The sequence below is a fragment of the Cynocephalus volans genome, chromosome 9, assembly GCF_027409185.1.
Source record: "Cynocephalus volans isolate mCynVol1 chromosome 9, mCynVol1.pri, whole genome shotgun sequence".
NCBI classification, from domain to species: domain Eukaryota; kingdom Metazoa; phylum Chordata; class Mammalia; order Dermoptera; family Cynocephalidae; genus Cynocephalus; species Cynocephalus volans.
This window is the reverse complement of record NC_084468.1, coordinates 137,864,306-138,008,484: the sequence shown is the minus strand read 5'-3', so window position 1 is coordinate 138,008,484 and position 144,179 is coordinate 137,864,306. Positions and strand designations below refer to the sequence as shown.

Here is a 144,179-nt window from a genome sequence, read left to right as displayed (position 1 = left end):
ACCAAATTGGCTCATAAATAATGCATATTCATAAATTGAGTAAATAAGCCTAAACGCTTTTCAGGTTTACATGACTTTGGTAATCTTTGGTAAATAAAGCTAGTTTTTAAATTATTGGTAAAATAAAATAAAAATATTTTCAGAAATTAATTTAAACTTTTTTTCCCCTAGATCTATTGGTCAGACAGGTTTATGCCAATATATTTTGAGGTTTTAAAATTGTTACTTCTGTGATATTTCTGATAGTTCCTCAATTCCTCTGTGGGCTAAAAGCTGTGAAGATTGGCTGTTGGTCTCCCCCAAAGCGTTACACACATCTTGTGAGTTTATGTCTTTGTTCTGAGCCTCTAAATTCTGGGGTCTAGACAGGTGGGCATGGTGAGTTCTGGGAACATGAGTGTCCACAGTGCATGGCACATGTCCACAGCTGCACTGCAAAATCGAGCCCACTGTGTGGCCTGGTCCTCCCTCTTTAAGCTTTGTCTCATAGCCATGCTGGGATGGGCAGTATGCCCACTCTGTCTTGAGCTCTGAACCTGATGTGTAAATTCAGATAGGACCTGCCTTCATGGCCACCCTAGGTCCCAAGTAGACCCAGAACTATTAAAAGGGACACCAGAGAGAGTACCTGTATCCAGTATCTCAAAGGCTTTTGTTAAGAGGAGACTGGTTGAGGCAAGAACTAGCTAGGTCTTGCTTTTTTAAAAGAAAATAAATTCTTAAATAGCTAGCTTTGTTTTCTATGAGCAACTTAAATATAATTGTTAAAAATGAGTGAATTAGGTAAATGTGAATGAGATAAATATTTATAAATAAACTTGTAATAGTTTCAAAAATTCTTTTCTACAGTTTGAAATCTTAAAATCATGTTATGTTATATTAACTAATAGGTAATCATAAAATGAATCATTTCTAAGTAAATTAAAATACTAATACATTAATTATTAAACATAAGTTTTTAGTGAATATCCTTTAACATCTTGTTTTTATATGACATTTTAAAAGACTAAATATATTTAGATCTTTAAATAATTGAAAAAATAACTTTTCAAATATTAAAAAATGTTTTTGTTACACAAATATACATAAAGACAGTTTAAAATTGCTTACTTCCTAGGTTTTTTCACTAGAAGTTAAAATACCTAGAATTAAAACTGCTGGGTATAGAGAAATAATTCTGTATGTAGAATGTTTAAGGAAAGTAAAATGTGAGCAAAATTATACATGTTTTTGGTAAAGAATTTTATAATAATGACATGAGGATGTGGTTTTTGTTGAAGGAAAAGAATTTGTCTGGTTTAGAGGGTATTTAGAGATTATTTCAAGTTGAAGGAATAAAAGGAAATGTTATAGACAAACCTAAACCTAAATCATTGGAGAAAAAAATTGTAAGAGATTATAAAAAGGTTCATAGAAATCTTACACCTTGGAAAGACTGGCCTGGTACCTTTTTTATGCCCTTACAAAGTTCCTGGACTTGCAGTAAGTAAAGAATAAATATCACCTTCTGACAGGCCCAGGAACCTCAAGGCATTTGGAGGACCTCTGGAAGAGAGGAATTCACCCAATTTCTACAGATACAGTCTGAAAGTGAGTCAAATCCTTGGTTTGGCTCCCACAGCCCTGAGGGGCTTTTGAAGTTCTGATAGATTCTTTATAAAAGTCACAGAAAAGCCAATTTAAAAGAGCCCATATAATAAATCATCTCTCTAACTGCGCTTCATGCAAATACTCAGGTGAGAGATTAAGCTTATTTTGCAAATGAATTAGTCTTATAAATATCTTTGGTAGAAATGACAGACCAAGGAGAGAAAAACTATGTTTCAGAAGAAAACTATAATACACCTATTTTTACATTCTAGCCCTGTCTGTTGTTTTTAGTTTTTACTATCTGGATTGAATCCTGAATTTTTAATTTCATCCAATATCTGGGTGTAACTCTGCAGACTAATATTTCCAGTTTTTCTCTCATCTTTCTGACTTGAAATTGCTAGAAATTAAAACTGCCTTTGTTTCCTAAGGCCCTGCAGGCTGAAGCAAGTTGACTTGACTTTGGGAAAAAAAAAAAAAAAAATCTCCACAGCAGCTTATATTTGGAGAAATATAAGCTTTGTACGTCAGATGTAGAGACTAGCTTATAGACTGCTCCAGAAAATAACCTTTGTTTTTCTTCTTTTTCCATAGAAATGCCTATTATTATGGATCTGTTTGCCTATATCACATATAAAGACCTAACTTTCAGAACACATCTGCAATGCCACTTCCAGAATGAAACACAACTGTTTAATTGGACTGACCTATTCCCAGGAATGAGAGACTGGTTTAATGAGACTCTTTCCCACTAAGTTACTAACTAGATTTTTTCTTCTCCACAGCCACCAACTCAGCTTTAGAGTTTGAAACTTCTAGGGAAGTTTCAGACACAGGAATGTTGGTATGAAGAAAGCTTTTACCTCCAAACATGGTGCTTTGACATGCTGGAATAAATAAGCAGCCTCAAGGTTGCCTCCTGCCTCATCTCTCAATCCTCTGTCACTCCCCAAAGCACAGGACAAATCTGTTTTCTTATCTGCCTAAAGTCCAGACCCACCAAAGAAGAAGTCAATTACCTCTGGTCCTTTTCTTGAGTTTTCATTATCTTAACTCATATTGCAAGAAAAAAGACTGAAGTCTGTCGACATAACTTGAGAAACTTTTATCACAGACCATTGTCTTCTATTTCAGTCCTACTCAGTATTTTGGAGAGAATCGTTTGCAAATCATTGTCTGCTCTGAGTACAAATAAACTTTGTCCCAGGCCCTTGTGTGTTCTCCAGACCAATTGCATCCCCCTACGAATCATTTACTCATACACCCCCACTTTCCATTTTCCTATGAAGATGGATATATAATCTCTGCACCCCACTGGAACATTGGAAAATTGCTCTTTTGTCCTCTCATGAATTTTTTCCCCAACGTGTTAAAATAATAAAATTTGTTATGCCTTTTCTTTGTATTAATCTCTGTTTATTAGTTGATTTTATTGAGAACCTTCAGGAGGTCAATAAGGAAGTCTTCCCTTGGTCCCTACACCTGCTTACACTGCTGCTATTCAGCATTGTCTGGAAGTTCTAGCCAGAACAATTAGGCAAAACAAAACAAAACAAAAAAAAGCAAAGAAAAAAAGAAAGAAAAAGGCATCCAAATCCAAATTGGAAAATAAGTAAGGCAAATTTTATTCACAGATGACATTATCTTGAAAGCAGACAAACCCTCACCAGACTCCAAATTTGCTGGTGCCTGATCTTGGACTTCTTAGCCTTCAGAATTGTCAGCAATAAATTGCTGATGTTTATAAATTACCCAGTCTAAGGTATTTTGTTATAACAGCACAGACAGATTAAGACACAACTCAAATGCTAATCAATGAATTAATGGATAAACAAATTGTGGTTTATACAAACAATGCAATATTATTTAGTCAAAAAAAAAGATGCACTAATCGTGCTACAATGTAGATGAAACTTACCTTATGCTAAGTAGAAGAAGCCAGACACAAAATGTCACATATCGTATGGTTCCATTTATATGAAATATCCATAATAGGTAAATCCATAAAAATAGAATGTAGGTCAGTGGTTATGAGGATATAGGGGGGAAAGGAAATGGTAAATAACTGCTTAATGGCTATGATATTTTGGGGGTGCTTGGGGTGATGAAAATATTTTGGAACTAGAGAGATATGGTGGTTGGACAATATGTTGAATGTACTAAAAGCCACTGAATTGTTCACTTTAAAATGGCTAAATATGTTATGTAAATTTTACCTCAATAAAAAATATAATTAAAATGATTTTAAAAAGTCATAGGGAAAACAAGTGTATTAGATTAATAGGCCAGAGACTTGCCAGTGGAACTCAAAGACTCATGCTCAAAGGTTCCGTGTTATAATTATGATAAACCCATTAATAACATGGGTTTGGACTGCATGGGTCCACTTACACGTATAATTTTTTCAGTAAACATATTGGAATATTTTTGGTTAGGTATGTCCTGCATTCAAGACATACCTAACCAAACAGTTAAGTAGCCTACCTAACAGTGGGCTATTAGTAGGCTCTTAGTAGTTAAGTAGTTAAGTACATTAACTACTATCTGAGTACATGCCCCCCAGCCCCCACCCCCACATGGGTGCACTGCATCACTAGGGGAAAGGCCACACAGAGTCAAAAGTTGCAGGCATATTTTCGGCTGTGGGGTGTGTGTCTGCACCCCTAACCCCTCCTGCTCCCCACCCCAGTGGTTCAAGTTTCAACCATGTAGTAAATCAAAACTCTTTGCCTAAGCTGACCCTAAAAAGTGCTATTTTTCTCGTAAGATTTATTCCCCTACATTTATAGAATTTTAATACAATTATATTTTAAGGGCTAATTCTGTTTTCCTGACTACCTTGGCAAAAACAAAGAAACAAAAAAACTGTCCATGTTTGAGCTTAAGGATTTCTTATTTTGTCTTATTTTGCCCTCTTCCTCCGTTAGATAATCAATTAGCTGAAAAAGAAAAAAACTATTATAATAATGCAAGCAAATGTTGGTTAGCCCATGGTCACTATGTCAGGTCCTTTCTTATGATATTGCTGTTACTAGTGCCAACAAGGCCTTACTTCACTTTGCTAAAAGATAGAAAAACTACAACATCCTTGCCTTTAATCAAAGACCTTTAAACAAACATCTTTTGGTAACAATTTAATAATGACAAAAACAACTGAGACCACAAATGGTTTGTTTCCTTTGCCAATTTGCTAAAGTAAAAATGTATAAAAACACACCCTAAGCTGTCAGAACATGTTAGAATTTTGTTTTGATTTTAGAAAAATTTTGATAACCATTGAATAATTTTATTTTTATTTCTTGAGCAGATCCAGTAATCTCTCAAAGAATAAAGATAAAAAAATAATTAGTGCTCAGCAGTTTTATTATTTGTTTTACTGAGGACTCGCAAATGTACTTGACCTGCATTAATTCAGCTTCACGAAACCAATTTTGATGTTCTGTCAAGGTTAAAGTTTTTCTTAGCAGGGGAAGAATTCTTGACATATTTATGAATTTTCTTCCTGTTTAATTATAAAAAGTAGAAGTTGGTTTGGCTAAGAGGCTATGTCCTTTTAGAAGATCAGTTTTTGGCAGATTAATATGCGGTACAAGAGAACTAGATATCCTAAAATTGCTTTCTATCCAACTACTGCTGGGCCCTTCTAGCAGCACTTTTTTACGTTTCATTAATGTTCCATTTTAAAGTTTAAATCATCAGCTGTTGCAAATATTTTACTCAGACCTCCAACTTCCCTTCTCTGTTCCTCCCTCCTAAAACACTCTGGCCTCTATACTTACCAATTCCCATTGGGAATATACCCTCAGTAGGAAGATCTGTGATCTTTGAATTTCCATTCCTACTGCAATATATACCTCTGATTTTCATATCTCAATCTTTCTTAAGATTTTCACCTTTGGGAACCTCCTTGTAAATATATTATCCTGGGCTTTATTCTATCTCTCTTACTGTTTTTACTTAATAAGATTTTTGTTGAAAAAGTTAAACATAGTCATTGGAAAAGAAAACTTAAGTTTGGCTCAGTTGGTTAGAGCACAGCCTTATAACACCAAGGACATTGGTTTGGATCCCCATACTGGCCAGCAACCAAAAATAAAGCAATAAAAAATTTTTTTTTAAAGTGAATAAAATAAAAATATTAAAAGACCTATAATCCCATTAGTCAGAGATTACTACTGAGAATAGAAGTAAGTAACCAGGACTAAATGTCTTTATCCAAACACCAAATCTTGTTCTCAGTGTGTTCCACTCAGAGACTTCTGAGGAAACATATTCATGAAGGGCAAAGAAAGGCTGGGAAAAATCTGCTGTTGGGCTTTAACCTGCCCAAACACCAGGAAGAGCTTGGATAGAAAAGCCTGGATGACTGCTTTAACTGCCTCCACTAGAGGCCAGTTAGGTCTAGATTGACAAAGTCTAAAAGGCTGCCTTTGCAATTGTATCACGAGGCATGTATCTTTTATGCTATCATTTTGAAATACCAAAGCCTATTCTTCCTCCTGGTTATAGTATCACTTAGAAAATTCAATTTTAATTTATTATAAAACTAACTCTGTGATGAACATCACACACACACAAGTTAGTCTTAGATTTTGGAATCAATTCTTAGAATCCCTAGGTTAAGGGCATTTTACATATCAGTTAAGACCCTTTGTGCTGTCAATGAAAAACAAACAAACAAACTCATTGGAGAATTTGTTAGGTTATGTAACTCAAGAGTTTACAGAAAAAAAAAAAAAAAATGACTTTAAAGGTGTCTTCATTCTGGGCTAAAACTATGCCTCCAGAATCCAACTCTCAACTTTGCATGTTCTGAGTTGTGGGCTCCTTTCTCAGTCTTCTTGTGGTAAACCACCCCCAGTTGACCCACCTCTGACTACCCAAGTGGCTTCAGATTTGCCAGACTGTAGAAGCAAATCTAGTAGAAACATCAGTTTCCTTGAGATTACAAACAGAATTCCTGGAATTGAATCTCATCTGATCTGACATGGGCTGTGCCTATCTCTGAACCCACCACTGTCATTTAGTGGGCTGTCAGTTCCCTTTAAATTTATGGGCTGAGAAGGAGGGAGGGTTGCTCCCTAAAGGAAAATCGGGGCACGGTCCTTAGAAGGAGGAGTAAATAAATCTGTGTGATCCTAAAAACAAATGTTCATTACATGATTGCTTAGTGAATTTTTGAAAACACTGGACACTAGTACAAACTTAATTATCATCAATACAGTAGTGAAAAATAGTAACCTTTTGTTTTAGTCAACACTATATTTGAAATATTGCCCCTATTTGATAGGTTCAAATTTTTTTGTGTCTTGCAATTTTTACGACTTGCTCATTTGTGTCTTTTGTTCAGCTGTTGTTAAGGTGTCTGTGTTTTGTTTGCTTGTATTTTGTCCTGCCAGTTCATGCTTTCAGTGTTTCTTCTGACACTCAGTATTAGAATGCTGTCTGACAATAGTCTAATTTTATTCTTTTGCAGCAACTTTTCCTTTCTTTTTAACTTTTATTTCTGCCAAGAATCTTATAAAATTTGTTGTTCTTGAAGAAAAGATTTTTACAGAGATATATCTAGTTATTTTCTTTGTATTTTTAACACTTTTGCCACCAAAAATACCCTCTTGATTGTTTTCATCTTTTTTATTTTCTTCTGAATTCTGAGCAAATTAACATTTTTTGTCCTTCATATCGTTCATTTAGTTTTTCCAGGGTCAAGTCTGCCCTTTACTGTTTTGAATGTATTTAAAAATTATAATGATGCTTTCTGTCATAAGACATTCCTTTTTTTTATTCCATTGGGATTAATTTCTATTTCTGCTTTCCTCCCTCCTGCACCCCTGCCTCCTTTTTCATTCCCTTCATCTTACATCAGCCTTTTTTCTTCCTTCTTTCCTTCCTTCCTTCCTTCCTTCCTTTCTTTTTTTTCTTTTATACTCATAGAAATGATATTTCTTTGAAGTTCATCAAAAGTAAAAAGAAGATTCTACCTAAAATATTCTCTTGTGCCTCCTTTATGCTTTAGGGTCTTCTATTCTTTTTTTTTTTTTTAATTGTTCATTTTATTTATTTAGCGTCAAACTACCCAAGCCAAAATTTCCCTTAGAATCAGCATGAGTGGATATTCTTACTTTTCATTTGGACAATTTTAGAGATCTCATTTATGATCTCATGAATGTAAACTGGAGAAATTGTTACATAACTTTTAAAAAGTAAAGTGAGAGGTCAGGGGATGGAGCCACAACAATGGGAAAAAATGGACTGGGAAACTATCGTTGCTCAGTTTTGTCTCTGTTGTGAGGCTAGACATACGACTTGCATAGAAATGGCACTGCTGTTTCATCTCATCCTTAAAAACTACTCATCTATAAGCATAGTTCACCATGATAGACAATAGTTTTGTAGGACCACTGCCTGATCCAGGGATCCATTCCTTGCCCAGTTTGGGTCAACAATTACTTCTTGTGTCAAAGATAACTTTGTGGACTTGTACAACAAACATTTCTAGAGATGTCACCATGGCTATTATAGGTTGTTGCTTATTACAGGCTTGCATTCTGAGACTGACCCAAAAAATAAAATGCCCAATGATTTATAATTATATAGTAATTATAACTCTATTAAAGGGGATTCAGGAGATTTTCCTGCCATTCTCCTAGCTTCTTACTCTAGTATACATGTCATGTCTGGAACTCTACATGCATGCTTTTCTAATGCTGTTGGTGAGGATAAAAATTGAAACAATATAGAAGAAAATTGGCAATATCTATTACATTTTAAGTGGAATTTTCCTTTATGTATCAATTCTACCTCTAAGAATTTCTATGAATATACTCACACGGCTGACTATATATACATGAATGAATTGTTTACTCATTCTAATATTGTTTTTATTGGAAAAATATTAGAAACAACCTAAATGTTTAGCAGTGAGGAACAGGTAGTTTGACCAGGATATATCCATAGAAAGAATACTAAGCAGCTTTTAAAAGGCACATGGTAAAAGATAAGAAGATATAATCATTACATAGTTATAAGCATCTTTAAGATAATTGCAAAACAGAATGTAATAAAATATGTGTATAAACATATGAGACATAGTATGTGTATACTCATACAAGTATTAAAAATATTTGAAAGATAAAGTCAAATCTGGCCATCAATTGGGAAAGGGGTCATAGATAGGAAAGTTTGGGAGAATTTGCTCTTATTTTGTCATACAATACTATTTTCTGTAACTTTTCTTTGCTTCTATAAGCTTACCAAACAACAACAACAACAAAAAAACCCAGAGTATCTAGAATTTATCATTAATTATTCAAACTGAGCTATGTTTCTTACAATCTCCTATTGTTAGTTATTCTCATGCCCAGTGAAGGAAACCAAAATATGCTACCCCAAAGTATACTTCTTTGGCGTATTTGTAATATGGCTCTTCAGAGAGGCTGCAGACACTGGAATAGCTTTGAAAAGCTGTCCTTTTGTTGGAGAGATTTGCATCTGTAGAGGAAACTGACATTAGTGAAATAAACAGCACATGCAGACAGGCTTTTTCTGACCCCCACCCCTCCCTTCCCGATCGCCCCAGACGCCCCACCACCATCCAGATCTAGGAAGGATGAACTCACAAGAAAATAGACTAAATGTTCTGACACTTTTAAAGGTAGGATATTTGGTTGAATGTTTATGAACATTTTAAAGACTTCTATTTACAAATCCAATTTGTCCTTCAAAAAGTTTTGCCATTATACACTTATACTAGAAGACTTTGACATTGTTTCTCTCATAGCACCAGTATTATACAGTATCATATTTTTTTCAGCTTGAGAAATGAAAAAATGTTATTTTTTGGTTTCAATTTCCATTTCTATGAACTTCTTAGCATGTATTTATTAGCCCCTTGTGTTTCTTTTGAGTGTGTGACTTGTCTGTTCATGTCCTTCACCAAATTTCTGTTAAGATTTTTCTAATTCATTTTTAAGATTTCTTTATGCATTATGTATGTTAATCTTTGTGTATTAAATTTGTTCCTTATCAATTGACTTTAAATTCAATTTATGATATTCTCCTTTGTATGCTGAGAAAATAATTTTCTACCTAAATATTAAATAAATAAATAATAAATAAATAAGGGTATGATGGAGAAACTTTTACCACAGTTTACCATCTAGTCTTTCTGAAGACAGCTCTGAGATCACCTGAGAGATTTTTATCCACATAACAAGACAGCCTTGGCTTGCCGTGTTTTCTTACTCTCACTCCCCCATTACTTCTGACAACACCAACACCTCCCACTCCCCTCCCTAGAAGCCCAAACCTCTATTTTTTTCTGTAACCTCAGAATTTTATAAGAACTTTAAACATCTGGCTCTTATTCAAATCTCATACTTTTTGTGTGGCTCTCATGCCTATGCACATAGTACATTTCACTTGGGTTTTCTCCTGTTAACATATCTGTTATCAATTCATTTCAGTAGACTTGATTTGAACCTTCAGAGAGAAAGTTTGAATTTTCATACACCAGCTACATAAATTCACTCGTGTTTCACCTCCCTTATATGTCCTTCCTCTATCCAAACTTTATCCAATTTTTAAATTTTTATTTCTATTTTTTATAATTGAGCTCGAATCTCTCTTCTTCCATGCAGTGTTCTCTAATGAATGACTTGAACTCCATGAGCTATTTATCTAAACATTTACCCCACTTAGAATCCATAACATGGAGCTTATCTTCATAATATAACATTGTAGCAGAGAAAAAAATATTTTTTCTCTATCCTTCGTAGTTCTTAGCTGGGACCTCTGTAACAAATTAACAAAAAGTAAACAGACATTTATTAATATATATTCCTTGTGTATATATGGGAGATCCTAGGAGAAATGAGTAACTGTTGTGTGCAGACCCTTATTGGTAGGCAAGGCCCTCTAAAGACCAAGATGTTGGATGCCTGAAGCACGCAGTTTATTGATCACACATGTCACTCATAACACATATTCACTTTCAATTACTCTATGTCTTAGCCTACTTTTAACTTAAACTAAATGATCCCTTAAGGGCACACTGCACACGACTCCAATTCTTTACCCTGTTAAGAACAAGACAGGGATCTTACATCTCTGGTGCAAGGTTCTTTTCTAACTCACAACCACCAGGAACTGGATACCTCTGATGGAGTGTGATCAATGATCCTTGAGAATGTGACTTGAGAGCAGCATACACCTGGGTCCCTCCTCAGTGTGGCAGAGGCAGCACTCAAGGGTCCTTACCTTCATGAGCTAAAGGTCCCATGGGCTTCAACAAGACTGGCTTCCACCTTTGTGTGAGTGTAGCCCACACTAAGAAGTGTCAATTCCAATCTGTTTCCATCCACTGGACCAAGGATCCAAGTGACTGGCCAGCAACCTGCCACAGCTGACAGATGCAGCAAAGATGGTCTGTGATGCAGTCCAGTTATACCCTGCTTGGGTGTCTGGCAAGGTTGAAAAAGTGATATGACATGGATGGCCATCTGGAGCTCCTCTGTCCTGATGGTAATCTCTCAAAAGGGTGTGATCAGTTAAGGCCCAGGGCATTCACATCACTTGAGCATGTCCTGCTTAGGCCTGACGAGTTTGTGATGTAAGTTCCCTTGACCAAAGTTCCTCCATCTTAAATTAGCACAAGGCACTTATTTGGCACTCCTAATAGTAACTCTTAGAGGTAGCTTAGAATTCAGGTTTAAATACCGTTTTTAGTTAAAGACAAAAGAGAAAAGTGTACATGGAAGCCTAGTTATGGAGAGATGACCAGGAAATGTAAGGTAAACAAGAGTAAGTTTTGTTATGCTGATTTGAGTTGGTACCTTCTGCACTGATACGGGTCTATAGTAGTCATCCCTCTCTTCCTGGTGCAGAGAGAGAGACATCCTTATAAATGGAAAGATTTTCTTTATAGATGTGAATTTTCTTTACAAAAGGGGAATGTCTACTCTGTTTTCAGGTCTTCACCTGTGTCTACTGTTTCACAAAATAATCAGCTCAAAATAATTCTTATGCCAAAGAGGTATATTTGGGGGTGGCATATTCAGATCTTCTATAACCTCTTATATTGCTCACTACTGCTCCCGAGTGTGTTACTAGATAGTAATTTCCTGAAGAAGAATTTTTGGATAAACGACTTCTCAGTTACTTCTCTGAATATCTACCATATCCTCTGCAGAGTGGATACCTAGTAAATGTTTATTTTATGATAGTTTAGTGAGTAACAATTCTTTGATTTCATAAGTATTTTTGTGTTTACAGATTTGTTTTGTATGCTGGCATTTTTCCACAGACAAAAGAGTAATCTTTCATCGATTTTTAATATTATTTTCTCTGTGCAAAATGTATAATAAACTGGTAATTAACTTCAAGAATTAAAGTAGATTTACTGACAGTTTTTAGAATATGCTAATTTTTCTTGTGGGCATTTTCCCCCATCTTTATGCATTAATTTTACTATTGATAGAATCATAGTAGGTCTTTTTATGTTTTAAGTGACTTTTATGCCAGCATGAGTATTGAAGTGGTTTCCTCTAGTACTATAAAAGCTTTTCTTCTTTTTTTTTTCCTGGCTCTCTCATCTTTTTCTTTACAGCCAGTGTTATGGCCTCCCATAGTGCTGCTGTGTTTACTCCAACCGTCATACAAGAACAATAAACAAGAGAAAAATAAAAAATTTTAAAAAGCATATCATATGAAATTTTGTTTTGAGTATAAAGAGCATGCTTGGGCCTTCACAAAAAGAAATGCCTTTTCCAATGGAAAAAAATACATTTATCATCTTCTTTCTAAAGTTTTACTTTTAATCTAAAATAGTGTTTGAACAATAGCAGCTCATCTCTGTTACAATTTGTTATTTTGTTTCCACAAATCCTAACTAGACTTATAAAATACTAAGGAGGCTATTCATCTGGGCCTAATATTCTTATGTTCTCCTTTGTGCATTCAGTTTCCATCAAAGGTAAGTAGAGTCAATGGGAACGTATACATTCAAAGAATAATGGTTTGAACCTGAGCCTCTACTCACTGTAGTGGAGCTAAAAACCATTTATGCACAGTGCCCACAAATTCATTTTAACACTCTTGCGTGATTATTGCTTTGAAATACAGGAAGGTTTAATAAATTTTGTTGTCGTTGTTGTTGTTGTTGTTGACCAGTAAGGGGATCGCAACCCTCGGCATGGTGTGGTCTGCACCACGCTCAGCCAGTGAGCGCACCGGCCAGCCCTATATAGGATCCAAACCCGCAGCCTCAGTGCTACCAGCACCGCACTCTCCTGAGTGAGCCACGGGGCCAGCCCAGGTTTAATAAAATTTAATAATGAACACCGTCAAACAAATTAAATGTTCTGCCAACTACCTTAAACAATTTCCACATCCAAGTATACTAAGTCTGTAATCTCAGAGTAAAACATAAATGCTTATGTGAAGTAAATTTAACTTCAGAAAACCCTATTTTATTTTTTGGCATTAAGTAACAGACTGGTAAAAATTTCATACTGATCAGCAGTGGTTAACAGACCAACATTAGAAAACCTCTCATCTGGATCAGCTCTTGGAAGTAAAGAAATAAAATCAGCACTTTTGAAGAACATACTTCTAAAAGATCATGGGATTGGTTAATCTTCGATGTGGAATTAAACTCGGGTTTTCTTTGGCATGCATGTTGATGCCCTTCTCATGGCAGAGTTCAATTTATCTTCTTCATTAACAAAAGTGCCCTTCTAATGGTTAAATAATTTTGATGGTTAAATGATTTTCTAAAGGTTTACTTTACTTCCAGAAAACCTGTGATTTTAAGGATTATATTGCAACTAAAGTTTTCATCTTATCAGCAATAAGAATTCGGCCAATTTTTGGAATGACCAAGGGCAATCACTCTCCCTATACACTGTGCAACTACGAACCACAAATATTTATGAGTATCTGGAAGAGAACTTACTTTATAATCTATCTAGATGTCATTTTGGAAAATTCTTGTAGTTTAAAATAAAAAAAAAAAAGTTGTGAGTAGGGAGACTATACAGTTAGTTATCACAAACCAGGACACTTTGAAGGTAAATGGGATGCTATTAATAATTATACCAAGACAACAGGGACAAACAGAATGGTCAAAGACAAACTGAGGCTTATTGTCACACTGGTCACATTCTCCATGTAGTTTTCACACTAAAATCAAAATCTGATAAAATAAATGATGCTGAAATTTTGTGTCACTGGGAATGAAATGGCAAACAGAATTATCAATAAATCATTTGATAATATAAACAGGAAAAGTTATTGTGACTCTTACAGTGCTAGAAAATAAAACATGAGAAACAATCTTTTCAAAATTATTTTACTTACCTATATTGGGACTGTTGGGTTATGTATTTGTTTCATGAATTCAGAGAAAAAGGATAATTTAATTTCCAGAAACATGTGAACTCATCCAAAACTATATTTTAGCATATTTGATGTGATTATATATTTAAAGAAAAAAAAACCCTAGGCGATATTTTATTTTCCACAATGGCATGTGAAATGCTATTATAATAATAAAGGTATCACATGACTCAATGACTTATTAGGGACATGTGGAAAGATATGTGAGAAGAAAAAGAAATGAAGGAAGAAATTGACATAAAAACATATTTTTATCCTTGAAAATATTTTTTAAAGAGCATAATATCAAGAGTGAAAATATGCATCAACTTAGAATTCAGTGAATCCATTAAAATTCTTTTGTTAATATACTTTAATGTCCCTCTTCTTTGGGACTTAAAAACGTTTGTCAGAAGTTGTAACATAATTTGCAGAAGAGATAACTAAATAAATATTTATGTTGAGCTATATGGTCTCAGAGCCTACCACACTTGGCCTCACATGTACTATGATACCCATAGAGAGAATTTATTGAATCATTTTCTTTTTCATTTTTTTTTTCTTCTCTCCCTTCCGTTCTTCTTTATTTTCTTCCTTCTTTCTTTTTCTTTTCTAACAAAGTCATTGCCATGGAAAGTTTGTGTATAAACAAGTCCTCGTGAGAAATTTTCATGTCCTCAGTATGAGGCAGTTTTCATAATACTTGCTCGAGATGCTAGTCACATATTGTGAAGCCCCAATATTTGATGAAACTTTCTACTGTTAAATTACAACCAAGGTTTACAATGTGACTCACAGACTCTGTATAATGAATTCTGAATACCAATTTTATGAGTTTCTGCAGTACATCACATGAATGTTTAAGTTGCCCTGTAGGTCTATCAAAACAAACAAACAAAACCAAAAAACAGCATCTTTTGATCCTAGTATTAAATATCAGAGAGAGACACAGACATTATTCACCATATTTAACAAACATATTATGATTTTAAGCAGAGTCACCATTAAGTACCTAGTCATCCCAAAGACCTCAATGTTTAAAAAAAAATGAGCACTGACCACACCAAATCAGCATCTCAAATAATTACACTAGATTACCATTTTAAAATAGTGTGTTATTTAATGTTTAGTAAAAGTGGTATTTACCATTCATAATAAAATATACATTACTTGTAAAATCATGTTAGGACAAATATTAACCATTTGGAGAAGAAAAAAAGATTATAATCATATAATTGTAAATAAAAAATGTTCAAGTACTAAAAAAAATCTAGGTGAATAGATAATAATGTAACTCTGGGTTGTGAAAGGACTTTTTAAATATGATTACAAAGTCACAAAATATAAGTTATACAATAGAAGCAGATTATTTTTGATGTTAATCATTAGGTAAAATATATGCCCTTGTATGTGTGTACATATAAAAAATCTTTAATTTTACAAATTAAGTTTGTAATTTCTGAGTGGAAGTTTTTCACTAGTACATTTTTATTTCCCTTCAACATTCCAGTGCTATCACAATCATTATAATTTAGAATTATTGGCCTAAATTATCAATGTCATTATATTTTAGACTTTTTTAAATAAAAGACTCTTTTTTGAAGAAATTTCAGAACTACTGATAAGTTGTAAAAATATTGTAATGAATTCATATAACCTGTGTGAGAGGCAGAATGATGGCTCACCAAAGATATCTACTTATTAATTCTCAGAACCTGCGAATATGTTACTTTACATGGGAAAAAGTACTTTGCAGATTTGATTAATTTAAGAATCTTGAGGAGAGGAGACTATCTTGGGTAATAAGAATGTAAATGTTCATTCAATTAATTTCAGGGTAGGGAATTTTTAACAAATGAAAGTATTCTCTTTTCCTGTTTTCTTCTTACAGCAGCTGTGTATGGATGGACCTTGCTCTTCTCTCCTCTCTCTCCCTCTCTCTCTCTCTCTCTCTCCTCTTTTAGTTTCTAGACAGTGTGAGAATTTGGAGTAGCTTGTAGCAGTCGCACCTCAGGAGCACACACTTCTGTTAGTACAGGAAGGTGCAATGTCTTTAACGGGTCACCCTTTTTTGGTGGTGGGGAGGAGATTTGGTGTGTTTTCTTCCTGCATAATTCTTATTCCCCAACTTCCTTCCTCCTTCCTCTTCTTCTTCACTGTTACCGACAATGCCTTTCTTTTTCCTTTTACCTACTCTCCCAGAAAAAAATAAATAAAAATAAAACATATATATATCCCTTTCTGAGACTGCCACTTCAGATCTTTCATTTTTTTGCAATAGAAGACTTCAAGATTTTCCCCTATAGCCAGTGATGTGATCTAAGGTTTCAGACCAGTGTTCAGTATTTTCATAGTTAATGTAGGATTTTCCCTTTCTTTCTTTTTTTTTTTTTTTCTGTTGTATTTTCCTTGGACTTCACAAGCTGTCCTCCTATTTCTACACTATGAGTTTCATAGCTAGCTCTACTGGTGTTTATTTCTGTATTTGCAGGTAATAATTTGTAGATTTAGTTAGATTTCCTTATTGTCCTATGAACAGATCCAGATATATAAAGCTACCATTACTCTAGAAAAAATGGAGGTTCTCATACTAAAGCAATCAGAAAATCTTTCTGTTCTAATAAATATTTTTGACTAGTATAAAAATTGGCAACTGTCTTATGTGATAATGAAATGTTGGTTAAACTATCATATACTTTCTTGGGGTTCAGGTCAAGTTCTTTTAGTGGAAGGAGCTTTAGGGAACTTGAATACTTCTTGTAGCTTCGGGGAATTACTACCATGAATTAATGTTAAATTTTGAAGGCCTTTTCTGCTTTGAGTTGTTAATATTTTTCTTTTATAATTTGTTAAATACATTGAATTATATTTTCAGATTTTCTGATGTACAAGCACTTTTGCATCCTGAAATAAAACTAACTTAATAATTACATATTGCTTTATTTATATGTAACTGATTTTTTGCTAACATTTTATCATTTTTCAGAAAATAACAATACCAGTGTTCACAATTGAGTCTGGACTTTTTTCTTCTTTACATTATAGTTCACACGTGTTTGCATATAAAACTATGCTAGACTTCTTATTGTATTAGGAAGAGTTCCTCATTGTTCTATTCTTTGAATTTATTCTTTGAAAAAGTTTGTGTTAGAATGAAATTATCTGTTAACAAAAAAAATGGAACAGAATTATCTTTTCAAATTATCTGAGACAGCTGTTTTAATTTGAGACAGACATTTTAAAATATTTAGTGGTTTTCTATTTTCTATTCTTTTTTATGTAGTTGTATTATTTTAAAAGTATATATCATTTTGTGTACATTTTCAAATTTGTTGGCATAAAATTGTTTATAGTATCCTCTTAGTATTATCAAGTTCTCCATTGTTTTTATTCCTAAGATTATTTATTTGTGTCTCTCTCTCTCTATTTATTTGCCAGAATTTTACCTATTTTGCTATACTTCTCTAATGGAAAAACGTTATGTCCTTGAGGCACTCTCATTTGCATCTTTCTGTTTTATTTTATTCATGTTTGCTCTTCTTACCCTTGACCTATTTTTTGAATTTATTGTTCATTTTCTATTGAATTGGAAGCTTAGTTCTTTGATTTTTAGTCTTGATTCTTTTCTATTTGTTCTAATGTCCAAAATTAATTTTTAAAAACTTCAGCATAGTTTAATTTTATGTATGTACTAATCTATTAATACTTTAATGTACTAATTTTATATTCTAATCTAAGAGGAGTTAAGTTATTCCAATAAATAATGCATCCTGCAAGAGTGGTTATTATGGATAGTATTTAGTGAAAGTCCATAATCCAGAGATGACTATTACAAGTGCTTTGCCTGTATTTATGTTTGAAAAAAAAAAATATTCTAGCTGATATAAAATGTGCAACATACCTAAAAAGAATAGAGTACTAAGGCATCATTTTGATATTAGACACATTGTATAAACTATTTCTGAGCCTTCTTGCTGTTGAAATTTTTAGCATTTTTTTGGTCTTGGAGGATTATTTGGTACTTTCAATTATTAAATTACCTGATCTCCAGTTATAAAGGAGAGTGCTTTTAATACCCTAAATTCTAACAGTTGGTAGCTACCAGTAGCTACAACAGCAACAAGAAATACTCATGGTTGTAGATTGTTACATTGGCTAATAACAGTTCAAAACATTAATGCAAACATTTAGACAATACATGTCACTCCATGAATATTGAAATTTGCTTAACCTATCAATTTCTAAAAGAGTAGTGTTCAATCCCACTGTTTTGTTGGATTCATCTACTTCACCTTTTACTTCTGATAATTTTTGATTTACATATTTTGAAGGTATGTTATTAGATGCGTAAACGTTTAGGGTCTTGTTACATGATTTTTGTCATTACTGATTGAGTCAGATTTGTTTGTACCATTTTACTCTGTACTTTTTATTTTTACTTTTCCTCTATGTTCTTTTTTTTTTATTTCTTCCCTCCTTTCTTATCTTCAGTTGAATTGATTGATTTTGTTTGTTTTCCTTTTTCTTTTACTATTCTGGATATTATTCTTTTTATTTCTGGTCTTTTATTGGATATTTTATAGATACTAATAGATTTTTTATGCATACTTAGAAAACTTCAGCTTAATTTGCTTTATACTACTCCTCTCAGATGAGATACAGACTCAAATAAATTCTGATTCTGCAACTTGTTGTTTATCTGACTTTTCTGTCATGTGTTTGTGATTCTTGAATGTGAGCACATGCTGCATAGATATTTTGTACTAAAATTTTTGAGGCTAATTTTAAAGCAAGGTCCTCATGCAGAAAGGTACAATGGATGCTCCAAAGCAAATATGATATTCAATTTTTTATTTTTCCACATTTTTATTTGCTCATCCTTTCTGGACTCTTATTTTTCTTGCTTTTAATTACAACCACCTATTTTTAAATATTTTATGTATCTTTTAAAAGCATTTTAAAGTGTGCCGTACATCCAGCTTGCCATAATGATAGAAAAGGGAATAAATATATAATTCTTTTTCTGTTTATATTTACAAGTAATACTACTTTTAGAAAAATGAGAACACTTTTTAAAAAATTTCTCTAATGTTACCTTTATTGAGAAATATAATTAAATATACTTTTTCACTATACAAGAGTCAATATGGAATATGTTTGAATTCACAGAGAAATTGATTTGGATTGTAGCCCAATCATAAACTTATATATGTTTTTGAAAAAGATGTCTAATTTCTCTGAAAGAATGCCTACTTCACAGGGATGAGCAGGAATATAAAGCCTGAAGTATGTGTGATGTAGGGCAATGTCTGGAGTAGAATAATAAGAGCTCAATGAATGTTGATATTGTAATGGATTGAATTATGTCCTCCCCAAATTCCTTGAAGCTTGAATTGTGTCCCCCAACTTTTATGTATTAAAAACTTAGTCTCCACTCTGACTGTTAAGAGGGTGGGAAATCCTATTATGATAATTGAAGGGTGGGGCCTTGAAGAGGTGATTGGATTGTAAGACTGTGCAGTAGTGAATGAATTAGAAGCATTGGTCAGGAGCGTGGCTCTGAGGGCTTTAAAAGAAGAGGAGAGTCTGTCTTTCTCTCTCTGCTCTCTCTGCTTCCACCATCTTGCAATGTGAGATCCCTGGGTCACTGTCGTCACCACCAGAAGGACTTTGGATTTCCCAGGCTCAGAAACTGTAAGCAATAAATTTTGTTTTCTTATAAATCACCCAGTTCTGAGTATTTTGATATAAGCAACAGAAATGAACTAATGCAGATATAGGTATGGGTATAAGCATAGATGTAGATAGATGTGTAAATAAATATATAGACAATATAGACTGACTACTAGATGCTAGGCACTATACTAGGTCCTGAGGGTAGAAGAGAGAGAAAGATAGACCGGAAAACCCTCAGAAATTAAACAAGCAAGCAATTTCAGTGAAGTATAGTACTAAGATAGGAAAAGTTTGTTTTAAAAAATTGTGACTGTATGTGCGTGAAAAGTTGTTTTTGACAAACCTGTCCAGAAAATTCTTCCAATGCTTTTTAGCCACTTGAAAAACCTCAGTCTGCCTGCTTGTGAGCTGTAATACCTCGTGGGGCTCATCACTTCAACAGTCAGGCTGAATCATTTATTAGGTTAGAGACTTACAAAGAAAACGCCCAGTGTGAGTCAGAGAGAGCTGCTGCTAGCTCCAGGACTGCCTGCTGGCTCTGTGAGGCTTTGTGGAACCCCTGCCCCAGCATGGGAGGACACAGACAAAGAAGACAGACTCAGGGATATTTCAACACCACAGTGCAGTTCTCCATTTTCAAGGGCCACTATGTTGTTTTCCAGCTTTAGGGCCAATCTGCAGTGACATTTCCTTTCCTACCCAGAGAATGTGATGCCAAATCAAGGAATTTAAGCAAAAGAAAACTGAGGATGCATCTCCTGCTTCTCCCATCAAATGTACCCTCGGGCAAGAATAGGAGTCTCTCTCTCACTTTCATTCCTATTTTTTCATAGTTCCCTTTTGAAGTATACTGTCAGCTTTGAAAATATCTCACCCTGTGGTGTTCTTCGTGGTCTGTTACATTAAGAGTTGAAATCTCTTCCTGAATGATTACTCTGAATTTAAAAAGTATCTGCATATTTAGCCAGTACAGGAAGCAGTTGAAAAAAATTCAATATAGTCAAAATGGAATTGGGAATTTAAATGATTCAGAAGTGATACGTGTTAAAACAGAAAGAAAGACACATTTCCTGTATTGAAAATAGGGGAATTTACCCCATTGGATTAAATATTGAATATTGAAACTAATTAAGTATTGCATCTGCTTTTTAAAAAATTGTCAACATGAAGCAATACAAGAAAAAAACAGGCTGCTAAGATTTTAGTAAACACATTTATTTTGATTTTAAAAATGTAGATTTTGTTTCTAAACATTTACAGTCCTCTGTCTTTCAGGCCCAGTATCCACAGGCCATTCCTCTATCTGTACATAAAAAGAGTAAAAGAGAGATTTTCTACAATGTCAATCTAATAACATCCTTCTAGATTGATTTGTTAGAGTCAGTGCCTGTAATTTTTAAGAAATCTCTAAATTAAAAGAAATTTAATTATTGTGGTATTTGAAAACATACAAATGATTTTAATTAAATACTTCATTTCTTTCAATAAAAATTGTATTCTTTAACTATCAGATGATTTGTACAATATTTTTTTGAAAAGAGAATATAATAGTTGCACCAATAAATAGTAATTAAATTTAGCCTGCTGAGATTGCCGGCTCTTGCCTGAAAGATCTGCGTCTCCTCCCTACTATTCAATTTTACGTTTCCTTTGAGGCTATCTGGTGTCACAAGTAAGGCATGTAGCTTAAAACCATCCTTCAGAAGATGTCGCATCTTTGGCCTGCCAGCCTTGTTTACAATCCATGCAACAATTCCATGGCCCTCTGAATGGTAATGACTGCGCTATCTTTCCAGCAGTTTCTGTGTCTGCTGTGGATTGAGTTGTATCCCCCCAAAATTTAATGGATTGGAAACTTAATCCCCACTGTGACAGTGTTAAAAGGGTGGGAAATACTATTATGGTAATTGACAGGTGGGACCTTGAAGGCATAATTAAGTTATGAAGACCTGTCCTAGTGAATGGATTAATTCATTGAAGGTTTAATGGTGATCATAGGTGCGATTCTGATGGCTTTAAAAGGAGAGCACATGAGAAGTTTTCTCTCTTTGCTTCTGCCGTCTTGCAATGGGATACTTTGAGTCTCTGTAGTCACCTCTAGGACAAGACCTTCACCAGGTGTGTGTGTGTGTGTGTGTGTGTGTGTGTGTGTGTGGGCATGCATGTATGCATGTGTACATGTATATGTAAAAGTAGTTTACTCAGAAGATTTAGCACAACATATTCCCCATTACAACAGGATATGTGGGCAAAGACAATTAAGAACCATTTTTCTAACAGCATATTTCTCCGAGCAAAAGTGCCTCGATGAGAAAGTTGGGTTTTCTCCCTTTAATTAAAAGTGAAAATTGATCTCTCATAAGGAGATCTTAGATAACATACTTGGTTGACATTTTGCTTGACGTAAAGTTGTTGGCAACTGTTCATATCTACTGTCCCTGATGTTCTGCCCTGCCATTCAGCTTTATGAAAAGCTCTAAAGTTACTGGAAGTAAATACAGATGTTCTCACTTACTTTGCATTTGCTACAGCTATCAGCATATTTCCTTGCACTACCCTTAAATTATTCCCTAAGGTCACAAAAACATCAGATACATTTTTATTCAATATTATAAACAAAATAAGAAAATGTTTTGGGAAAAATTAGCTGGAGGTGGTGGATAGGAGACCCGTGCTTTTTATCACTGATTAGAGTGGTCTATAAATGTAAACTATTGAATGGCTTAATGAAATTATGTTTTATAGCTGAAACATTTATACTTTTATTGGATACAACAAACACCCAGGGAAACACAGTCTTTACTTTTATGTAATTTAAAAAAAATAATGATTTTCATGTCATCATTGAATATAAATGACAATCTGACAGATTAGTTAGAGCAAATAAATGATCTAATCATAATTAAGGTTAACCAAATGGATGTGCCAGATATATGCCCTGTGCTATTTTAAGTTAAATAAAAAGCTCATCATAATGAACATCCCCACTGAAAATCAGAAAGCCAGAAAGCTATCGACAGGCCATGCTTTTTCTTATGTCATTTTTAATACAAAGAGATTAATTTGACCAAGAACCAAGCCTTTATTACTCTTTAATATGTAAAATTATTCTTACTGTCATCTGGGAGTTCCCAAGTTAAAGAAACAAGTTTAGGGGCCGAGCCCGTGGCACACTCGGGAGAGTGCTGCGCTGGGAGCACGGCGACGCTCCCGCCGCAGGTTCGGTGCCGGTCACGAAAAAGACCAAAAAAAAAAAAAAAAAAACAAGAAACAAGTTTAGAAAATGGTCTCTGTAAAGTTGAAGATTTGTGTTTAGGTTTCTAATGTTCTGGGCAGCATAAAGAATAGTTTTATATCAGTAAATATTTTACTTTTTGCATGAGATAGGGAAGGAATTAATGTTGTAGTTTCAGAAGATTTCAGTCTCCATTTAAAAAAACAGGGAAGGTGTTAATGAGCTAAAATATTATCATGGCTATTTTTTTTTCTGTGTATGTCAGTTATAGCCACCCTGTCAAGATCACACACCCTGACTAAATCAAAGATGTCACATACTAAAAAATGTTTTGCCTGTTCGAATTTGTGGATGATGTAGCACTATAAACCAGTCATCACTATAGTAGTTTTGAATAAATTTAAAATTGATGGTGGTGAAACAAAGATATCATCCTCATATAAAGAACTCCATTTCTGTTTGAAATACTATGTATATCTTTACAGATGGAGACAGAAACAACACAAGTTTCCATAGATATAAGAGACTGGTAACTGGTGAGGTAGAGAGAGAGAGACTGAGAAACAGGGAGATTGAAAAAGAGAGAATTGGGCCGAGCCCGTGGCGCACTCGGGAGAGTGCAGCGCTGGGAGCATGGGGACGCTCCCGCCGCGGGTTCGGATCCTATATGGGACTGGCCGGTGCACTCACTGGCTGAGTGCCGGTCACGAGAAAGACAAAAAAAAAGAAAAAGAGAGAATTACTCATATAACGACTTTCTATACAATGAAGAAAATGTCTTTGTTCCTATTCTCAGAGACTCATACACTCAAATGTGATTTAGTTGCAAAAAAAACTAAAAATGGGTACGGTCGGTAGACAATATTCAAGGTGCAATCAAGGCCTCCAGGTGAAACCCTAAGATTCTTTTAACTAGCTCAATAATTTTGTGTGTGTGTTCAGAAGCCAGTGGCAAATGTAGAATACAAAGCTACAGCTCAACAGTGTTGGGTTTCAATCCCCTTGTCACCATTTACTCAGTAGGTGACCTTTTGTACTTTATCTTTTGAGTTTCAATTTTATCATCTGTAAAAAAGGAGATAATAACTTATCTAATAAGTTTAAGTGGAAATTAAATAATATATATAAAGTAGTCAGTACATAACAGGATTGAAATAAATGGTCTTTTCTTTTTCCACCAAACTACAGCTAAAAAAAAAAAAAAAAAAAAATGAAAGATATTCTCATGAGGAGGAATGGCAAGATCAAAATTAATACCAAAACTGTTTAAAACCGTATTTTACCAATATATCCTCCCTGAAGATAAATACATAGGGAATAAACTCACATGAAGGCAGTCTTCTTTTCCAATTGCCCAACATAAATGGAAAACATATTACAAACAAGATGAGTGACTGGGTTCAATAGAGTTAAGTGGTGCTGATGCTAAGCGCTGATACTAAACGTCCCAAGAGGGACTATTCTTTTATTCAGGGTTTCATGTTTAAAACATAAGAACAAAATAGAGATATATCAGAGCCATATACCAGTGATAGATGCCAGATATTCTGCCCATCCATTTTCTTTTTATTGGGTGAGAAAGGAGAAGAGGAAACTCAAGACAATATAAAGCAGCCTGCAGTACCTCTATTCTGGTCTTTTAAATGGGGTGAAAAATTCAAATATATAATGTAGAAAAAGAGTAAAAAGGCACAGTGTTTATTTTAACAAATGCATATTAATGATTACCAGCTGAAAAAGACAAATGAGAACATTCTTATTCTACCCTGGGAGCCAAGAAGAATAGTATATGGAATGGCATGAAAATGATTGCACCACGTTTATGAAACAAATTGCTTCCTGTGAACCCCTTCTAGTGAAAGACTATCTCCGTAGTAATTGAATACTAAGTATTTATAATATTAATACTAATATAATACTATTTTATAATACTAATAGTAAAATAATACTAATATGTACTATAAGCATAATACTAATTTTGTAAGTTCTCTGATCATATTTGTCTTCACACAATATCTTCAAATAAAAATAGAAGGACTCTTGATACCAATTAATATAACGAGTTTTGAGAATTTAGTTAAGGGTCACAAAGATTGATTACATTTTATACATGTGAGTACACTATCCTGATTTGGTCACCACCTTTTGTACCCATGTATTGATATTCAAATCTGTACACTGCAAATATATATAACCAATAATGTATCCATAAAAAATATGGTAAATTAAAAAAATATATAGCAAGTTCACACATATATGTGTTTTGCCTTTTTATGCATTTGTTTGGAAGATTTCAGCTGCTTCCTAACAGTACAGGAGTCATTATCACTAAATTAATGGGTGAAAAGTGTAAAGCAATTGTGCATGCTGAAAGTTAACTCAATAGTACAAATAGAGGATTATTTGTTATAATATGACTTTTCATTTTTAAAATAAATATAAACTTCAAAATTCCAGCAGTAATTAGTTTTTATGGACACTTTTTGAATAATTTTTTAACAAATGCTATTTTCTTAATCTATACCCTTTCTTTTATGCAAAATTGGAAGAGATTCTTCACATCTCTTTCTTTAAGAAAAATATCACTTGAGTCTGGAAATAATTAATTTTGTTCTCTAACATTATGAGTAGGAATTACACCAGTATGGGATTTGTTACTATTCTTTAATTTGTGTATTTATTCAGTTACTTTGTGTTATAAGAAAACTGTATATATTGTTATGACATTGTTCCTGCTAATGTAAAGATAGTCTATAACTTAGTCTAGAAAAAATATTATAAATTAGATATTACCAATGTGTATTACAAGAACTGTTATAGTAGCAGGCCATTATATTACCTTGATTAGAAAGCCAGGCATTTGCTTTTTCATTAAGTTCTAATAGTATTAGCTACATACTTGGTTGTGATCATCAGCAGTTACCCCATTTTTCGTTCTTTTTGTCTTTTGAAATTAATAGGTAACTTAAATACTTGTGCTTTACTGAGAATGAGAGATAGTCCACAATTTTTTTAAATGTTCATATCAGCACTGCAAGGTTAACACCCCTCTCCCTTGAAAATTCACTACTAAGAAAAATTCATTGCAATACCTACACAAAAGGTAAAAATGAATCTGCTGTTTTCATATTTTCATAAGACTAAAAAGCTAATATAACATGTATTTAATAAAGTATCTTTTTCCTTTGAGTTGCAACAGTTAAGTGGCATAGAAAATACAAGGTTTATATAACAAGAATATAATAAAATGCACTTTATGTTTTTCACAGTGAAAAGCAAACTTCAAAAGACATGATTCTGCTGCATTTTTCTAATGACCATAGAATCAGAGCAAGAGAGTTCATGTGTGAATAAAAGCATTTTTAGCCTCTTTCAATGTTTCACAATGGAGGCATAGCAGTATGTCTCTATCTGCAAATAGTGCCCTCCAGATACTATTGCAAAATAATCTGCCCCCTCCTCATTAAAACTTATCCATCAGTGCACTTGGAAATATCCTTTCAGACTCTACACATTTATTGAGTTCCAATTTTAATTACGCTAGCAAATTTCTGAATGTGTTTGCCATCTGTGTCTTTGTTTCCCAATCTATAAATCTGTACTATCTGTGTAATCTCTATTCTATTGACACGGATTTGAAGTTTAAATAAAGAAAACAAAATGTTTTATAAATACACCCCTATGCATAAACTCCATAATTCATCATTCGGATAAAGTTCTGGTATGAATAATGAATGACATGGCAATCTAATAGGTTACTTGTTAAAGTAAAATAAAGATTGCTCTGCTTCTGAAACAATACCCACATTAACTTGTGGTTCTTACTCTCCTTATAGGGCTGAAAATTTCTGACCTGCTACCAACGTCAACTCTGTTTCATCACTGTCAACTCTAAGTCTTCCTTCTATTAATTGACCAGATAGCATCCTAAGATTATAGCATTGTAGGAGCAGGAGGAGTATTTAGAGGTCATCTGTTTCAAGTTTTTCATAAACAAGTTGAAATAGTAGCAGAGACAAATAAGTTAAAATGGTAAATAATTTGCTTGGGGAAAAAAAATGAAATTTGATTATAATAACAGAGTAAAATAACCAGAGGAGTAATTAGAATGGATGATGTTAGAAGGATTGAGAATTTCACCAGCCTTTGTAGCTCTAATGATCCATACCTATCTTGAGGTTAACACATGAGCAATACCACCTGGCTTCTAAAATCACCTCTGAAGGAGAAGAGATTTCAGCTACAATACAAAAAGACAATGTTCCTCAAAGTTTTGTCTGGGTATTATCTAGAAGAGAACCACCTGGCCATGATGAGGCCAGTAGGAATTCTTATTTAAAATGTATGTTTCTGGGTTTCAGATGCTGGAGACATACTCAGATGGTAAACTTTCAGCAAGCATTCCCAGAGATTCTCCTATATACCAGGGACTGAGAATCACTGGATTGTGATTTTTGAATTCGTAAAATATTTGTAGCTTGTCCAGGATTGTGATTTCGATTTTCTTTTTACCCCATATTTTGTCCCATAATAATTAGCAATAAAATATATTATACAAATATTTGTTTAATTTATTGTTTGTAGATAGTTTCCTCCTCTACTGCTAAGAACACCATAAAAACAAAGAAAAAGATGAACATTTCAAAAAAGAGGAAGTCTGAACCCCCAAGAACCTATGAGAAGAAAAGGAGGGGTAACTTGATTACTTCTTGGTGCCAAAAAGTGGGCTGGGAACCTGCTGAGAGGACACAATCAGTAGTTAATACACTCAGCAACTCATTTGTGTAGAAGAATAGAATGATTTGAACTAGAACAGAAATGTGTAGATTATCCTATTCCCTCCCTTCTTTACATAGGATTCTGGAGCTGCTCTTAGGAGCTTAAAACACAACCTTAGTTACCTTGCACTGTATTGTTTAATGCAAGAACTGAGCCTCAGGGAATAAATAAGAAAATGTGGAAAATTCATATCAGAATCGAACAACATGATTAATTAGAATTAAAATACCTTGGTGAATTTGGAAGTGTGTATAGAACTCTCTAAACCTCAAGCCTTGTCATTTGTCAATGTTGAATGAGATGAAATCTAGTTCTCTTGGTTACACGGCTGGCTGTCTAAGGGACTCCAATTCATTCTCTCATCCATCCCGCTGGAGGCTCAGGAAGAATATGTTCTATTGTCAAAGATGTTATGGTCACACAAATAATCCACGCAGGGGAAGAGAGTCTATAGGGAAGGAAGGAAATAATAGATAGAACCACTTGAGGTCAGTCGCTCTCTTCTTTTGGATCTTTCTTTGCTTGTTCTTTTGTGTGTGTGTTTTCTCCACATTCTTCACTTTTGTTCAGCTGGGTTCATAGGCCAGGGTCTGGAGGTGAGCCCTTCTAAGGTGGCTCTTAGGATTAGACCGAGAAAAGAAGCAATGAAGCTCAGGTCAGCTTCACACCTGGCTTGAATTCAAATGTCTTTGATGTTTACACCTGGCTCAGCTCATTAACCCACAAAATGAGAACCAGGCTAGGTGATGCCCTTAGCTAGTGATTTAAAAACATGTTTTTTTCCTTGAGTCTTTCCCATACACATACCCTTACGAATCCATTCAGAAGGAAGACCTAATGGTATTTGATGAATAAGGTTACAATGGTCATTTCTCACTTCTCTCAGTAATTAATAGTTCCTGAGTTCGAAATTCATGCTCAAGAAAATAACAATAATGTTGTTTAGATTACCTTGCAAATAATTATTTTGTTTCTATCATCTGTTAATGTAATTTCCACTAGCTCAAACAACTTGGCACAGATTATAGCCATGATACTAGAATGAAATTACAATGGATGAGATACCTTTTGTTCCAATTTTTCACACACAAAAGGTGCTGCAGTCATACATAAAAGTCAGGTAGAAACCTCATGTATGGCATGCTGTAAGCATTTAATACAATGGGAATCTCACCCACGTGCTGCTATTCCATGTGCTTTTCTTTAGAGATTTTTATACTTAATTATAGTAATTTTATAAATTATAATAGAACTTTCAAAAGATTTGTCCTTTTCAAAAAGTACAAAGTAAGCAGTAAATAAATCAAATGTATCTTAAAGTACTAAAATGTACTACATTTTAAATAATGTTTTAGTCAGACTTCAGAATTACAGTAAATTTGCACATCTGTGTGAAACATATCTCTGCATAGTTAAGGGAAAAAACTTGAGTGCCACATGCTTAAAAGTCTGCTTAAGAAACAAACACACAAACAAACAAAACCTCATAATTAAATAAACCAGAACAATAAAGTCTTCCATTAAACTTTTATCTAAGAAAGTTTATCTAAGTCAAGTACTTGTTTTACATTAAGAATTGCATTATGTCTGTGGCCTCAGAGGAGAAAGAAGCTTTGGTAAGGAATCAGAAGGTATAAACAATTTAACCACCCAAGACCCTTCTATGCTTTGTTCTTGTATTTCCAAAAGCCTTGGTGTTGAAATAGCCTCTTGCCTGTGGATGAGGAACGATACAGAGAAGAAGAAAGAAAAGTTTGTTTGTTTTTAACCCAAACAATGCAAAATTTAATTATTTAAACAAAATTTCAATACTTGATTAAGTAAATACAACACCTGAGGCTATAATATAAATCAATTTTCAGAATGGTCAAGAGAGTAATACACAGTTAACTCCAAGAACTACTCTTGTGAAATGAGCACCTGCTGCAGAAATTGAATTGAGACCATTGATTAAATGGGCTATACCCATAATGGAGCTAGCATTTAGGGAGTATGTAATAAAGCTAGTAATTAGGGAATAATAATTACTAACACAGATGAAGTCTTTTTTTCCCCAAAATATGAAGTTCTACTACTATATTTAAAAGGTGATTTAAATTATGAAGATTCAATTTACAAAGCCTTTTCCTGGAAAGTTTCCAGCACTTATAGTTTTATCTGTAAAAAACTAGTAAATGCAATTACCGTGCAGCCCAGCAATTGCATTCTTGGTCATTTATCTCAGAAAAATGAAGACTTATAGTTTCACAAAAGCCTGTACACAAATGTCCATAGCACTTTTATTCATAATAGCCCCAAATTGGAAACAACACAAATGTATTTCAACAGGTGAGAAAAACGGGGGTATATTTACACCATGGAATATTACTCAGCAATAAAAATGAAAGAACTATTGATATACAACAAGAAGGATGAATCTTCAGAGAAAGACTCTGAGTGAACAAAGCCAAAATGACAAAATTATAGAAATGGAGAACAGATTGGTGGTTTCCAGGGGTTAAGGACAGGGAATGGGTGAATATGAGGGAAGTGGGTGTGGCTACAAAGGGCAAATGGAGGAATCCTTGTGGTGATGAAAATATTCTGTATCTTGATTGTGTCAATTTCAATTTTGTGATTGTGATAATGTACCATAACTTTAAAAAGTACTATCATTGAGGAAAACTGGATAAAGGATAAGATCTCCCTGCATTATTCCTTACAACTGTATGTGAATTTACAATTATCTCAAAAGAAAAAGTTTAATTCTAAAAATGTATTGATTTAAAAAACAAAACTGAAAAAAAAAAAAAAAACCTTAGGGAAAAAATACTATTTCCTACATGAATTCCCAAGGAATTAGACACATTTCATATATGATGCTAAATTAAGAGCATGTAGAGTATAAAGATTAAATAATATTCATTCAACTTTCAGATAAGCAGGTGCATGGAATAATTACATAAGAATTAATGCTAGGTAAGCCTCTGATATATTTCTGTGGGGCCAGAACAAAAGAGTAAATGTCTATTGTTGGGAAAATAGAATAGTTTGGTCAGGGCCCTCGCCTAGAGTCCAGCTGAGTATGGTTTAGCACATCCATTGTAAGTAAATTGTGTGTGTGTGTGTGTGTGTGGAGTTTGTGAGCCTGTATGCCAATGTATCTTTTTGGTTTTGCTGCTATTCTTGTGTTCTTCAGAGAGGGAGAAAGACAGAGAGAGGTAGAGAGGTAGAGAAGAGTTTTAGTGAAGCGGGCGGGTGGGCGTCTGCCTCAGGTGTCCATCCAGCACAGCCATGCTTTCCAACCTATGGCTCCAAGGACCTTTTGGCCAGTTACCTAGCTCATAGACCTGCATGTGAGGGGTCTGGTGACCTAGCCTGGTATGAAGGGTTTGTGACCCAGTCTGTGAAGGGACTTGAGGGGTCTGGGAGCTCCAGACCCAGCTGTAGCTGAACAATTGGCCCAGTCGGTGCAGGATTACTAGTAGGTAAAAGAGCCCAACAACTGGCATGGTCAAGTAGCTTTATAATTGGTGTCACAAACAGGATAAGTAGCTCTGCAATTGGTGCTGTGAGCAGGATTCCAGACATTAGCTGTAGCCGTACCCTACCAGTGGCACCACATTTATAAAGATTCTTTAAATTGAAACAAATTAAGGCTAAAGAGTACTTTTCTGAATGTCTCTTTAATACATGGAAACATCCCTAAAATTACTAACGCTGAAAGGTTTAATGCTGCTACGTTGAATGTGCCACTATACCAGTAACTCTGTTCAATGGGTAATATTGCAAGCTTGAGCCTCAATTGGAAGGTCCCTCTTACCAGCAACAGTGTCAAAAACATTCTTCTGTTCTCTACTGTATTGTGGAGGACACTAAGATTAGGCACAATGTAAGTTGACAGCTGAGAGTGAGTGGAGCACAAGGGCCAAGACATAAAGTCCTTAGACCCCAAAGACTCACTACAAGTCACAAATGGAAAAAAAAAAAAAAAATTGTGAAGTGAGGAATACACAATACAGAGATAATCAGAGGAAGTAATTGTCTGAGGTCTCTAGGGCAGCTGTTGATTATGCATATTTGTGGGGTACAGAGTTGAGTATCATCAGCACATGTGTACAAAATGTGATGACCAAATTAGGTTAATTAGCATATTCGTTACAAAACTTAATTATTTCTTTGAGATAAGGACATTTGATCTCCTCTCTTCTAGCCATTTGATAACATGAAGTAAATTATTGCTGATTATAGATGCCTAGCTTGACTGTACATGCACAGAACTATCTGTCCATTAGCATACTTTGCACTAGTAAGGTAAAAAATATATTAGTGAAAATGGTATTTTACTTTTAAGAAATGTGTATTCTGCAATTCTCAGATGGAATATATATATCCATTATATATAAAACTACAAAAATTTAAAAATATGCTGTAATATCTTTAAACAATCAAATCAGGTTCCTACACAAATAATGTCTTCCCTTCAATGCATTGTCATTTAGAATTCATAGTGCAAAAATATTTCCCTACGCACTAAACCATCACACGTAGATGATGTGGATAAGTATTTTCTGATGTGCTTATGAACAAGATTGACAAATAGTTGCAAGTATGTGAATATGTAACTGTTTAAACAACCACATCCAAAGGATGCTAAGTTAGATCCAAGTGTGAACTTGACAGAAATCAAAACACAACACAATTCAGAGACAAACTCAATCTTTTCTAAATCAGTCTTATGAAAAGAAATGTTAATTCTGCATTTGGTTTCAGAACATCAAATTTGCAACTCCAGAAAAGGAGTGGAAATGGAGCTGTGGGGGGAAAAAAAAAGTACCAACAGGCTACAAATGGCAGTGAAATGTTTAAGAGTCTCGAGAGAGAGTTTTAACAGCAACCTGAATAACAAAAACAGTGTTACCTGGCTGGCAAAATAGTTAATGTGAGCTTAGGCTAAAGTAACACGAAAAATCCAGACAAAGATAACATTAGCTTCAGATTCAAAAGTGCACTATATTCTACATTAGTCATACACCTTATGAAGTTTTGATTTTAACAGAAAAATGGAGAAACTGAAGAGTGTTACAAGAAAGTGTGGGGCTTCATAACATGCTGTATGGGACATGATGAAAGAAACTACAGTGCTGGCCTACGGAAGAGATGACATCAGGAAGGAGAGCTTTCTGATTTCCAATATTTGAATGTCTCTCATGTGCAGTGAAAACTGGTGGGTGGCCATGACGATGGTACAGTATAATGTGAATGAAGAAATGGGTTTTTGTGGGTAAGTTCTCAATTATTGTAGGTTCAAGCAAAGTCTAAGCGATCATTTAGTGATTATGTTGTACAGTGTGCTCAAACATTAGATGAATAGCTGTATTACATGAGAGTGAGGAATCTAATAGTTTTCAATAAACACTGTATATATGTCTGGTAATTACCACTTCAAGGGTCTATATTATGCATGTATTTATTACTTTTATACTGTCTGTCTCCTACTGGAATATAAGATCCATTAGGATAGGGGCCTTGCTATTCTTACTTCCCACTGTATTCTAATGCCTGGGAAATCATAATGGCATTTCATGTCACCATCAAATAGCTTTGTGAAGTAGACACTGCTAGCCCCATTTCACAAATGATGAAACTTAGATTCACAAAAGCTTAATAACTTGACCAAGTTGTCCAACTAATACCAGTCCTGATTCCAAAACCCATATTTGTTACACTACTGTTGAAATTTTCGGGAAAGAGAAAAAGCAAAGGAAAAACAACAGGTAAATAGCTCTGGTATGTTGCTATACAGAATGTTAGTCTCTACTTTTCTGTGTCACTTGTTGCCATGGTTTCTTTGATCAACAACACTCGTCAATAACATCTTAACTATCAACTTAGCTACAGAATTAAAAATAGGTAACATTTTCAAATAAATTAGAGCTAGGTGGGTGATATATTTATACCTTCAGTTACATTTTGTTACTGCTCTCAATTTTGACATGCAAAAATGGGAATTAGGAAATAACTACAAGATTTTACTTTGAAGTTTATATACCATGTTAGCAAAGGTCAAAGTTTTATTAACCCTGGCATGCAGTGCAATATTGGGCAAACAGTGCTGTCTTTGTATTCAGATTTAGCTTATGCAAAACATTTGATACATACGTTTCTACTTTGGGGGGTGGAAGGGAGGTGATACCAAGGCATTCATCCTTTTTTATTATTTTCTTCATTCTATACAAGACTTTAATCCAGTGGTTTAGAAACTTCAAAGCAAATACAATAAAAAATTTTGTACAATAGTAGGACATATGAGAAAATATATTTTGTGCACCTATATTCCCAGAAAGTGTGCTGCTTCGTCTAAAAACAAAATGATGGCTTAACATTATAGAACATTAGATATAAAAGAAAACATAAAATCATGAGTTCCAACTTTGTCATTTTGCAGTTGTGATAAGGTGATGTCCAAAGATTTTCAGTTATCTGAATAGCACAGCAAGCTAGTGTCAGATTGGAAACAAAACAGACATCTTTTGGTTTCTATTTTATTGTATTTTCCACATTCCACTTCTTACCTTCTAGAGATTCTCCAATAACTTACTAAAAAGGAATTGGAGCATATTAGTTCTCCTCGAAACACAATCCATACCTAAAGGAATGTTTAGAAATAAACTTTTTACATGTAAGCCAACCAAAAAGACACCAACAGAAATAAAAATGAAATTTCAGCAACTATCAAATAACTATTTACACTTGACACATTTTATATATTTTGGTAGTTGGCATCTATATTTGACATAACTTATATTTGAAAGGTGACTTCTCTATTTGTGGAAAACATTTCTCACACATGAGCTTGTGTAGAATGTCTCTCTCTCTTTCTCTCTCTCATCTCGATCACATACACACACACACACAAGCACACATGACACAAGAGGTGCAAAGCAGAGCCCTTATTAAATTTTTGGAGACAAATCAGAGCACAGAGGTCTTTGATCTTTGCATGCCATACATATAACCAACTGGTATTTAATGCAGTTCAGGAAAATAAAGCAAATTGTAGTAAAGCATTTTTAATTAGTGGTTTAACTATGTGATTAATGATGCCTTTTTAAAGAAAATGCCTGTACCAGTAAATGAAAAAATGCATTCTTTCTAAAAGCTTTTTTCTTCCATTTAATGACTTCTTCTAATAGGCAGATAAATTGAACAAGAACATATGAAACCCATTAGCTTGAACATTTTCACAGGGAACAGAATTGAATGTTGCATTTCAGGTTGTTGATCAACTAATCTGAAAGTAATGAAACAACAACATCATACAAAGACTTCTGTTAAAATGGCATGCCTTTTAAACAACAACATAATGGAACTGAATGTTATTTGCATAACAAAATAACCTGTACTAAAATAAAAATCACATTACAAAAGAGATTAAATTAGTCCATGAAACAACAATCCTGGTTGTATTAATATGCTTCATTTATTTACTTGGGGGCAATTTCAACCCTATTTGACATGTCCAGAAAATAAAATTTATTCGAGGAAAGGAGGTCAAATCGGTCTTGAAAAAATCTGATTAATTCATAAAATTATTGGCACTACAAAATTCAAAGGCAAGTACTTCTTAACATGCAGTAAAAAAAGTGACTTTGTTAGTTGCATATAGTAACCAAAGGTTTAGCAGCTGGCAGAACTTCGTGTGGCTCCCAGCTTAGCAATTTCACAGATGAATGTCCTTAGATGTAGCATGAACTTCAGTGAGCCTCAGTTGACTAAATCGGTAAATTGGAGATGTTAATAGTACCTATCTCAAAGGGTTATGGTGAAATGTGAGATGATGTATGTAAAGCATTTAGTTGTACATACTATTTTTATTAACCATCAATACTATTAAACTGTATTCAAATAAAATGTTAATATTTTCACCAATTAATTGTGCTTACTGCTATGTAATAGGGCCAGAAAAGCAAGGATGGTACACCTGCCTCTTTGAAAACTTGTTTAATTTCCCCTGTGCTGTTTGTATAAATAAATTTCCAAAATAAAATATAAATATGGTGATTGTCATCAGAGTTTTCCTAAAGTTGTCATATACCATGAGTAGATATTGAATTGGGTGAGGGCTAATTTAACATGCCTTAAATTTGCTTTGGGGTGGGGGGTGGTATTTGCTTATATAGGGTGGAGGAGTGTTTATTTATTGAATATGTCTTAATATGCTGTCTAATAGCAAACTTTTCATTGTAACTAGTTATTTTCAGTCTCAATAGCGTGGAAAGCTCTCATCTCCTTTCTCCCCAACTACTGAAATACTACTTATCCTTCAAAGCATAAATGCTTTTTTTGTTTGTTTGTTTTCCAAAAAGATTTACATCAATGCCAAAGTCAAATTAGATTACCCTTTCCTCTCTGGTATGACAGCAAATTCACTTGTATCTCTGTTTGGCTCTTTTTTCATTCTGCCTCCTATTATAATTGTCTCCTTCTATATATCCATATACTGTGACCTGAAATGCTTCAGAGTACGTTTCAAACTCCTTAGAAGGTTTTCAAGGACAGACATGATCTGGCTCTAAATTTCTTCTCTCATTTCTCCCAGTCCATTCTCTACCTTCAGTTTCACGATAACAGCCAGTGATCTATTAAAAAAAAAGTCAAGGGGGCTGAGCCCGTGGCGCACTCGGGAGAGTGCGGCGCTGGGAGCGCGGCGACGCTCCCGCCGCGGGTTCGGATCCTATATGGGAATGGCTGGTGCACTCACTGGCTGAGTGCCGGTCACGAAAAAGACAAAAAAAAAAAAAAAAAAAGTCAAGGGAAGACCGAGACAGCTTCATGATTTTCAGATGTCCTCAATTCTCCTACAAAAACAAACAGAACAAAGGAGAGGGGGGAAAACCCACAGATGGACTGTGTTGGGAAAATAGAATAGTTTCGTCAGGCCCCCTCACCTGAGTCTGGTTGTGTGTGGTGCAGCACATTCTTTGTAAACAAACTGTGTGTGTGGGTGGAGTTAGTGCACATGCACTCCAATGTATCTTTTTAGATTTGTTGCTATTGTGTGTTAGAGTTGTGTGGAGCAGCAGCCCTGAACTACTGGCTGGCAGAGAGCTCATGTCTAAAAAGAGAGCATGTTTACTTTGCTGGCAGCTTCTCAGTTTTTCTTTGGACTTTGCCAGTAGCAGTTGAGTTTCTGAGTTTCTCTTTGGACTGCCTAGCTCCTAGATGTGTGCGTGCAGAAATAAAGACTACTCTTTCTTCAACCAAGGCTCCAAGGGCCTTTCTTCTGGTGACCTAGCTCATAGACCTGAGTGTGAAGGGTTTGTGAGCCAGTCTGGACAACAGGCTTGAGGGATCTGCGAGTGCCAGGACCTAGCCCTAGCTCAACAATTGGCATAGTCGTTGCAGCATTATGGGCAGGTAAAAGAGCACAACAGACTGCTTCTAGGGAACAAAACAAAACAAAACATATGAATGGACAGGGTATCTGCCAAGGCTTCCAACATATAGGTGGATGGGGTCAAACTACTAAGAGCAAAATAATCTGCTAGTTATCAGCAACTATGTGGAAATAAGTAGATGGAAGGCAAATACACTTCTAACAGTTCAGACCCATGGGGAAAAAAATCACGAAAAGGTAGATAGGTAGTAATCCTTCAATTTAGAGGTCTCCACTTAGTGTGGAAATTTCAACAGGCTAATCTGAAAATTGCAGCCAAATCTACAACAGGACTTCACATAAGTCCAAGTGCAAGGAAAACTCACAAAGTTTGAAGAAGTCTGGATTCTATAAACTAACCAATCTAAGTAGGATATGCTTAGCAAAAATACCCATATGAAAAAGCAAGAAAAAGAACAATGTAAGTCAAAAGAAAGGAGAAGAGAGAGATTAAATAGTAGTAATTTAGTAAGTTTGAAAACGAAACAAAAACATGAAATAGATAAATATATCTAAAATCTGGTTCTTTGAAAAAGCAAAACAAAACACAAAAACCACCGGCCAACCCAAGCAAGAAAAAAAAGAAAAAAACGCAAGTGCACAAAATCAGAAATTACAAGAAAAACATAAAATCAAGGAAATGTATAAAATGATATTACTTTTTATTAGAGTATGAAAATGAATTAAAAAATAAAATAAGTTGTGTGATTCTCTAGAAAACATATTTTCTAATGTTTATAGCACACACGGCATACTTGTATATACACCATCATATCCATTACGCAAGCATGCATGCACACACATGCATGATGGTGCAATGTTGAGGGCAGAAATCCGGATATTCTTTTGCAATATTTTCTGTAATACATTCTTTATCAGGTAAAAAAAAAATCAAACAATAATTTCCAGAGCTGTATAGGAAATTTTTCATCCTACAAAAGGGAGAAAATGTTTTCTATTGGAACCTTAAGCAGAAAGGGACCCATCTGCTTTAAGCTCCTCTTCTCATCACCATATAATAAAATCAATGTTCTTCTCTTGCAGAGAAAATGCAGCCACACAAGAGTACTGTTCAGGGTATAGAGAGTAAAAGCTGTAGTATTACATAATGATCATATTTTATAAGCAAAAGAGAGCAAAACAAAATCTTCTTCAGTAATCGAGACTCAGTATTAAAGAATAAGAGTGCATCATCACATGTCAAATTCTATGATATAGTTCTAAAAGCCCTGAAACAAAAGATGTCTGGTGGAAGCAAAACATGAGACACACCGCAGAAGATATCCATGGATCCCTTAGAAACAGTGGTTAGGAATCAGTAGCATTATCCTAGAGGGGAAGCTGATGTCAGGGTTCTTTGTATACCTATATTAATTTACTGTGTAGAACTATGTAATAAGAAGTAAGTGTAGTGATAGGTCAGTCATTAACAACAAATTCCATCAATCAGCTCTTGAAAAAGCTCATTTCCATCTAGGTATACCAGATGTAACACTGATTCTTAGTGAATATTTATTCTGGCCGTAAGTATGAGCCCCCCAGACCTCTCACTATGTGGACTGTAATTGACCAATGGCTTCCAGTTCTGCTCCCTAAAATTTACTGCTTATGTGTTTGTGCCTGAACTGTGCTTGCCACAGCCATCTCTCTGCCAATGACTGAGCACAGCAGGGACAACAGGCAGACCTGTTCCTGAGAGAAATACTGTCTTTGATGCCCAATGGCCTTACCAGACCTTTCTCATACTGCACAGAGGCATAGGAACCTTCCATCCAATCTTCCTTCCCTCTCTCCTTCACTCGAGGTTAGCCTTGCTTGGTGGCCTGAATGCTCTCTCAGATTTATCCTGCTTTCTTGTAATTTTCTCTTATATGAACCTTCCCTCTGATAAAATTGTTGTACATTCAATCCCATCTTGGTATTTGTTTCTCAGAAGACCTGGACTAGTACAATGTTTGAGACAAAAAATTGTTGAATTTTAACAAAAATATTTTGAAACAAATATTAATTACTATATGATTTCTGCTTTATAAAAAAATAAAATTATAAAGATAATATTGAGTTATAACAACAGATTATAAATCATCTGCCCACAATCTAAATAACGAACAACTTGCAAGAATATATTATACCCTGTATATGATATTCCTAAAATACAGTGTCTGGAATATGATAACAAATAAATGTGACTTGGATGACTAAATGTCATTTGAAGGTCAAATATTTTAAGTACAAAATTAGAATATCTATAAGATATTTTAAAATTGCACATTAGCTTGAGTAGTATTATTAACAATATTGAGTCTTCTAGTTCATGTACACAAAACATTTGTTTTTTCATTTATTTAGTCTTTTTCATTTCCTTTAGCAATGTTTTAGAGTTTTTAGTGCATGTGTATTTTGCCTGTTTGGTTAAGTTTATTCCTAAATATTGTATGATTTTTGATGATATTGTAATTGGGATTGTTTTTATTAACATCCTTTCTGATTTGTTCATTATTAATGCATAGAAATGCAGCTGATTTTTTTGTTGTTGATTTTATATCCTACAACTTTTCTGACTGTATTATTTCTAAGTAATAAATGATTCCCCCAGAAAACTCTGAGACAATGATATAAATAAAAGTAGTTGTTTGTGGAGGTGCAAGAAATAACAGTAGAAGAATGGAGAATTGAGCCAAGAAAGAAATGACAGCTGATGTTATAAAGCCAGCTACCATTGTAGGGGACCAGAGCTTACTTTCTCTGAGAAACCCTGAGTATACCACCTGGGGATGAAATAGCATATGAAGGAATCTGGGAGGATCCAAAACATGAATAATCCTTTGCCTCAGGGATGCATTAACCTCCTGGTATGAATGTGTGACAATATGCACAGAGTATTACCAGCACAGAAAGCTCAACAGAACTTCAGTGTCCAGAGTTTTTATTAGGGTTTTATCACATAGTCATGATTGATTGAATCATTTCCCACATGGTTAAGCTCAATCTGCAGCCCCCAGTCTCAGGAGGTCAGGGTGATGTCACCTGATCCAAAAGCCGAGCCCTCTAATCACATGGTTTGTCTTTCTGTTCTGGCTTAATCCTTTCTGAGTCATCTCATTAACATAAATTATCAGACAGGGTATCAGAAGTTCACCATGAATAACAAAGATATTCCAGTCACTGCAGAAATTTCAATGGTTTACAGGCTATTTCCCAGGAACTCAGGAACATGTGTTAACATCAACTCACATAGCAGCCAGCAACTGGGGACAAAGACCAACCTGTTTTTGGACTGAGAACAAATTCTTTATTACACATTTCTCGACCTATAAAATTAGGTTTAGTAGCAGTATCTGTTAATTGGGTTTTTACATAGATTTCCATGTAAATTATCTGTATTGTTCATAGTAAACTCTTGAAAATGTTCTTTTATTTTTACTTATTATAATAATATAAAACTGTTTTCTTTTCCTGCCAGTCCTATTTTATTTACTCCTTTGACAAATGCATATAACAGCTTTCATAGTTCGATTCCCAGAATCAAGTTTTGGTAGTATACATATTTGTAAATGGATCTGTCTAGGAGTTACTTTGAAGACTTGAAAATATTCAGTTCTAGTTGTTTTTCCCAAAGACAAATTAAGTATGAAAATAATATGAGATAGAAATTTGTGGTGCTGAGTTAATCTGTTCTGTGCAGATCACCACCCAAAATAAACACTTTGAAAAACATGGGATAATATTTCAAAAAATGATTGTCAGGTTCAAATGTAAATAAAATTTTTCTACTCTAAATTTTCCAACTATGGAGGAAAAATTGTTTTTTTTCATTTGTTTGTTTTTCTATATTGTATTAAAACATTCTGAGATTAATAAGTAATATGTCCAGCTATTATTAATGACAGAATACATTCAGAACATGAGTCTGAGACAATAACTATTTATCAAATGTGCCAACTTATCATACATGCAATACCTGTTCTATGAGAAAAAAAATGAAGAGTGGAAGAAATTTATGAAGGCTATTAATGTCGCAGATGAAACCAGTCCAACAAGTTCATGTTAACAACTGGACCAAACTGCTCTGTGGGACCAATTTGCATCCTATCAGCATTGCGTGTTTAATAGTCTATTCATAATTTTAATTTGTTCTCTATCTTTTCTCCACAATCCCTGATATTAAAATGAGAAACTATACATCACAATTATAAGTTTAAACCATGCGTCTCTCTGACTACTGATCACCTTTGGCTAAAGTATATAGTAATGAATAGTGAATGAATTATAAAAGTTGTTGTTATATTTCCATTTGTTTTGCATGTAATTTGTATATCTATAATACTTTCAGGTATTTTAAATAATGAAAAATTAATTGTGTCACGCAGTAGAAAATATGTTAAAATGCTTTACCTCATAACTGTACATTATCAATGAATACAAAAAACCCATTCATTTTAGATGCAATCATGTATCAACATCAGTTCACACAGTAGCCAAAGTCTGACTCAGAAATTATCTGAACACATTGTTGGAGCTCAGAACAAGATACCTCTAAGTATGGTGTTTTGGCATGCTGAGTACTTTGACCTAAGAAGATTGGAAGGACTAAGAAGCAGGGTCTCTCTGACCTTCTCCTATCCTCCTGTTTCCTGCTGGTCTTTCTTCCCCCTGAAGCAATTCATAGAAACCATAATTCCTCTTCCCTAAGGCAGGTCATAGAAACTAAAACCCTTCTTCCTCAAAGCAAACCATAAAGCCTAGAAGGTTCGCTTCTCCCTCTTCCTTGAAGATCCTCATTCTAGGGGGCTCCTGGTACATCCCCAGGAAGAAGGAATGCTGTACAGAGAGGCCAGGAAGAATCTGAACAACAGGGCTTACTGGGTATCTTAGCCCATTCTGTACTGCTGTAACAGAATACTACAGACTGGGCAATTTACAATGAAAAGAAATTTATTTCTTACAATAGTGGAGGCTGTGAATTTCAAGGTCACCACATGAAGGAGAGGGTCTTCTTGTGTCATCCCATGGAAAAAGGCAAAAGGGCAAGAGAGAGATAAAAAGGGGCCAAACTCATTCTTTTATAAAGAATCTACTCCCATAATAACTAACCCACTCCCATGATAATGGCACCAATCCATTCATGAAGGCAGAGCTTTCACGACCTAATCACCTCCTAAAGGCCCCACCTCTCAACACTGTTGTATTAGGGGTTAAATTTCCAACACATGAACTTTGAGAGACATATTCAAATCATAAGCCCTGGGTTTCCCCCTCAATCTATTATCTAATTCGATCATACCTTTTTGTCCAGTTCTATTCCTACATAGCTATCCATTCTTCATCAAATCTGGGCGTAAAAAGACAGTTTTCCCTTGGTCTCTGGGTCTTTATTTCTGAAGGCTCCAGGGTCACATAAAATTTTAATTAAATTTCTTATGCTTTTCTCTTGTTAGCATGTCATTTGACCCCTTATGATGGGTGACGAAAGGTATCGCACGTTTCCACCCCACAACATGAATTTGCAAAGTTCTCTTCTTTGTATTTTCATATATGTATATTTATTTCACTGACAGTTTTCTATCTTGGGGTGAGTCCAACTTTTTTCCTTGTGTTAGAAAGCTTATACTATGGAACTTAAAATAAGTCTATTTTGCTTTTTAGTATTTCCAAGGCTTGCTTTACAATCTTATTTCAATTAGGTACCTTGTGTGTGAAGAGTGAAATAAGTTTATATGTGGAAGTGTTAAAGAATAAATAATTAAATGATACATGTTAAAGCAAGGTAAGAAAAACTTTATTCAGGGCCACAGAGAATTTATAGCCAGGAGCAATAGCATGGGGGCCAATGGATAGAAATTTACTAAGAGGAAACCTCATTAGTAAGGAGGATTCTGGCTAAACAGACCTAACAGAATTTTTGCTGAGGATAGGCCATGATGATTAGACATCACCTGGGGGATAGTGAAGGATGAGGAACCTGATCAGATATAGAAAATGATCAGATTTCAAGAATGGGAGCTCTGGTTAGACTGACTCAGCAGGATTCTTTGCTAAAATTGGATTTTACAAGGTAGTGCAGATGGGCCTAGGAGAAGGTTCAGGAGCCTGACTAAAGTTTAACCAAGCAAAGAATCTTTGTCAGTAGTGAAAATCCAATGACTAGGTTTCTTAGTCAACTTGTGTTCTATAACAAAATGCCAGCCACAGACCGGGTGCCTTCAACGACAGACATGTGAGGACATAGCCAGAAGGTGGCTGTCTACAAGCAAGGGAAGGAAACCTCATCAGAAACTAAATTCTCCAGCACCTTGATCCCGGACTGTCAACCTCTGTCAGAACTTACTTTAATCCAAGCATTTCTATGCAGTATAAATAAAGTTAAAAAAAATAAAATTTAAATTAGTATGAAAAAGTAGAGAAGCTTAATTTAGGAAAACCTTCACTTTTCACAAAAAAGGGGGGAATGTAAAAGGAAAGAAAGAATTTGCTGATAGTGGAAGGAGAAAATAAAACTGGTCAAAGTGATAAGTGATGCAATTTGAATTTAGAGACTTTTTCCTTCAACTTCACTGCTCTCCATTCTACATATTTCTGTATCATCTTAAAGCTGTGGTGGGCACTAAGACAAGAATACATAATGGCAATTTTGTTTGATAAAAAATTGATGCTTTCTTTCTCAAATTTTTCCCTGTTTCTTAGTTTCTCATACATTAATATATGATACAAGATAAAGTTTATCCAAATGTTTTGGAATAACAAACCATCCTCTATGAGCATTGTTTTACATCTTTCTATACTTGTGTGTTTACCAATTGCTTAGAGAGAATAGGCTACAGATATGCAGGGATAATAATCCCCTCAGCTCTCAGGGCATCTGGATGGGGCTGAGGTGCCTTTGAAATGCCAGGCCCTGCCTCAGGCTGGTGATGGCCTGGCTACTTGATCATAGAAACATCACTGTATTTTTTTTTAATTGTGAAAAAGCTAATAGAATGATGCTTTATTCACAATAGCATATAATAAAGAATTCATTTTCAACCTCATATCCACAGGGCCCTCCAGATTTTTGTTTATTTATTTATTTTTAATTCAATTTTTTTCATATTTATTTTTGTGGGGTACAGTGTGTTGTTTCAATACATGTATATCCCGCACAATGATTCACTTAGGGTAGATAACATAGTTTTGTCCCCATTAGTTCACCCCTAATCTTCTCCCACCCCCCTACCCCTCCCAGCCTCTGGTAACCATTATTCTACTCTCTACTTTAAAACACACACACACACACACACACACACACACACACACACACACACACACACACACACACACACACACAATGATTAACATCCTAATTGCAAAAAGAACTCTTAAAAAGGATTTAGAAAAATCTAAGCAAAAATTTGGTGAAGGACATGAGCAGATAAGTCACACCCCAAAGAAACACATGTAGTTAGTAAGCACATTCTAGGATCTGCTTGTGGGCAGGGGTGGGGCTGGCCTGGTCCCTGTCTCGGGATCCCAGGTGCCGGCTGGTTCTGTTTCTGGCCTGGACTTGAGGCGGTGGAGGCAGGGCTGAGGCCCACGGACCCAGTATCTCAGGACCACCGAGAGGGTGTCGGTCTGACTATGATGCTGGCTGGCATCAGGGGCTCATTACCGTACCTTATGTGAGCCATGACTTGAAGAAAATGTTGAAAGCACCAACCTGCAGTATAGACTGACGAGCAGAACTGCAGGGAAGTAAAGTGCACTCATCATCTATTGCTATGTAACAAATTACTGAAAACTTTAGCAGCTTAAACATTTATAGTCTCATAGTTTCTGTGAGTCAGGAATCTAAGAGCAGCTTATTTGGGTGGTTCTGGTTCAGTCTCTGGTGAGGTTGCAGTCAAGTTGTCAGCCAAGGCTGCAGTCATCTCAAGGATAGAAGATCTGCCTCCAAGCTCATTAATGTCCCTGAGAGAAAAGCTTACCTTTTTCAACATGCAGGCCTGATCACAGGGCTGCTTTCATGACATGGCAGCTAAGTTCCTTCAAAGCATCAAGGGATCTGAGAGAGAGAGATAGAAAGAGAGAGACAAGCCCGATACATAAGAATGTAAGCCACCATCTGTTCTAATGTACAACTACTCCTGTTTTATGCTGTTAGCCACAACCCTGGTACCATGAACAAGGTTTCTTCACAAGCACGTGAATGTCAGGAAGTCAGTGTCTGGGAGCCATCTTGGCGGCTGGCTACCACATAAGATATGTACATTTTTAGCTGTATTAGATATTGCTAAATTACTCTGGAAAGTGGTTATAACATTCTGCACAATTTTTTGGCAAAGAATAAGTGTTTTCATTTTCTCAAAAACTCAGCGGCGCTAGGTATTATCGAACTTTTGAAAAATGTTACCAAACTAATTATATTAATTTGCATCTGTTTGATTATGAGGAGGTTGAGTGTTTTTTGTTAACTAACCATTTGGGTTTTCTCTTCTGTGAGTTGTTTTTTGCTACCCTTTAATATTTCTATTGAGTTGTGTGTGTGTATATGTGTGTGTGTTTGTGTTTCTTCTTGATTTTTTAGAGTACTTTATATAGAGATATGGCAAATATCTCAAAAATTTATAACAATTTCCTTTACCTTTGTTTATGATGTCATTTGGTAAATAAAATTTACAATTAATACAAATTTATTTTTTGATTTCTTAAAGATCTGTGCTAGTTTTTGTGGAGAGCGTGTGTGCGTACATGTGTGTATTTTCTTCCAAGTTTTTGCTTAATTTTTAAGTTTTGCTTTTGGCATTTAGATTTTTAAGCTATCTATAATCAACTGTGAGATTGGATAAAATTTTGTTTTCATTGATTATTTTTATACTATATATATGTACATATATTCCTAGCATTTTTTACTGAATATATCTTTTTCCATCCACTGATTTATCATTTCTTTTCTCTATGTCTTATTTCCCACATATCTGTCTGTCTCTGAGATCTCCTATTTCACTTAACAACACAATAATAAGAATATCTAAATCCAATACCCCTTCTCTGGGTTTGAATATTGCCCCCAGCAATATTATTAACTGTTTGAGTTTAGGCAAATTCTCTTTCTGTGCCTCAGTTACTTTATAAAATTGGCCAATTAAAACCTACCTCATGAAGTTGTAAAACTGAAATATTTCACTGTGTATAAAACACATAGAACATTCCATGACACATAAGAAGGACTCAAAACAGAATGTTATTGTATTAATATTATCATTAAAATCCTTATTGTCTATTCCTTCACCAGAGTCACATTCATTTAGTTACTAAAACTGTCTAATGAAATTTAAAATGTTGTAGAGAAAGAAGTCCTACCACCATATTTCCTTCTTCAAATATTTTACTGTGTATAGGTAAGATATGCAACATGATATTATAAGAAACACGTATGTTGTAAAATTGTTACTATACTGAAACAAATTAACATATCCATCACCTCTGAAATCCTGGCTCAAAAATTAGTTACAAAATTTTCATTCTCTTTGATCTCTGGAATTGTTTACATAATTTGGGGATTATCTGTTATTTGACATCTGGCAAACCTGCCTTTAAAGTGTTTTAGACCTGATCTTACTTCAGCAGCTAATTTCCTCAATTTTTATAGGTTTGTTCAGTGTCTTTCCCTCTTTTCTGAGTAAATTTTGATAATTTATAAGTGTTCAGCAAATTGTCTTTTCTGTCAGATTTTAAATTTTGTGCCTTAATATTAACATTTTAGCATTGAATTCTGTTTTATCTTTGCTGTTTCTATATTTTTGTCTCCCTTCTTCATCCAAAATATTGTCTGCTTATGCACTCTGCACTCTTTCTTTTTTTCTTTATCAAACTTACTAGAGTTACTGTCAATTTTATTAGACTTAAAAACATTACCTTTGATCTTCCTTAAAATTTCTTGTTTTCAATCTCAATTTCTGCTTCTGTTTACCATTTACTTTCTTCTATTCATTATGTTTTACAAACATTTTTGTTTTCTATTAATTTTATTTAATGCAATGAATTTTACAGTTTTGGTATTTATTGTTTTCAAGTATCGTTCAGCTTCAAATGTTTCATAATTCTAATATTCTTACCTCTTTGACCCACTAATATTTTGTTTTGTTATGTTTTTGGTTATTCATTTTTCATCTTATCTTACTGCAAAAAGAGGAAGCTCTTACATGTTAGAGAGTTGTTAGTTATGTTTGGAGACTTCCTTATGTTTAACGAATGTCAAAATGTATCAAGAACAGAAGACAAATTATCTGATTGGCTGCAGAATTCCATGCATATCCATTACATCAAGATTGCTAATTATGTTGTTTAAATATTTTATTTTTTTAATTGTTTTGTCTGCTTGATTTGCTTTCAAGAGAGGTATATAAAAATCTGCTGCCGTGATTGTACATTTGTCGATTTTTCTTTGTATTTCTGCCAATTTGTTTTATATATGTTAAGACTAACAGACCTTAGAATTTGTAATTTCTATACTACATTTCAGAGTCTAAAGTTAATTGATATTCTAATCAAGTCTACCATGGTACAAGGAGCTCAGAAAATTTAATTCTGATTTTTACATTATGATTATCATGTTTTTATCTTTATCTTCATTTTTATTCAACCAGATGTTGTTTTATGTACTCAATGTTTGTTTAAATATTCCCTCACATTTTCTTCTTTGCTTGCTCATCATTGCTTCTTGCATGTCAGCCCTCTCAAGTGGGATTACTTTCCGGGTAGGGAGAGGCTGGAATATACTCTTTATTTAAGGTCTATTTGCAGCAAATGTCCTACTTTTTGTTTGTTTGAAAATGCTGTTAGTTTGCTCACATGTCTAAAAGATAGTTTTGTTGATTTTACAGTTCCTTACTGATGGTTATTTTCTCTCTGAATTTTGATGTATTCTACTGTTTTCTTGTTTCTGTTAAGAAATTAGCTGACAGTCCAATTGCTATTCAGTTGAGTGTAATCAGTCAGTTCCCTATGGTTGCTTTTAAGAACTCTGTGTCTTTGGTGATCTGCAGTTTCACTATTATATGTCTGGATGCATATGACTATTAGGTTAGGTTAGATCAGGAGTTCTCAACCTTGGTACTACTGATATTTGGGGCTGGAAAATTCTGTCCTGAGAGCTTTCTTGTAACTTGTAGGATGTTTAGCAGAATTCCTGAACTTCTAGATGCCAGTAGCGCCAACCAAAATTTTCTCCACACACCAACAAACATTTCCTGAGAGGCAAAATCACTCCCCATCAAGAACTGCCTGCTAGTTTAACTTCATTAACAAAAACCCCTCAAATTATTTCAGTGAATATAGCAACAAATGTTTATATCTAACCTATGCTTTATGTCCATTGTGGGCTACCTATGGCTTTGCTCCATGTTTCATTTATCTGGGATCCAGACCAATAGATGAGCCATTATTTAGGGCATTTTCACTAATCATAGCAGAAGAGAACTAAAGCAAGACAAAACATGCTAGTTCTTACGGCTTCTGCTTAGAAGAGATACATGCCACATTTGCTTCCATTTCATTAATTAAAGCAAATTTTCTTACAAACTCATCCCTAACCATCGGGTGGAGTAATACTTTCCCCATAGGAAGGAGCAGCAAGTGTTTGGGAATAATAATACACTCTCACACAATGTGGATATGCTTTTACTTATTTGATGTCTTGAATCTGCTGATTGTAATCTTTTGTCACCTTGACTATTGCTGTGGGTTAAATGTGTCCCCCAAAGTTTCATGTATTTGAAATTTAATCTCCATTGTAACAGTGTTAAGAGGGTGGGAAATCCAATTATGGTAATTGAAAGGTGGGGCTTTTAAGAGATGATTAGATTGTGAGGACCATGCCCTTGGGAATGGATTTACCCATTCGTGGTTTCGTGGGTAGTGATGGGCATGTTTCCAATGGCTTTAAAGGGAGGAGTTTAGTTCTCTTGCTCAGGCCACTCACCATATGATACCCTGTGTCACTGTAGACGGACACCACCCACAAGAAGACTCTCACCAGATGTGTTCCCTGGACTTTCAACTTCCCAGTCTGTGAATATAAGAAATGCATTTCATTTCCTTATAAATTACCCTGTTTTAGGTATTCTACTATAAGCAGTAGAAATGGACTAACACAACTATCCTCTCAGTATGTCTTCAAATATTTTCTCTCTTTATCATTCTCCTCTTTTTCTGCAACTTCAGTTAATGGTTTGCCAGACTTTCTAAATACTCTTTGCATATTCAGCTCTCTTTAATTTTTACATATGTTTATTCTTCTCAGTGCATTTTAAATAACATTATTAGATATATATTCCAGTTTGCTCACCTTCTTTTCAACTATGATGATGGACATTTAGGTTGGTTTCAACTCTTGGCTGTTGTAAATAGAGCTGTGATAAACATGGGAGTACAGGTGTTCCTTCAAAATGTTGATTTCCATTACTTTTGGTATACACGCAGAAGTTGGATTGCTGTATCATATGGCAGCTCCATCTGGAGTTGTGTAAGGAACCCCCATACTTCATTCCATAGTGGCTGCACCATTGTACAGTTCCACCAGCAGTGTAGGATGGTTCCCCTTTCTCCACATCCTTGCCAGTATTTATTATTCTCTATTTTTTTGATGATAGCCAGTCCAACTGGACTGAGATGATATCTCAGTACAGTTTTGATTTGCATTTCCCTGATGCTGAGTGATATTGAGCATTTTTTTCATGAGTCCATTGGCCATTAGTATATCTTCCTTTGAGAAATGCCTGTTCAGCTTCTTTGCACATTTTGTAACTGGGTTACTTCTTTTCTTTACCATTAAGGTGTTCAAGTTCCCTTTATATTTTGGATATTAATCCTTTGTCACATGCATATTTTGTTAATATTTTCTCCCACACTGTTGGTTGTCTTTTTGCTCTGTTAATTGTTTCTTTTGCTGTACAGAAGCTTTTTGGTTTGATATAATCCCATTTGTTTATTTTCCCTTTCATTGCTTGTGCTTTTGGGGTTGTAGTCATAAAGTCCATGCCCAGTCCTACTTCCTGAAGTGTTTCCCCAATATTTCTCTTAGGAGTTTTATAGTTTCCAGTCTTAAATTTAAGTCTTTAATCCATTTTGAGTTGATTTTGGTAATATGGTAAAAAGCACAGGTCTAGTTTCATTCTTCTACATATGGACGTCCAATTTTCCCAGCATCATTTATCAAAGAGGCAGTTTGCCCCAGTGTATGTTCTTGGTGCCTTTGTCAAAGATCACTTGGCTGTAGGTATATGGGTTAATTTCTGGGTTCTCTATTCTGTTCCATTGGTCTATTTGTCTGTTTCTATGCCAGTACCATGCTGTTTGGTTACCATAGCTTTGCAGTATAATTTGAAGTCAGGTGGTGTTATGCCTCTAGCTTTAATTTTTTTTGCTGAAGATTGCTTTGGCTATTCAAGCTCTTTTTTTTGTTCCATATGAACGCTAGGATTGTTTTTTCCATTTCTGTAAAGAATATCCTCAGTATTTTGATAGGAATTGCATTGAATCTATAGATTACTTTGGGTAGTATGGATATTTTCACAATGTTAATTCTTCAAATCCAAGAGCATGGAATATCTTTCTGTCTCCTTGTGAGCTCTTTAATTCCTTTCACAGTGATTTGCAGTTGTCATTGTAGAAATCTTTCACATCCTTGGTTAACTTTATTCCTAGGTTTTGTTTGTTTGTTTGTTGGTTGGTTGGTTGGTTGGTGACTATTGTAAATAGGCTAGCTTTCTTCATTTCTTTTTCTGATAGCTTATTTTTGGAGTATAAAAATGCTACTGATTTTTGCATGTTGATTTTTTACCCTGCAATTTTCTGAAATTGATTATCAATTTCAAGAGTTTTTTTGTAGAATCTTTAGGCTTCTCTATATACAGGATCATGTGATCTGCAAAAAGGGAAAATTTAACTTCATCTTTCCCAATCTGACTTCATCTTTCCCAATCTGACTTCATCTTTCCCAATCTGGATGCTCTTTATTTCTTTCTCTTTTCTGATTGCTCTGGCTAGTACTTCCAATACCATATTAAGTAGGAGTGGTGAGAGGGAGCATCCTTGTCTTCTTCCCATTCTTAAGGGAAAAACCTTTCAACTCTTTCCCATTCAGGATGATATTGGCAGTGGTCTTGTCATATACGGCTCTAATTCCGTTGAGATACTTTCCTTCTATACCTGATTTGCTGAGAGGCTTTAGCATGAAGGGATGTCAAGTTTTGGTGAATGATTTTTCAGCATCTATTGAGATAATCATACGGATTTTGTCTTTAATTTAGTTGATGTGGTTTATCACATTAATTGACTTGCATTTGTTAAATCATCCTTGCATCCCTGGGATGAATCCCACTTGATAATGATGTATAATTTTTGGATGTGTTGCTGTAATCTATTTTCTAACATTTTATAAAGGATTTTTGCATCTATATTCATAAAAGATATTGGCCTGTAGTTTTCTTTTTTGTTGTATCTTTGTCTGGTTTTGGTATTAGGGTGATGTTTGCCTCATAGAATGAATTTGGGTGATTGGCCTCTGTTTCAATTTTTTGGAATAGTTTGAAGATAATTGGTATTAATTCTTTTTCAAAGTTTTGGTGGATTCTGCAATAAAGTCATCCAATCCTGGGCTTTTCTTCGTTGGGAGACTGTTGATTACAACTTCAATCTCTTTGCTTGTTGTTGGTTGGTTCAGGTTTTCAATGTCATCTTGGTTCAGTCTTGGTAGTTTGCACATGTCCCCAAATTTGTCCATTTCCTTTAGATTTTTCAAATTTATTGGTGTATAGTTGTTTATGATAGTCTCTAATGATTCTTTATATTTCCTTGGTATTGGTGGTAATGTCTCTTTTTTCATTTCTAATTTTTTTGTTTGTTTCTTCTCTCTTTTTTTTTTTTTTTTTTTTTTTTAGTTAGCCTAGCTGATGGTTTGTCTGTTTTGTTTATCTTCTCAGAAAAACAACTTTTTTTTTTCATTGATCTTTTGTTTTAATTTTTGAGTTTCTACTTCATTTAGTTCTGCTGATATTAATTATTTCTTTCCATCTAATTATTTTTTTCCGTCTACTAACTTTGGGGTTGGATTGTTCCTGTTTTTCTAGTTCTTTGATGTTTATCTTCTCAGAAAAACAACTTTTTTTTTTCATTGATCTTTTGTTTTAATTTTTGAGTTTCTACTTCATTTAGTTCTGCTGATATTAATTATTTCTTTCCATCTAATTATTTTTTTCCGTCTACTAACTTTGGGGTTGGATTGTTCTTGTTTTTCTAGTTCTTTGATGTGCAGTATTAGATTATTATTGATTTCTAGTTTTAATTCGTTGTGGTCTTAAAAAATATGTGAAATAATTTCTATTTTTTAAAATTTGTTGAGATTTGATTTGTGACCTAACATGTAATCTATCCTGGAGAATGTTTCATGTGCTCATGCGAAGAATGTGTATTCTGTAGTTGTTGGATGAAATGTACTGTAGATGTCTGCCAAGTCCAACAGGTCTTAAGTGCAATTTATATCTTATGTTTCTCTGTTGATTTTTTTGGCCTGCATGATCTGTCCAGTGTTAAGAGAGGAATAATCAGGTCCCCAGCTATTATGATATTTGGGTCTACCTCTTTCTTAAATCTGATAGTGTTTTCTTCATATAGCTGGCTGCTCTGATGTTGGATACATACATATTTATAATTCTTATATCTTCTTGCTGGTTTGATACCTTTATCATTATATAATAGCCTTCTTTGTCTCTTTTTATAGTTTTTAGTTTAAAGTCTACTTTATCTGATATAAAAATAGCTTCTCCTGCTCATTTTGGGTTTCTATTTGCATAGTATATCTTTCTCTATCTTTTCACTCTTAGTCTGTGTGTGTCTTTACAGGTGGGGTTAGTCTCTTGAAAACAGCATCTTGTTCAGTCTATCTTTTTAATCCATTCAGCCAGTCTTTGTCTTTTGAGTGCAGAATTTAAAACTTTTACATTAAGTGTTATTATCGAGAGGTGCTGATTTACTTCTGGCATTTTACCAATTTTTGTTTGGATGTTTTAAATATCTTTTGTTCCTTTCATTCCATTTTACTGTTTGTTTTCTGTGTTTGTTGGTTTCTTGAGGTGGTTGCATAGAGTTCTTTTCTCTTTATTGTTTGCATTTTTGTTCTACTGTGGATTTTGTTCTTTCTTATGTATTCATGGTAGTGATGATTCTTTTTCAAATACCAGGTGCAGTAATCCCTTGCGATGTCTTGTATGGCTGGTTGTGTGGTGGCAAACTCCTACAGTTTTTGTTTGTCAGGGAAATACACTATTTCTTCTTCAATCCTGAAGGATAGCCTTGCTGAGTACAGTATTCTTTGCTTGCTATTTTTGTCTTTTAGTATTTTTAATATATCATCCCATTCTCTTCTGGCCTTTAGGGTTTCTGATGAAAAGTCTGCTGTTAGTCTAATAGGGGATCACTTACAGGTGACTTGACATTTTCTCTTGCTGCTTTTAAGATTCTCTCTTTGTCTTTGAGCTTTGCCAATTTGACTACAATGTGTCTTAGAGAGGACGATTTTGGTTTGAATCTGTTTGGGGACTTTTGAGCCTCCTGGATCTGAAGGTCTATATCTCTCCCTATATCTGCAGTATTTTCCACTATTGTTTCACTGAATGTTTTCAGCTCTTTTTCCTTTTTCTTTACCTATAGAACACCCACAATTTGGACACTTAAGGTTGTCGGCTATCTCTCTTAAATTTTTTTCATTTTAAAAAATTCTTTTCCTTTAAATTTTTGGTCTGCCTTTGTTATTTTGAAAAGGCCATCTTCAAGATCCGAAATTCTCTCTTCTGCTTTTTCTAGCTTGGCAGTGAGCCACCCCCTTGTGGCGGCAGTTGCTGTGGGTGGTATCTGTCATGGCCCACTAGTGTCTGCAGCAGTAACAGGGAGTGCTGTTGATGGAGCAGCTATATGTTACACTGGCACCCTTGGTGGCAGTGAGTTGGGGCAGGGACAGTTTCCTGGGGTCCCATGCAGCTATATGTCATGCTGGTGATCTGTTTTGTTTTAAAATATACATTCCATGTGATTTTTCTTTAGTTTGCTAAGAAAAATTCTAACTTCGTAATGGTTAAACATAGCACACATATTTATAAAAGAGATAAATGATCTAATAATATTTCTAAGTTTTGTGGTTTTCTATGTAGATTTGTGACATCATCTTATCCTCTAATCACACATCCTGAAATTTTTAAAAAATAACAAAAACAGTTTGTGAAAGTTCAGTTTATTCACCCCTTCCTGCAATAATCAGTATAATTACAAACTTAGAGATACCAGACAAACTTACTTGTTCATCTGGTTCTTTTCTTCACAGCTATGCCTTGTCACTCTTTCTTCTTTTTGACCAGGACTTCTCATGAGATCAGCCTTAGCTACATTATAATAGCATTGCTTTCCTGGTAACTAATAAAGAACACAAACAAGTTTAAACCTTTGATCTTAGACTTGGAAAGTAGCAAAAACAAGAAAATTTTCTCTGAACTGAAGGAACTGAAATCATTAGACGCTAATGCTATGTACAGGAGAAAGAGACACAATAGATCTGAGAGAAGCTACACTGGGAAAATTCAGTTCAGCTAAAAGAAAACAGAGGTCAGGATATTTTATGTGGATAAATATCCTGACATCTGTAGAGAATTTTCTACTTCATGTGGAATAGTATCCAAACAAAAAAGTTCTGAATGCTCACTATAATAAATACATTACCAAGCTTTCCACATATCTACACCTAATTCTTCTCTTTCTCAGTATCACTAAAAACAGCAGCAAGCATTTTCTGAGAACCTGTGGTAATCAAGGTCACAAACTGTTCCCAAATACTCCTAAATGGCTACAGCCTTTCTTCAGGTTTAAAGAAGAAATATGCTTAAAGAATAACAAAAAAAAGAGAAAAATATACTGCTATTCAGTGGGTCACGTTATTAATGTTTATACGCTTCATAAACAAGTAACCTGAAAGAAAATTTTCACCCTCCTATAATGTCAAAACAGACACTTCCAGTTAAATGATAATTGTTCTCTCCTTTGATATGACAGTGTGAAAGGTGACGTTGAAAGTAAATAAATGATCTATTTATTCAGAATTGGACATCAACATGTCCTCTTTACATTTAGATTGCTTTTATTTCTACATAAAAACATATGGGAACAGGCAAGCCGTGGAAGAATGAGAAAGAAAAGATATAAACATCATTTGAAATCATATTATATAAAAAAGTTGTCATTCATTACTTAGCCATTTGCAAACTCCAGATCCTTCTTTTCACTGAAGTTGCTATAGAAATTACCATCTCTAACCTGCCCCTGTACATCTGTGAGGACACTGGCAGGTTGTTTCAATGGAAGATGGGAATAACCCCAACTAATGTGTCCTGAGTATAATTACATATCAATCAAAAACAAGCCTGGAGCCTGCTACTTCATCATCTCCATACTTTCCTGACTGAAGGAGAAGCAGTCTTCCTGCTTCTGACTTTTCTTTGTCTCTCCTGCTAGCTCTGACAGCCTTGGTGAAAAGGATTTTGGACTGACTCTTCCTCCTATGGTATTTCTCATCAACTGTATGAATTGTGGGAATGTACAAAACAGAAATTCTATTCCATGATCTTAGCCATCATAAACATCACTGTGTTGGCAGGAGCAAAATAAGACTTTAACAAATAGTCCCTTACCAGGCAAAAACTATCCTGAGATAACCCCATTCTAAACTGCTGTTGCACAAATTCAGAAATTTAAGAGAAACAAAAACGTTAACACTGATTACAGCATCATTAGGATATGTAACAAATTGTACATTGAAGTTTCCCTGAAGAATGCCATCTCTCTTGTGGATACAGAAGAGCCTGTAAAATAGCTGTGGCATTTTAACGCTATTGCATTCTAAAGTTCCAGATGACAGCTGCATAGCCTACATTTTAAAGCCATCGGAAAAGTCATGCTACACAATGGTCACAGCTGGACCCATCGATCAGAGTGTTTTTGCTCAAATGAGATTCAGTAGTTGTTAGATAATTAAACATTGCATGTGCTAGACTTTAGGATTTTAGTCATGGGAGCTAGATTTGGGTGAAAACAAAATAGAAAGCTTTTTCCACTGCTTTAGCCTATGATGAAGATTTTTAAAGCACTGCATTATTCTAGGACATTTCACAGTGTCTCCATGCAGAACTGTGCCCTATAGTTGTTATTGGCTATAATGGTCGTTAAAGTTGAGAACATTTAAATGTTGAGAATTGAATTAAAATACTAATATCCACCCTTGCAAAAGTAGACTGTTCAGTATGATTAACAGGTTCTTCTCTGTTCCTAAGCAGGCTCCACAACGAATGCTATGCAGAGACAAACCCATGGCCCCAGTGACTTCAGATATGATGGACCTCGGTTCCACTACTTCCACACTTATGTGTAATAAGTCAGTTAAGCTGATTTTCACTGAATGATACAGAACACCCTGATTCTAGTGGCTCAAATTATGGCAGTATAAAAAAATGTCTGATATAAAGGAATTTTAGACACAATGTGGCTTCAAGTTCAGTACGATCAGGGCTTCAGTTCTGCTTCTGTGAGACCGTCCTGCCTCTGCCTTCCTGCTGTTTTGTTTTGTTTTAGTTAACACTTATTAACACTATCTATGTGCCAGCCTGGGTTTAAGTGCCTTAGATACACTTTAATTCATGTAATCCTCGCAATAGTCCTACGAGGTTGACCTTCTTCTATTTTTGTTTTTACAAATAAGGGAATTTCAGATACATATTGATTGATTGATTCTCAAGATACTCTATTAGATAGGCAGGATTATTAACCATTTTACAGAGAAGAGAAGTGAGGCACAGAGAGATTAGCCAATTAACACAAGACACCAAATCCCTCCACATCACCTCACTTTTTTTTTTTTTTTTAATGACTGGATGGTACAGGGATCGAACCCTGGACCTTGGTGTTATCAGCACCACACTCTAACCAACTGAGCTAACCAGTCAGCCCCCAAAGCCCTTATTCTTAACTATTAGGCCATCTATCCCCATTGTCCCAAGATAGGATTATAATTGCAGGAATTCTCTTCACATATGACGGTGTCCAAGGGCGGAGGAAGAACTCACTCCCTTGTTTGCATTTTCTAAGTGCAAGAAGACCTTTGCCAGAGGCCCCCCCGCACCCCATAGACCTTCACTCAGGTCTCACTTGCCAGAACTGTCATACTTGTCCGACCCGAATGATCAGCAGAGGATCGGGACCACCCTGAGAAGCTCACACTTTCACTATTCCCCCAGTAGGGGTGGAGTGCAGCCAGGTTTTCCTGAAGCCTCTGGAGAAGGAAAACCAGAACAGTACTAGTGTCTGCCTGCAAGGAAACAGGCACAATGGATGCTGTCTGCTATAGGCACCCACTGTAAAGCTTAGGTTCAGAGAACATCGAAATGTGGGTTGAGTATATAAAATCAAACTCTCCCTAGCCTTAGCCCTCCCTTTGGGATTTCAAATCATGAAATCATTTTGCCAGACATACACCAGAGAGAATAATGCCTGGAGCAATTTAATTCCCTTTTGAATACTTCTTATACCAGAATTCATTCCTTCTTTTAAAAACCTTCTACGTGCCATTTTTATGATGCTAGAAATACGATGGTGAACTTTGTGGAGTTAACATTGTAGTAAAGACTTGGAATATAAGTAGTTATATAAATGAACATCATAATTGTAGAGTAAGGAACTAGAGAGTAATGGGAGTGAGGTGGGGGATATTTTAGATAGGATGGTCAAGCAAAGCTGCTCTGAGAAGGCGACATTTGGATAAAGGCTTAAATGATGTAAAGAAAGAAAACATGAGGTGGTTTGACAGTGTGGGACATGAGGTCTCTAAGGATCAACTACATCAGTTCAGATCCCAGCTCTGCCACACTCATGCACATCATGTCACAGCTTTGTGCCTCACGTTCCTTAACTGTAAAATAAAGGCAACTCCTAGGTTTGTTGGGGGAATTAAGTGAGTTTATACATTTCCCAATTCATGTACTACACAGTGCCTTGGACATTGTGAGCGCTCTGTAAATGTCAACTGTTGTCATCATCTCAGAAATAGTAGTCCAGGCACAGGTAACAGCAAGTTATTCTTGGTAAAAATTATGCTTTGGGGAAGGCAGGGACAGAAGCTGCTGAGGCAGTGGGGACTTGGGGGTGGGCAGGTGTCAGGAGCTAAATGAACACAGGAGAATGTTACAGGAAATAAGGTCTGAAAGGGAGGCAGTGGATCCCTGTGGATCCCCAGTGGATCACTCTGATCAGTAAGTGTCAGTTCTGGTTCTACATTAAGATGACCTTGGGATGAAATAAATCAGAATCTCTGAGGATGAAGTTCAGGTGTTATATCTGAAGTTCAGGAGTTAGATCCTCACCTTCAGCCACAGAGGAAAATCACTGATGTGGGCCTTGCATGCTAAAGAAAGGAGTCTGAGTTTCACTTTAAGAGAAAACATTGGAATGTTTGTGGTGTCCTGCCTACTTCTTCTCCCAACCTCATTTCCACATATCAGATTCTTAACTATCTTTCAAACGTGTCACATTCTCTTAGATTAGAAGAGTCCTGTGACAATCTCTCCTTCTTCTGGGCCCTTTTTCATACCTGTTGATAATACAGTACTTCATGGATGTGTTGCATTGTGTACATCTCCACTGGAAGGCAAAGTCCTCAGTAGCAGGAACTGCGTCCTCAAACAGCATCTTGTATACACAAAGGTAAATGTTAGAGAATAGATTTTAGGGCTTTGGTTAGAAATGATTGCTTAAACTAAAAGCTGATGTTATAATAAACTTCCCATTGCTTTAGCAAATCAGACCACTCAATAAACACCTCATGTCTGGCACTAAAGATGGAGAGACCAAAGATGGTTTTATCAGTTTACAGCTATTTGTTCAAATTGGGAACAACTAGGATGTCGTGATGCAAATAGAGACCAAAGGACGAAATAGGAATGTAAACTACATGTTCCAAATGTAATTCCCTCCAGTAAGTTAAATGAAGTAACCCATACATAATCAAAGTTCTAGGTTTTATGTAATCACGGTGTAAATAGATCCAATAGTTATGGATTCAGTTTTTGGAACAATTTCAAAAGTATCAAAAAAAAAAATCACTACAAATATTGAAAAAAAATCATGTAAAAATGGTATCCCTCATTTAGACTGATATAATGCAGGATTCTTTGAAGCCTCACGTGAGCATTCTACTGCACAAATAAACCGCACTTAGTTTTATGCGCATAATTTAAATTTATTTATCAAATGTCATCTTCATGGCTTTGAGGAACACCTGCTTAGTTATAAATTTACAAATGAATGAATATCAAATGGAAAAGAAGGCAACATTACTTTCGTGAGCTTCTTAAGCGTTTTGTAATGTAATAAAGAAGAAAAACAAAAATTTAAAATTTGCATGTAACCAATTCAAGTGAGTTCCATGTAAAACAAAGGCAGCCACTTTACATGGAAAATCACCTTGAACAGCAGTCTACAAACGAAACAGAAGTTAAAAATGGCCTTGTAAGTTCATGTCTGGGAGAGCATTTAAGTGCCTGGCCAACTTTAGTTCACATTGTGATGTATCGTTCTCTTGGGTACAGACTGTCAAACTGAGTTAGTGTCAATGAAAGAAAATAAGAGATGGACTTTCAGGTTTTCTCGTACAGCTAAAAAGAAAAATACAGTTCAAAGGGCTTTTACTCACTGAGCTTTTCAAACACCACTCAGGAAGACAGACATATTGCTTGGAAAGAAGGGCTCATAGGAATTCTAAGAGAACTCAATTGCTATCATTTTAAAAAAAGAATCCCGGTGATTGCTTCTGTCCTTTCACCTTAAAAGAGTAAACATATAATCTTGCTGTCCACATGGTCACTTAACTGGTATGAATTTAGAATAGATGCTCTTAAGGTGCTTTCATTTAACCAACTCTCTGCATTCACCAGTTGATGATCTCCATTTCCTTTTAAAACGCACTAACTGGTGATGGCCACAGCCTGAGACCTTCTGAACTTCCACCTTCTGCAGACATTAGATAAGGAATACCACCATAAATGGCCCTTAAAGTTGATAGCAGGGACATTCAAGATAATCTAGGTGGAATCTTTGTAACATTTTCCCTTCTGGACATACAACAAAGCCTAGACTCACTCTGATAAAACACAAATGTAAAACTTAAGCTCACATTTACTTAAGTTCAACTTTTATACCAACTATACTTGTATGTATCACTCATTGGCAACCCTAAATCACCTGCCATTTGTCAAATTCAGACATTCATCCAACATCTGACAATTAAGTATTTTGAGCTAGCTCAGTTTGGATGGCCCCCTGACCAACACCGTCATTTCAGAACATCACCATCTTTGTCAATAAAGCAGGGTCAGTGTGATTATTTGGATGTTTTTCTTGGGCATTGGCTTTTATAAAGCATTTAATCTTATGCTTTTGTAAAAATAGAGTGGAAAAAAATAGAAGTACTGATGCTTATTGTAAGAAGCATAGTCTCAAAAACTTAACAAGAATAGGTAAGATTAAGCTGGTCATCTGCCTCAATAAACATATTTTTCAGGTCTCCAGTTAGCCAACCATTGTCCAAATGGAAAACAGGGATTAAAATGTAAGACCTGTGTAGAATGCTAGAAATACATCCTCAAAAGTTGTGTCTTAAAACTTTCAGGTGTAATTAGAAATTTTATTTACTTTTTTTCCCCCCTTTTTATTGGTCTTAAGCACAGACTTGAGTTAACAAAAACTTTCAATTTCTAATACATTACTAATGAAGTCTGTATAGATTCCTTCTTTCCTTTTATTCATTTTTTCCCTCTCCAACTCAAAGATGTCTTTCTGTGTGTTGATGAGACACTAATGCTTTGCCTACTTTTATGAGACCTGCCATTTAATGGTTGGAGTGAATCTCAGGTCATTTAAATTGTAACAGGTATGCAACTGGGGGATAAAAGCACCAAATTGACATAAATGTTAAGACTTAAAAGCAATATGAGATTTTAAGGTATGAAACTACTGAATGTCGTAGTGTAAGAGGTAATGTCCTTGATTGCCTGCAAAGAGGAAGGTATTAAAACACAAAATGTACAAAATCTGATGCAACTCAATTCTAGCTCTAATGATAAAACTAATAACTTTAGACTTAAGCCAAAAATGAGTGTATTAGTAAGATTTAATAAAATACTGAGTACAGAGTCAAATATAAATTCTCAAAATTGGGCAACTATCAAATTTAGGGAAGCTAAGGGATCAGATAACATCTGAAAAAAGTAATCTGTGATCTTAGATTCTTGGAATCTATAAGATGGAAAAATCTTAATAAACCACTCAATGAATGCTTGTATTCACAGTTGTTCTAAAATCTCCAGCATCAAAAGTTGTAGTATGGAATGTGTCTGACAGTTTTCCTCAGTTGGTGGCAGTGGAATGCAAGTAGAATACATTATAGCTCTGATAGTATATTTACCTAAATTTAATTCCAGATCTGTCATTCATTAGCTGTGTGTCTCTGAGCAAATTACTTAACTTCTCTTAGCTTTGGCTTTTCTGTTTAAATGAGGAGAGTAATATATGACCCACTGTATGAATTAAATGAGATAATAACCATAGACTCCTAGCAAATTACTTACTTATCAATGTGTATTCAATAAGTGTTGGTTTTCTTTCTGCCCATCTTACAAAATAATCTCCATTACTTTAACTTTATAATTGCTTGTTCATTGTAAAAAACAGTTTATTGAAGCCATAAAAATTAAGCGACTTTTTATTTTTTCAGTCACGACTTTCAGTCATAATCATATGAATCCCTTTTACCATCACAGAATACCATTCCAGACAGATTTGGTAACTTTCTGAATATTTCTTTGTTATTAGAATTCAGTCCTGTCCAAGTTAAAGTTCCAGTCTCATATCCAACTCAATGCTTTCCTTTCTGCCATTTCTGACTATGCTTGTGAGATGGTCTAAGGAAAGGGACACAGTCTTCTCTTTCACTACCTCTCCCATGCCATTGAAGCCCTAGATAATCATGAGCAAGAAGTTAGATTGAGGGGACTGGGCAGATGTCACTGTTTAACAAGGATCCACTACAGTCCTTTTGCACTGGGCTGCTGTTTTCCCTCTAGCTACCACTGACTGGCTGTCAGAGCCTTCTGTGAGGCAGACACCCTGTGCCCTCTTCGAGCACATGTGTGAGGTCCTTGGAAGGCCCTCCACAGGAACCTACTGCACAGTTTTCTAAAATGAGAAACTTGGGTCTGGTTCAGTTTCCAGTCCGTGGTAGTCCACCACCCACAGCTACTAGGGTCCCCTCATGCCGTGGACATTCCTTCTGAAAGTTTCCGTTTGACCCATGGGAAACACACATTCTTGCCATGCTGAAGTGCTGGGTGCAGCCCGCTCCATTCCTCTTCCTTCTCTCTGGCCTGCCTTTTCCCCTGCTCAGGAAAGCATATGGGAGAGAAGCAAGAATGTTGCCTGAGCAGGCATCCAAATGCAGATCAGAATGCCAGGCCTCTCTTTTTTTCCATTTTTGCAGACAACTGCTCCATCTTTTGTCCCCTCCCATTAACCCTCTCTGCTGTCAACAAGCCTGAGAATTGGGACTCAATATTCACCACTAACACTATACTTCCCAGAAGACTGATGAGATTTTCTTCCATTTTTCAGGCATCAGCTCACATAGTCTTGGAGGAGCAGGGTTCTCATTTCATGGGGATGATTCTGCAGGTGTCTGGCTGCAACGGTTCATAGTTCTCTTTAAAATGTAGGGTAAATGCTATCATTAGTTTTCAGGCATGGGTGCAGGGCATCAATTTCTGGGTAAAGGGAAAAGTCCCAATCAATGGTGAGTTACAGTATCACCACAAATATAAAAAAATGGGAAAGAAAAGTTTGAGAAACAATAGAACTGAATAAATGGCAAGAAACACAAATATTTGTTGTGTACACAGGTTGCTATTCCCTCTGTAGTATGGTCACCAACTTACTAAAACTCCAACTTTATAACTGGTCTATTCTTCTTCACAAGTTCCCACACTAGATAGTAGGAAGAGCTCAAACTATTATTTCTATTATTAAGCTCTGTTTCATGTTCCTCTCTTGACAGTGTTTGACGTGCAAGTGCAAGGACACACATGGGTTCTTGAGGGAGCACAGGGAATGGGTCCTCAGGTCTGTCCAGTATCTCTGAGGACCATGCCAGCCCTAGCTATACAGTGGCCAGATGATATTTCTTGGGGAGGTCACAGCCTGGTTCCATTTCTGGACCTTCTGATTGGCATCTGTGGCACAGCAGTTGACTAACTGGAGATCTAGTAGTGCTTCACTCTGTTGGGGCCAGCTACCACTCTCTGCAGACCCAGCTTTTTCTTGGCTTGTGTAGGGCTAAAAACCCCATGTTCTCCACCAAATACCCTATCCCTGACAGATTCTGAGGCAAGTTCACCCCACTCCTAACTCAGTGGCTGCCATGTCAGCCCACTGTCCCTCCCCGCAGCATCTATCACTCATGGGAACCAAGCAGAATTGGAAGTGTCAATGAGAACTTTGTATCTAATTTACCCTAATGATACTGGCTTCCCTGTCCTCTATGGAATGGTTTTAAAACTACAGTGTGCTTTTCCTGTGAACTGCCTATGCCTGTAAGTTTCCTTTAGAAATTTCCAATAACCATTGGGCTAAGAAACTGAACTATCAAACATTTAGTTCTCTAAGATTGTTCAATACAGTCATCGGCTCCAATGTAATAGATAGGAAGAAGCCATTGTTACTTATTGGTCATTTTGAATAGGCATTTTGTTACATTATTTGTTGCTTCAATTTAATACAAACAAAAATCTTACTACAATATTGCAGTATGATTGCAAGGCAGTCATTAAAGATAGAGATATAATGAAAAATGTTTTCAATCCCTGTGTAGCTGGCAATTGTGTTACCACCGTCTTGCGAAGTATCTCTGTATAAGTGTATATCATGGAAATCTACTGTACAGAGAATAAAACTGGCACTTACAAGTAACCCCAATCATAGCAGAATACACATTCTCCATAATTTATAAAAGTTTGCTCCTTTTTGGAAAAGATACATTAATATCATCTAGATTTTGCAAATACATGGTCTATAATTTGACAGTTGAAAATGTACTTATATTTAACATCTAGGAAATGACACGGATGAGTTGAAGGGTTTTTTTTAAAGGAATTGTATTATGTATTATAAAATTTATTTTTTGAAAAAAACTAGTGTCATTATCCTCCCAAGCTCTTTAATCGATATTACAATATAAACCTTATTGTGTGCATATAACTTTGAAAAGCATCAGAACCAATACTTCAAAGTCGCAGTTGTAGTAGATTTAAAAAGTATTTATGTCCCAAATTATCTCTGAAAATATACCTATGTTTATATAACTGTTTTTTTTTTAATGCTGCTAAAGTTTTCCATGTTTGAGATAGTTATACTACTTAAAAAAATAAACCATCAGTTGCTGGTATATGAAATGATCATTTATGTGAGACCAATCACATACAAATGTCTCAAAAACTCTGGATTTTCTCAATTTTCAGAGAAGTAATATATTTTTCCTTTAATATGGATCTTGATTTTTTTTCCTGTACTAATTCGAGCTTTCCTTCAATGTGTGATGCATATTTACTGCTTGTTTTAAATAATAATGCTCACTTCTTCCACAAGAATGGTTATTAGCTGACCACAAAGATGGGATTCATTCAAACAAAGCGTCTCTTTGGCCAGGTCTCTAGCAGTAGAGTGAAGTACAGAAGTGAGGCCATTAGCTACAATTACAGAAGACTTACTTTTAGTATGTGACATGAATAATTTTAAAGAGAGAAGCAGTCTCTGACTTCATCATGTTGAAAATTAAATATGAAAATCTAAAGAAAAGTGTTGATACACATCAACAAAAATGTTAACAATTTAAAAACAGACAAATGCAGCAGACATAGCTTTTATTTGCAGCACACATGCTGTTTAAGATGAGAATATTGCTGCAATTCTTTGCTTGTTTGGAAGAGACACAGCCTAAAAAAGAATTGAGTGCAAAATAATATAGGACCATTCTATTAAATACAAAAGAATAATAATAGGCTTCCCACATTAGAGGAATCAACAGTTTCATACATAATTTTGTACATGGAACACATGGTTTAGTCAAACTGGCCATACGATGCTCTTCTAAAGACCGGGAACATTCAATTCTGTAATCACAATGTACCAGCGCCAGTGTCCTGGTATAGCTGAATGTTTTACCCTTCCCTAAAATTTCATCTTCTGGCAAAAAAAAAAAAGAAAAAAAAGTGATACAGTGGCTCAATAGCCAGAGTTGCCCCTATCCAACCTGGGTTATCTTTAGACATTGTCATGGGTAATTATTAGGATCATCCTATAGAGATCTATCAGGCTATTTAAAATAAATAAATGGCAATGATACCATTTTTGTCAATTTTATTGGATATTATTACTTTTTAAAAATTTTTTCATTATTAGCATATTCGTTCTTACAGATAGTGATATTTCTTTATGCCCTTTTCCCTACCTACCACTTCCCAAACCCCCTCTTTCCCTCCCCCATCTCTAGTATCCTTAGGTTTGCTCTCTCCTTCTGAAAGTTCAACATATTATTGTGGTCTTTTCTTTCTTTCCTTCATTCCTTCCTTCTTCCCTCCCTCTCTCCCTTCCTTCCTTCCTAGCAGCCAGTTATAAGTGAGAACATGTGCTATTTCTGTTTCTTTGTCTGGCTTATTTCACTTAACATAATTTTCTCCAGACTCATCCATGTTGTTGCAAATGGCAGAATTTCATTCTTTTTAATGGCTGAGTAGTATTCCATTGTGTTATACCTCATTTTCTTTTCCAGTCATCCACTGATGGATGCTTAGGTTGGTTTCCTATTTTGGCTATTGTAAATAGAGCTGCAATGAACATGGTAGTGCGGGCATTTCTTTGACACAATGATTTCTATTCCTTTGGGTATACATCCAGTAGTGGGATTTCTAGATCATAGGGTAGCTCTGTCTGTAGTTGTTTGAGAAATCTCCATGCTGTTTTCCATAATGGTTGTGCTAATTTATAGGCCCATTTTTAATTCCTATAAACATTTTTTTCTATTATTCATTTTATGTTCTCTTCGGTAAATTTATTATGTTGTTAATGGTACTTTACCAGGGGGCGAATTAACCAGGTTTCTACTGTAATTATGCTGTATAAAAAACATCCACCAAATTTTCATGGATTACAAAAACAATTCTATATTACACACTCACACATTGTTAGATCTGCTATTTGGCTGATCATAGCTGGGCTTGCCTAGGTTTTCCTGTTCTAGGCCAGACGACAGGTTTCAGTTCATCTTGGGTGTTCATTTCAGGGTTCAGGCTGAAGAAGGAATAGCTCCTTCAGACTTGCTCCTCTTGTGGCAAAGGGCAGATGTTCCAGGAGCATTGACTGTAACTTGACATGCCTGTTAAGGCATCAGTTTGGAACAGGCACATGATCACTTCTGCTAACTAATTCATTAGCCAAAACAGGTATCACTTGTACAAACACAAAGTCAAAAGGGTGAAAAAATATACTCCATCCACAAGGAAGGTGTAGAAGGTAGGGGAAAGTAGGAAGAATTATGGTTTCATAATACAATCTATCCCAGTAGTGTAAGTAAAGAGATGACAATAAAACCAAGTGTCTGGTGATAACTTGCAAATTGCTAAAAAAAAATCACAATTGCAAGAGATCAGGATGTAGCCATTTAAATCGTTTAATAGGGATAACTCAAGCTCATACCCAGCCCAGGAGCAGCTCCATACCAGTTTAGTTATTTCTTTCAGACACGGAGGTGGGTGCTTCTCTGACTTGTTTATATAGCACACACTCTTCTCCTGTCTTTGGTTTAGTATTTCAGCAAAAACTTGCCAAAAACCAGCTTTTCTTCTGGGTTTAGCTCTGACTCTGCCTCACATATTCATTGTTATCAAATCCTTTCTTTTCACTCACTCAGCCTGGGTTAGGTACTCCCAATACCCAAGCTCTCTCCGTACGTATTTGGTGCTTAGAACCTACCAACCGTGACTCCTGACTGTGTGTTTTCTAGCTTTAAATTATCCAACTTCTTATGGAGAATAATATTTATTATCAGAATATAAAAGTTGTAAATCAATGGAACTATGTTATGAATTTAGACTGCTTAATCCATATACTCAAATAAAAATATGATTGGTTTTATATATTTCATTTTTATTTAAAACAAAGGGTAAGTATAAGATATTCGGCTTCCTAAATATCAGAGAAGCCATAAAATATAGTAGAATAAGACGTTTTATGCTTTTATCTTGACCTCTGTCATTAAGATTTACAGTCACTTTTCACATGATGTATATCCTGTATTTGATCTCCTGGTAACCTCATTCAAATGGTGTCAAGTATGATCTTTAAAAATTTTGTATAATCCTATTCAACTGATACTAAATATTTGAGACAACATCACAAAATTATCTTTTCAAATTAGAGACATGAATATTTTTATTCGAAACTAATCCCAATATCACACACACAAAACCTCTCTGATATGAAAGTTTAGGAATTAACAAATAAATTTAAATAACAGCAATTTCTCACTTATAAGCAGTCTGCCTATGAAGAAACAGCAAGGACTGAGTTTCTAGTAATTACTCTCTCATTCACTAACTATGCAAACTTGACCAAATAAACCTCTTTTGTGAATCTCATTTTTATAACTTCTGAAACATGGGAGTCTATCCTGTCAAGGTGCTATTATATTTTAAAAGACTGAACTAAACAAAAATCTTACAAACTAACATACTGACTAAAAACTAACCCTTAAAAATAGGACTGTATATTTCATGTTAATCATATTTGGAATCTCTTTTGTTCTTTGGCCTGAAACTATAATACAACATAGCTTTGTGGCTAGACAGAGTGGTATCCTCGCAACAAAATGATAAGCACTTTCTTTTCAGTAATCTAATAACCTTAATATGCTCACATGTAGATGGAAGGAAAAATGCTGACACTCTAATAGAAACAAAACATTCTTTCACAAGATAACTGATAGAATTTATATATTTACTCACTCAACACATAATTGTTAAATGCCTACTAAATACCAAACACTGTATTTCTCACTGAGGACTCAAGGTGGGATTTCATATTTAATAGATTATTGAATTACTTTATAATCCTAATTCACAAATTATCATACAAATGCACTCTGATTTTAGCTGAAAATATATTGAAAAGAGTATAAGGGTCTGTGTTAGGTTCTATTTCTCCACAGAAACAGAACCAATAGATGTTCATATATATATGGAGAGAGAGAGAGAGAGAAAGAGATGTTTATTAAAAGGAATTGGCTTATGCAATTATGGAGGTTGGCAAGTTTTGAGATCAGCAGGGTGAGTCAGCAAATGGAGACCTGGGAGAGCTAATGGTTTAGTTCCAGTAGGAGTCTGAATGCCTGAGAACTAGGAGAGCTGATGGTGTAGTTCTAGTCCCAAGGTCAGCAGGTTGCAGACCCAGGAAAAGCTGATGCATCAGTTCCAGTCTGAAGGCAGGAAAAAAGCTAGTGTCCTATTTCAAAGGCATTCAGGCAGAAAGAATTCGCTCTCACTCAAGGAGGGTCAGCCCTTTGTTTTATTCAAATCTTTAAATGATTGGTGAGGCCCACCTACATTATGCAGGGCAATTGTCTTCACTCAGTTTACCAATACAAATGTCCCATCCAAAAATACCCTCACAGAAACACCTACAATAATGTTTGACCAATTATTTGGGCACCCATGGCCCAGTCAAGTTGACACTTGATCTATACAACACAGTGTCCAATTTTAGAGGTTGATGGAGTAATGAAGATGAGCAATAATCATGGCAGGAGAGAAGGAAAGAACTGGAAAGATTTAAAAGATATCAAGGAGGTAGAGAGAAATGAGGACAGTGGGGTAGTATAGTAAGCATATTCCATTTACCTGGATTATTTGATGATTGTTTATTTGAGAAGTTTCTAAAAGGGGTATGTATGAGAAAGACTATATTTGCAAAGTTAAAGCATCCTTCCCCGCCCCCCCCCCCCCAATGTTAAGCATGTATCTGTTTGCATGAGTCTGGCTGTATCTGTGTATTCATTTGTGTGACTCTGTAACTAGGGTTGGCAGTGCAGGGGAAAAGTAGGTTAAAATAAAACTGGAAAATTTCTAAGCAGAACCGATGCTTAGCTTTCTCTTGCTTGCTGCTGTTTCTTGGAGACAGTGCTGCAGTTTCAAGGCAACTCACAAACACATGGTTGTGAGCAAAATATTAATGACATCCTTGAGAAGTCATAGAGTTCACTCTTCAGCCTTCAAGTGCACTCTTAATTCTTTCCATAAGGGAGATTCTATCTTTTTATTTTTCTTTTGCTTCAGAAAGGAACAGTCCTGTGGCTAATTCTTTATCAGAAATATTCAATTTCTCCAAAATATTGTCACACAAAATATTAGTGCATAATAAAAACGTCTCTTAAAATCCCTAAGTGTGCCAATAATGCAATTAATATTGCTACTATTAATGCTCTTGAATGGTTCTTTGCTCTACCTTCAAAAGACATCAATTGTGTGATTGGACTTGCTAATTGGCCTTCTTGGACCTCAATTCCTTTAATTATAAACTGAATGTGGGTAAGAGGATCATTATGGAGTCTTCTAGTTTTAATTTTAAATCCACGATTTTTATGGCTTAAAGACTAGATTTTTTCCCCACCCAGGCTAGGTCTCTTGTCTTAAAAGATACCATGCTGTCCTCATGTGGTCAAACTTGAAATAACAGACAAATAATTAGTCAAACCAGTAAACAGACTTTTTGTTTTGTTTTAATGAATGGTAAGTGAAATCCTCTACCTGAAGTTAAAATTCATAAATGATCAATAACCAAATCAATTTGAATCACCTATGCACATAAAGTGCCAAGATTTTACCCACTCAAAGTGATGCAAAATTTTTATGTAGCAATTATATTGCAAATGCAAATACTAATATTAGTTGACATTAAATGGGCACTATCTATTTTAGGCACTATGAGTATTTTACATATTTCATCTCATTCAATTTTTCTAAGATAGATTTATTTTAAAATCCACCATTTTTCAGATGAAATTAAAAGACAATTGAGGAATGTACCAAGATGTCAGAACAAACAAAGGGCAAGGCCAGAATCACATCCAATTGTCTGACTCTTCAGCCCAAACTCTTTCACCGTTATATTCTCACACAACCATTTCATACTTACTAGAGCTCATTCTCTCACATTTCTTGTTTCTAGGAGATATTAATAAGTAAATGGACATAAAATGCTTGGAAATATGGTGAGATAATATATGCAAAAATTATATTAACAAAATGCCTGATGTGAAAACAGGAGTTCACAGAATGTTAACTTAGTTTTTAATTATGTATTGTACTACTGTGAGTACAATACTCTTTTGTTCAATATTTACTATCAATTATGACATAAATCAATAAGGAAATAAAATGTCTTATGCCAAATAGTGATTAGCAGTTTTCTCAGCAGCTTAAATCTTATCACTGGAGAAAAGAAATAGAAAAGATCTATTTGAAATTTTATAACCAAGGGAAATGCTTTTCAGGTTTATAGCTGTATGGGATGACTTTATGAGGCCGATGAGCAGTGGCTGTGTTTTAAGTTGAATAAAAGAAAAAAAAAGTCAATTTTAGTTTTATAAGTGAGAGGGGCTTATCCACTCAAAGAGGCAACTTAAGCTATTAGAAAGTAGATGATAGTGGCAGTCAGGATCCTTTGTTAACTGCTGGCTTCACAAGGGCCAGCTGGGTGACTTTAGGTGATCTTCATCTCATCAGGAAATTTCTCATCTGCAAATTAAAGAGTCAAGACTATAGGATTTGCATGGGCTCTGCTAGTTTCCACTTTCCATTTTTCTAGTGAGTCTAGCAGGCTTGGGTTCAGGGCCACCTTCTTTCCTTGGCCCTGTTTGTTTAATAGTACCACAGTCACTCCCTGGCTGTGTGGGTCAAGTTTCAGGAAGCCCCTATGGTAGGAGGATTTGTACTTGATTAGGCTTTATATAACTTACTTTGCTATTTCTCAACCACCTCTTGAGGTTAATGGTCTTATCTCTGCCCATAAGAACTTAATGCCAGAGCACGTGCCATCAGATCCACTAAAGCACCACACAGATGCAGGGAGCAAGCGATTCCATTTCACTGAATGTTCTCTCTCCCCAAATTCCATGGCAGAAATAATTCTTCCTACTCTGCCATCCACATTATCTCTCTTCTTTTATCCCAAACCCCCAAACCTCATTTTTCTAAATATTTCTAAGTGTAGAAATATAATCATAAAAACTCTCTGAGTTTGCTGGGTCAGTGAGAATTTCTAAGAGGAAATTATGGTTGGGGAAGAATTACTCTATTTATAAAATGTAAACAAGTAAGAATCACTAGAAAACTACCTTATTTCCTCAGTTTTAATGATAATAATTAGTGATAATCTAGCTCTTATACTAGATGACTACTAATGCAGTGTTGGCATTAGTAAAGAAGTTTATTAAGAAGCAGAAAAGACAGGGAAGGGCTACAGTCTTCAAATATGAAATTATTTTTGTCCAAGGGCTTAACAATAAAGTAAAGTCTAATAATGTTGGTTTTGAAACTTGCTTCAAAAGGAAATTTTATAGCCAAACAATTATAGCTACCATTTTGAATCAACTCCTATGATCAGAGCACTCTTTGTTCATTATCTTTAATCCTCTTTACACCACCAGAACTAGAAATTATTATTTCTAATTTACACATAATGAAACTGATGCTCAAGAAGGATAAACACCTTTTCTAAAGTCATGAAGCCAGTAGTCAAACAGGTAGAAGAACCCATGTTTATCTAAATCCAAGAGTGTGTGTATCTATTATAGCATGTCATTTGGCATCACCTAGGGTCTTAGCCCAGGGATTTCCTTAGAGACTGTGTGGTGCACAAATATGATACTGAGAATTGTGATCAAATAAAAATCATTTAAAGCAAGTGGTTCTTCAAAGCAATGAAACAAAATCATTCTACAGCTAACTACCTCTTTGGTGTGACTGCAAGTGGCTCTCTTTTTCATGTGCTGTTTGAGCTACATGGTTTTCTACATCATTAAGAGTAAGACAGCATTTACATACAGGCAGGATGGGTCACTCTCATCTATACAAATGCCACCTAAAGACTGGTGTTTCTATAAGTTTGGCCCTACCCTGGGCGTCTTTCTTTTTCTTATATCTCTTCTTTGGGAAAATGTGATTTTTGCATAGGTAACAGAAGTCAAAAGGTGTGTAATTCTTGCAGGCTCTATCAAACTTGAGGGGAACGGTGAGCTGTTAAAGCAGAATGTAGCTTTAGTATTAAGGACATACTCAGAATAAAAGAAACCAGAATCATTTTCTTACATTAGGAAAATGACAAATGCTTGCTACTTGAATTATTGCATGAGAGAGAAAGGGAGTTTTAGGCTTCTACAAAATACTATAGTCATGTTTTAAAAAAGTATCGTGTTTGCCTACTGATCCCAGACTTTTTGGAAATACTAAGACTGTGGAATAGTTAAAGTCTATGAGGAAAGAACTAACACTATTTTGCTGCAAGTAGTTAATAATGACTCTAGGATAAACCCATTTGCTCTGTCTCCACAGCGATGCAATTCAGCAGAGCTAAAGTCTATTCACATTTATTCAAATGTCAACAGAGTAGAAATGGATTGAGGTTTCCATAGAAACCACTTGTGGTTTCAGGTGTTTCTCAGGGCATTTTGTCCCATTAACTGTTTGAAGAAAGAAGGTATGCATTATGGCTTTTCATTAATGTTATCTTCCTTCATCATTATAAGTAGGTGGGTGGAGTTACCACATACTCCTTTGTCTTACTGAATTTTGGGCAGCATGACTTAGGCTTTTTCCTCCAGCAGAGAAACTGAAAGGAGTCACTTCTAAAGCCTGATAAATCCTGCCCATTAGCGGCGGCTGTTTAGATAGTTCTCCTTCTCTTTTGGCCAGAAAGGAAGTTTGAACGTCTCTCACCTAGAAACTATATAACACATTTTCTTATCCATAACTTATATTATCCCTATCAAATGCCATCAATATAGGAAGGTAAGGATAGTTGCTGTATGAACCCAATTAACAGCAATGATGACAACAATAACAAAATGGGAAGATTTCATGGAACTTGTAAAATTTTCTGGTGTAAAATCCAAGATTAAAAATAATCAAATCTTTCAACCTAGACACTAGCCAATTAACCGCCTGAAAGAATAATGCCCCTTTCCATAATATAGGGGAGAAAAATTAAAAGAGAAAAAAACAAACAATTCAACTCAGAGTGAAGGGGATAACTTCTGTGTTACTGAATGTCATGTTTTCCTGTAAGTTCAGTTAGAACATAGAAAGCTCATAGAGCACTACAAAAGGTATGATTAATAAAGAAAAGCAAACACAAAATAAAAATAGTAATGAGAAACAACAAGATAGGCCTCGGAGTACCTGAGGGCAGCCTGGGGTTGCTAAAAAGCAAGCATGGGCTCTGAAGTCTGACAGCTCAGTTTACATCTCACCACAGACACTTACTACTTAGGATCTTAAATAAGTTCCTTAATCGCTATACATGTCAGTTTCCCTGTGTGCAAAGTGAGGACAATAATTCCTGTCTTGTGGGGTTGTTCTAAGAATTAGAGATAATGGACATGGTTCTTTTTTATCAATGAATTCAGTATCTGAATCCTTGCAAGTCACGAAGTTGTGCAGGGATGCAAAATTCTTCATATCATGAAAACACTTGCTAAAGAGCTAATTTCTTATAAAATTGGTGTCCATTCAAACATGTTCCTCAGATTAACCCTAGAATCTTTCTCAGTTGTGTTTGAAATTATTTGGCGATCTTTAGCTGATTATATTAAGTCTACAATATCTCATGTAATTATAGTGTTCATTGATAACATATCTTGAAAAGGTGCAGGATTTTGTGAAGTATATGAAAGTGTTGACGAAGACCTAGAAAGGTGTTACAACATTGCACACAGTGCCTGACTCTACAGATTCAAATATTAAAGCCACCAGTTACTAGATGCATAACCATGAGCAAGTATCTTCACTTTTCTATGCCTCAGTTTCCTCATCTATAAAATGGAAATGATCATACTATCTCCTACAAGGATTTTTTACAAGAATTAGAAAGCTAACATTTGTAAAATGCTTAGCATAATGCTTGGTAATTCATGAGAAACACATGAGTGTTTGTCACGTAAAAATAAAAACAAACAAACGTCACAGCAAAGCCCTTTAAAAAAGAAGTAGCATGATTAAAAACTGAAGAAAACCCAGAAGGTTCATGACAGGATAAAAGTAACAATAAATAATAATTTGAATACCATAAAGGCTTAGAGGTATTTGTGAAAATGGATAATCTCCTGGAATATTTTCACACACACAAAAAAATGACTGTTTGTTATTGGGCTGCTAATGTCCAAGATGAGTTTGCGGTAGCTAGCCTCCGAGATGGCACCCAATGATCTCCACCTCCAGGTGTACAAGCTCTTGTGTAATCCCCATTTCCTGCATTGTTCCAGCCTTGATCTACATAACCAATAGCAGAAGAGTTGATATGTTGCAACATTAGGTTATAAAAGTTACTGCTGCTTCCATCTTAGTCATTTTCTCTTGCCTACTCTCTCAATCTCTATAATCCCTCACTTTGGAGAAAGACAGCTGTCATGTCACAAGCAGTCCTCTGCAGAGGCCCAGGTGGCAAGGTTCTGAGGTCTTTATCCAAGAGCCCAAGAAGAGCCAAAGACACCTGCCAACAGCTACATGATCTTGAAATCAAATCCTCCAACCCCGTGAAAACTTCAGATGACCATAGCCACATTTGACAGCTCTTTCACGTCATCAAGAGACCCTGAGCCAGAATCACCCAGTCATATGTGAACCATCCAGAAAATGTGTGAAATAATAATTAGTAGTTGTAAGCTGCTAAATTTAGCAGTTATTTGTAATGCAGCAATTGAGAACTAATACTGAGTTAAAGGAAGCTCCATGTGCTATTTTGCAAATTCAGTGGAAAAAAAAAATGTTTTTTCATTGATGTGTATAACATCCCTTATGCACATGCTCCTTAACTTTGTTTCAGTTTTATCACATATTTCTTCTCACTGGAATGCCAGCTCCATGAGGGCGAAGACTTTTGTCTCTTTAGTCACTTATACGTGATGTATCTTCATTACCTAGAACAATGTCTGACACTTAGTAGGTGCTCCATAAATATCTGTTGATGTAAGCTTATGAAGTTTTTCATTTTTTTTTTTTTTTTTTTATAGTACCAATTATCCTGGGATACAGATGACTGCCTATATTTAAGTTTCCTGACTCAGTACACTGTCAATAAACAGGAACTATAATCTGAAAGCAAATCTCAGTTAAAAAAAAATGTATGGGCTTGAGTGAGTTACAAGAAAGGGTAGGTACAAAAGAACTGCTGAGGTTATCATGAATATTGATCTGCAAACTTATTATCTAGATTAAATCTTTATCACCATACTTTCCAAGAACAAAATATCTTATCATGCATGCGTATGAAAAGACTCCCATGTCTTTCCTCTTAATACTCAGAGCAGATGTACATTATTATTGCCAGTTTTGCATCAGAGAGTAGTTACTAACATTACTTAGGTAAAACTAAAGAGATAAGTCAGATATGATTTTAAAAATTCTAAGAGGGTATGACATCAGTTTCAGAGACATTTGTAAGGATTGTTTGGAATAGATTATAATAGAAAGGCCTAGTAGAGCAGACTTCATGGGTGTATGACCTGTGTAGGAGCAGTGCTTTGAAGGGCCCATTGCTTGGCTTAATACTATGCTGTTGTCATCTTAAAATTCTTAATACTTTATGAACAAGTGGCCTCCATTTTCATTTTACACTTGTCCCTGCAAATCATCTGGCCGGCCCTGAGGCCCAGTGAAGACATTACTCAACTGCTACTCAGTGCCAAGGATACAAGCAGAGATGGAATGCCCAGAAAGGTAGACAGAATTTTCTCTAAGGTAGATACCTGAGCACTTTTTCCATTTTCCTCTTGTGTGGAGGAAACTGAAGAAATAGCAGTAGTGGGCTACTGCTTGCTACTTTAAGAGTTGCCTATAGGAACAGCAGAGGCGGCGTCATCTGGAAGCTTATTAGAAAAGCAGAATTAGGACCTACTCCAAACCTATACCTTGCATTCTGAGAAACAGAGCCATGCTTTTCCAAGAATCACCCATGATGCCTGTGATCATGGACATTTGCAGTTGTCCAGACTCCTTAAAGGAGACTTTCCCCCCATCCACCAGAAAATCCTTAACTTGAGATGTTGCCAGATTGGCATGCAAGCTGATTTGAACAGTACTTTTGTTCCTTCTACAGTCCATTCTCTAGGACTGGGTTAATATAAAGTGAAACAGTTTGAAAAAATAAAAAATAATAGCAGAGAGAAGAAAGAGCAAAGAATAGGTTATTAGAAACTAAGTTGAACAGATGGAAAGAAGTGTAACAATAACAAAATGAGAGAAAAAAACACTACCCTAAAATAAGTAGCTAACACTGAGCACCGAAAACGTGCCAAGCATCTTATAAAGTGTATTTGCACAGATTATTTAAATTCCACCGCAATCTTAAGTAGATGCTATTTGTATCTTCCTTTGCAAATGGAGAAATAGTCTTAAAGAGTTTTGAAATGGCCATGATATAACATATCAAAGAATCGTGTATTATTTTCACAACTGTGCATTTTTGTTACGTATTTATAAACACCTGCTGAACGCATGCATCTGTGTGAATTCGTGCACATTATTTCAGAAGTAGGTCTTGACCGTTATGGAGCACGGCAGAAAGGTACAATAAGCTCAAGGCCAAATTCAACTCACTGCCTGAATCTTTCAATTTGAGATAAAAGGAAGAAAAATCCAGGACTTAGTTGTGGAAGCGTAGGTAACACAACAGTTGGTATTTTTGCGTTACCGTATAGAGTATGACTCAGGCCTTTCTCTGATGGGAGGGAGGCGAAACCCAGAAGCCAAGGTCAAGTGCCTGAGGCTTCCAAACAAACAAAACCCACCGTTCTCCAAAACCAACCAACCAAACGAAACACCAGCGAAAACCTCAACCGTTTCCAGCGAACGGATTTCCAGACCGAGAGCAGCGGGGACCTAAAAGAGCGTCAGAGTCTCCGGGACGGTGCACTCCGCTCGGCTCCGCCCCGTCCCCAAACCCAGAGACGGGGAGGAGCCGAGGAATCGAAAGAGAAAACAGGCTGAGGCTGGCGGCGGAAGACCTCGGGCGCCGGGATGGAGCTGCGGCCGCTGCCGAGGCTCTGGCGGCTCTGGCCGCTCTTGCTGCTCTGCGGCGGCGGCAGCGGCGACGGCGGGGCTGGCCCTGGCGCCACTTTCACCCCGAGCTGGCCGCGGAGCCGCGAGCAAGAGGCAGCCGCCTTCCGGGTACCGAGCGCGCGCCTCCCGGCGTCTGCTTCCTTCCCTCGCCTTTTCTGTCCTGGGTCTGGGCGGGGGAAACGAGGCGACCACAAGCTGTCACTGCCGGGGTCGCCTGGCCCGCAGTCTGTGATGCGCTTAGGGTTTCTGAGCTGAGTTGGGTGTGCACAAGGGAACTTCTCCCTGCGGTCCACACGTGCCAGGGTGTCGCGCTCTCTCATGCCTTTGCTAGCGTAAAGATTTGATTCTCCACGAAAGATCCGTGGCTGGGGATTTGTGCAATACGCTCAAAGAAACCAGTAGATCCGTCCAAACCCTTCTCCACGGAAAGAAGCGGCCCCCTTCAGCAGTCCCCTTGGCCGTCTCAGCTGTCCTCTAAAATTGTTCTATTTCACATTTGCAAGAACCAGGAATAGGGTGCTGCCTGCCGACGGAAGAAACGCTTCATTTTTCTCCCGAGGGGGGCGGGACTTTCTCATGGGATTCTACAGTTGTGTTCTTTTCTGCTCCTTCTCTCTCCTCTGGAAGCTCCAATGTTTCAGAAGTCCAGCCTTCCCTAATTCTGTCCAGTCATTTTTGGCCCAAACCAAGATGTATGCTTTTATCTCCATTTTATTACTCTTGAGTTCAGTTCTAGCTTTCAAAACCAAGACCAGTCCTACACTCACTTCCGAACAAAGTTTCTGGCCTGTATTCCTCTGTCCCAGCTCAGTTGCAAAACCCCTTAGGGGGAAACAGTCAATCTCACTTATACTGATACTGTATTCACTGGCTAAATAAATAAATGTACTGCTATGTTCCTAAAAAGAAAAAAAAGATTAGAGGCTTAAAGAAGCCAGTTATAAATATATTTTAACATATTATTTATATAATTTATGGATATTTATATTATATATATTATTTATATTATTTAATATTATATATATATAATTTATATAGTTTTATATAGGGTTAAATATAGTCATATTTGTCCTTTGAAAGGCTATATCCAGGAGATGAATGTCTAGAAAATACAACTTTTAGAAGAGAGACAAGGATCCAGGTTGGAAGATGGAAAGTTTTCAGTGTTGGAGGGTAGAGTTATAAAGACTTTCAGAGCGTTGTAAAAACCTTGGGCTGAGAAAGACTGAAAAAGTTTCAAAGCAACTGCTGTTAGTAGGAGTTAACTTCATGAGGTGGATGCCCAGAAAGGAGAGCGTATAGGCTTCAAAACACAGTTGCTGGAAACTGTGAACACCTCTTAGTGCTTCAATCGAGATGGCTGTTGGGACCTGGGCTAGAGAACTGGACACAAAGTATGGAAAGGGCCTTGCTTCCTTGGTAACCATGAGCATTAGGGAGAATTCTTCTGGCTTTGCAGGATGGATTAAAATATGTGGTAACAAAATCTCTGTATAACTCTAGGCAGTTTTATCTTTACAAAATTATGTCAAATTACGGATTGGTTAAGTTGAAACTCTACTGTTTACCTATCAGGTAAATCATGGACAAAATCTAGAAAATTCCTGGTTTCACAATGAAGTAATGTTTAAAGTGCTACAAAGAACATGTAAACTATAGCGTAAAAATTAGGCAAATTTAGAGGACCAACAGCGATAGTCTTTGGATCCTGGTATTAAGGGTTAGCAAGTAGGTTTCATCACGTTTGCAAACTGATTGATCAATAGCGGCTGTCTGAAGCATGGAGTTGAAAACTATTTATGGGATTGCAGCTGTATATTCAGTTGAGAAAGTTCCTGTTTGATTATTAATGTCTTTCATGGCCGTGGGTTCAGAGAATGGTGAAGATTTCTGTTATTCCAGCTTTGGTATTTTCAAAAAGTTCCCCAGGACTACTCCTTAAATGAAAGTTAGGTGGCATCTATGACACTTTCCCACAAAATATCATTACATTATTGTTCAGTGAAGACTAGGCTCCTCCATGGTTTATTATGAGATGCCTCCCAGGATACCTGATGGGAAAGAAGGGATCGCAGCCCTATCTTTGCTCTTTCACTCCTTTAGAAACTTCTAGTGCTTAAGAGGTTCCTAACTTGGATTCAGCCTACTCTCCTTTGTACCAAAACCTAGATGTGCACTCATATTAACTGATGCTTATTATTTCACATCAGAACTGTTGACATTCTTGTCCTTTTTGTGGGGTGGAGAGCACAGACCCACTATTGGATCTAATAAAAGTGGTATGTATTCATTTCAGAATAATGTTTATATCCTAGCGTAGATGTAATTTTACAAAACATTTCAGAAAGTTCACCTTAAGAACACTTGCCAGAATGACACATGCTAAATTTATATAAGACTGTTTATATTTTTAGGCATATTTGTTTATGTATAAATAGATGATCATGACATCTTTATAATGAGTGATCCTAACTATTGAGCTATAGTATGAACCTGCCATAATCAGCCCCTTGAAATCTGGATTATCTCCAAATAAACCTTACTCAAGAATGCTTTAAACCCTATTATCTATCTAACATAAAGATAGAGAGGTGAATTTGGTGTAAAATAATGTTGTTCAGCAGATATTTTTCTGAAGGTTCTAGCTAAAGCTCACATTGCCTAAATGGATATGTGTTATAAACTTGAAATCTTGGATCAGAATTTATTCTTTCATTTGTCCATCTGTCCATCCATTTATCCAATGCTTTATTTAACATTTACTATGTAAAAGGAACTGGTCTACGTTTCTGACTGATCCAGTGGAGAATAAGACATGTGCTGACCACTAAGAAATTATAGTCTAATAAATGAATATTGTTAGGTTTAAACATTGTACTGTGTATAATCCATTTTGCAGTGAACAAATGAAGAATTTAAGAACTGCTACACTGGAAAAAAAGATTCCCTCAACCAGTTTGCAAAAGAACATCTTTTCAGTTCAATCTTTTGTGTACACAGGCACATAACTAATTATTGCACATTTCTTACCATTTTACTTTGCACAGCTTATATATATCTGTATTCTTTTTACACAGACTTTCATATACCATATATAAAATGCTTTGTCCAAAGACGTTTCCTAAGCAGCAATTTATAAAAGGATAGCCTATGAAAAATTTTTATTATTCTAATACAGGGCTTCTCAACAATGGCTTAACACTTCAGAACGGGAAATTATTTGTTGTGGGGGACATCCTGTGTGTCATAGGGTGATTAGTAGCTTGCATGGCCTCTACACACTAGATGCCAGTACCATAGTCTCAGTTTAACCATCCCCAGTATGGCAATTAAGGGACAAAATTATCCTCAATTGAGAACCACTGATCTAAGCTTTACAACTCTGAAGTCTTGAGAGGAATTCTCAGCCCTGCTCAGGTGTTGTATCTAAATATTTTACTTTTTTTGCTCATCCCTGTATTTACCACAACTTCCAGAAACTAAAGCAGTCCCAAGGAGAACATTTTTAAATCCGTATGTAAAATTTGTGATTTGTCCTACAGCAAACTTCAGAATCTGCAAATGAGGGCTGTTAAGAGAAAAGTTTAAGTAACAGAAGTGAAATACGAACAATGAGTATAGAGAGCTGAAGAAAAAGTGAACTTACAAAGTATTAATGCATCTCTACTAATTTCGATATGAAACGTATCCCATGTTTGCATAAGGGAATCCACACACCATTACCTGTCTTGATAAGTGCAAAATCAATAATCATTAAGAGAAGAAATCCTAGATACCAATGGAGAAAGGATCAAATTCTCATTGCTTTCTCAGTTAATGAAATAGGTACAAAGTCCCTTAAAATTTATGTTTATCTGCAGATTTCCTATGGGCTGAATAGCCACACCCTTCCACCAAATACCTTAGGCAAATTATGTGTCTGTGCCTCAGTCTATTCATCTGTGAAGAGGAGGTAATATTGACATTTGCCTCATTCTGGGCTAAGTTAATTCCTATAGAGCACTTAGAATAAATATTTGCATTCAATTTAACAAGTCCCTTAACCATGTGTATTTAGTGGACTCAGTGGCTGAGAACTTTCTTTCTACAGAACTGAAAGCCCAACAATTTGATCTTAAAGGAGTTGGTTACTCTTTTAGACACAGTTGAGTACGTGCAAGAAGAAAATGCATTGTTTAGTCTATTCTTACTCAGTGGCAGTCTGTGAGAAAGATTTCACCAATCTTTCTTCTTCAGGGGGCAGATTAAGAACTAACAAATGGCTGAGAGTCTCCATGGGTTTGTACTCTTAGCCCTTTTTGAAAATGACCATTTCCTTCTCAACAGAGCAAGTTCTAAGATAGTTGCTACCCATATTGGGAAAATGAGGGGGTCAAAATACCTAAGATGGAAGGAGGGGCTTTTTGATCCTATTAGAAAAATTTTGATTCCTGAAGAATTTTAAAACTCTACCCTAATCTTCTCATGAGACTGGTTTAGGTCTCTCATCCATTTTCTATTATTCTTTATTATTATTTATTATCATTACTTATTATCATGAGACTAAAACGATCCTCTTTTTTATTGTTTTGAGCAAACATTGACCTTCCTTTCCATTTATAAGTTGATAAGAACTACAGAGCATTAATGAAACATCCTAGATAGGCCAGCAAAGTAACAAATTAGAATTCCGAAGAGATTACTTAGGAACATATTACATTTCAATCATAATTTGAATACGTGATTGCCTCAAGAACGTGTGCACACAAAACCTTAAGAGATTCTAGCCCTTAGAAGAATGTCTGTTCAAAGTCATAATAAAGGTAGGTTTAGAGACAGAGGCTTAAGGTATAATTTTGATTGGAGAGAATTAGGACCCACAATATCAATTAATGTCCAAAGAACATGTTTTCCCTAGTTTTACAATCACAGGATAATTTCCTCAAGTTTTTCAGCCCTGGGTCCCCTTCTGGGAAGGTATCTTCCATCGTAACTTATTTAGTTAAATACACTTAATTCAAAACAAAACAAAACAAAACAGTAAACAAGTGAAGGTAGTTATTTTATAACAGATCTATTGAAAGGTTGTTCTGATTTATCAGCTTTAATTTTTCACATGTTTGATTTTTAAACTTCTGCATCTTTCAAAACTACAGGTGAAAAGTTCCCTATATATTCCTCAAAACTACATCTCTCCTCTTATAGATGAAATTAAGATTCAGGTCTTTCATGTTAATATGTTACACGGCTTTAGAGATGGTTACTCTTAAAAGTGGTTCACTATTACATCATCTATTGCCCTATGTTAAGAACATATATTAGTTGATCCTTTACCTACTGTTGATTCTGTGACAGGATTTTGATACGATGAGCAGAAAGAACCTATTGTAGACTCACAATTTATGATACTTCTATGAAATCTGCTTTAACAGCCAGAATCGGGGTAGAACAGAAAAGTCACTGAGAAATGAAACACAAGGCTTTTTAAAATTTAAATGATGTAAAACCCTTGTTAGGTGGACTTGATAACGTGTCCTAATGTTATAGCAAATAGGAGAATAAATATTCTTGGATATACTGATCATATTTTTTTTTCTGTGAAAGCAAGACATTGCTTTCAATAGATAATTGGTCCTCATTTCTAATATCATGAGAATATCTGTTTTACTTTAACCCAAGTAAATCTGAAAGCATGATCTTTGAATGGCATTTTTATAATTCAAACGTTCTATATTTAAAGGAAAAGGAAGGTATAGCGTGACAGTGTTTAAATTGAGCATTTATTCTGCCAGACACTGTAACATGTGTTTTCCAGACATTCTCTTATTTAATCCTTATATTCTGCCAGTTCAGTATTACCCCATTTATCAGTGAAGAAAGTAAAGCTCAGAGAGGTTGAGTATATAGCCAAAGATTGCATAGCAATGAGGAGTCTGTTTATATGGTAAGACGTTTCAGTCTGTTGCAGAGTTCAGAGATTGGAGAAATCCATCTCTCTCTGTGTGTGTACGTAGATGCATAAAAGAAGTATGCTTTGTGCAAAAGTCTCCAGGGAAGTACTTTTAATGTTATTAGTGGTCTTACAAAGTTAAATGAATGGGGCAGGGATTAGCCATAGGGAGAGGGCAATGCAGAGCACTTAGGGGTTCAGAGTATTTTGCTCTTGGCAAGAACTCATCAGTTACAAATATTGAGGAGCCAAGGCTTGAGCTGTAGAGAGCAATGAAATGACAGGAGTAATTGTACTGGAATGACATAAAAAGTGACAAAAGGGATTCTTTTAGAAATTGGCCCCTAGTTCAGCAAGTGAAAGAGAGAAACAAGCTCTGGAAATATTGGTGCTGCTGACAGAAATCAAAGAACAGTATATAAAGTGGCAACAAATAAAAAGTATATGTGGAGATATTTGTCTTTTCAAACACATGCATAAGACCAAAAACAAGTAACTTATTGGAATCAATGCTAAAAACTGGGGACATAAATATTTAAAATAAATTAATAATATATTCATCTCTTTCATTATTGAGTTGGTATTATTAAAACTACTTCACAACCAGAATGACTTAAACTTGGATGATAAAATGACATTCCCGAGGCAATGCAAAAATCGAGACATACTTTGGAACTTTCTAAGCATTTGGGCTTTAATCTGTCATTTGCTAACTCAGAGTGTCAATATTTTGGTTTTCTCACTGATTACATAAAGATCTAGTAAGATATACTTGGGTTAGGTCTCCAAATGAATGGAAAGAGTGTGGCTAAACTACCACCTCCCCTCCCAGCCACACACACGTGTATGTACCCATGCATGCACCCATAATGCTTGAAGTTACTGCATTGCCCACACTCATGAGTCTCAAACAAATTTCTAGAATTGGACTTTCCTGGTCAAACAATTTGTGCAATTTTAAGGCTCTTGAAAGGGCATACCACTTTATTCCTCATATATGTGTATGTGTATGCGTATGCATGTGTGTGTGTGGGCAGGGTATATTCCTGTTTCCCAATGTCTTCTTGATGATTGAGTCTTCCTTTTATGAACAATGTACGGATTTCATAGGCAAAAATAAGATGTTGTTGTTTCACTTACTATCACTTTAATACTAAAATTGAAGAAATTATGGATTATTAAATTGTTTTTCTATTTTTGATAATATTAAGGTCCTTTTACTGATTTTTCTGTATCTTATTTTCTTCTTATTAAATGGAAGAGCCCTTGAATAATATTACTTTTAGTTGTAGATGGTTTTCACAGGCTTTGTTTGCTTTTCAATTTTATTTATGGTTTTTGTGGTACACTGAAGATTTTTTGTAGTTAACTCTATCAATTTTGACATTGTTTTTTCTTTGATATCCAACTGCAGAAGTCCCTTTCCCAATGGTCAGTTTCTTTAAAAAATCTGTTAAGATTTTGATTGAAATCACATTGATCTGTAAGTCAGTTTAAGGAATTTTGTTATCATGACAATATTGCCTTCCAAATCATGAACATAGATCACCTTCAATTTCTCTTTGTAATATTTAGATCTCTTTTAATTTCCCTTTATATTATTTTATAGATTTCTGTGTCCAAGTCTTACACATACTCAGTTAAGTTTACTTATTTTTTAAATTTCAAAATTTATTTCATTTTTCATGTTTATTAAACATTAAAATGTTTTTGTCTCATTTTCTAATAGTTTGTTGTCAATGTAAAAAAAATAGTTACTTTTTTTATATCGATCTTGTATCTTACTATCTTACAACTTTGCTAAAATTTATTTAGTAGTTCAAGTAGTGTTTTTGCAGATTACTTTGGTCTTTCTACAAATAGTATCCTGTTTTCTCCAAATATGAAGTTTTATTTTTTCTTTAAAATGTGTTTTTATTTATTATTCTTGCCTTATTGAACACAATAAGATTTCCAGTACATTTGTGAAACAAAAGTAATGAGAGCAGGCATTCCTTCCTTTTTCCTGTTCTAAAGAATAAAGAAGATAGCTGTTCACAATTGAGTGTTATGTAGGTTTTCATAGATGCCCTCAATCTAGTTGAAGAAGTTTCCTTTTATTCTCAATGTTTGCTGAGAATTTTTATCAGGAAATGGTGTTGAATATTTTCAAATACATTTTTGAAAATATCATATGGTTTTCCTTACTCCTGTATTCTATTAATATGGTATATTATGTTGATTGATTTCAACTGTTAAACCAACCTAGCATTTTTGAATAAACTTTGGTTGGTCATGATGTATTGTCCTTTATATATTGTTAGATTTGATTTGGTAATATTTTGTTAAGGATTTTGCATCTGTATTTATGAGAGCTATTTGTGTATAATTCTTGACTTGTCTTTTCAGGGTTAGAATCAGGGTAACATTGGTCTTATTTAGATTGCAAAGTGTTCCTTTCTCCTTTATTTCCTCAAAGTATATGTGTAAGATTGGTATTATTTCTTTCGAAATTGAATAGAGTTCACCAATGAAACTGTCTGGGTCTAGAGTTTATTTTGTGTGTCGATTTTCAGGGACTAATTTAATATCTTAGTTGATAAAGGGCTGCTCAAGTTTTCTTTTTCTCCTATGATCAGCTTGATAATCTTGAGTGAAAGTGAGAAGGAAGGAGATTGATTAGGGGAGCGTCCTATACTACCCTGAAGTCCAAGGAAGGTTTAAAAGTTCGGCAAGGCCATCAGAGAGTCATTAATCAAAAGCCACCTGTCAGGGGAGTCCCATGTCTCCCCCAAATACACAGCCTCAGAGATCAGCCATTAGCAAGGTGCAGCCTGTGGGAACTGTGTGGCTTCCCTTGGTGTGATCATGAGACTTCAGCAAACAGCAATTAAGCTTCCTGTCTTTGGAGGTCAGGTGCATCTCATGGCTGCCACGTGCTCTCCTGTGCATTCTTGATGTCCTGCATTCCCAATGCTTTCTCTGACAAAGATGGTCAATCAACACTTATTGATTGAATGAATCATCTGAATTCCTTAGCAGTTGACAGTCCCAGCCTGTCACTTGCCGTATACAGAATTGCCATGTATTTTTGTTCTATTTTTATACTTATATGTACCCACATTATATCCAAAGCCCTGCTTCATCAAGATTATTTTTAAATGTCTAAAACTCAAAAACTTCATTAATTCATTGATTAGCAATCCTTCTGGGCTCAATAAAGACAAAAAAATCATGATAACGCCCAGAAATAATTTGCTTCAAAATAAACAGCTTAAAGCTATTAAGGACATGACATATGGAAAATGTCATTTATCTACTTCTTCAATAAGGATCTATTGTATGCCAGGAATGTGCTCAGTGTGGGTAACACCGTGATGAATAAGACAGATAAGCTTGCCCGTGTTTTGCTTATAGGTTTCTGAGACACACACATAACACTTTAACACATAAGTATGTAAAAAAATATGTAGAAGAGCTAGAGTTGGAAACTTACCAAATCATAGTGCCCTGAAGTTTTATTTATCCTATGCAGTCAGTTAGTATTAAGAGTTTCAAACACGTTCATATAAAAACAAGCCTAAGATAAATTAACACAAAATTCAAAATTGAGGAATCTATAAATAATGGTCACATTTTTCCTTCAAATAAAAAAAAAAAAGTCCATCTTCCTGGAATATTTCCAGAATTGCATCTCTTTTATAAAGCTTTAATGAAATTTGATTTATATATTTATTTATTTACTCAGTCCTTTTTTCATGTTTTATTACTTCGTGCTGCAAAGCACAAAGATGAAGAGGATACTTTCCATATTCATAATTGTTTTATCACATGTCTATAGGTGACAATTTGCCACTGGAATCTTCTGATTGTTTGCAATTTATTTTATTTATTTTTTTACTACATCAACACTTTAACAACTTATACGTGAAATGCTCTAAACATGCTTGGTGAAGAGGACTCATAAATAGATAAGACATTGTTTCTAGTCTCAAAAAAATGTCAAAATTAGATAGTAGTTCTAATTTAAAATGTTTATAAATCTGATATGGAAATTTTATGTAGTTATTTATTATAATCTGAAGGAAATCAAGCTTTCACTTTCACACTTAAAAAATATCTCCAAGTTAGTTATACACAGATTACTTTAGAAAATTGATATAGTCGATATAAAATCTTTTGTTTTCTCTTTTAGGAAAGTCTTAATAGACATCGATACTTGAATTCTTTATTTCCCAGTGACAATTCCACTGCCTTCTATGGAGTAAATCAGTTTTCTTATTTGTTTCCTGAAGAGTTCAAAGGTATGGTCTGGTGGTGTTGTTAGTTGATTAATTTCTTAATATTAACTTGTTTGCTTAATTTTTGAAGAATAGTTTAATTGAAATTCTAGTAAATGGAGTAATAGTTGGCATTTATTAAATACTTATCAACTAAGTGTCAAGCATATACTATGTGCTGAACGTAAGAAGAATAAATTCATGGCCACTTTGCTCATTACTGCTTAAGAAATAAATATTATAATTATACACATTTCCATTGCTCTCAGGGTCAATTGTCTCATCACTTCTGTAATTTTCTAGTGCTATTTCTATTCAGGACATCCGTGGTTCCATGGGTTATGATAAAACAAATGATATCAATTATACAATTTTTTTATTGACCTCATTCTATCAAAAAGTAATTTTATGTGTCAGCTTCAGCCTGATCATATCATAGGAATTCTTCTCTCTTGTAGCTTTCAGCTGAATGTATTCCATGTACAGAAGAGTACAAAGAAAAATCTAAAATGGCAGGTCTACTAGAAAGCTACTTTTCTGCTTGAACAATTCCTCTGAAAAGAATTCCAAGGGTTCCTCCCTAGAATGTAATATTGTTTGTCTTTTCATTTCACGTTTCTACTCAGCCATTTATTTGAGAAGCAAATCTTCCAGGTTTCCCAGATACCCAGCAGAAGTACAAATGTCCATCTCCAACGTGTCTTTGCCACTAAGATTTGACTGGAGGGACAAGCATGTTGTAACTCAAGTGAGAAACCAGCAAATGGTAAGTTTTATATCTTTTTCTTTTTTAATCAGTTAGGCATTGAAAGGCAGCATTGAGGTCAAGTTCAATTAAGCTTGTAGTGAAACCCATTGTTTCTCTAGGTAGAATCATACCTCATTTATCCAAAAACGACAATGAAAGGAGAATCTCTGGAGGAATCAAAGACAGATGTCAGAGCCCTGACTTTTATTCCTGGAGATAAACCTTCCTTGTGTTCTCTCACTAATTGCTGTTGCCACCTGCACACTAACTCAGAGATCCTTCCCAGAAGCTGTTTCACGAAACCAAGCCTTCTCTAGAATAGCAGAAGGAAGGCTGGAGAAGGTAAACATGACCACTAAATGCTTAAGTGGTTCAAAAGAAAGACAACGGTGAAGAAGTAAAATGAAATTGGTTACATTTACCAGCAGCGTGGCCAGATCTCCTGGGTTCCGAAGCCTCCTTCTGTGAGCTGCTTCAGAAAACCCTGTCCCCATCCTCACTCCCCTGCAGGATCACGTACCTTTTAGTCTGTAGTCCTTAAAAGTGCAGTCAGTTCAAATATCAGGTAACATACACGTTCTTAAAAATCACCACCTGTGCAAAAGTGTGCAACAAAATGACAGGGATTATGGGAGAAATGAGGTTAGATCACAATGCTTAAAAATTTAAGTCAAGGGCCGGCCCATGGCTCACTTGGGAGAGTGTGGTGCTGACAACACCAAGTCAAGGGTCAAGATCCCCTTACTGGTCATCTTTAAAAAAAAAACAAAACTTAAGTCGATGACATGTTAAAAAAATGGAAAACTAATAAACATGGTAGCACAATTTTACACATGTTAAATGATCAAGAAGTAAGTACTGCAATAAATACAGCAATTTACCTTGAAAAAGACCAAAAGTGTGCTTGGTTGGAAGAGTGCAGCTTGCGAGTTATTGCAAGGTGGTGAAAGGAGGGTTACCTGAAATCGGAAGGAAAAGGGTAACTCCATACGTGGATGGGGATGACCTATAACACAATACATGGAATGAACTCCCCTAGCTGGTAGATGTTTGGGAGTGCATGCATGCTTTGCTGACATTCCCAACTTCTCTGCACCCCTATCATTGGTATGGGGGGCGCCAGCCAACGGGGGTAAGGTCAAGCCCCTAACCACAAGAGAATAGTCTAAATTGTTGTGCAATTTGTCTGCAGTATGCAAAGTTCAAACATTCACTCCACAGAGGCATCCAATTGTTCTCCCCCCCCTTTTTTTTTTGCCTAACTCTGCAGCACATGGTCCTATATGAAGTCAGTTGCATTCAATTTCAAATCCTACTCTCCTTTTCTGTCCATCCTTCTCTTTCCTTTTACATGAACTCTAATTTCATTTCCTCCCTCTCCTCCTTATTTTTCAGGACCAGCCTTTTAATTCTTTAATTTGTTCTAGTTTGTCAATAAAAAAGCAAATGAATAGATCCAGATTCAGGAAGATTGTCAGCTAGTGTTTGAGGAATGACTAATTTGGTCTTATATGACTAGGACATTTCATGGGCATTGAGATATATATATTTAAGAGGTACATGCTGGCATCTTAAAAGCCTAAAAAGTAATTTATCCAGCTCCTGTTACCATCAAATAATGTAACTTCCTTTCCCTCAAAACTGACTCCTGCCCTCTGGATAGAGATGGCAGATGACCATAAAAGCAGAGTGCCAGGGGAGAAACAGGAAGGACTGAAGAAAGAGGTGGTAGTCGGTAGTAGAAAAGCTCAGTAGAAAAGCCACTTATAAACAGATGTCATATGCTCAGTGAACTGACTAGTCTTTCTAAACATTCTCAGTTAGTCCCAGTGTTTTTTCACTCTCTAAAAATTCACTTTTATCTTGCATTGTCTAATTTACAATAGTGATATGTCTAATTTAGCTTTAAGTAATAATTAGATGTAAATACTCAAAAGAGACGTTTGGTTTTCTTTTTCAATTTGAAAATCTAGAGGATGGGCAGATATATTTTGTAGGTTTCCTGATTCTGGAAACTTTACTTCATTTGGTAACTTACTGTATGAAGAGATGTCAGTGAACCTGATTTAAACACTATTTGATAATAAATATTACCCCCTTTCTATTTTCAAACAGTGTGGAGGATGCTGGGCCTTCAGCGTGGTGGGTGCAGTGGAATCTGCATGTGCAATAAAAGGGAAGCCTTTGGAAGACCTCAGCGTACAGCAGGTCATTGATTGTTCATATAACAATTATGGCTGCAATGGAGGGTCTACTCTCAGTGCTTTGAACTGGCTAAACAAGGTGACTAGTCTCTCAGCCTTTTAAACACATACCCTCTTTTGCTTGTTTACTGCATCTTAGGAATTCAAACAATTTAATCTCATGCATTAAATAATGTTTCCAAATTTAGATGGAAATTTAGATGATCAAAGTTTGAATTAATTAATCAGAAGATTTAAAAATGAACTGGTTCCAGGCAAATCAGCCATTGAGATACCAAAGGGTGAAAAATCTTATCCAAGATCTGTCTTCAGAAAAATATTTATGTTTATTTATTAACATTTCTTAATAAGTAAATGCTTTTTTTTTTTGCAGCTATATATTATACAATGCCCCAGAAAGATAGGAGCATATGATTATTCATTTTCATAGAATTTCTGAATGTTAAGTTTAAAAGGGACATTAGAGATCAGGTAATCTTGTAACTCTTTTTTAGATGAAGTAATGAGACCTGAGAGGTGAGACCATGTTGCCTAGTCAGTAGCTGAGCCAGAACTGCACAACTCAGTCAGTAGCTGAGCCAGTGCCTACCTCCCGCTGTAGGGCTTTGCTCAGTATACACAATGGCCCTCAGTGTTCTCAGGACTCTCTCTGACATTGGTCCAGATCCAGCATCGACAGCATAAAACCAGCCAAGAGTGCTGTTATGTTTTGTATAAAGTCGCCAAACCAGAGTTCCCCAAACACAAATGTCCTTTTGTTATCAATAAACTGTATTTTGAATCACTATATTCCAGAAGCTGCAGTATATACACTGTGGACAAGAATGAATTGTTGAAAGGGAAGACTCTGTACAGACAACTATAAAATATTTAACACTTGCTAGATGAATGGCATAAAGAGAGATGACAGAAAGAATGCTTGACCTAGCCATTGCTTGTGTATAAACCACCAAACTGAGTCTCAGAGACCTGCTAACCCAGAGCCAGAAGCCCTGGAAGGAAAGTGTGTTGTCCTATTGTACCCTCAGGAGAAAGATGATGAAACTTTATCAGATAGTTGGAGGTTCGTGGGAAGGAAGATGTGTGAAAAAGCAGAAGTAAAAGAGAAAGAAAGATATTGACTCATCTAGAGATTTTGGTTAAGATCTTAAGAAGCCAATGTATACCCACATGATGAAGGTGTGGTGAAGTGGATCCTATTTTGCAAAGTTAAAGTTATTTCTGTTTGGTTTTTAAAAAAAACTGACACTGAACACTTTGGGTCATTGTTTTCTTTTAGACTCAAGTAAAACTGGTGAAAGATTCAGAATACCCATTTAAAGCCCAAAATGGCCTGTGCCATTACTTTTCTGATTCACAGTCTGAATTTTCAATTAAAGGTTATTCTGCGTATGACTTCAGGTAAATATCTTATTCTATTGTGTTTTTCTGTATATATTCTTGATTTATGATCTATTGACTATTCAGAATTAATCACTTGATTGAAGACATCACTATGTACTCTTACTTGTTTTAAAATCTGTTTTTTATTAGGGAGACTAATTAGCAATCACAAAGAGGGTTACAGATATTGTTTCTTAAATATAATCTACTTATTTTTTTCTGTGTCATTGCCATAGAAATAAAAAATTTAGATTAACAAATTTAAATACAATAAGGTATAATTTATATTTACCACCTTCCTCTTACCAAATTTAGGAATTATAGTATCATTAGTGTATTTCAATTTTACTGATGAGTCAATCCAAAATTGCTTTCTATAGACTCTGCAATTAATATCAAGCAGCCTACATACCAAGAAGCAATTCTTGAACATCCTCTGTGTTCCTTGCATTTTCAAGACACAACCTATAAGAAAAACATAAACCAAAACTTTATCAAGAGTATACTACTAAAAATAACTTATGTAGCACACACCATAAGCATGATGGGAATGCAGGGGTAGTTAAACATAGGCTGAGGAAAAGGACTTGTGTTGAAAATTGAAGGGCAGGATAACTTTGTGTAAGTAAAACAATCATTGAAAAATGCTTTAAAAGCACATGAAAAATACAAAAGCTGTCTATAGCTGGCAAGCTACAAAGGATTTATAATAAAAGGCATGGGGTCGCTGAATACATCAGTCAGCAACTCCTTTAGGAGATGAATTGTGCCTCTATAAGCAATCAGTTCCTTGGGAGTACGGGAGTCCTTCAAAAAGTTCATGGAAAGATTCATATTATCTTTTAATTCTATTTTTCCATGAGCTCTTTGAACTCCCCTCATATAAGGGAAAGGTGTACACCAGAAGGAAGTAGATTTTCAAAATGTTATTAAAAGGTATTTAGGAAATCCCTTGTCATGGGGAGCAAATTGAATAAAATTAGGAAGAAGGAAAGAATAATAGGCATTAGTCTGAATTAGAAGGGGAGAGAGAGAGAGAGATAATGCTAATGCAAGGGTTTGGGGTATTGGGCCTTTAGTTAAGTAGGAAGAGGTCCTAATAAAAATCTCAATGTTTACATTGAACATTAAACCCTCTGGTAGTACAAGGATAAGCTGTTGCATTAAAGTGCAAGAAAATATTTCTTTGATTTATCCATTCATTTAAAAATTTACTGAATTTATTTAGGTTTGGGGGATTTGGCAGTGAAAAAAACAGACAAAAACCCTGCCCTCATGGACTATATGTTAGTGATTAAGACAGTCACTAAACAAAACAAATAAATATATATGCACGTTAGATGTCATAATTTATAAAGAGAACAACAACAAAAATAAAAACAGTAGAAAGAAGAGGAAACATCTGGAAGGAAAGGGAGTATACAATTTTAGAAAAGGTTGCCGGGGGGGCCTTACTGAGAAGGTGATATTTGAGTGAAGACTTGAAGAAGTGTTAGAAACTTAATCATGCAGGTATCTGGAGAAATACTGTTCCAAGCAGAGGGAACTGTAAATACAAAGGTTCTGAGGCAGAGACATGTTTGGCATGTTTGAAAAACAATGAAGAAGCCAGTGTGACTGTAGTGGAGAGAAAATAGACAAGACTAGTAGGAGACGAGGTCAGATTGGTTACCAAGGAACAACATTAGAGCAGGATATTGTAAGAACGGTCTTGGAGATGAGAGACAATAGATTAATACCCCTCACAGAGGGTAAAGGCCTACACAGTTTTTTATGGGAGATAAGGAAGAAGGGAGTCAAGGAATATTCCAGGCTTTTGAGTCTAAATGAAACAATGGAATTACCATTAATGAGATGTGAAAGTCAAGGACAGGAATAGATTTAGAAGTAAATATCGAGTTCGGTTGGAACATGTAGAAAGTGATCCCAGGAAACAGTGTTGGGGGAATGGGGAAATGAGACAGAATGAGGCGAGCAGAGTTTCTCTATTAAGCCAGTCAGTACTGCGGGTCACTTGGTGCTCAATCCTACTGGGAACTCTGGGACAAGGGTATAATATGCACTTCATTGCTATCCAAGACAAGCTGATGAGCTTTCTCTCTCCTGATTCATTAGCTGACAGTGCAGCTGGGGTAGAGGTGGGGAGTGAGCCTGATTCCCTGGCTCTACAAGCTGCAGTTTCTCACTGTTGCAAGCCAGGCTGGCGTGCCTTGAAGTGGTGAGGGCCAGAAGATGTGGGAAGGGCTTCCAAAGCATCTGCTATGACTGGGCATTGCCCCAGCCCCTGGCTCTTCAGCATCACCATTTCCATCTGAGGTGGGTGTCAGACTCAGGGAGAATCACACAGCTAGTACACTGTAGAGCTGGATTGGAACTCAAATCTGTCCAACACTGCAGCTCGTACTTCTTACCCTCCCTCTATCCTTAAGGTCATGCACTCTTAGTTCTGCTGTTCTTAGGCAATGTCAGCCCAGGGCACAGCCACTGGCCCAAAACTCCATAAAACATTGTGTAGAGCCTGAAAAGATCTAAGAAGAAAACAAATACACTAAAACCTAATAGCATAATCTAGTCTTAAAGCAAAATGACCATTCACACCCAGGCTTCTTCATGAATTTTTGCTCATCAGACCACAGAAAAGACATTTCAGAACTCAAACTAAAATAAGAACATGACTATTTAAATCATCAAAAAGGGAGGAACCTACTACCTATAATGATGGATCAAAAAATTAGGACAGAATATGACATACTGAATTCTAGTGAAGACGAGATGGAAATGTACATAATCATTAAGTGTCAGTAACATGACAGAATTGCCTTAGTCACCAAATCTTGATGATGATGAAATTTAAAGGAATTATTTGAAGTTACAGGTTTTGTAAATGTTTGATCTGTGAACTAAATAGTAAGTTAATGGAACAAAGGTTTGATAACATATCAATTTTCGACATTGCACATTTTAGTAATAGTTCTATTTTGGGCCAACAATGGAAATAAAGATTCTGTCTGGAGTATATTTCAACTTGCTAAAAGCCAACATCTTTCTGAAAGACAACTGATAACAGTGCCACTCAGTTCTGGGGCCAAATGCAACATTATCCTCTGGTAACGACTATTGCATTTCATCCTATTTCTTATTTTCTATATCTTTGTTGTCTTTTCTTCAGCTCTGGGTCAAAACAAGGATTATTACTAAATTGTTTCTTTCATCCTACAATGTTAATTCTAAAAGCTATATCTCCTTCTTGATCTTTCTGCTTCTCTCATGTTGTTCCTGTAATTGGACCTTCGACGTGATGTATTTACAGGGTATCTTTTGTTTTCTGTGGATGGAAACAGCTGTGTTCTGGTTAATGCAGAGATTATCATATATATCATGTTTAAATTACAAGATAATCAAATAACTTGAGTACAATAAAATATATTTTATACACTAAAACCTATGCTGAGCAAAATTAGTTATTATATGACATAAATGAGGGAAGGAAACATTTTTTATGTTAAACTTAGAGTATAACTCATATGGTAGGCACGATACATAATTCATACCTATAATTTTATCTTTATATTGATTCTGCATGGTAAGTGGAATGACTCTAGTGTACAACTGGAATTCGAACTCAGGTACTGGGTAATTCAAAGCCTATACACTATTGTGATGCTTATGATGCCTTTTAAAACTTTTATAATTTTGCCTATATCAGGCAATTATTATTATTATTACAGTAACAAAAATTAGAAACGCCTGCTTATAGATCGCCAAAAAAAAGGATCACAGTAATAGGCAAAATGAATAAATGTATAGTTTCTATTTAAAAAAATTATCTTGTGTGTTTAATTTTTTCCTCATTTGTGGACAGACTATCCCGTTTCTAGAAACTGGTCTCCAGCTGGGCATTATGATGGATTATTGACTCTTTCAAGCAACTAATCCACTCATGGCTTTCTGCAGCAATAAACTACCAAAAGCTATCTTAATGGCCTGAACTACCAGTAACTTGGTTTCAGTGTACTTCACTCACAAGGCTGACCTTTGAAAAATGTAAATAATGGTTTGATCACGTACTTTTAAGACATGAAGGCCAAATGTTGCACAACATAAGACTTTATTAGTAGATGTCCATGTGTGAAAGCAATAATTATGTCTTTTGCAGTCTTCACTATCTAGCATCTAGTTCTCTTGGTAGCTTAACATTTCTTTTTTTATATTACTTTTTAAACATTTCTTCTATGGTATAATTATATTAGTCACTTTTGGCTAACCCTTTCCTATAATTTTTATATTTTACATTCACTAACATAAATTGGTTAATCTCTTAATTTTCACATGGTATAGCAGAGATGACAAGATATTTCCGAATACACAGTTTTTCTGTTTGTTTTTTTTTAATCAAAAGAATCTCTGTATTTTAACTGGGTGCTTTGCCAGCCAGCTACAAAACTCCATTCCTCATTTCTTCCATGCATTTCTTTAAGCTAAACTTAGCCACATAACTGAGTTCTAGCCAGTGAGATCCATGCAGATGCAAGGGTACTCCATGCAGTTATGGATATATGTGTTAGATGGCTGGAGCTCCAGCAGCCATCTTGGACCATGAACAGACCTTGAGAATGGAAACCTCACATAACCAAAATATAATAGAGAAAGAGCCTGGGTTCCTGACATCCTGGAGCCCCACACCAGTCTTGTATTGCCAATCTCCCAGACTTCTTTTAGCCTCTATTATTTATGTCTTTTGTAATTGCATCCAAACCTATTCCTAACCATGCACAGATTAGATTATTTTTATTTTTACCTAATAACTAAACTCCTTAACCAATTTTTTTTTTCTTTTGGTAGTAACCAAGAAGATGAAATGGCAAAAGCACTTCTTACCTTTGGCCCTTTGGTAGTGACAGTAGATGCAGTGAGCTGGCAAGATTATCTGGGAGGCATAATACAGCATCACTGCTCTAGTGGAGAAGCAAATCATGCTGTTCTCATAACTGGGTTTGATAAAACAGGTAAGTGCTGATAAGACTCAGACGATTTCATTCCAGCTTGAACTCAGATTGCCAAATGATCACCAACATGTGTAATGTTAAAATTTGCTTCTGAGCTCTAGTAGTCTTTTGGTAGAGGTTATGGGTTTTTCTGTATATAGGAGCATGTCATCCACAAACAGTGACAATTTGACTTTGTTTTTAACAATTTGGATGTCCTTTATCTCTTTCTCTTGCCTGATTGCTCTAATACTTACAATACTATGTTGAATAGGAGTATTGAAAGTGGACATCCTTGTCTTGTTCCTGTTCTTAAAGGAAAAGTTTTCTATTTTTTCCCCATTCAGGATGATGTTGGCAGTGGGTTTGTCATATATGGCTTTTATTGTATTGAGATACTTTCCTTGTATACCTAATTTGTTGAAGGTCTTTATCATGAAGGGATGCTGAATTTTGTCAAATGCTGTTTCTGCATATATTGAGATAATCATATGGGTTTTGTCTTTGCTTTTGTTGATGTGGTGTGTTACATTTATTGATTTGTGAATGTTGAACGATCCTTACATCCCTAGGATGAATCCCACTTTATCATGGTATATAATCTTTCTAATGTGCTGTTGTATTCCATTTGCTAATATCTTGTTGAAGATTTTTGCACCTAAGTTCATCAAAGATATTGGCCTGTAGTTTTCTTTTTTTGTTGTGTCTTTGTCTGATTTTGGTATCAGGGTGATGCTGGCTTCATAGAATGAGTTTGGCAGGATGGCTTCTGTTTCAATTTTTTGGAAATATTTGAAAAGGATTGCTATTAATTGCTCTTTAAAGATTTGGTGAAGCCATCTGGTCCTGGGCTATTCTTTGAGAGACTGCTGATTACTGGGTAATCTCATTGCTTGTTATTGGTCTGTTCAGGTTTTCTATTTCTTCTTGGTTCAGTCTTAGTAGTTTGTATGTGTTCAGAAATTTATCCATTTCCTTCAGATTTTCAAATTTGTTGGCATGTACTTGTTTATAATGGTCTCTGATGATTCTTTGTACTTCTGTGGTATTGGTTGTAATGTCTTCTTTTTCATTCCTGATTTTTCTTACTTGGATCATCTGCTTTTTATAGTTAGTCTGGCCAAAAGCTTGTCTATTTTGTTTATCTTCTCAGAAAAACAACTTTTTGTTTCATTGATTTTTTGTGTCATTCTTTTGGTCTCTATTTTATTTAGTTCTGCTCTGATCCTAATTATTTCTTTCCTTCTACTAGTTTTGGGATTATATTGTTCTTTTTTTAATTCTTTGACATTTAAAGTTAGGTTGTTTATTTGAAGTGTTCCTATTCTTTTGATAGAAGAATTTATTACAATAAATGTCCCTCTTAGTACTGCTTTTGCAGTATTCCTTTGGTTTTGGTAAGTTATGCTGGTGTTTTCCTTTGTTTCAAGGAATTTTTTGATTTCCTGCTTTATTTCTTCCTTGACCCACTGGCTGTTTATAGCCTGTTGGTTAATTTCCATGAATTTGTATAGTTTACAAAGTTTTGTTTGTTATTGAATTCTAATTTTATTCCATTGTGGTCTAAAAATATACTCGATATGACTTCAGTCTTTTTGAATTTGTTAAGACTTAGTTTGTGGTCTAACATGTCGTCTATCCTGGAGAATGATCCGTGTGCTGATGAGAAAAATGTATATTCTGTCATTGCTGGATGAAATGTTCTATATATGCCTGTCAAGTCCATTGGGTCTAAGGTGCTATTTAAATCCAATATCCGTCTGCTGATTCTTTGTCTGGATGATCTGTCCAATACTGAGAGTGGTGTGTTGAAGTCCCCAACTTTTACTATCTCTCCTCTTAGGTCCAGTAAGAGTTGCATTATATATCTGGGTGCTCTGATGTTGGGTACATAAATACTTATAATTGTTATATGTTCTTGCTGCATTGATCCTTTCATCATTATATAGTGTCCTTCTTTGTCTGTTTTTATAGATCTTGGTTTGAAGTCTATTTTGTCTGATAAAAGTATGGCAACTCCTGCTCATTTTTAGTTTCCATTTGCATGGAATGTCTTTTTCCATTCCTTCATTGTTGGTCTATGTGTGTCTTTACTGGTGTGGTGAGTTTCTTGCAGGCAGTATGTAGTTGGGGCTAGTTTTGTAATCCATTCAGCCAATCTATATCTTTTAAGTGGGGAATTTAGTCCATTTATCTTCAGGGTTGTTATTGAAAGTTATTGCCTTATTCCTGCCATTTTATTAACTTCTCTTGGCTGCTTTATTTTTCTATGTTCCTTTCTTTCCCTTTCATTATTTGTCTTTTCTGTTGGGTGTTTTTTGTAATAATAAAATATATTTTCTTTCCCTTTCTCATTTGCATGTCTGTTCTACTAATGGTTTTATTTTTCTCATTTATTTATGGTGATACGTATCTCTTCTTTGATTCCAGATATAGGACCTCATTGTGGATTTGTTGAAAGGCTGGTCTTATGGTGGTGAATTCCCACAGGTTTTGTTTGTCTGGGAAAGATACTATTCTTCCTTTATTTCTGAAGGAAAGTTTTGCTAGATATATTATTCTTGGTTGACAGGTTTTTTTTTTTTCTTTTAGCACTTTGAATATGTCAATCCACTCTTTCCTGGCCTGTAGAGTTTGTGATGAGAAGTCTGATGTTAGCCTGATGGGGATTACCTTATAGGTAATTTGATGCTTTTTTTTTTTGGCTGTTTTTAGAATTCTTTCTTTGTCTTTGACTCTTGATAATTTGATTATAATATTTCTTGAGGAGGTACTTTTTGGTTTGAATCTGTTTGGGGATCTTTGAGCTTTTTGGATCTGTAAGACTGTATCTCTCCCAATATTTGAGAAGTTTTCAGCTATTATTTCATTAAATATGTTTTTAATGCCTTTTCCTTTTACTTTCCCTGGTATAATCATGTTATATAAGACAAACATAATATGGATGTTCATATGCTTACGGTTATCAGAAAGATTTCATAGGTTTCCTTCATTTTTTTCAATTATTTTATCTTTTTCTATTTTGGTCCAACAATGTTCATTCAAAACCTTGTCTTCTAGTTCAGAGATTCTTTATACTGCTGGTTCTAGAACTCAAAAACAAATTCAGTAAAGTTTCTGGATAAAAAATCAATACACAGAAATCAGTAGCATTCTAAAACTCCAGCAACAAACAAGCAGAAAAAGAAATCAAGAAAGCAAGCTCATTTACCATAGCCACCAAAAGAACAAAATACCATACCAGAAATAAATGTAACCAAAGAGTTAAAAGATCTCTGCAATGAGAACTACAAAACACTGCTGAAAGAAATTAAAGAGGACATCAAAAGATGGAAAGACATTCCATGTTCATGGATTGGAAGAATTAATGTCATGAAAATGTCCATACTTCCCAAAGTGATCTACAGATTCAATGCAATTCCCATCAAAATACTAATGACATTCTTCTCAGCACTAGAAAAAAATAATCTTGAAATTCATATGGAATAGCAAAAGACCACAAATAGCCAAAGAGCTCCTGAGAAAAAAACTAAAACTGTAGGTATTATACTACCTGACATCAAACTATGCTACAAAGCTATAGTAATCAAAACATCATGGTACTGGCATATAAAAAGGCACAAGGACTAATGGAACAGAGTAGAGAACCTGGAAATCAACCCAGGTACTTACAGCCAACTAATCTTTGAGAAAGGAACCAAGAACCTGCACTAGGGAAAGGACAGCCTCTTCTGCAAATAGTGCTGGGAAAACTGGATATCCATGTGTAGAAGAATGAAACTAGACCCATGTCTCTCACCATATACCAAAATCAACTCAAAATGGATTAAAGACTTAAGTATAAGACCTTAAACTATAAAACTCCGAGAAGAAAACATAGGGGAAACACTTCAGGATGTAGGTCTGGGCAAAGACTTTATGAATAAGACCCCAAAAGCACAAGCAAGAAAAGAAAAAATAAACAAATGGGAATAGATCACACTAAAAAGCTTCTGCACAGCAAAGGAAACAATCAACAGAGTGAAAAGACAATCTACAGAATGGGAGAAAATATTTGCAAACTATACATCTGATAAGGGGTTAATATCCAGAGTAAACAAGGAACTCAAACAACTTAACAGTAAAAAAATGAAAACAAAGAAATCCAATTAAAAATTGGGCAAAGTAGCTAACTAAACATTTCTGAAATGAAGGTATACAAATGGCCAGCAGACACATGAAAAAATGGTCAATATCACTAATCATCAGGGAAATGCAAATCAAAACCACACTGAGATATCATCTCACTCCAGTTAGACTGGCTGGCTATTGCCAAAAAGACAGAGAATAACAAATGCTAGTGAGGATGTGGAAAAAGGGAAACTTCTACACTGTTGGTGGACTGTAAATCAGGGAAACCATTATGGAAAACAGTATGGATGCCTCTTAAACAACTAGAATAGAACTACCATGAATTCTTGCAACCCCATTGCTGAGTATATACCAAAAGGAGTCAAAATCATCATGTTGAAGGGATACCTGAACTCCCGTGTTCATCACATAGCTGTATTTACAGTAGCCAAGATATGCAACCAACTAAGTGTCTATCAACACACAACTGGATAAGGAAAATGTTGCATATATGCAATGGCATATTACCTAGCGATAAAAAAGAATGAAATTCTGCCATTTGCAGGAACATGGATGAGCTTGGATGAAATTTTGTTAAGTGAAATAAGCCAGGAACAGAGAGAGAAATACTGCATATCTTCACTCATAAGTGGGAGCGGATAGAGAGAGAAAGGGAGAGAGAGAGATACCACAATAATACATTGAACTTCCAGAAGGAAAGAACAGACCTATGGTTACTAGAGGTGGGAAAGGAGGAGAATAATAACAACACTGATTTGATCATCACATATTGTACACAAATACTGATCATCAACTCTGTACCACATAATATGTGTAAACAATTATGTTTCAATTAGAAAATGAACTGGAAAAAAATTTTTAAGTTGTAATTTAAAACACAGAAAAAAAATTGATTCTGCTAGGTCTGAGCCCTTATGAGATCTTCTCAGTAATCTTCCAGGTGTAAATATCATGTCTGGTTCCACCTGTTAACTTTTTGGAGATTACCTTGTTAAAATGATGACAATTCTTGATTTAAATATTGTGCATTCTTATCTGGAACATTTAGAATAATTGCTGGATAAAGAGAAGTGCTTATTACTTTACCATACATATTTAACAATTATTTTTTTTCTTTTGTTAATTTCCCAGAAATGTATGCTTGTTTTCATTTTATGCAGTTTCTGTATTAAACAGAATGAATTTAAACATATATTTCTATTGATTGGAGTGTGATACTAGTTACAGCTCAAGTTTACTTAGCTAGCTTAAGTTAGTGTTACAGTTAATTTATAATTTTTTTCTCACACCTACTGTACTCATCAAGAATCCAACTTTAAATTAAAAAATTATGCATCTGTAACAAATATAGTTTGTCAGGGTTTGTTACCATTTTGTGTTTTGTAGGAATTATTCCATACTGGATTGTGCGAAACTCATGGGGACGTTTATGGGGAGTAGATGGCTATGCCCACGTTAAACTGGGAAGTAATATTTGTGGTGAGTCATGAATTCGTGTTTAAAACTCCAGGATAAATATCAAGGAAAATTATTTGAATATATTAAAATTACAAACCTGTCCAGTTTATAGTATGCTTCCAATGTGCTCAAATCACTTTTGTAGTAATAATTTCCATGCTTTAACCAATTGATAAAAATAAAAGTGTTTTAAAAAGAGGCGTTATAGCACATATTCACATTTTAAAAAGGAAGAGGGACTGTAGTAAACAATAACTTTATATATATGACATATATATATATATTAAAACATAAGGTAAAGTAATATTTTACCAAAGTTATCTACTTCAAAAATCAGATTAACACTCAACTACAGAGGCTGAATTTCCCCAGAAATATCTCCTTGTGAATGTATAAAATTTGTCTTAATTTGTGTATTATAAAACTTGCTCAATTATTATGAACCAGTTTTTCTTTGTATCAAAATATATGAAAATCTGAGAATCAGCATTTTTTGGTCACTTAATATGCCACTTTTCACCTATAAAATTCTAGCAAAATATCCACTGAAATTGAGAGGGTTAGGCAAATAGCAAGAATGCTGTTTTTATGGAATAACATATTTTTTTTAAATTAACCACAAGCCAAACTAACATAGCTAGTTAAACATTTTAAACTGTATTCTAAAATCTGTATTCAAATCTATATTCTAAAACTTTTGATCAATAAAATCAACATATTTTCTGAATCAAGCTAGACCCAAATTAAATTGCATATGAGAACAACTAATTTCTTGTTACAATCAGTTCTAACATATGCACAACTTTTTAGAAATTGCAGAACCTTCCATATTATGAGACTGATAAAAGAGAGTTAAAGAAAACTTTGAGTTTGTACTGATTCACTCTAGTGACTATCGTTCAATCTTTCCATAAAGTAGAACCCATGAGAGTGACCTGTTTTATCACCAGAATAAGAAATTTTTTATAAACAAAAATATCAGGCATCTCTTCTAATATTTACTTTTGAGGCTGTCATCTTTATACTGACAGGTAGCAATAACCATTAAGTTATTTTCTTAGTAGATACTAACACTTTCTGAAACAAAATGAAAATTAAGTTTTAATTTGCTATTTAAAAGGCATCTAAAGAGGAAATAAACTCATACTAAAAATGTTTTTTCCTTAGGTATTGCAGATTCCGTTTCTGCTGTCTTTGTGTGATACGTTGGGCAGATCAGGAAACAGCTACAAAAATGAAGCTTTTCATAATGCAGCGTAACATAGTACTTCATTCTAAGCATTATTCAATTCAAGCTTCAGCACTACCTACAAAAGGTTCTACAACCTAGTAATACTATTTAAACTAAGTCGTGTAATGTTCCCTTCTTATAAAAGGATCGACAACCAAAGTCCCAGCACCCCAGCCTGCAGTGAAATCTATGGAACAGTTGTCTACTCTGGGAGGAAAGTCAGATTAGGAGATATTTTAGATCCCTTTCCATTTGAAGAAGCTATTGATTGTTTTTGTTTGCTTATTGTTTTTGTTGTTTGTTCTTAATGAGAAAATTTAGGTAGGATTAACGAAGTGATAAGAATTTATTTTCCTTTGTAGAATATAATCGTTAATCTTAGATTACCCCAATATACAAGAATGGCTAACCTTAAATTATATGTGCCTTGAGCAATTATATTAACAGCCATTTGAGATGGTGTATGATAAGAGTTTGAAATACCAATTGCTTTACCTCAACAAATGATGCTTGCTCTTTGAACTATGCAAAAGGAAACGAAAGGGCAAAACCTCTTTTAAAAAGAAATGGTTAAATTGACTGAAATGAAATGACCAGTATGGCAACTATGCAATAATAAATCTCAAGTAGCATTGCCAGCGAGACAAGTTATTATTTGGACATTTTCATTGTCTGGAGGAATTCAATAGATTTTACTTCTTTCTTTGTTCTTCCTACGTTAGAGAACACACTATTTTCCCACATTTTCTCACTCTCTTTCTCTTACTCTTTACTTTGTAACTCCTAAGTTTTCCTGGGAGTTTGGCTTTCCTGACTAAAAAACTAAGTCTTATGGTTTGCTTTCCATTTCTATTTTCTAATCACTTGGCTCCCTTTGTTTCTAAGCCCTTTATCAACATCAGAACCTTGAGTCTCTCTTCCACCCACGATGGGTAGGAATCCTCCTTTCAAACTCCAATCTCTTAACCTAGGGTATCAGCCCCAATGTGATTTTCCCAGACTCTGTTTAAGTTATCTGCTTAGTTTTTCCAGTCTCCATCCCGACTGCTTCTGTGTGCATTGCTTCGGCTTTCACTTGGTTCCCCGTCTTGATGCCTATGATTTCTCTTGCCTCATTAATGGCGTTAGTGGTTTCAGTTGCTGAGGTGATATTGCAGCTCTGATTAACTTGTATCCTCAGCAGAGACCAATAACCCTGTGTGCATAGAAAGGACGCTATGTGCTGCTTTATATCCTGCAACTGAGAAACAAGCCACTTCTTGTGTGGCTGTATGAGAACCTCAGAGCAAATGAGTTGAACTTCTGTTCGCATGTAAATACAACTATACTAAATGAGTTAATATAAGAAAATCATATCAGATACTACGTATGTACGTTTTTCTCAATTGCATGACTGCTTTCTAATGTAAAATATCTTAACAAAGATGGAAATTTAAATGCAGCAAAGACCACTAAAAAATCCAAGGACATTCCATTTTTCCTCTCATGTTTGGTCTTTATTAATTCATCCACCTTATTGGAAAAAGGAAATCAAAAACAAAATGATGTATTTCTTTTTTTACACCAACCAGAAGCAATCTAAAAAAAAATATGTGTTGACTCAGGTTTAGAAATATTCCAGGAAGACGAATGTGACATTTTAATAAATATTCTAATTATCCAAATATGCCAGAAAGGAACTATGTCCTGATTATTCTAGTTTGTGTTCAGTTACTAACTTTCTATATGATATAAATATTTTTCTAATATTTTGTTTTAAACACTAAAGGATTTTTAAAATCTCAAAATAATACCTCTCAGCTGTTCTGTATTTTGATGACATTTATAATAAAACAACCTGTATTTGGTTTTGGGTTAAAAAGAACCTTTCCTTGAGTGTTTGGCTTACGTTTTGTTAACACAGCATTAATGTGCTTTATAGCCACACAGATTTTTCTCAGCTCCTAATCCATACATCCAATTTTTGGTTTTCTCCATAGGACACTTTAATCTCAATGTCTCCAGTATTGCATTTATCATCCCCCCTCACCACCAGCCCGCCAAAAGCTCCTTCATGTCCTAGAGTCTCTATTTTGGTCAACAGCATCAACATGTAATCACTCAATCAATAGAATTAAGGGAAATTCTAGATAGTTAATCAGGTCCAGAATACCTTGGTAACCCATCACTTAATCACCTATCTCCTCTCCACTTCGACTGTCTTTTCTTACACGCATATTCTTTAATGTCTCTTACCACCACTATTCAGTAGTCTACTCACTAAACTCCATGTCCCTTAATCTAGAGGTTCTCAAAGTATAATCTGCAGACCAGAGGTCAGGTGATTATGAAGGATGCTACTGTAATACATTTACTACATATCCCCTGGATTTACATTTCTAAAAGTTAATAAAAGTTAAAAGTTTTAAAAGTTAAAGGTTATCATGTCATTCGTCCATTTTTTTTTTTTTTAACCGTTTAGGGACTCCCCAGTGCCTCTAAAATAATATGCAAACTCTTTTAAGTGAGCTTTCATGAAGAAGTTCCTGTCTGCCTTCTCAACCATAGTTGCTTCTGCGCTACACAGGCAGATGGCTCCAACCATAGCAAACTGCTTACACTTCACCCAGTAAGGCTTAGAGAAAGTTATGAAATCTTTACTTAACAATTGAGTCATAATGAAAATCATCAGCATGTTCCTGAGATATCAAAAATCTCAACATGAATGCTAAATTAGTCAACCTTACAGTGATTTTTATCCCGCTTAAGAATTATAATTTAAAGTGGATCATCAAAACTAGAAGCAAGTTTGAATGGGGCAGGGGTAGGAACTGGCATTATAAACTGTTTTGGTATTTACATTAAGAATTACTGATACATCTTTGAAAAAAACTCTTGCAACTAATAGCTTAGTCACACTAAGAAACATCGATGTAAAGAACCAAATCCAATCACTCTGTATTCTAAAAGAGTGCTAAACCTTGAGAAATAGCATTTACTCCAAGATTCCAAAAGATTTTGGTGGCAAAACAGCTATGAACATATTTCTTCGTTACTTATGAGTAAAAGCAAAGATTATAAAAGAAGTTCTTTTATCCCCACATAGATAGGAAACTGGGGCTTCAATTGTGTTTGTAACAGAGTGGATTGTTTAATAAATGACAGAGCCAAAATTTGCTCTCAAGCGTGCTGATTTCAAAGCTAGTGTCTTTAGACACCATGCTGTTTGCCTCTGTACTTTTTCAGCTTAACCACTATCTGGTACTATGTATACACACACACAAACACACAAAAGTGATGTAGGCAAGAACAATTATATGTAATTTAGAGACAAGCTAGATGATATGATTCTTATAAGAAAAAACTTGTAATTAAAATCAATAACTTACTGCTTGCTAGCTATAATCACTCTAGGTCAAGGTTGATGTACTCTTTAGATTCATTTGATAATATTATGTACTCCTTCCCATAAAAGAAACTTAACTAAGTATTACCAATATCCTGGCCAAGCTAGAAAAAGAAGAATAAAACTCATGTCTGATCTAAACTCTTAGTCTAATACTTTTAATTAGAAATGAACTGGATCGCTGTTAGTCTGTTTACGTGTCCCTTCCTCTGGAAAGACTATCCTTCTTTGAGGGAACTTGTTCCTACCTCAATTCTGCCATGCAGTAAAGTTGACTCTACCTCTGAGACCACAAGCATTAAAACTGGGGAAAAGAGCACCTTTGCCCTTCTGTGAGCCCAAAGGTTCTGGAAGCTGGGGCCCAGCCAGAGGAAGAAGCTTGACTATGACAGGAAAGAATAACGTTACCGAGACAAAAAGGATCCTCATAGTTTCCCAGAAATATATTATTCCAGGAATTGGATCCAGTGCCTGTGGCATCAGAGTTCCTGGGCTCTCTTTTAAGGTTTGTTGGACAATGCTTCTTTGAATTCTATGAGCTAGTGGAGTAATTATCCAATAAATCCCCTCTAATCAAGATTCAGATAGATTTCTGTCATTGGACATCAAGATTCCTAACAAATACAAGCAATGTTTCAAAAACAATACACGGCAAAAGACAAATTTTACTATTTATAAAAATTTTGTTTAATTAAGTCTGTGCAGAATGACATGGTTTATTGTATAAAATATTTGAAATAAGTGAAGTTGACAAGCTTATAAAGTATGAAACAATGAGATAATGATTACATTGAGTAGCTACATTAAGGTAAGTATCAGGAAATTTTATTTTAAATAGGAAAATACCTTATGTACAATGTTAAGATTTAATAGTTATTTCTCATCATAATGCTCAATCTGATATCATCTTAACATCATAAAAGGTAATAAAATTATTTTCAGAATTGAATCAGAACAACCCAGGACTGAACTATGTATGTACATACATTACATTAAGACTCTTTGTATACTCATGAAAATTCATAGAAAATCAAAAACAGACTGAGAAATCAATGTTCTTCATAGATTTCGCAGATGATTTTATTCAGATTCATCACTGCTGAAGTAGGAGCTATCGCAGTATTCAGCCGTGTAAAGGAATTTGTGAATGATGGGGTTCATCTTTGGTATCCAGTGTCGGGGAACCAGGTATGTTGAAAGGTTAAATAGGTCTACAAACACCTTGTACCTGTCACTGGAAAAACACATTTATGCAGATGTTTTAGATTTGTTAACATGAAATATTTAAAATTTTCCATACCAATTTCATTTACCAGATAATATTTTCCATAAATAATTAGTATTCAATATTGCAATTATATTACTTTATATATTATATATTGTATCATATATATATTATATTGGATATTATGTAGTATTAGCTTTAAGACTGCTTAGTTTTTATTTCCTATTCAAAGTTTATGCCCATAAAACAGTATTTTGTGTTTTGGTTGGTCCAGATAAAAATCCAGAGTCTTATTCTTGTCACACTACCTTTCTAATGACAAAGGTGTGTTCTCATTTCTTTCTTCTAAAGGATGGTATGCAAAGTAATATATTTAAGGCACATGAGTTTTTAGTCACTCATTGAAATATATTTTCCAACTGCAAAGTAGCTGCAAGCAACTGCCATGAAGGGATTAATAAATTGGAATACCATCTTAGAGTCATAATAAATGTCTATAAGAGTGGTTTTAACATTAAAATAGCTTTTGTGTTTATTCATCAACTATTTTAACTATTGAAGTTTTATAGAGGAAGAACATTATTGCCTTTAAAGTCAAATAAATCTGGGTTCAAATCCTTGTTCTGTCACCTACAACCTGTGGGATCTTGGACAAGTTGTTTAAACCTCAGTGCCCCCGTTTGTAACTCTGTGAAATGAAAGCTATACTTCCTTCCACTGGCCAGGCCTTTGGGAAGATTCAATGAGATAACGACACAGTAGAAATGCTGATTGTGGTCTTTGTTCCTCCCACACACTGCTGTGTGTGCTCACTGTGTACAATCATTAACTCATGCTTACAGAATTGATTCCTAGAGAAAGTGAAAATGTGTAAAAATGGTAAAAATTTGAACCTGTGTGCTTCATAAATGAGCCAATCTGGTAGTAAGAGTAGGGATAAAAGCAATGCATTTAAAGAATTTGGGGGACTAAACGTGAGTATCTAATTTAGTCTTGAGCTGATTCTTCTTTTCCTACAGACCATGTAAGTTTGCCAGGTTCCTGGCATATCTATCTATTCATCTATTTATAATACTGTGAATATTAAATAAAATAAAAATGTAAATGCCTTAGAAAATTTCCTAGCATGTTTTACACCCTCAATAAATGTTCACCTCTTTCCTTGTAAACACTATGAAAAGGGCAGCCTTTGGAGCAGATGGAATTAGTTTTATGATATAAAATAGAGTCACATTGGGAAATCAGAAACTACTTTAGCCATGTCATTCATCTAGCCAAGAAGACATTAGTGGAATTAATGAGAAAAATTTTAATCTAGTCAAAACTTGAGCCAGAATGGGTTGAAGACTTTTCTGCCTAATACTGTTAACTCTTTCATGGCCTCACAAGTCATGCAAAAAGTACTGTGCCCCTTTTTTTGTCACAGGATCAAAATAATGAAGTTCTATGATTAAAAATTTTATCAGTTATTTCCAAAGGGTCCAGTGGAATATAATAATCTAACTACAAATGTGCTGTTAGCAGTTCAGACAAGAGCAAGTATAAATAGCTTTTCCTTGATAATGTACGTATATAGAGAAACAAAGAATTAGTGACCTACACCAAGATGAAAAGGAGGATTTCCCTCACCTACCTCACAGTTGAGCGCAGATATTGGTAGCCTGAGGACCCACCAGTACCAGCTTTGCTGCCCAGCATTCTGTGCACCATGCACACGTGGTTGTCTAGGCAAACACACAAATTTACTCCATTAGTTCCACAATGTTCTAAAAACAAAGGATGGTAATGATTATTGCTTCTGAGGAAAGGATGACACCATATCACTTAGCCATAGGGAAGGCTCACATGTGAGGTGTGAGAGCCAGATGAGCCAGTCAGGTTGCCTAGCACCCCACCGGGTGCTGCAGACACTGCAGGCTACATGCACTTTCCTCCAGCTATCGTCACATTTAGCCCATGCACACCATAGGAGAGAGCAGGGCCATGCTGTGACTTCATGAACCCTCGCCACTTTTGCCTTTATGAGTCCCTTCCTTCATTTAAAAGAAACAAGAACTATTAAAATTATATTTCAAATCTGCATTGGCAAAAGGATGAATATATTGCTACTATATAGTAAAACATTTTCTTTGACCTAAAGTTCATTTTTTCTTCTGATCAAATAAATCAAAACATATTCATGAGCAACACCCAAAAGTATGGTGGGCCCTAGGCACCGTGCCACTTGGGCACTGTGCCTCTTGGGCACACTAGATAAGCTGGCCCTGTGAAAGAGTAACTGCCAAGCTGATTTGTATAAAAGAGCTCACCCTCACACAGGAGGAAGGAGACGGGAGAGAGGGCCTCACACTATAGAAGGAGAAAGGGGGCAAAGGAACAGGATGAGGAGAGAAAGAATATGGGGGTGGGGGAAAGGACTTACATCTCCATTTGGTCATGAGTGTGTCTATGTCCATGAGAGAAGTCAGCAGCTGAAAAGGGATCTGGAACCTAGGTTCTTCCCTAAAGAAAAAAGCAATAGGAAGAAGAAATCTACTCAAGCAAATCCAGTGTGTTAGGAAGAACTTGAGTTTTACAATCAGTTCGCCCAGGAAACAAATGCCAACTCTGCCTCTTAGGTTCTGTGACACCTTTGGATTACTCTCTCAATCTCAGTTTCTTCATCACAGAGATGGGGGCAGTACTGCTTGCAGTGTTTGTTTGAAGTCTAGAATCTTCTATGTAATGTATATAAAGTGACCAGTGTCATACCTACATTGATTCTTATTAGAAGGAAGACACATACACCATCTTAGAAGATTTCACAGCTAACAATGGTCAAAAAGCTTCTTTTATGCAAAGATATTAAAACACAAAAAGAAAGACTGCTTTTTATTTCCTCTAATGTATTCTTTCCCTTTTTTCATCAAATTCTTCAGCTTTCTAAGTACATTTCTACGTAGTACGTATAAGCCTGACTAGCATACATTTACTTATTGTTTAGGGAAAGATGCAAAAGATCTTGTTTATGTAGCCATTCTGGAGAAAGATTTGAGAGGATTCAAAAAATATAATAAACACACAGAAGTACGACATCCTGTAAATTATAGGTATTTGAAGCCATTCTGTTTATGTGCTATTCATTGTTCTGACAAATTTAATTCATGAACCATGAAGATGGGAACTTCATCCACATGGAGTAAGAGTAGGTGGACATTTAAGGAACGCCTCAAACATTTGAGACACTGAAAACAACTTTACTTGAAATTGCTGAATAAATAGAACAACAGTCAATAAGGTGTTTTCAGTTCATCTATTCATTTTCATTTTATAAAACAAGAATAACCCTACAACATTGTTTAATGACAAAACACCTTTCATGACGGAGTATCTGAGATTAAACTTTGGCTTGTTACGACACAAGGTCACATAATATTTTACAGATTTTAATAAGAAAGGATATTTGATTAATTTGAGTGTGTATGTGATTAATCTGCTACAGGGATAAAGGTATACCCTTACTATTTAAAAGAAAAAGAAAAAGCTCTTGAAATATCACTAATAATTATTTTCTAAGTTTTCACCGATAACTAAATAACTATATTAAACTATGATTGCAATTTATAAGCTCTCATAGGTGATATGCTATGCATATTCACTCCTTAATTTTATTTATTTATTTATTTATTTGACCGGTAAGGGGATCGCAACCCTCAGCACAGTGTGGTCTGCACCACGCTCAGCCAGTGAGTGCACCGGCCATCCCTATATAGGATCCGAACCCGCGGCCTCAGCACTATCAGTGCTGCACTCTCCTGAGTGAGCCACGGGGCCGGCCCCACTCCTTAGTTTTAACTTTCACCTCCCCTCTTCTGATTTGCTTTTACCTGTAAAAATATATCATCAATGCCCCCTGAAGTGCTCTGTATGACATTCGTCTTTCACCTGCAAAATACATATCAAATTTTAATTTATTAGGTAATTTAGGGCATATATTAATTTGCTATCATCACCTTAAATAATTAACTAGTTTATATGTTTAGAAAGCAATGTAAGTTTTAGTTTAAATTTTTTATCCCTTAGCTTGAATTTGGAAACCTATCATTTAAAACATTATCTTAACATTGTATTCTAAAAGACAAACTAAAAAAATGCATACTTTAATTTTTCTAAACCTTTGGATGTCATGTTAGGAGAACCTGATATGGAAAATACTTAACTTCCAGGATGAAACATATTTTCCAAGTAAAATAGTATGATGAATTACTTTTCAGAAAGTTAAAAAAGATTCATTCCAAGCATCATTTGAAAGTATTTTTCTCTGATTCACGTAAAAGTAGTTTACTTGGCTTTCAGGAGCATAACAATTACATAAAATCACATACATGTGCTCTAACGGAAGACTTTCTTCCTAGCTGCAGGAAAATAATATTTTGCTATTCTTTACCGAAGTTTAAAAAAAAACAAAGAAAAAAACTGAGGCTAACAACCTTAAAGCTTATAAAATCTACTACTAATTTTCTGTATTACCATGTCTTGTACCGGTATTATAAAAATTAATTTTTATGCCTATTCTGCCTATTTTCAGAAAGGTTTTGAAATACTTTACAATAAAAGTTCTAATTCAAAATGGACACGAAAGTTTTAAAAAGGTAAGAGAGAAGAGATAAATAATGAAGGTACTGATATTACTGATGAATTCGTCAGGAAATAATAGCTCTCTATCAGTTGTACCAAAGTCTAAATGCGTGCTTTTCCTGGTCGGCCTGGGACGCATTTCCTCGACCAAGCCACACTTTTTCTCACAGTAGTTATTCCTTCCTTCTTTTACCTCTATCATAGTATTTATAATTACAATGATTTGTCTTTATATCTGCCCCTTTTAGGCTGTGAGTTAACTTCCTCATATCTGACACAACTATGAAAGATTTTACCAATGTCTTTGAAATAAATTGGGCATAGAAACCTGTTAACATAGAATTATCATAGATAATATTTACCCAATTCTTGTTTCCATAGGTAAATTATCAATTTTTATTGAATTTCCCCCAAGTAAAGCTTGATCGTCTTATAAAATTATATTTTAATCTCATACTCATACATTCCAGGGATCCTTAGAATAAAAATATCTACCTTTACTAAGGAGATGTTCATGACGTTTCTCATCAAATAAGGATAGTAACACCTCTTTTTGTTTCTGAAATTCAGCCATCTGTTCCTCTTTTTCCTCTGACTCTTCGTTAGCCTTTAGGAAAAATGCTGCATTAATATTTCCCCCAAAATACTGGATTCCTATTTTAGAAAACTTTGCCTATGAGAAAGAGACTCGCAGTTGCAGAAACAGTGTACTTGGAGTATTTACCAAATCATCTAATGTATAATTCGGAAATTATGTCACAAGAAGGAACTGTCCACATACTCACTGGTTCTATACTTTCATTTAACTTTAAATGATTTGTTAATTTCAAATATTCTCTTCATAAATATTATGAGAAATTGACCCTGATGGACAAAATTGGAAGTAACCAGAAATGATTAATAGTGACCTAATTTTAAACAGCAATTACTTAACACAGGAAGTAAAGTAATTCCACTTGGGAAAACTTAAGAATTCCTAGTCAGAACTGTTAACTTTATTGAAATTCCATATTCTTTATTGCATTCTGTAAATAAAGTTTCTTACCTATTTTTCACTCTTACATTTTATTCATTTGATATCTATTGATTGGCTTAAGGAAATTCTTATTTTTTTTGCTTATAACACATGCTGTACTTACAACTAAATTAATTGTGCAGGAGCAAATTAGTTAACCCAGTTATTTGCATTTCATCAGAACAACCACACTGTGTGGTAAGAAACTGTTTGCATATTATTGACAATTATCCATTTATTCAATAAATGTCATATTAAGGTGAAAGAGATAAGATTGTGAGCAAAAATGGAGTCCCTTGATCTCATACAGGTTATTATCTGGTGAGAATAAGACATTGAACAAATAATCACCCAAGCATTAAGCTGCAACCTCATACAGGAGCACTATTAATGACATAATGACTTGTACAAAGGGGTCAGAAAAGATCTTTCTAAAGATGTTTTCCTTGAGCCAAGACCTGAAGAATGGGAAAGAGTTACCTGGGGAAGAGTTACCTAGGGAAGCACATTCCAAGCCCAGAGGAGAACACATCAAAAGACTGTGGTGGTAAATTCAAAGAGCTAAACCCAGCTAACAAAAGAAACTCAGTATGGCTGGACCACATGAGATCATTAAAAGCCTTATAGACCATGTTGAGGTTTTTACTTTCATCCTGAAAACAATAGGTAGACATCAAAAGGCTTTAAGCATTTTGAAAAGATGACTCAAACTGCAATTTGGAGGAAAAATTGGAATGGAGCCACACTGGGAGGATAGGTGAGAGACTATGACTTTAGTGCAGGTGAAGAACAAGGGAAGTTTGCATTTGAGTGGTGTTGGTAGACAAAAGAAAGATATCTGAGAGCTATTTAGAAGTAAAATTAGTAGGATTTGGTGATATCTTGAAGAAGTGGTTGAGGAAGAGAGAGGTGCCAAAAACACTTATATGTGTCTGACGTGACAAACTAGATGGATTATAGGAGAAAAACTTCTTTAACTCAGAGAAAATCAAGTTGATAAGAGAGTGAATGGAAGGGAAAATTTTCTAAGTTTGGTTTTATTGGTGTGTTTCTGAGAGGACCAGGGGGAAATATGAAGTAGGGTGTTAAATATATGACCTGAAATCTAAGGAAATATCTAAATTAGAGATAAATGTTTGAGAATTTGGGGAGAATAAGTAGATGTTAAAGCTGTTAAAGCAATGGGTATGAATGAGATCATCTAATGAGAGAATATAGAGATACAGCAGAAAGGATCTAAGCCAATGCATTGTGAAACCCCACTATATGTTGGCCCGAGAGAGAAATAAGATCTAGTAGAGGAGACAGAGAAATAAGGGCCAGAGAATGAGAGAAGACATAATGGTGTGTACCAAATCCAAGCGAAAAGAATGCTGAAAAAAAATAAGTAGTCATTTGTACTGAATGCTGCTGGGAGGCCAAGTAAAATTAAGATTAAAAAGTGGTCATTGAATTTACGTCCATGGAGGCCATTTATGAATGATGGTGCAAGAAGACATACCAGAGTGGGTTGAGGATTAGATGAGAGATAAAGAAATAATTATTCTAACTACCTTTCTAAATGCTTTACAAATACTAATTTTATTTCATACTCATAGTAGTCCTCTGAAGTAGATATGAATATATATATATGTGTATATATATATATATTTTTTTAACCAATGATAAAAGTCAGGCAAAGAGAGGTTACATAACTTCTTTACTGTCATAGTTATTAGGAAGTAGAGGTGGAATTTGAACACAGGCAGTGTGATTTCAAAGTCCATGCTTTAAGCACTACCTGATACACCCTCTCAAGATACAGGATTTAAGCAACTCTTTCAAGAAATTTAGTCACAAAGATAGGATGTGAGACCTGGTAACTTGAGGGAAATAAGGAATCAATGGTATTTTTTAAGTGAAGAAAATTGAAATTGTCTGAGAATCAATAGAAAGGATCCAGCAAACATACGAAAGTGAAAGGGAAGTTGTATAGTTAAATACAACTTGCATTTAGTTGTACAGCTAAAAGGACCTTGGCTAGTCCTTTGTGTGCCTAGTTCTGCTTATAATTGATCATAATATGGAATTTTCAGTAGAAGTGAAAAAAGTCTATTAATCTCAGCTATTTATCATAGACAAAATCTTGCCTGCAATGAATGCCTTAATTTAGTATAATTTTTATTGCACATAAAGAAAATTAAATCAATAAGGTAATATATTTCAAGAAAATACATTTGTGAAAGAAAAAGAATATAAGAAAAATGAAAGATTAAGAGCACTGTAAAAAATTGTTAAAATGAAATTCCTAGTAGTTCTGTTGTAGTAAATTTATATTAACTTCTGGCATCATAAATACCTGAATCCTTGTAAATTCCTCTTCCAGGCCTTTGATGATATTTTTTTCAAACTTTCCCCAGAAATTAAATCCATGTAGCTCTAAACCTGGTGTTCTTTCCAGCCATGCCTTTAAGGAAATATTATTTTTTAAGTGAATACATGGTAAAATTTAAAATATGTAAAATACATTGTAACTAACATTTATAAACTTGAAACACAAAATCTTTAAGGCTTTGAGAAGTTTGTGCTACAAGATTTTTATTGGTAAATATTCTTTCTTTCCTTTCAATTTCTTCGTTTATAAAATAGCAATTAATATATTTCATTTTCTTAATCTCTAGGGCAATCATCATTAATAATGTTTATTCTTAATTTCTTAAGATATACATTATTATAGAAATACCAATTATATTCTAGAAATCAATGAACATATCTAAATATTGTTTTAATGATGCCTGCTGGTTTATTCCCCAAATACCTTATGTCTTAGGAGCTAGAGAAATGATGGCGTGTATAAAATATAATCTCTTCTAAATTCAGGGGTATTGTATACTTAGCAACTTTGTAGTTAACTAACCACGCAATTGTTTTAAGATTCCGCAAGACTTTTTAATCTAGAAATAAAACAATTGTGCACCACTGTGGGTTCTCATTTAACCTATATTTAGTTTTAAAATTAGCTTTGTGATTCTTTCTTTCCCTATCTTTATAAGCCATTATATGGCATTATATATATAAACTTGTTCCACATTTAGAATAACCAGGGATTAATTAGCTACATCCAATTCACAAAAATAACAGTTTAATTTACAAAAGAAAAAGTTTTGTGAAGGAAATCAAGATAATACAATTCTCATTTAATAATTTACCTATGAAGAAATGAATTAATGATTCCTACACCCCTAAAAAATCTGGATATGAAAGGGGGGAAATGTGAAGAGTATATTCTTAATAATTTAGTTTAATTAAGGAAAATGCCCCAAAAGGAGAAATTTTCAATTACAAAACATTTTAAGAAAAAAAGCTCATTGAGTAATTAGCTACACTCTAAAAATCAGCTAATTAAATGTTGCTGAGTCAAGATGTTTAAAAGAACTGTTAATGAGAGGATGAAGTTATTAAATATTAACATGCAATTGATTATATAAATATTTCTGAAGTTCTCAAAAAGGTTCTTTATATTTTAAATATTTTAATAAGTTGAGTTTACAAGTATAACTATTTTTATAAATTCCTTCTGTTCTTATTTACAATGAATGTAACCCAACTTTGATATGACACTTAAAATTTTGATTTAGCAGAAGCTAAATTAACAAGAAGTACTGAGTTGAACCTTAGAAACAATATGAGAGCATATACCTCCACTAGTTGCAGAAGTGATTTTTCCTGCTCAGATTTAAGAAGCAGTTCATTATCTTCTCCTCTGAAGTTATCACGATAATGTCTTCTGTTGTAAGGGACTCTCATACTCTGAAGAACACCTATCTTGTTTTCCAGTAGTCGGAATTGCAAACTCTGGAAGCCTGATGCTGGAGATAAGTACTCTCTTTGAAAATAAACGTAGGGAGGGAAGAGAAGAGAAAGGAAGAGATGCATTGACATTGTAGATCACAGTAACAGTTTCTTCTATTGTGTGGGGGTGTCAGTTTTACTCTTCTAGATATCCCTGAGAACAGACACACACAACTGCCTAGAGTTGGACCTTACCATTTGGCTCTTATTGAAATAAGTAAAATGAGCTACTTAAGCAACATTGTTGCTGTCAATAAACTTGAAGTTGGAAAGCTTGTATAGTTGTGAAGCCTCATATATGTTTAATATATGTAACGTACATTTTAATATAATATATTATGTGTATTATATAAATTTACCATAAGTATATTTTGAACCAATAGCATATATGTACATGTGTTTGTGTATGTGCATATATATGTGCACGTATGTGTGTGTAATTGCATATGTGTCTATTTAATTTTTTTCTAAGTTAAAGGCAAGTGGACACTGGGCAATTTTTTTTATTCCACAGTGCCAAAAGATTCATTATGCATATGATTTAATCCCTCACACAAGTTATATTCTTGGATATTATCATTAATCTTACTACTAACTATTATTATGAGCACCAGTGAGATAATACAAGTTGTGTCTCTGTCTGATTTCAATATCAGGGTGATGGTGGCCTCATGAATGAGTTTAGCAGAATGGCCTGTTTTTCAATTTTTTGCAATAGCTTGAAAAGGATTGGTGTTAAGTCTTCTTTAATGATTTGGTAGAATTAAGCTGTGAAGCCATCTGGTCCTGGGCTTATTTTTTTGTTGGGAGACTGTTGACTACTGTGTCAGTTGTGTTGCTTATTACTGGTGTAAAACAGATAGGATGTTGCACAGACAATTAAAAAATGTTATTACTCCCACCCCACAAACCACCCAAACTCATAATGTCTTCGCCCAATCCTATTTCCTGAAGTGTTTCCCCTATGTTTTCCACTATAGTTTTGTAGTTTCAGGTCTCATACTTAAGTCTTAATTCATTTTGAGTTGATTTGGGTATATGGTGAGAGATGCAGGTCTAGTTTCATTCTTCTGTATATGGATGTCCCATTTTCCCAACACCATTTATTGAAGAGGCAGTCTTTTCCCCAATTATGTTCTTGGTGCCTTTGTCAAAGATCAGTTGACTGTAAGTCCATGGGTTGATTTCTAAGTTCTCTACTTTGTTCCATTGGTCCTAGTGTCTATTTTTATGCCAGTACCATGCTGTTCTGGTTACTATAGCTTTGTAGTATAGTCCAAAGTCAGGAAGTGTTATGCCTCCAGCTTTATTTATTTATTTGTTTATTGCTCATGATTGCTTTGCCTATTTGGGGTCTTTTGTTGTTCCATATGAATTTTAGGATTGTTTTATTCTATTTCTGTGAAGAATGTCATTGGTATTTTGATGGAGATTGCATTAAATCTGTAGATTGCTTTGGGAAGTATGGACATTATCACAATGTTGATTCTTCCAATCCAAGGGCATGGAATGTATTTTCACCTTTTGTGTCTTCTTTAATTTCTTTCAGTAGTGATTTGTAGTTCTCATTGTAGAGATCTTTCATGTCCTTGGTTAAATTGATTCCTAGGCTTGTTTTTTTTTTTTGTGACTACTGTAGATGGGCTTACTTTCTTGATTTCTCTTTATGTTAGTTCATTACTGGAGAATATAAATGCAACTGATTTGGGGGCATTGATTTTATATCCTGCAATATTACTGAAATTATTAATCAGCTTTAAGAGTTCTTCGATAGAGTCTTTAGGTTTTTCAATACATAGGCTCATGTCAACTGCAAGCAAGCATAGTTTGACTTCATCTTGTCCAATATGGATGCCCTTAATTTCTTTCTCTTACCTGATTGCTCTGGCTAGTACTTCCAATACTATGTTAAACAGGAGTGGTGACAGTGGGTGTCCTTGTCTTGTTCCTGTTCTTAAGGGAAAAGCCTTTAGTTTTTCCCCATTCAGCATGATATTGGCATTAGGCTTGTCATTTTAGCCATTTTGCTTAGTTGTCTAAAATCCTTTTTAGAGAAAAATAGGGCATGCAACTATGAACTAAAATTAATTGATTATACAAGGGATCTTCAAAAATCTCATGGAAAAACTCACATTATCTTTTAATTCTATTTTTCCATGAACATTCTGAAGTATCATTGTATTATGTTTGTATGCAAAATTGAGTGATGACATGTTTTTAGTAACTTCTCAAACACTTTGTTATTGAAGATCCTCAAGTGTTTATTAGTGACAAAGTGTCAGTAGAACAGATTCCTGTCACACAAGACACAATTCTCCTTTCACTTCACCAGAATGAGAAGGTAAACCCCACTGCATTTTTTTTAAATGCCACAGGTACACACCTGAAGTCATTGAAGTCCAAGGCTGTCATTGTATCCAGAATGGAAAACTGCTGCACTAGTAGTTTAAGGATCACTGCCACTCGATGCATCCGAGTAACAACCTTAAGCATATTCCTTTCATCTCTGACCTGAAGATTGAGAAATAAAGCACTGAGCAATCAATTCTGATTTCTAGATGATGCAAAATAAACTATAATCGACAATGCATTTCTCTCAATTTTATCCCTGTTTTAAAGCCAGTATAGTGACATAACAACTTACATGGCCATTCTGAAAGAGCTCTCGAACAGAATCTAATTCCCAGAGGATTTGCTTAAACCAGAGTTCATAAGCTGTAATAAGAAAATCATTGTCAGTTGGAAAGTTATGGGAACCTCTCTGATCATAATTGAAAGACATGGTTAAAATACTGAAAGAAAAATAAAAATGTAATATTAAAATCAATAAATGTAAATATAGTCCTGTTTTATGCTAGAAATAAATATTAGTGTTAAAGTTACAATAGCCTCTTTTCGCTGAATGTTTTAGTACACCAGTTACCCATACACTTTTATATTTATTATTGTTACACTGTTTCCTCTCAACGAACAAATTGTTTAGGTCTTTTAGACTAGAACACATAACCCAATTCTGACTTCCTATATGGAAGCTGGACGTGTGTGGGGAAGCAGAAGTGGTGATCAACTTTAACTATAAACTGAGAAATTAATATGAGAGTTCACTAACATAAATGAAAAAATGTGGGGTTTTAAGATCTCAAAATTTTAAAGCTAAGTAACTTAAAATGCACTGTTTTGTTTGTTTGTATGTTTTTATTTGTGAAAACCTAGCAACTCATGGGCTCGGGACAAATGGGAAAGTGGCCAGCTGTTCGTGGTAAAACAATAATGGCAAAACTTCATATGTATCTCACAAGTAATTCCCAGGGGCACCTCTATTGCAATTTATTGAGCATTATCCAGTATAATTCTTTCAGAATACTCATTTGAGACCAAGGCTATTTATTTAAACCTAATTCTGCCACAGCATTCCTGTTGAAAGATTTGGGCAAGGCCCTTTACTGTGAGTTTCCTTTCTCCTTTTTCCTTTCTCGTCAAACAATAAAACTGCCATTAAAGAAAAGTGATATAGCATGGCGTATTGGAAGAATCAGAGTTGGAATCAACCTATCTGAAATTACTAACAACGTCAATCGGGGTGAAAAAATTTTCCTTAACTTCACTCATTTGTGAAATGGTCTAACAGTTTCTCATCTTCAAGTGGAAGCCTAGGATTCAAAATCTTAAGACTACTTAAGCACTATGATAGGCATGGATAGATATTTTTAATCCTTTGTGTTACTAGACTATTCATGGCAAGCATAAATGGTCCTCCTCATTAGCTTTCCTTCCCATAGTATTTTAAGCCCCTAGAAACTAAGAACTTTGTCATTTTCATCTATCTTCTCTCAGTACCTGGCACAGTGTTTGGTATGAGGTAAACACTGGGTGGTTACTTTATATGGGTAAATTAAATAGCCAATGTAATAATTACATGAGCATAGAAAGTCAATAATCTTAGAGAACTCTAGTGCATTCTATTTGGTTCTGTCATATGGGTAAAGGCTATGTTTCTGTACTGATTAGGGAAATCCAAGCATAATTTTAAATTACATTTAAGGAGACTTTTGGGGATCTAACTTTCATATTTGGACAAAGAGCAAATCAAATATTTGTTGATCAGTTTATGCATATCTTTTTCAGATTTAATCTTAGGTAGCTAGTCCTATGACCCACTGCCTACATGCTGTCACTAAAGAATGGAAGGAAAGAGTCTCTATCGAATGATAGCTTCCATTTGTAGCATGCTAAGTATGTGCTATACTTTGGTCTAATTGATTCATGCACATTATCTCATTCCATCTTCACAAGAACTCTGTGAGAACATACAATAATTCTCTCCATTTTACAGATGAGGAAGTGAAGGTCCAGAGACCTAAGTGACTTGACCAAAGGTCACCCAATTCATAATGGTTGAGATGAGATTCTTAATTGGTACTACTATTCCATGATTTCTCTCTGATTGATTTTGCCTTGGTATAGCTACCAATAAAAATGTAAAAACAGGAGAAGTAACACATCAATTCAGTTGTAGGGAATTTATCATTTTAACCAGTCAGTGAGGCAAGAGCCCATTTGAAGAAAGGACAGAAAGAACTGGTAGGAAAGGTGAACATGTCCAGATGAGGGGCACTGACCAGCATGAGCTACCGGGTCCCGGTCAGCCAGAGAACAGTATTACAGCACAGACAGCCTAGAAAGGCCTTAGGGTAAATGTTCTTAATATTTTGGGGTCACAGACCTTTTTAAAATACATATTCATGAAAATTTGCACAAAATTTTGGAATTCAGGGATCTTCTAAACTTCTAAAAACCACCACCCAGAAGTTAAAAATCTGGAGACATACATTTTAGACAATATTTACATTTTTGTTTAGCACTAAATTTTTATAGGATTACATAAATATACAATAAATTTAACTGATCTATTTCTTGAAAACAGTTTTTTTAGTGTTCCCAGTTGAGAAACAGTAACATCTTAGCTTGCAAATTCTTTGTGAAATTCCAAGAGATGACCAGTCCCCTTGGAATTAAAGACAAAGTTAACATCTTACTTGACCCAGTTAGCAGTGAAGTAACATAAAGAAAACTGTTATAAATTCCAGAAATGGGTCCTATGAGAATTTATTTGGCAAGGATAATTCCTTGATCTTTCACCATATCATGGTTAAAAGAATGCTGCTTTCCTCATTATTGATGAGAAATGCCTTTGGAATAGTTATCGTTCAACCTTTTGTGCAACTTACCTTGATGAGTTATGATAAAAAGATGTTCATCATGGATTTTATTTCCTTTTATTTCACTTTGAAGTTCTTGTGCATTTAAAACTTTTTCCAACTTTAAATGAAAAATAGAAAGATTGATTTTGAAATTGCAGAACTTGGTTTTTTACCAACTTTAAGAAGTCGAATACAATACTGGAAAAGGTCCCCCAGAGTCCCCAATTCTCAGAAACCAATCTGTTTTCTTTTAAACAATGAATGAGTCTCCTCATAAAGAGTGAGTTGAATTTATGATTTTTATTCTTCTCAGGAAAAATATTTTTGGAAAGATGTTATCATAAATACTATCATAATATTTGAGAAGTCATATTCTTTCTATCTTATTAAACGAACATGACAAAAGCTTGAAAACTTGCTTGGCTGCCATTTATTCCCCTAAAGACCCTAAAGAGTCTATTCTAAGATCACAACATTCTTTATCAGTTTGTCCTGAGAAACCCATCGATGAAAGCATTTTGCTTATCTCCTTGCTTCTTGAAAAAAAAAAGAAGACAAACAGGCTTAAATTTAGCCCAGAATAATCTCAGAAAATCTCATTTGTTAATCTCTCTCTTTTATTGACTTATGATTTCAAGAAAATTCACAGTGTCCCTTTAACACCTCTACTTTATGATAAGGGACTTAAAAAAGAAGTTGTTTGAGGTGCATTTACATATAGGCTGGCTTATTGACCGTGTCATATTTATACAAATTGTGCAATGCCTGCCAGTGATCTACACTATTCTTATTTATAATCTTCTGCCCAGATTCTGGTTCCTTTGCTTTTACTGTACTACCTCTGCCGGAGCCGAGAATTTTCACCTGAGACTCATGAATTGTTTTAAAGAAAGTTTAAATAGCATTAATTTGTATTAATATGGATATCCTCAGGTCCAGAAAGCTACTGTTGACTGAGAAAAACAAAGCAAAACATGAAAATGTTACTGAGCAGAATTTAGTGCTTAACCATGCAAGCTAAGCCCTGTGAAGACCCTGAGGACTTACGTGCAGGTAGTTCCCATAGATCAGTCCTCCTTTGCTGGCTCTGTTCACACCGGTTTGTGATTTATCTTTTTCACTGCCTTCTACAGACAGTTTTTTAAAAGCATATCTACAGATTTAATAAATTAGAAGAAAAAATAGAGTTTGAGAAAACACAGTTTAACAATATTTGTGATTGAAATTTGCTTATCGCTCATTTTGTTTAGAGTATATTATTAAACAAAAGGTGACAGTTTCCAATACTCTCTAAATCCAGCAATTAAAATGTTCATAATTGGCACTTCCAAGAGCCTAACCCCACTTAGAATAGAGGTAAATACTCACCCGAGGTTGTTTCCTAAAAAAGTACACCCACTCATGGCGAAAAAGCAGTCTGAGAAGCACGGAGGTTTGACCTTAGATGGGTGATATGACTGGGCTTCCCAGATGTTCTACCACTGCCTTTTGTGTATCGGCTTACCCTGCACCACCCAATCAGCCCTCTTGTACTTCTCTCTAGGTTCTCATTGGTACAGAGTGTAACCTCTGCAAACTTCAGCGTGGATTTACCTTGGGCACAGTTTGCTTGCTAGCAGAGTGAGTATTCTGAATCATTTGACTTTCCACGTTGTGCTTTTATAAACAAAGTAACAAATATCAAATAAGTCAACAGAGATGAAGATTTTTCAGAAGAATCACATATAATTATTCAATTCCAAGAACACATTTGACATAGTGTTAGAATACGTAAGATGACAAGTTTGTGAAAAACATATATTTATTTTCTCAAATTTGAATATTCTTACGACTAAGCCAAAAACTGAGCTTGAATGTCTCTGGAGAAAAAATTCACTGAATAACAGAGGCTGGGCACATGCTAAAGCCCACTTTCACTCTATCATCAAAGTTCTTCTGGCCTACGTCTCATCTAATAATTAGCAACAATTAAACTCCCAATACATTGTGTTGGAATTTAATGAACATTTTTAGTTTACTGTCCACCTGTGGCATACCAGTGGCAGGGTAGTGGGAGTCATCCTCACTGTCGTACATTGTCTACAGAGAATTTAAAAACAATAATAGCCACGTACCCACAATTCTAAACAATGTCAGTGATAGAATATTCTTCCTAGAAACATTATTTGTTGGTCTAAGTTCTACACAATTGCTTTGAGGACTATTTAGCCAAAACAAAAGCTCCTTTGCCCTGTCCTTAATATACTAGGAACTTTACATAGAGACAGCATTTCCCATTTATTTCACCATCTAAAATGATAGATTTTTATCTAATTTACCAACATAATTAGAAGTGAAAAACTTCATTTCTAGTCTTGACTCTACCACTAACTGTGTGATATGGGAAAAATTGACTTAACTTTTGTATATACCAATTTCCTCACCAGAAGAAATGAAGGTGCTTAAATTGATTCTAATTTTGGAGGTCTTGATCCAACCTAAAATCCTGATTTTATTACTGTATAATAAATTATAACGCTTAATGCAAATCATGACCAATTTGGGGCCTAAAAGGGACCCTAAAAAAACCATCTAATCAGTTCATAAGTAAAAATACTGAAAAGTTGAGAGATGTAATAACTATTTTTTCCTCAGGTATGTAGTAAAAGAATATGAAAAATAAATCAAGAATATTAAAACCAAAACTTCTGTCTCTAGTTCTTTCTATGTGATTTCTAAGGTTAGGATATAGAAAAGAACTGAGCCTGTCAGAGTAGAGAAAGGAGAAGAATTAGCAGAAACTTGTGCTGGGCTAAATGTAGAAAGTGAATAGGAATTTACAAAAATTATTCCTTCAGCCATCACAGCATTAGTTTGTACAAAACACCACATGCAATCTATTGTAAAATGTTACATTTTATTTTTTAATCTACCTCTCAAGGCTCAGAACTGCTGCAACATGTCCCCCCGGCCCCCGCCACCAGCACCTGCCAACCCAGTTGCTCACATTTTTCTTACTCAATAGTTATAGATTGTGGTAGGCACAGAAACAGTGAACTGATCGGTGAGTTCTCATGGATAAATGTCTCAACATCCTATTTTTCAAGGGATAATTATGAAAAAACTAGGTACCTTTAAAAAAATTTTTTTATTTAATTTAATTTTTTTTTTGGTGGGGGACAATGTTTTGTTTCTATACATGCATATACTTGTACAATCATACACTAAGGCTAGATAGCATAATTTTACACCTTCTTTAAAAACCGTAGAGGAATCCCCAGTTGTTCACTACATTGACCTCAATAACGCATTTATTTTGGCTTTTCCTCTATGCCTTTCTCTCAACCTCCCTACTCCCTTACTACTTTTTTCTGAGAACACTCCCAAATAAATCCCTTTCCTTTAAGTCCTTGTCTCAGGCTCTGCTTTGGAGGAAGCCAAGCTAACATATCGATCTCTTATTCATCATGAGATATAAGACATTTAGGAACTGAATGGTTACTTTAACTTTTCTAAAGATTTTTCCTTTCCAAGCAAAGAAGTGTCTGTAAACATAGCAGCCATTCAATAAACTTTAATGGTAGTAAATAAGTTACCATTTGTTGTATGAAATAGTTTTTGCGGTAGTTTTTTGTTGTTAACCTTTTGTTTTATTTCCATAGATAGGAGTCTGAAGAGAATTAAAACCCCTTACCTAGGATTTAAACTTAGTCATATAAATAGGAATTTTTCAAAGTCTGTTTGATAAAAGCCAGGATCAACCATCAACAAGTAAATTTTGCTCAGGTGTAATTATGAGAAACCCAGGAAAGAAATTATTAGGACACTAATTTCAAGGGAAGGGGGACTTACCTTGCTAATCACGAATAAATTAAGAAACTACTGTTTCCTCTGTGTGCATTTAGGATGACAGGGTTCTCGAGGGAAAAAGAAAACTATTAGAAGCTGCCTGTAGATAAGATTACTCTAATCAGTTTTTACATCAGGAAACTGGCATTCCTCACACACCCAGCACATCACAGAGATGCAGAGGACCAGTGGACCTTTCCTTACCCTGGGCTGTGGAATGTAGTATTTATGGAGAAATGCTTACAAATAAACTCTTATTTGATTTCTTTATTTATTAAAAACCATGAACATTATAAAAATAACTCCATTGAGGTGCAATAAACATGGGAGTGCAGGTATCTCTTCGACATGATGATTTCCATTCCTCTGGATATATATCCAGAAGAGGGATTGCTGGATCATATGGAAAATCTATCTGTAGTTGTTTGAGAAAACTCCAAATTGTTTTCCAAAGTGGTTGTACTAATTTACATTCCCACCAGCAGTGCAGTAGTGTTCCCTTCTTTCCACACCCTGGCCAGCATTTGTTATTCACCGTCTTTTTGATCATAGCCAGTCTAACTGGAGTGAGGAGGTATCTCAGTGTGGCTTTAATTTGCATTTCCCTGATGACTAGTTATGTTGAGCATTTTTTTTCATGTATCTGTTGGCCATTTGTATGTCTTCCTTTGAAAAACGTCTATTCAGATCCTTTGCCCATTTTTTAATTGGGTCATTTATTTTTTTACTGTATAATTGCTATGGAACCAACCTAAATGTCCATTAATAGATGATTGGATAAGGAAACTGTGGTAAATATACACTATGGAATATTACTCTGCCATAGAAAAGAATGAAATACTCCCATTTGTAACAACGTAGATGAACCTGGAGAAACTTATGTTGAGTGAAACAAGCAAAGCACAGAGGAATAAATAAATACCACAGGTGCTCACTCATATGTGGGAGCTAAGAGAGAAAGGAAGGCAGGAGAGACCACAGTAGTCTCATGATCCAACAGAGGGAGGGAACATTCCTAGGGCTACAAATTGGAGTTGGGGGAGAGGGGGAAGGGGAGGGAGGTTGGGGGATAATTGGAAGGGGACAAAGGGTACAAAAGTAATGTCTGGTAATGGGTATAACCCTAAAATGAATCTGGCCCGCACATCATGCGCAGGAGGGGGGACAATCAGCTTTGTAGCTCACGAATATTCTAAATAAATAAATAAATAAATAAAACTCCATTGAGATTTTAAATCAAAGTTGCAACAATTTCAAGCATATTGTTATGAAAACTGCTTTTGTTAGTTATTGATGTTGTAATTTGTTGAAAAACTCCTATCCTCCTATCAACATGTTGCCATTCATTTTTTTTCCCAGATCAACACGACATATTTAAAACTTGTCAACAAATCGTGCTTTTTATTATATACTTTAACAGAATTTTTAAAAATCTAATGAGAAATTGTTAGAAAAATTACCTATATAGTAAAAGTTGCATATACCTATATAGTAAAAGTTGCATAAAAATAAACTTTATTATACACCACAATGTATTATATAATTTTTAAAAGGACTAAGTAGCACATTTTATTATCAACTACATAAAAACAATAAAATGATGAAAAGTTTAGATACTCTTGCCATAATATACAGTTTGAACTATATGAAATTCATGCTTTTGTAGATCAGAATGATTGAATATCAGCAATTTCATATGGCTCATATTATTACTATTAAAGTAATACTGAACACTAAAAATACTGTTAAAAGCAGCTCGTAAGTCAGGAAAATTTGCAAAATGCTCAAATAGAGAAGTTGGTTCTTTGAAAGGGAAGGAGGAAGCAAATTTTGATGCTACCATGATAAATTTATGTCTTTAGATATTCAAAAAAATCTGCACAATACCCAATCTTAATAGCAGAGAACTCAACACTTCACACTCTCAGAGCAGGCTGTGTAATTTTCAGATCTCACTTTCAATCACTTCCTCTCCAAATACATGGTGATAAATCCAGAGCATAAGAACTAAGTCCTGGAATGCATTAAATTCTCCAGGCTTCGAATGACCTCCTTACGCCTCCACCTACTGAGCCCTTACTCATTTTTAAAGACATGTTCCAAATAACACTTCCTCTTGGATATTTTCAAAGAATAATTTCTTCCTCCTTAGTAGTTCAACAAGACTTTTCTGTTATTTAAATCTTGGCACTTATCATATTTAATAGTCATCCTTATTTGGTTTTGTGCCTGAAGTCTTCACTAGGTTATATTTCCTCTGGGTAAGCACTGCATATTACTTCTCATTAAGTCTTCTGCACCCTGTGTAGATATAAATATTAGCTCAATAAGAACACAACAAACATTTCTCAACAAAATTGAATCTTATCTCAATCACCATTTTCTACCAGAGTCAAACATAAATTCAAATGTATGGTTACCTAGCAGAGAAGTAGAACATTAATAGCATTTGAAAACATGGGAAGGAATAAACATGGGCACCCTATGCAAAAGTCAGTGAGCTTTGTTTTAAAGTTAAAAATCTTCAGGTGCGTTGGATTGTACTATATTTACACCTAAATCTTTGCACACAAGCATGTCAACAAATCAACAACTTTTTTGAGCACCTTCCAAGTAAAAGTCATTCAGGTACAATTAACTCTTTTCTGTGCACATTGATTTCCCATGAATTTAAGATTAAATTGATCACTGCCAAGTAATTGGCCTATATTTGTAAAATTATTTGCACAAAAGCATGAAGAAAATTTAATAAAGAGAGGAGAAAAGAACTATGTTTTTGAAATAATGACTATATGCCATATGCCGTGCTAGGGTTGGTCCATATGTTCATGCATTTAGTTCTCTGAGTACTGACTTTGCCAAGGCTATGTATGCTGGTAATTGATAGAACCAGGATATAAACCAAGAACTCACTCTGAAGTCTTTGCTCTTTCTCCTACAAGTAATTCTAGGAACACTTTTAATTATCTAGCGAAATAAAGAAATTAATTTTTATAACAATTATTTGTTGATTTGACTTAGATTTCAATTTTTATTTTATCACATGGACAAAATTGCAAAAATATGATATCCAGAATGTGACCCATATGGCAAGTTTACTAGGGTCTACAGGAAGTAAAACATTTGTGAAAAAATAAGACTCACTAGTACCAAATTTGCTTCATGGCTCTCGGGCCTGTTTAAATAGCCACATTGGAAGAAAGGCATCCAAAGTTAATAGGATAAAATATCAATAGACTGTCTAAAGACTCATATCTCTTTTATGATAACAAGTGGAGTGGTTAATATTTTCTACGTACTATTATTTATTTCATAATTTCCTAGGTATTTTAGATACAGAGTAGGTTTGGGAAAATCTTTTAAAATAGTGTATCAAAATACGAATAATTGTGTTGATTTAAATTACATTTATTATAAGCCTATTTAGATTTATACTAAAAATATTTATTCACTTAGCATATTGAACATGAGGACTAATGTTACTAACAGTGTTCTAGATAACAATATTAAAACGATGAGCAGAACAGAAAAGTTCTATTCTTTTATGAAGTTAAGACCCATAAGTGGAAAATGACAATAAAAAATTAAAACCAATTAAAAAATAAGATGATTTTAGATCACAATTAGAGCTATGAAGAAAATAAAATACGTGTATTACTTCATTTTTGTTGCTTATAACTGAATACCTGAAACTGGGTAATTTATAAAGAAATGAAATTTATTGCTTACACTTTTGGAGGTTGGGAAGTCTATGGTCCAGGGGTGTGTCTGGTGAGGGCCTTCTGAGTGGGAACTCTTTACCTATCAAGCTCACCCCATTCTTGTCTCATTTGCATAAGACGGTTACAGAAATACTGGGTGATAACATGAATATGAACACAAAAACATACCTTCTTATCTCCCTGGTGAAATGTAACTGGGGCTTTCCTCTGCCAACACAGAGAGCATCCTCAGGGTTGGGAGGGTAGGGGCAGAACTCCTCATTAGCCCTGACCTATTGCAGTTGAATGTTTTTGCCATAAGAACATACAATGTGGTCAGCTAAAATGCTGAAAATAAATCATGCAAAAATATCATTTCGTGGGAATAAATAATTTTCAATGTGTAATTTTTCAACCCTTTTTAATGCTAGTTTCAGGACAATTTAAAAGAATAATAAAGATATCATTTTTGCATTTTTTTCAAACTACTCATTCCACTTCAGATATTGGAAATGAATCTGTTTTTAAAAACAATTCTGATTAAATGAAAATGTTTTTCTCTGCTGCCGCCAAGCGAACAAAAAACACAAACAAACAAATCTGTGAGATATCTATTTAAGTAACTACCAAATTGTTAGCTAACTCTAGTTGCCCACACATCTTAGACTAGCCCTGTTTCTACCCCATGTCTGAGAGAAGCTAGCCCCATCTTATCCTACTTTCTTCTCCAGCTAGCAGAAGTTGCACAATGCCTTTTAGCCAAATCTACTTGGTCTGTAATCTTTAACGAAAGCTGTCAATTTCTAACCGACTCATTTCACAGTTAAGAAATGAAATCCCAGAGAATTTCAAAACATTGCCTAAATGCATCAGCTAGTGAGAGGTGGAATTGGAACAAAGCCATTTAAAAGTATCCTGGCTTTAAGGATGCAATGCTCATTTCCCTGTGTTACACTGCTTTTCTAAAAGAAGAGGTGGGTCATTAAGCAAAATGCATACAGGATAGTTTGTTAAAATGTGGTTGATATTTGTTTATACTTTTCCAGTTTCAAAAGAAAAAAAAATTAAATGAAATTTATAATTTACATTCAATAGGCATGAGAAATTGCAGCTAAAACCATGCAGGTAAGGAGAAGAGGGCAAAAGGAAAACGAATGTAGGGAAATATGATTAAGTTGGGAATGAAATTATTGTGAGAGCTGTAAGAATTTAGTTGTTAGACATGAGTCAAAATTCGGCTCCAAGTTTCCTAGCAACCAACACAGAGAAAGAAATTGCATAAATACATGATTTATAGTTCTATTAGAATAATAGTCCTAGGAAAGAGACAAAAGAGAAAATTCCTGTGTTCTTATATGGGGAGATTGCCTAGAATATAGGTGAGCAGAGCATTAATTTCAATCAATAGAGAAAATTGATCAATTTTTATTGAGAATTATGATGTGCCTGAATTGCCTAAGAAGCTCAATTAATATGTTGCAGTTTTAACTCATCACTTTAGGGAGGGGTCTGAAATAGAATTTCCCCTATCGATTTAATGTGTTATAGAAAGAAAGGTTTCTGTAATGAGGGGCTGGCTGTACACAAGAGGATTTAGATCCTGCAATGCTTCTTGAAACCTTAAAAATTGCCATAGTGCATGGTGAATCTCAAAGTGAGGTGGCTCATTTAAAAATTCAAAGAAATTTATCAATGAACTAGTGTTTTTTGGAACAGAATTTGGGAAGTGCTGTGCTGGAAATCCTAAACACTGCCTCCTTCACATTAGCATCTTGATATCTCATCTGTATATTTACCTTTTTCTGTATAAACATGGTAAAATAAATGAAATACAAGGAGAGGTACTGTGATTATGTAACAATTAGTGATTACGGGTCATTTTCATTCAGGAGGCGGGAGGAAAAAGTGGGGCTATAGTTTTCACCGGAGAAGTAGGAGCCTCTCATGTCCGTGGAAGAGGAAATTTGAATCCATTGTGTGCCATCTCTTTTGCTGCAGCAAGTAATAAATCCAGCTTTGTAAGATGTCTTCATGTGGTACGTAATAACATGGATAACCTCCCAACAAATTTCTTTTTAAAAAAATTTTATTTTATTTTGTCAATATACAATGTGGTTGATTATTGTACCCATCACCGAAACCTCCCTCCCCCCTCCCTCCCAACATTGGCCTTTCTGTTCACTTGTCGTATTAACTTCAAGGAATTGTAATTGTTGTGTCTTCTTCCCCCGCCCCACAGTTGTTTGTGTATTTATGTATTTATTTTTAGCTCCCACAAATAAGTGATAATGTGATATTTCTCTTTCTGTGTCTGACTTGTTTCACTTAATATAATTCTCTCTAGGTCCATCCATGTCATTGCAAATGGCAGTATTTCATTTGTTTTTATAGCTGAGTAGTATTCCATTGTGTAGATATACCACATTTTCTGTATCCACTCATTTGATGGACATTTGGGCTGATTCCAACCCTTAGCTATTGTAAAGAGTGCTGCGATGAACATTGGGGAACAGGTATACCTTCGACTTGATGATTTCCATTCCTCTGGGTATATTCCCAGCAGTGGGATAGCTGGATCATATGGTAGATCTATCTGCAATTGTTTGAGGAACCTCCATACCATTTTCCATAGAGGCTGCACCATTTTGCAGTCCCATCAACAATGTATGAGAGTTCCTTTTTTTCTGCAACCTCGCCAGCATTTATCGCTCAGAGGCTTGAGGATTTTAGCCATCCTAACTGGGGTTAGATGGTATCTCAGTGTGGTTTTGATTTGCATTTCCCGTATGCTGAGTGATGTTGAGCATTTTTTCATATGTCTGTTGGCCATTTGTATATCTTCCTTTGAGAAATGCCTATTTAGCTCTTTTGCCTATTTTTTAATTGGGTTACCTATCTTTTTCGTTGTAAAGTTTTTTCAGTTCCTTGTATATTCTGGATATTAATCTTTTGTCAGATGTATATTTTGCTGAGCGGGAGAAAACATTCGCAAAATATTTTCAACAAATTTCTTAATTCTTCAAGATATAGTTGAAATTCTTCCTTTATCATAGTGTCTTTTCATAGTAACATCGGCCTAAAGTGAAATCAAAGTCTTGGAGGGTATATTATTTATAAAACTTATCTGGAAAATGTTTGTTTTGCTTCTGCAACTAGAGGGAAGGTTCTATATCTCCCAGAGAGTACAATAGCTTGACTTACTCATGGTAAACATTATGGTTTTGTGAATTTGACTTAATGATACTATATGATTGATTTGATTATATAAAAGGTTTTCTTTGCGATGGTATATGACAAATAAAAGACTATAGACTGCATATGACTTGCAAGTTAAAGTAGTTGTAATATTTTCCTACCTAAAAATTAGAAACATGTGCTTATAATTATAACTATTGTCAATCTTTAAATAACGTAGAAGTCATTTCTAATTGACAATATGGGCTAATCTAAAATAATAATTGCTAACATGTATTGAGCCTACCGTGTAGTATGCACATGTTGTCTCATTTAATTCTTGCAATAGTTTTATGAGGCGTCATTATTCTGTTTATACTGAAGGAGAAGCAGTACCTTGGAGAATCTGAGTGACCTCTCAAGGTTACATAGTCAGTAAATGGTAGAGTCAGGATTAAAATCTCAAGTCTGATTTCAAATACTGTGCTCTTTCTCTTCTGTTATGCTACTCCCCATTGATAAAGTTGCTTTGTCTCTTAAAAGAGTTTATTACCTTGGTGTTTGTTCAAACTGGTTGGCAAAATATAACCAAACTATAATAATGGCATGTAGAGAATCACAAAATGTTAATAGGAAGAAATTCTATAAAAACAAAAAAATAATAATAATGACAGCTCAGAACTTTTTTTTTTTTTTTTAACTCGGATTATCATTTGGATTTGGTGGAATGGTGACTTATTTTAAGGAAAAGGCTTCAGTCACCAGAGGCTAAAAAGGCCATTGCACAGGCCCTGAAAATCATAGCTGCTGCCACTAACCAAGGGACAGATTTCATTTCATACAAGGGAAAGTCCCATTGTTCTCTCATTGACTATTAAATCCATTTCACACATCAATTGCAATTTCTCAGCAACACTGCAAATATACCAGTAAATTTCAGCTTTCTTTTAGTCACTTGCTTTGGTGTCCAGTACTGTTTATCTTAGTGAAGGTTAGTGTTTGCCTTGGGTACAGAGAACACTTAGAATTGGAATTGACTATTTGGTCACTTTAGTTGTCCTCTGTATTGATTATATGACTAGATATTTTAAAAACACTGACAGAAAATACATTCCTGGATCATTCATTCTGCCAATTTTCACAGCTTCTCCTCTCTTCCCAGGGTCATCCCAGCTGATCAGTTTGGTTTCTTTTTCACTGAGAAATTTGAAATAGAGGAGAATTTCCATTTTGATCTCCATCATATCCTACTATCTACACCCATATAATTTGAATTCCTGCATTTTCCATAAATACACAATTTATATCAAACTCTCCATTTGTGTGTTACATCATGACCCATTTTGACTCCTCGAGAACTTTGCTCCAATGATTGCATCAGTTTTTCCCCACATAATCACTCTTTTGTGCATTTCCACATGAATATAAATATGCTGTTATTTCTCTAACTTTTGAAAACCTTTTATTGATCATATTTTCCATGCCAACACCATTTTATTGTTTCACGTAGCAGCAAAACTCCTCAAGAGAGTATAAGCGCTGTCTCAAACTTCTCTTCTTGCATCTTGTGTTAAATAAACCACTTGAACATGTGGCCCTACCACTTCTCTAACACCACCACATTGCTGAAACCAATGGTCAATATTCAGGCCTCATCTTGCTTGAGCCTTCAGTGGCATTTGACACAGTTGATCGCTCTGTCTCTGTGATTAGCTTTCTTCGTTTGGATTCAAGAATATCGCACTCTCTTGGCTTTTCACATATGTCGCTAGTCATTCCATTGATGGTTTATCCATAACTTTTAAAAATGGATATTCAGGACGGTCAGCTCTTGGTCATCTCTTCTCTAGCTACACTCCCTACTTTGCTGATTTATTCTAATGGCCTTCAATGCATCCAGTTTCCACTGAATGCCAAGTGTCTATCTCTAGCCCAGGCCACCTCTCCGAATTCCAGAATCATATCTCCAAATATTTACTCAACACCTCTACCCAGATGGCTAATATGGACACTGCCACCTCAGCATGTCTAGAATTGAGTTAATCTTCCCCTTCCGCAAAATGTACTCCACTAAAAGCCTTCTCTATCTCATTTGATAGCAATTCTGTCCTCGATCAGGTGAAAAATCCCAGACTCATTCTTGACTCATTTCTCTCACAACGCACATGTTGTGAAAATCCTTTTGACTCGTCCTTTAAAATGTATGAGAAATCCAACAACTTCTTGCAACCTTCCCCACCAACCACCTACCTTGCTATTCTCTCTCTCTCTGTCTCCTCCGTACTGTAACCAAGAATAAGTGTAATTTGGGTCATGCCTTTCCTTTTTAAACAAACCTGCAAAAATTCTTCATCTCATTTATTTATTTGTTTATTTATCTATTTATTTATTTCTTTATTGGTGGTTGAGGAATCGGTAGTATTTGTATTTTTTTAAATTTTTCATCCATGTGGTAATTTTTTAAAATTTATTTTTTGAATTGAAACATAATTGATTATACATACTTATGGAGTACAGAGTTGTCTATCAATATTTGTGTACAGTATGTGATGATTGAATCAATATTATTAGCATGTTCATCATTACAAATCATAATCATTCTTTGTATCCCTTACCCAATTAATCCCTGACCACCCTCCTCTTCTCTCTTTCCCGCTCTAGTAACTATAGGTCTGTTCTCATTTTATTGTGGTCTTTCTTTCTCACTTCCCACCTATGAGTGAGGACATGCAGTATTTCTCTTTCTGTTCCTGGCTTATTTTATTTTAGATAATTTTCTCCAAGCTCATCCATGTTGCTACAAATGGCATAAATTCAATTTTTTTAATGGTTGAGTTATATTACATTCTGTATATATACCACATTTTCCTTAACCAGTCATCCATCGATGGACATTTAGGTTGGCTCCATATCTTGGCTGCTGCAAATAGAGCTGTGATGAATGTGAGAGTGCAAGTACCCCAGTGACATGATGATTTCCATTCATTTGGCTATAAGCTCAGAAGTGGGATTGCTGAATCATGCGGTAGTTCTACCTGTAATCATTTGAGAAACCTCCATACTGTTTTCCATAATGGATGTACTAATTTGCAGTCCCACTAACAGTGTAGAAGTGCTCCCTTTTCTCTACATCCTCTCCAGCATTTGTTATTCTCAGTCTTTTTGATAATAACTAGTCTAGATGAGGTGAGATGATATCTCGATGTGGTTTTCATTTGCCCATCACCAATGATTAGTGATGTTGAGCATTTTTTCATGTACTGTTGGCCAGTTGTATGTCTTCCTTTGAAAAATGTCTATTCAGGACTTTTCCCCTTTTTTTAATTGGATTTTTTTTTCTGTGAAATTGTTTCAGTTCCTTGTATATTCTTAATGTTAATTCCTTGTCAGATGCATGTTTTCAAATATTTTCTCCCACTCAGTAGGCTGTCTTTTCACTCTATTCGTTGTTTCCTTTGCTGCACAGGAGCTTTTTAGTTTGATATAGTCCCATTTGTTTATTTTTTTCATTTATTGCTTATGCTTTTGGGGTCTTATTCATAAAGTTTTTGCCCTTACCTACATCCTGAAGAGTTCTCCTATTTTTTCTTCTAGGTGTTTTATAGTTTCAGGTCTCATGCTTAATTCTTTTCATCCATTTTGAGTTGATTTGGGTATATGTCAAGAAGGATGGGTCTAGTTTCATTCTTCTACACATGGATATCCAGTTTTCCCTGCACCATTTATGGAAGAGGCTGTCTTTTCTCCAATGTATGTTCTTGGTGCCTTTGTTGAAGATCAGTTGGCTATAAGTACTTGGGTTTATTTCTGCAGTCTCTATTATGTTCCTTTAGTCCCAGTGTCTGTTTTTATGCCAGTACCATGCTGTTTTGGTTACCATAGCTTCGTAATGTAGTTTTGAATTCAGGTAGTGTAATGCTTCTGGTTTTATTTTTTGTTTTTTTGCTCAGGATTGCTATTGCTATTTAGTAAGGTCTTTTGTCCTTCCATATGAATTTTAGGATTGTTTTTTCTATTTCTGTGAAGAATATCGTTGATGTTTTGATGGGGATTGCAAAGAATGTGTAGATAACATTGAGTAGTACGGACACTTTCACAATGTTAATTCTTCCAATCCATGAACATGGAATGTCTTTCCATCTTTTGGGGTCATCTTTAATTTTTTTCTAGCAGTGTTTTTTAGTTGTTGTTGTAGTGATCTATCACCTCTTTGGTTACATTTATTGCTAGGTATTTTACTCTTTTCATGACTATTGTAAATGGGCTTGCTTTCTTGATTCCTTTGTCTACTTGTTTGTTGTTGGTGTATAAGAAGGCTACTGATTATTTTGTATTGATTTTTAATCCAGCAATTTTACTGAATTTGTTTATGAGCTCTAGGAGTTTTTTGGTAGAGGTTATGGATTTTTCTGTGTATAGGATCATGTCATCTGAAAACAGTGACAATTTGACTTCCTCTTTTCCGATTTGGATGTCCTTTATTTCTTTCTCTTGTCTGATTGCTCTGGCGAATATTTCCAATACAGTTGCTTTGTGCCCCACGGATTTGCCACTCTACTTCCCCTGGGTGACAGAGCTGCAAAGGATTACTCAAAGCCCATCTCTTCTGAGCAGTGAGAAGACCCGAAGTGGTTAATCTTCCCCAGAACCCTCAAGCGAGAGGCATTCCTTCCTTGGGAAATGAATCCTGAATTCAGGTTCTCTTCCTGCATTTATTCTCCAGCCCAGGACATTACAGGAAGAGACATAGGTGGGTTATAGTTTAACAATATAGGCTGGTAACTTTCAGTGAAACAAGTCAGATGACATTTCATTAAAGCAATTAAGTGATCCACTAACAAAGGCTTGATTTAGCAAACATTCCTTCTCCCTCCAGCAGCTTCCCAGTATCTTTACATATCAATCAGTAATTAGTCTGTCCTTGAGCCAGCAGCCTTGCTGTGTTACAAATCTTTATCTTACACCAGAGACTTTATAGCCTGAGGAAAATTTCTTGTCCTTTGCAAGGTCAATATTTTAAACTGCAAGGCTTTGGAAAACCGGGTCCTGTGAAGTACATTTGCTTTTGAATCCTCTACACAATACTATGTTAAATACAAGTGGCAAAAGTGGGCATCCTTGTCTTGTACCTGTTCTTAAAGGAAAAGCTTTCTGTTTTTCCCCATTCAGAATGGTGTTGGCAGTGGGTTTGTCATATATGGCTTTTATTGTGTTGATACACTTCACCTGATTTGTTGAATGTCTTTATCATGAAAGGATGCTGAATTTGTCAAATTCTTTTTCTGCATCTATTGAATAATCATATGGTTTTTATCCTTGCTTTTGTTGATGTGGCATATCACATTTATTGATTTGTGTTTGTTGAACCATCCTTACATCCCTGGGATGAATCTCACTTGATCATGGTATATAATCATTTTGAGATGCTGTTGTTGTCTGTTTGCTAATATCTTGTGGAAGGTTTTTGCCTCTGTGTTCATCAACAATATCGGCCTATAGCTTTCTTTTCTTGTTGTGTCTCTGTCTGATTTTAGTGTCATGGTGATGATGGCCTCATGAATGAATTTGGCAGAATGGTTTGTTTCAATTTTAGGAAGTAGTTTGAATAGGATTGGTGTTAATTCTTCTTTAAAGGTTTGGTAGAATTAAGCTGTGTAGCGATCTGACCCTGAGCTTTTCATTTGTGGGAGACTAATAATTACTGTGTCAATCATGTTGCCCATTTTTGGTGTATTCAGGTTTTGTATTTCTTCTTGGTTCAGTTTTGGTAGTTGGTATGTGTCTAGAAATTTATCCATTTCCTCCAGATTTTCAAATTTGTTGGCATATAGTTGTTTGTAATATTCTCTAAAGATTCTTTGTATTTCTGTGGTATCAATTGTAATGTCTCCTTCTTCATTTCTGATTTTTGTCATTTGGGTCTTCCCTCTTCTTTTTTTTTCATTTTCTGGCCCATGGCTTGTCTATTTTTTTATCCTCCCCAAAACCAACTTTTTGATTCATCGATTTTTTGTATCATTCTTTTGGTCTCTATTTCATTTAGTGCTGCTGTGATCTTAATTATTTCTTTCTTTCTACTAGTTTTCAGATTAGATTTCTCTTTTTCTAGTTCTTTGAAATTCAACATTATATTCTTTATTTGAAGTGTTTTTATTCTTTTGACACAAGCATTTATTGTAACAAACTTTCCTCTTAGTACTGCTTTCGTAGTGTCCCATAGATTTTGGTGAGTTGTGCTTGTGTTTTCATTCATTTCAAGAAATGTTTTATTTCCTGATTTATTTCTTCTTTGACCAACCAGTTTTTCAGGGCCATGTTATTTAATTTCAATGAAGTTTTATAATTTCCATAGTTTTGTTTGTTGTTAATTTCCATCATGGTCTGAAAATATACTTGATATGGTTTCAATATTTTTAAACTTGAGACTCAATCTGTGTCCTAACATGTGGTCTATCCTGGAGAAAGAACTGTATGCTGATGAGAAGAATGTATATTCTGCCCTTGTTAGATGAAATGTTCTGTATATGTCTGTTGAGTCCATTTGGTCTAAGGTGCTGTTTCAATCCAGTTTTTGTCTCCTAACTTTTTATGTAGATGATCTATCCAGTGCTGAGAGTAGTGTGTTAAAGTCCTCAACAATTACTGTGTTGTGGTCTGTCTCTCCCCTTAGGTGCAATAACAGCTGCTTTACATACCTGGGTGCTCCAATGATTTTATATCTTCTTGCCGCATTGACCCTTTTATCATAATATAGTGTTCTTATTTGTTTCTTTTTATAGTTCTTGGCTTGAAGTCTATTTTATCTGATATAACTGTGGTAAATCCTGCTCATTTTTGGTTTCTATTTGCATGAAACTTTTTTTATATGCCTTCACTATTAGTCTGTCTGTGCCTGTATTGGTGAAGTGAGTTTCTTTCCAAAAACACCACATAGTTAGGTCTAGTTTTTTAATCCATTCAGTCACTCTGTATTTTTTAAGTGGGAAGTTTAGTCCATTTACATCCAGGGTTGTTATTGAAAGGTATTGCCTTATTCCTGTCATTTTATTGATTTCTCTATGGTTGTTTTATATTTCTTATGTTCCTTTCTTTCCCTTTCATTGTTTATCTTTGCCATTGTATGGTTTTTGAGTGATAAAATACACTTTCTTTCTCTTTCTCATTTGTGTATCTGTTCTAATAGTGGTTTTTCTTCTTTCTCATGTATTTATGGTAACATTTATCTTTGACCCCTTTTAAGATTGGGCTGGTCTTGTGGTAGTAAATTCCCAAAGTTTTTGTTTGTCTGGGGAAGATACTATTTCTCCTATATTTCTGAGTGAAATATTTGCTGGATATAATGTTCTTGGTTGGCAGTTTTTTTCTTTTAGTACTTTGAATATGTCATCCTGCTCTCTCCTGGGCTATAGGGTTTCTGCTGAGAAGTCTGCTGTTATCCTGATAAGGATTCCCTTATAGGTGATTTGACACTTTTCTCCTGCTGTTTTTAGAATTCTTTCTTTGTCATTGACTTTTGATAATTTGACTACATGTGTCTCAGGGAGGTCCTTTTGGGGTCGAATCTGGGGATATCTAAGCTTCTTGGATCTGTAAGACTGTATCTCTTCCAATATTTGGGAAGTTTTCATCTATTATTTTCTTAAGTAGACTTTCAACGTCTTTTTTTCCTCTTCCCCTTCCTTAACACCTATAATGTGGAGGTCTGTACACTTAAGCTTATCAGAAAGATTTTGCAGGATTTCTTCATTTTTTAAAATTCTTTTTTGGTCCAACTGTGTTAATTTTAAAAGCCTGTCTTCTAGTTCAGAGATTCTTTCTTTTTCTTCTGCTTGCTCTAGCCTGCTGTTTATGCTCTCAGTTGCATTTTTTATTTCTTTGAATGAATCTTTCAGTTACAGGATTTCTGCTTGATTTTTTTTTTTTTTTTTTGCATATATCTCTTTGTTGTATTTCTCCTATGTGTCTTTGAATTTCTTTTTGACTTCATTGTGATTTATATCTATTTTTTTCATCCATTATCTTGCATTTCCTTAGTATTACCCTGTAAGAAACCTCCTCAGGCAATCTGTCAGTTTCCTGTTGTTTGAGGTCTTGTATTGGAGAATCATAGTTTTCTTTTAGGGGAGTCAAGTTTCATTGTTTTTTCATGCTTCTCATATCTCTGCATTAGTGTTAGAGCATCTGGTGGTATAGTCACATTTTATAATCATAAGAGTGGGTTTTGAAGGGAGAGACTCTTTCCTGAAGAAGTATTCTATATTGACAGTCGGGTTGGGAATTTTAAGTTTGGATCTGGGTGAGTGCAGTAATGCAACCTTTGTGTGACTTCTTCAAATGTATTCAATCTTGGAGTCATCTGTGGGCACTTTTGTGGCCTATGTATGGGAGTCCTCAACAGTTTCTTGTTGGGGTGGGTGATCTGCTGTCAGTCAGTGAGTAGATGTGTACTGTTACAGCAGTTCCTGATAGGTCAATAGAGGGCCAGAGGCCCAGCTGTTGAGCCTGGAGCAAGCTCGTGTGGATGCTGCATGATCCAGAAGCTTTCCAGGGAGGTCCTATAGGGAGGAAAAGCTACTACACCATTAGCTGTTGGTTTGGGAGTAGGGGTACACAGCTGTCACAGGGCCTGGCAGCTCTGAAAGTGGCTGCCTGATTAGCCATTGAGCCTAATATAAGCTGATAAATGTGCAGCTGAGACCAGCAGTTCTGCAGAGGTTTGCCTCGGGCTGTCAGAGCCCCCACATGGTCCACTGTCAGTCTGGGAGCAGATATCATTGAGGCAACAGGTTCTGGGAGCTCTGTAAAGGGCCACTATCTCAGCTGTTGAGACTGCAGCAAGCTTGTGTGAATGATGCAGGACCCAGCAGCTCTCTGGAGGCATGCCGTAGAAAGGGAAAGCTGCTACTCATTCACTGTTGAGCCTGATGTAATCCTGCAAGGGTGCAGCTGAGCCCAGTAACACTATAGAGGTCTGCCTTTGGGACAGGGTGCTGAGTGAGTTCAGACACTGGGCAGTTCTTCCATCTGGCGTAGGCTTTAGGCAGCCTGTGCCTTGCTCTCACCTGCACCCAAGCAAAAACATCTGGGAGGGAGAGGTGCTGAGTCAGTTCAGACACTGGGGTTTCAGTCACTCTGTCTGTCCTAGGCTCCAGGAAGCCTATGTCCCAACCCCACCAGTTCTCAAGTGTTGTAGAATGCAGAAAGTGCCTCCAGACAAAGGGTCTCAGGCTCACTTGGGTCTGGCGCAGGGGTCTAAGTTCCAAGTAGTAGGGATTGTTGCTCTGCCTGTGCCAGTGCTAGCATGTGGATGGTCCCAGTGGGAGGCAGGGCTGCTGCCAGGTCAGCTGTGGGCCTTGCAGGCACTTGTGGGTTCAGCTCCCACAGGCTGTGCAAGGCGGGCTGTGAATGTGGAGAGCCCCTGCACTTTAGCAGATTTCCCACTGAGCAAGTCTGCCTGCCTGCCCGCCTGCCTGGGGGGGAGCAGGTGCTGAGTGAGTTCAGACAAGGCTTGGAAAAAGATAGGGGGGTCTCCTCCAAGGCAGGGATTGCTGGCATTTACGGTGGCAGTGGAAATACCTGGGGTCTTTTCCATCCTACTTTCCTTCCGCCTGTTTCCAGCCAGTCCCTGCAGCAGGGCTGAGGCTAGATGGCCTGCTCAGCTCTCTCCCTTCTTCCACTCTTTACAAGAATTTCCTCACTCTCCCGGCATTCTGCAACATGTTTCCTCAGGTTCCAGTCAAAATATATTTGTTTGTCTGTTATTTTGGTCTCTTTTTATGGAGAGGAGACTAACACCAGATTTCTCTAGTCAGCCATCTTCCCATGTGGCCTCTTCATCTAATTTAAAATAAAAGAAAAATTCTTACAATGGTCTGCAAGTCCAGCATTATCTGGCCTCCCATTACCCTTCTGATCGCTTCTTCTTTTCCTCCCTTCCAGTCTTCTAGCCACACTGGCTTCTTTGCTCCCACTGAAAGCCTGGTAGCTTCCAATCTAGGAACCTGGCTCTCACCATGCAGTGTCCAGGAATGCTTTTTTCTTGTTAAGTCATTCCCTCACCACTTTCAAGACTTTATTCAAATTTAACATTCTCAAGTATATCTAAACTGACCGCCCAGTTTATTACCATAATCAGCACCATCACCTCTAACTCAAGAATTTAGATCTCTCCTAATGGAATGCAAAACCCAAATACAATGTCAAAATATTTCCACACTGACCACCAATTTATCTCCATAACTAACACCATCTCCTCAAACTCAAGACTTTGGATCTTTTACCATGTTCTATTGTTTCCTAAGCATATTTCAT

The 144,179-nt window shown here is 35.3% G+C and overlaps 2 protein-coding genes across 2 annotated transcripts; one reads left to right on the top strand and one right to left on the bottom strand.

Annotated features, from left to right (window-relative positions):
* Nucleotides 1-77,521: 77,521 nt before the first annotated feature.
* Nucleotides 77,522-103,862, top strand: CTSO (cathepsin O). Its single transcript, XM_063108526.1, has 8 exons — nucleotides 77,522-77,671; nucleotides 87,667-87,775; nucleotides 88,378-88,517; nucleotides 90,615-90,782; nucleotides 91,983-92,104; nucleotides 96,929-97,092; nucleotides 102,589-102,681; nucleotides 103,828-103,862. Exons 1-8 carry the CDS (start codon nucleotides 77,522-77,524, stop codon nucleotides 103,860-103,862), a joined length of 981 nt encoding a protein of 326 aa, XP_062964596.1.
* Nucleotides 103,863-108,356: 4,494 nt separating this feature from the next.
* Nucleotides 108,357-124,568, bottom strand: TDO2 (tryptophan 2,3-dioxygenase). The gene is made up of 12 exons (XM_063108525.1): nucleotides 124,534-124,568; nucleotides 124,213-124,318; nucleotides 123,193-123,283; nucleotides 120,609-120,679; nucleotides 120,348-120,475; nucleotides 117,812-117,998; nucleotides 116,472-116,579; nucleotides 113,614-113,725; nucleotides 112,368-112,425; nucleotides 110,924-111,003; nucleotides 110,135-110,225; nucleotides 108,357-108,510 (listed from the first exon to the last, which is right to left on the bottom strand). Exons 1-12 carry the CDS (start codon nucleotides 124,566-124,568, stop codon nucleotides 108,357-108,359), a joined length of 1,221 nt encoding a protein of 406 aa, XP_062964595.1.
* Nucleotides 124,569-144,179: the final 19,611 nt, after the last annotated feature.

Coding starts and splice junctions, on each gene's coding strand:
- CTSO (XM_063108526.1), top strand. CDS start 77,522: ATGGAGCTGCGGCCGCTGCCGAGGCTCTGGCGGCTCTGGCCGCTCTTG. Junction 87,776..88,377: donor GTTTCCTGAAGAGTTCAAAG/GTATGGTCTGGT, acceptor GTTTCTACTCAG/CCATTTATTTGAGAAGCAAA. Junction 88,518..90,614: donor AAGTGAGAAACCAGCAAATG/GTAAGTTTTATA, acceptor ATTTTCAAACAG/TGTGGAGGATGCTGGGCCTT.
- TDO2 (XM_063108525.1), bottom strand. CDS start 124,568: ATGAGTGGGTGTACTTTTTTAGGAAACAACCTCGG. Junction 120,680..123,192: donor TTTTATCATAACTCATCAAG/GTAAGTTGCACA, acceptor TTCTTATTACAG/CTTATGAACTCTGGTTTAAG. Junction 112,426..113,613: donor TGAACATCTCCTTAGTAAAG/GTAGATATTTTT, acceptor TGTATTTTGCAG/GTGAAAGACGAATGTCATAC.